The sequence below is a fragment of the Xenia sp. Carnegie-2017 genome, unplaced genomic scaffold, assembly GCF_021976095.1.
Source record: "Xenia sp. Carnegie-2017 unplaced genomic scaffold, XeniaSp_v1 HiC_scaffold_6, whole genome shotgun sequence".
Lineage (NCBI taxonomy): Eukaryota > Metazoa > Cnidaria > Anthozoa > Malacalcyonacea > Xeniidae > Xenia > Xenia sp. Carnegie-2017.
In genome coordinates this window covers 21,486,724-21,630,902 of record NW_025813526.1, presented here as the reverse complement: position 1 = coordinate 21,630,902, position 144,179 = coordinate 21,486,724, and the positions used below count along the sequence as shown (strand labels likewise).

At 32.9% G+C, this 144,179-nt stretch overlaps 4 protein-coding genes and 5 long non-coding RNA genes across 9 annotated transcripts; 3 read left to right on the top strand and 6 right to left on the bottom strand.

Annotated features, from left to right (window-relative positions):
* Positions 1–6,910: 6,910 nt before the first annotated feature.
* Positions 6,911–7,218, top strand: LOC124458509. Its single transcript, XR_006953237.1, has 2 exons — positions 6,911–6,996; positions 7,167–7,218. It is a non-coding gene; the product is annotated as an uncharacterized LOC124458509 (long non-coding RNA).
* A 41,577-nt stretch (positions 7,219–48,795) lies between these two features.
* On the top strand, positions 48,796–51,404 carry LOC124458507. Its single transcript, XR_006953235.1, has 3 exons — positions 48,796–49,025; positions 50,877–51,014; positions 51,107–51,404. It is a non-coding gene; the product is annotated as an uncharacterized LOC124458507 (long non-coding RNA).
* A 6,860-nt stretch (positions 51,405–58,264) lies between these two features.
* On the bottom strand, positions 58,265–58,903 carry LOC124457798. The gene is made up of 3 exons (XR_006952801.1): positions 58,841–58,903; positions 58,684–58,711; positions 58,265–58,605 (listed from the first exon to the last, which is right to left on the bottom strand). It is a non-coding gene; the product is annotated as an uncharacterized LOC124457798 (long non-coding RNA).
* A 12,075-nt stretch (positions 58,904–70,978) lies between these two features.
* LOC124457333 (deleted in malignant brain tumors 1 protein-like) lies at positions 70,979–79,138 on the bottom strand. Its single transcript, XM_047007603.1, has 5 exons — positions 79,095–79,138; positions 78,484–78,767; positions 77,143–77,460; positions 74,467–74,784; positions 70,979–71,315 (listed from the first exon to the last, which is right to left on the bottom strand). The coding sequence occupies exons 1-5, from the start codon at positions 79,136–79,138 to the stop codon at positions 71,296–71,298; spliced, it is 984 nt and encodes a 327-aa protein (XP_046863559.1). The 3' UTR covers positions 70,979–71,295.
* An 841-nt stretch (positions 79,139–79,979) lies between these two features.
* LOC124457332 (lysyl oxidase homolog 3A-like) lies at positions 79,980–85,871 on the bottom strand. Its single transcript, XM_047007602.1, has 4 exons — positions 85,565–85,871; positions 84,352–84,468; positions 80,295–80,597; positions 79,980–80,056 (listed from the first exon to the last, which is right to left on the bottom strand). Exons 1-4 carry the CDS (start codon positions 85,833–85,835, stop codon positions 79,980–79,982), a joined length of 768 nt encoding a protein of 255 aa, XP_046863558.1. The 5' UTR covers positions 85,836–85,871.
* Positions 85,872–90,039: 4,168 nt separating this feature from the next.
* LOC124457843 lies at positions 90,040–104,926 on the top strand. The gene is made up of 3 exons (XR_006952831.1): positions 90,040–90,050; positions 102,478–102,485; positions 104,818–104,926. It is a non-coding gene; the product is annotated as an uncharacterized LOC124457843 (long non-coding RNA).
* Positions 104,927–108,897: 3,971 nt separating this feature from the next.
* Positions 108,898–111,570, bottom strand: LOC124457331 (disheveled-associated activator of morphogenesis 1-like). Its single transcript, XM_047007601.1, has 14 exons — positions 111,546–111,570; positions 111,218–111,345; positions 111,070–111,114; positions 110,926–110,997; positions 110,770–110,847; positions 110,581–110,688; positions 110,397–110,503; positions 110,238–110,326; positions 109,724–109,938; positions 109,575–109,636; positions 109,432–109,492; positions 109,230–109,364; positions 109,065–109,160; positions 108,898–108,972 (listed from the first exon to the last, which is right to left on the bottom strand). The coding sequence occupies exons 1-14, from the start codon at positions 111,568–111,570 to the stop codon at positions 108,898–108,900; spliced, it is 1,296 nt and encodes a 431-aa protein (XP_046863557.1).
* A 72-nt stretch (positions 111,571–111,642) lies between these two features.
* LOC124457380 lies at positions 111,643–113,255 on the bottom strand. Its single transcript, XR_006952553.1, has 3 exons — positions 113,225–113,255; positions 112,501–112,549; positions 111,643–111,660 (listed from the first exon to the last, which is right to left on the bottom strand). It is a non-coding gene; the product is annotated as an uncharacterized LOC124457380 (long non-coding RNA).
* Positions 113,256–133,274: 20,019 nt separating this feature from the next.
* LOC124457329 lies at positions 133,275–137,701 on the bottom strand. Its single transcript, XM_047007600.1, has 4 exons — positions 137,587–137,701; positions 137,328–137,515; positions 134,752–134,965; positions 133,275–133,336 (listed from the first exon to the last, which is right to left on the bottom strand). Exons 1-4 carry the CDS (start codon positions 137,600–137,602, stop codon positions 133,275–133,277), a joined length of 480 nt encoding a protein of 159 aa, XP_046863556.1. The 5' UTR covers positions 137,603–137,701.
* Positions 137,702–144,179: the final 6,478 nt, after the last annotated feature.

Genomic DNA, 144,179 nt, shown 5'->3' with positions numbered 1-144,179 from the left:
ATACCGAATTTGACAAAATGCTTTGTGATATTGAAAAGTCATTTAAAGATCTAGCATTTTCATTCATTGAAGTTAATGAAATTAAATGTCAACGAAATAGATTTAATTCTTTTCAAAAACTTCCTTGCAAATCAAATCACGATGTGGTTAAGCGTACAGAGTTACTTAATCAAATTACAGCAGATCTCGATATCTTGCGCAGTACTAACAATAATGAACTAACATATTACTATATTTCTGGTAATCCTGGCTGTGGTAAATCTCAATTAGCTAGACAAGTTTGTGAAGAAATGTATAACTCGTTTGACTGGGAAAAGAATACGACATTTGTGATGACACTCGAAGGAAAAGATATCGACTCTCTTTTGAACACTTATGCTGAACTTTATCAACGATTAAACAATGATAAAACTGTCATTGATAATATTCAGAAAGAAGCAAAAAGCACCGAAGATAAAATCAAAGATTTTCAATTATTGCTGACACAACAACTAAAATCTTGGCAAACATGGTGGATTGTTGTAGATAACGTGGTTGAACTTCATAAAATTTATCCATTATTACCTCAAGTTGGTGATCATAGTTGGAAAAATGGTCAAATTATAGTAACTGTCCAAAATACAGATGCTATACCACCAGATGGAAATCTAAATAAACACATTTCAGTTAGTCATGGTATGAACAATGAAGAATGTCGACAACTTCTATCTGTCTTTTATGATATTCATGATGAAGATGAAAAATTTTTAAAGTATGTATCAGACAAATTAGATCGTCAGCCGTTGTTCCTGGCAAATTCTGCTTCCTACGTAGGTAGTGTAAAAAGTGTAAATCCGACATTCACGTGGGAGCAATATTTTAATAAGTTGAACGAAGGAGAGCGACACAACATGGATGGCAAGTTTCAAAAAATAAACCCAGCTTACTTAGGAATGAAAACTGTTACGTTAGCAGTACAAAAAAATGCCGAAGAATCCATCTTGTTGGAACATGTTTTTAAACTTTTCTCAATAATATCTTTCGATCCCTTACCACAAAATGTTATAATACAATTTATTAAAAGCATTGATCCACAAAAATCAGCAGAAGATGTCTGCCTTCAATTAAAGCATTGTTCTTTATTCCTTCAAACGGAAAACAACGACATCCGCCTACACAGCGTTGTACACGAAGCCATCGTAAATTATTCATCGCAGACCTTTGGCTGTAAACAAAACGAAAATAATTCCTCTGCAGCTGATCTTGCCTGTCAAGTTGCTTGGGCACTAAATCATTTTAAAGACAGAGAAGATGAAATCAAAATAATTCCACATCTAATTCAATTCATAACCAATTCATCATTTCAACATTTCCTAAATAAGTTGATCGATGTAAAATCATCAAAACAAAAACTTAATGAAAGAAATTGGAAGCTTGCCAAATATTTTGTAGATGTTTTGAAAAGATTTTACAACTATAAACTTGCAACTAAAGTACTTTATGAAATAACAGAAATTCAAACTAAAGTGTTAGGTGTTGATCATATTGATGTTTCATATTCGTACAACGAGCTGGGTTGGTTGCTTTGGAAGAATGGAGAATATGAAAATGCAAAAGATTTTTATGAACGAGCAATGGAAATTCAAACAAAAACATTTGGATCTGACCATGTTAATATTGCGACAACGTACAACAATCTGGGTTCGGTTTACGATAATATGGGAGAGTACGAAAAAGCAAAAGATTTTTATGAACGAGCGATTGAAATTCAAACAAAAGCATTTGGACCTGACCATGTTAATATTGCGACAACGTACAACAATCTGGGTTTGGTTTACGATAATATGGGAGAGTACGAAAAAGCAAAAGATTTTTATGAACGAGCGATGAAAATTGAAACGAAAACATTTGGACCTGACCATGTTAATATTGCGACAACGTACAACAATCTGGGTTTGGTTTACAACATATGGGAGAGTACGAAAAGCAAAAGATTTTATGAACGAGCGATAGAAATTGAAACGAAAACATTTGGACCTGACCATGTTAATATTGCGACAACGTACAACAATCTGGGTTTGGTTTACAAAGATATGGGAGAGTACGAAAAAGCAAAAGATTTTTATGAACGAGCGATAGAAATTCAAACGAAAACATTTGGACCTGACCATGTTAATATTGCGACAACGTACAACAATCTGGGTTTGGTTTACGATAATATGGGAGAGTACGAAAAAGCAAAAGATTTTTATGAACGAGCGATGAAAATTGAAACAAAATCATTTGGACCTGACCATGTTAATATTGCGACAACGTACAACAATCTGGGTTCAGTTTACAATAATATGGGAGAGTACGAAAAAGCAAAAGATTTTTATGAACGAGCGATAGAAATTCAAACAAAAACATTTGGACCTGACCATGTTAATATTGCGACAACGTACAACAATCTGGGTTCAGTTTACGATGATATGGGAGAGTACGAAAAAGCAAAAGATTTTTATGAACGAGCGATAGAAATTGAAACAAAAACATTTGGACCTGACCATGTTAATATTGCGACAACGTACAACAATCTGGGTTTGGTTTACAATAATATGGGAGAGTACGAAAAAGCAAAAGATTTTTATGAACGAGCGATAGAAATTGAAACTAAAACATTTGGACCTGACCATGTTAATATTGCGACAACGTACAACAATCTGGGTTTGGTTTACAAAGATATGGGAGAGTACGAAAAAGCAAAAGATTTTTATGAACGAGCGATAGAAATTCAAACGAAAACATTTGGACCTGACCATGTTAATATTGCGAGAACGTACAACAATCTGGGTTCGGTTTACGATGATATGGGAGAGTACGAAAAAGCAAAAGATTTTTATGAACGAGCGATAGAAATTCAAACGAAAGCATTTGGACCTGACCATGTTAATATTGCGACAACGTACAACAGTCTGGGTTCGGTTTACGATGATATGGGAGAGTACGAAAAGCAAAAGATTTTTATGAACGAGCGATAGAAATTGAAACGAAAACATTTGGACCTGACCATGTTAATATTGCGACAACGTACAACAAGCTGGGTTTGGTTTACGCTAATATGGGAGAGTACGAAAAGCAAAAGATTTTTATGAACGAGCGATAGAAATTGAAACAAAAGCATTTGGACCTGACCATGTTAATATTGCGACAACGTACAACAATCTGGGTTTGGTTTACAAAGATATGGGAGAGTACGAAAAAGCAAAAGATTTTTATGAACGAGCGATAGAAATTCAAACGAAAACATTTGGACCTGACCATGTTAATATTGCGACAACGTACAACAATCTGGGTTCGGTTTACGATGATATGGGAGAGTACAAAAAAGCAAAAGATTTTTATGAACGAGCGATAGAAATTGAAACGAAAGCATTTGGACCTGACCATGTTAATATTGCGACAACGTACAACAATCTGGGTTCAGTTTACGATGATATGGGAGAGTACGAAAAGCAAAAGATTTTTATGAACGAGCGATAGAAATTGAAACGAAAACATTTGGACCTGACCATGTTAATATTGCGACAACGTACAACAATCTGGGTTGGGTTTACGCTAATATGGGAGAGTACGAAAAAGCAAAAGATTTTATGAACGAGCGATAGAAATTGAAACAAAACATTTGGACCTGACCATGTTAATATTGCGACAACGTACAACAATCTGGGTTTGGTTTACAAAGATATGGGAGAGTACGAAAAAGCAAAAGATTTTTATGAACGAGCGATAGAAATTGAAACGAAAGCATTTGGACCTGACCATGTTAATATTGCAACAACGTACAACAATCTGGGTTCAATTTACGATGATATGGGAGAGTACAAAAAAGCAAAAGATTTTTATGAACGAGCGATAGAAATTAAAACGAAAGCATATGGACCTGACCATGTTAATATTGCGACAACGTACAACAATCTGGGTTCAGTTTACGATGATATGGGAGAGTACGAAAAAGCAAAAGATTTTTATGAACGAGCGATAGAAATTGAAACGAAAACATTTGGACCTGACCATGTTTATATTGCGTCAACGTACAACAAGCTGGGTTTGGTTTACGCTAATATGGGAGAGTACGAAAAGCAAAAGATTTTATGAACGAGCGATAGAAATTGAAACAAAACATTTGGACCTGACCATGTTAATATTGCAACAACGTACAACAATCTGGGTTTGGTTTACAAAGATATGGGAGAGTACGAAAAAGCAAAAGATTTTTATGAACGAGCGATAGAAATTCAAACGAAAACATTTGGACCTGACCATGTTAATATTGCAACAACGTACAACAATCTGGGTTCAATTTACGATGATATGGGAGAGTACAAAAAAGCAAAAGATTTTTATGAACGAGCGATAGAAATTGAAACGAAAGCATTTGGACCTGACCATGTTAATATTGCGACAACGTACAACAATCTGGGTTCAGTTTACGATGATATGGGAGAGTACGAAAAAGCAAAAGATTTTTATGAACGAGCGATAGAAATTGAAACGAAAACATTTGGACCTGACCATGTTTATATTGCGTCAACGTACAACAAGCTGGGTTTGGTTTACGCTAATATGGGAGAGTACGAAAAAGCAAAAGATTTTCATGAACGAGCGATAGAAATTGAAACAAAATTATTTGGACGTGACCATGTTAATATTGCAACAACGTACAACAATCTGGGTTTGGTTTACAAAGATATGGGAGAGTACGAAAAAGCAAAAGATTTTTATGAACGAGCGATAGAAATTGAAACGAAAGCATTTGGACCTGACCATGTTAATATTGCAACAACGTACAACAATCTGGGTTCAATTTACGATGATATGGGAGAGTACAAAAAAGCAAAAGATTTTTATGAACGAGCGATAGAAATTGAAACGAAAGCATATGGACCTGACCATGTTAATATTGCGACAACGTACAACAATCTGGGTTTGGTTTACGATGATATGGGAGAGTACAAAAAAGCAAAAGATTTTTATGAACGAGTGATGAAAATTGAAACAAAATCATTTGGACCTGACCATGTCAATAATGCGACAACGTACAACAATCTGGGTTCAGTTTACAATAATATGGGAGAGAACGAAAAAGCAAAAGATTTTTATGAACGAGCGATACAAATTCAAACAAAAACATATGGACCTGACCATGTTAATATTGTGACAACGTACAACAATCTGGGTTCAGTTTACAAAGATATGGGAGAGTACGAAAAAGCGAAAGATTTTATTGAACGAGCGATAGAAATTCAAACGAAAACATTTGGATCTGACCATGTTAATATTGCGTCAATGTACAACAATCTGGGTTCGGTTTACAGTAAAATGGGAGAGTACGAAAAAGCAAAAGTTTTTTATGAAAGAGCGCAAGAAATTGAAACGAAAGCATTTGGACCTGAACATGTACTGTAATAATGTACAACATTTTTCATTTGGTAATGAAGAAACTATAGATATTGAAACTGAAGCATTTTGACTTCTATTTATCTTTTATTTGCTAGAAGCTAAAATACTCCTGTATGTGAGAAAACGTACAAGGAGATAGAAGAAGAGTAAATGAATTTATAGCTCATTTTCAATGAAGAAGAAAACAATTTCTCTTTTCATTTTAGGTTTGTCTTCTTTATATTAAAACTGATTAGAAATATTTGTATTGTAGATTTCTTTTAAAAAAGGTTCAAATAACAACAGTTGTATATTTATAAAAGGTATAAATATATTACCATAATTTCTAATTAGCAGCAATTTTAAAAAACACTTGAGAAAAACGACGATTTTTTTGAGAGCAAACATGTTTCGACATTATCAGAATGCCATCTTCAGTGCAGAATGTTTAGTTTTAAGTAATATGATACGTAATATGATATGAATATGAATAAATTAATTACAATGAATAGAATTAAGTTTAGTGTTAAGTAATATGATACGTAATATGATATGATATGAATAAATTAATTACAATGAATAGGATTATGATTTAGTGACAAAATTATAAAATATTTACAAAAAGGAAAAGAAAAATAAGCATTAAGAACTTATAACAAAAAATATTATTATAAAGTAAATATAGTGTTGTAGTGGTGAACTTGGTATATTTAAATCGGGATTAAAATATCTATCAGGGGGGGGGAACAAATTCATATATGAATGTCTTAATCTGTTGAAAACAATGGATTATTTGAGAACTTGTGTACAAACTATAAAAAGTTTATATTATAATGTCTTTACAACTGATAAGAACAGTAAACAAGTCATTTCTACTGGTGTCTTTACTACTGATATGGACAGTAATGAGTCATTTTCATTGCTATGACATTCATGTCTTGCTTTTGCAATAGTTTATACTTTACATTGCTTTGAAACTGATTCTCCCAGCTACATAAATGATTTTACCACAAAATCACAATACAAAATGTTGTGGTTACCTCTGATCCCAAGAAAGTCAAATATAAATTAAAAATGAGATTTACTACATTTAAATGTAAGCAAAAGAAGAACATTGTCACAACAATTAAGGTGTAAATCCCCAACCGTAAATAGAAATGTTGAATCAAGTAGCCAAACTATTGACCTTCTCTCTACACACAATTCTTTTAAATACAAATTATATTTTACCATTTATCACAGTGAAGAGAAATTTGTATATTTACACAGCAAAGCCAGTGTTTGGGCATTTTAGAAAACTTACTAAGCATTATAAATTTTACATGTAAATAATGTGCATGTTAAGATTTTTCTTATTAAACAACAAAAAGAACCAAACAAACACTCCATTTAAAACTTTGCCTACAAAAATTGAAAATACAACTATTGCTGGTCAGCTAAAGGAGAAAGAAAACATACCCAAAAGCCAGGGCTAACAAAGCATCTTGCTCCTTGAAATGGAGCCACAAATCCATTCCTTTCTGTAAAGACTAAACAATAAAAATCCTTTGCTGACAAGCGTTTTGATAAATCTGGCATTGGTGACCACCTGACAATGTAATTTATCTTTATGTATGTATTAGATAGTGATGTAGCCAAGAAAAATGGGGCTTTTACTCTAATTATGTGTGTCTGGCCCATATTTACTGTTGTCATCTAATATGTAGTGTAGTGAGTAACAAAAAAGTAATTGAACAACAAAATACTTGTTTTCATAGCACTGGTAGACTTGCTATACGCTACGAGTTGTCATGGTGTTATTAAAGGGCTGAATTCTGATATCTTCCTTTGATTCTTATTTTTTTCCGGTAAATTATACACGGATTTAATAAAATATACATTTAAGTTGATTTATCCAAAGGGGAACCCCCACGGTCTGCGGATCTAAGTTCTTCATACGGGGTGTTTCAAAAAAAGTTTATTTTTTGATTTGCTGATGTGTGTAAATTACTTAATCAATAATTGTAGTTTTAAATATTTATAAAAAGAGTTCTACGTTCTAGCTATGGAATGCTATGTTGTTTGTTGCGATTTGGAAGGAAAATGAAAGAATTGCAAGCGCGTTGAAAAATTTTGGTCAAAGTCACATTCTTTCACGTTTGAGCATTTTCCCATCAACATGAAAGGTGCTTCACTTTGATTTTGCTGGTTTGTTGACTGACTATCACATATTTCATGGTGATGTCTCATTTTTCAGCCTTGACAATATTTGAAATTATCTGACATTTACAATTCAGCAAAAATTGATCCTCAAGGATTCATTTTTATCATTTTCGCTCACTATTTTGAACATAAACGACGCAGCATTTAATAAAAGGGATTCAGATTAAGACTGTCTATTTCTGTGCCAAGGTATTTATAAACTTCCTTTATATTGTAATTTCTCATCACCTAACTAAAGGATGGTATCACATTAGCCAAGTCGTTTTAATATATTAGGAATAACAAAAGGCCCAGAATAGAAACCTTTGTGTTTCCTGTGAGACTTTCTTCTTCCTGTGATATTACTCTTTATATTATAAAGCGAATATATAGCATAAGAGAGACGCAAAGGTATAGAAACTGAGGTAGACGCAAAGGTATAGAAACTGAGGTAGACCCAAAGGTGGAGAAAAACATAGACAAAAAGGAAACACAAGTAAAGGTAAAAAGATATACAAAAAGATAAACGAAAGATTGACAAAAAGACGAAGACTAATGGAAACAAAAAGGTAGACACAAAAGTAGACGTAAAGACTAAAGTAAGACAAAAACATTACAATGTGCAAGGATTACCGTTTCACAAAAAGGTACATTACTATTTTTTTCATTTGATTTTAGACATTTGGACCAACAAACTGAAAACAGTTAAACTTGTTTCGGAAGAAAAAGAATGGACGATATTAACCATCGTATCTGGCTAATTTTCAGGCTATCTGACAAACACCCTCAGTTTCATGTCGACGACGGCAAGCACAGAAGCAAGATTGGCCATTTCTTACAACTGTGCATGTCCCACACGGCATGAAATTGAAAATATTGAATGCAGTAAGAAAATTAGAATTTTTATAATTTGTTTTTTTGATAAAGAGAAATTCCATGTTTTTATCCCACAAGATTTTCACATTAAAAAATGTCGAAATTTGGGCGTTTGACAATGGCGTAATTTTATTCATTTGTAAAGAAAATGAAATTGTGTAAAGTTACAATAGCTAATTTAAACACCTGAGATAAACATAACTTTCTCATGAGTTTATTTTGTTGCTGTAAAAATCTTACCATCATAAATAGTTGGTTAAAAGTGACTTGTTTTACGATTAATTGTCGAGACAAGAATCGTGATCTAAGAAAGAAAAATACCCAGGAAAACGTTTTAAAACAGCCAAAGATCAATAAACTGCATTTGACTTGGAGACACTAGAGATTGAAACGTTGCTAAAGAACAAAATCTTTTGATTTCCCATTCATAGCTTGCCATGTAAACGGTCTGGTGGACTCACAATATATATAAGTCTTGTAAAATTACTGTCAAAAACGATGAAAGAAGAAAAGGTACTTACCATCTTAATTATTCTTCAGTTAGAAAGCAGTTCAGACGAAGTAGAATATCAATTCGTAAATAGCTCAGCCTCAAGGGAATGGTGAACAAAAGCCAAATACGTTTTCATCGTGGTCAATAATTAATTTATTTATTTATATAAGTCCCCCATCACGGTGAATTAAAACCACCAACATTTGTTCTATGTTACTCGATCGCATTAACAGAAAAATGTTGACGTCTAAAATAAAGCAAAGAATCAACATGAAGTACGGACTTTGGATAAAAACTATTACACTTTACCTTATCATCAACAATTGGCGCGCTGTTTAAAAGAAACTTAGATTTTAGAGCATCCATATTGACAGTGCTCTCGATTGACTTTTAATCTTTAGATTTATCATTATTATTTCTCTCTTCATCAGAAGAATCACTTTGATAAGACATCAACGATTTGGAAAGAACGTCCATGTTTTTGATAATAGAGTACTACCACAAACAGCCCCATATATTCCCATACATCCAATATCCACACATATCACCGGCATGTGGTGTTGTCTCTCCCCTCCCTAGAGGATATTTTTTCATTTTATCCTTTACGCACCTTTTTATCCGTCCTGCCCGCTGCTCCTGCCTCTGAATATGGTGAATCAAAATAGAATAGAAGTATAGAAGACAGCTGTCCAATTTATCACCTACTTAATTAAGCATTTCCAAATCACGTACAAAAAAAACAGACTAAATGCTAAACTAAAGCAGGTATTTAAACTTTCTACATAATACAATTAATGAATTAATCAGCTGGTGAAATAATTGTTTCAACTTTATATTATGGATTTCACCACAAACAACAAATACAATATTGCAATGTCATATAATATTTAGATGCAAAGATATGACATTAACGTCCCCACTTGACAATATCTAACGTCGAGTAGAAAAACAGTATTGGCTCCAAGTATAAAAGAAATTTTCTATCTGCGAATGTGATCTTCAACTTCATTCCTGGTAAAACCTTTTTGTCTCCAAAATTGAACTGAAGAAATGCACTAATGTTACTCAGGAGAAATTTAATAAATTTGGTCAAGTGGTTCTCACGTCACGTGCTCGTTGTCATTTTGTGGAGATACATCAAGCATTTTAATGACTTTCTTCGGTGTGGGCTTTCTTTCATCATAAGACAAGAAAATGTATGCGATATTCTGGAATTCTGCACTTTCAAACTTCGAAGATCACAGGATCCGATTGCATCCGTTGCAATCACAGGTTAAAATATTGGTTCCAGGGTTAGAAAATTACTTGATCATATAACTAAATGGCATTTTCATATCTTGAAAAGTTTGACGTAAAATATTATTAAATATCATTCTATTTTGACAATGTTTATTAAATCTACTTCATTCAGTAGCTAAATAATTGCAGGCTACCAACATGTATGAATTGCGTGCCAATTTTTTGAAATATATGCCATTGTATTTAATAAACGCAGTGTTTTGGGAGATGTACCCTAAAGCCAAGAAATGGAAAAAAACGTGAATATTCATGATAACTACGATAAATAATGTTATGAAAAATGGCTTCACTTGGCCACAAATGTGGACACTGTTTTTTTTCCAAACCAAAACGAAATGGGAGGGAAAACCAACGGATCGGTAAAAAACCCTCCAATAAAAGAAAAAATAAAAAATTTAGAAGAATTATCTCCAATTTTTGTAGTGTTTTATGATGTTTTATATTTTTGTTGTTTTCAATGATCCCGATGATCTACTTTAACATGCAGCGTAGTCAGATTGTGCGTCTTATACAGTCGTATAAAAAATTTAAATTTACGGAGCAATAAAAATGTGGGCTGACTACCCTATTGACACAGCAAATATTTTTTGTTCGTACAAATATTTCTTGTTCGTACAAAAGAAACGCAAACTTTTTAGAGCACAAAAAATGAAATAGTGCAGAGTGTTAACAAAAATTGTAATCAATAGACGAAAAACGAAAACTAATAGCAGCCATACATAAATCATGTATAAAAATTATTCAGTACGTAGGGACCTGACCATTCACCTGCGAAAACATTTAAAAATGAAAAGACTAAGAGACGTTATGACTTGCATAAAAATAATTTTGGATGTCTGCTTGACTTTGTTCCATTGAAATTTTCTATGTTGCCTCATTAATTAATAGCTGGCTTTCACTCGTGTGTTTTGTTTGAAAATTTAACAATTGTGAACATTTAGTTGTACGGAAATATTTAACGGTCGAATTTGAAAATGCGTTATACTGATAGACATTATGGATAAATAAATTAGCAAGTGTGAATCTTATAATAAAGACGCTTGTTTCTTGGTGTTTCTGCCCGACTTCATCGTTCATTCATTGTCCAGTTAGAAGGCCTACAGACATAGCTACCCTATAAAAACACGTTATAAATGTCAGCATAATGAATGATCAAAAACAGAAGTTTCAAAAACAGTGAAAACAACAAAACTTTCATACCTGATTTCCATGGGTTGTCCTGGTCAGTCTGATCCAGGCGACTTGGTCGGTCTCTTCTTTTTTTTCACCGCGTAGTTTTTACGTTTTATCGTTGAAATTAATTGTAAAATTTTTATCTTAGTAATTCAATGAAACCTACTTGCATCATTGCAATTTTCTCAATAAACGTTAAATAAAATTACTAAAAAGTAGCGAGTGAAAGCCAGCTATTTTCTCACAGCAAGTGACATCTTTTATTGACACTTTTTTAAGTTGGATGTTTTCAATGATTAAGTTAAATTATGTAGATAGACCATCATGATCCTTTTTAACTATCTCATGCAGTTACTCATACAAGTTAATTTTAACACTTATATCTACTCAACTTACAAACCACAAGATATAGATCGTGTTTTTCCACTCACTTCTCTCCATCTTCGTAAAATGTAGTCCAATTTTATAGTGCAATCACTTCAATGTAAATGTTCATACGTACATATGCCGTTATGCGATGTCCATTCAACATGTCCATACCAATCCATACACAAAGTAAGGAGCATCATCAACCACTAAGGAAGCTACTGATATGATGGATCGCCATTTCGATAGACAACAATTCACAATGCACTGTTATGGTAACTTCAAGCTAAGGAAAAGGGACCGCCCTTCAATACCCTAGTTTTATCATTACTCAAAGAATGCTCAGTGCAGAGTTGATCTTCTGTGAATATCAGTTGACTGCCTTTAGGTGGGTTCATATAACAATGGGGCCCATCATCATTATATGAACAAACAACTGACATCAACAAAGAATCCAAACTACAAATGAACATTCTTGGCCATGAATCACCATGACACATGAGTAATGACAAACTAGTAAGAGTAATTGAAGTGAATGACACAGGTGGTAAAGGCACTTTCACAACTCCATTCTTGTGGGATATACAATATAAAAAAATATGAAACACATGTATAAGATTTCATGATGAATAACTCTGCATATAACGTTAGTTTACGTTTTAAATTCTTAATCAGATATATTGAGAATGAACAAATTGTTATAGGTTTTCTGTTTGACTATTTAAATGGTAGAACATTTACCTTCATTGCACGAATAGCTTTAGTGAGTTGAGTTTGAACGATGTAACAAGTTTCACACGATCAAAGGCTTATAATCGTGATGAAAGCATTTTACAGTGAAAGCTTTCAGATTACGAGGCCTACACTAAGACCAGTTCATTATTCCATGTAACTCATACTTCAATATTCGTCAGTAAAAAGACAGAATTTACCTTTCTTCCTACAACGTTAAGTTGAGTAATTTTCTGTTGAAGTAAAACACACAAATTTAAACATGTTGACGTTTCTTTAATTGACGTCATAACTAAAATTATTATTGTAATTGGCTCCTTAGGAGCATGTCACCTTTCACAAAGACAAAAAATCCTTCAATGCGTTTTTAAGGCCTGTTCCAAACATCGCATTTTACATGTGCCGAATGTATTTAAGATCATAAGGAATTTTATCTTATTATCTTTTGTTTTAAATGCATTGGGCGCATGTAGAATGCAATGTTTGAAACAGGCCTTAAAAACGCATTGAAGGATTATTTGTTGGCCTTGTGAAAGGTGACACGCTCCTAAGGAGCCAATCACAATAATAATTTTAGTTATGACGTCAATTAAAGAAACGTTAACATGTTTAAATTCGTGTGTTTGACTTCAACAGTAAACTCAGAGTCAAATGATTACCGCTAAGGTTGTCGAAAAGTCAGTCAACAACAACAAAAACAGTCCTTCTCAGGACTATACCAACCTGGACGATCTACATTTACAAACATGCAACAATACTCCCGGGTTCAATCCATCTACTTTAAAATAATAGTATTGTTTACATGAAACTATTTGGTATGAAAAGCCAATCACTATCATCGCATTTGCTGCTTTATTTCATCTGCTGGTGATGGTGACAGATGGTGTCAGAATTTTTTGTTTTTTAAGAAAAAACGATGATAATGAAGAGATGAATGATGGATATTCTTCACCATATTGGAATAATCATGGATCAACAAACTTATCCAATATGCCTGATGTGTTTGAGAATCCATTATATACATCGCAAGATGAGTATAATTTTAATCAATTTTCAACGCGACATTCTCCAGCACAAACTGTCATCTTACCTGATGAGAATAATCACGGAGCACAAAATGGATTTCAATCATTTTATACTACACCCTTGCATGAGTCAAAAGCTCAAGTTTAAATTTGTATTTTCATGAATATTTAAGTGGAGACAATGATCTTATAAAGTAATACACCACAATAAAATGATTCTGATATAATTTTTTAGTAAAAATATTGCATGAACTAGATTAAACAAATCTGACATTGACCGAATCATAGAATACACTGCTACAAAGATTGGCAACAACAATCAGGCCAGGTTATAATTAAGAAAAAGATTAGGGTCAGATTAGTACGTGGAAAAGTATTCTATAAGACTTTGTAGTAATGCTAGAATAGCCAGATTATGTATTGCAAAAAAAACGTTTTAGTGAACAATCAATCTACTAGAATCAACGTATGTTTATACAATCCTTGTCTTTCCTTCTCAAACTTTTAATTTGTTTAATTTTAATGGAGAAAATCTTCTGAATCTACTATACTTTGTTTGTTCTACTTCAACACAACTTTCACCTTGTTGGTAACTTTCTTCATTTTCTTTTCTCATTTCATTCACGATTTCGCCATTTTTCTACAGCCTTCACATCGAAACTTCTTTCTACCGAATTCTCACCACAGCATATAATGAACGCAGATATTCGAAGAACTAAATAGCCAAAAACACTTGCACTAATAACACCAAATGTAAACTTCTTTCTACAGAATTCTCACCACAGCATATAATGAACGCAGATATTCGAAGAACTAAATAGCCAAAAACACTTGCACTAATAACACCAAATGTAAACTTCTTTCTACAGAATTCTCACCACAGCATATAATGAACGCAGATATTCGAAGAACTAAATAACCAAAAACACTTGCACTAATAACACCAAATGTAAACTTCTTTCTACAGAATTCTCACCACAGCATATAATGAACGCAGATATTCCAAGAACTAAATAACCAAAAACACTTGCACTAATAACACCAAATGTAAACTTCTTTCTACAGAATTCTCACCACAGCATAAAATGAACGCAGATATTCGAAGAACTAAATAGCCAAAAACACTTGCACTAATAACACCAAATGTAAACTTCTTTCTACAGAATTCTCACCACAGCATATAATGAACGCAGATATTCGAAGAACTAAATAACCAAAAACACTTGCACTAATAACACCAAATGTAAACTTCTTTCTACAGAATTCTCACCACAGCATATAATGAACGCAGATATTCGAAGAACTAAATAACCAAAACACTTGCACTAATAACACCAAATGTAAACTTCTTTCTACAGAATTCTCACCACAGCATATAATGAACGCAGATATTCGAAAACTAAATAACCAAAACACTTGCACTAATAACACCAAATGTAAACTTCTCTCAGAATTCTCACCACAGCATATAATGAACGCAGATATTCGAAGAACTAAATAGCAAAAACACTTGCACTAATAACACCAAATGTAAACTTCTTTCTACAGAATTCTCACCACAGCATATAATGAACGCAGATATTCGAAGAACTAAATAACCAAAACACTTGCACTAATAACACCAAATGTAAACTTCTTTCTACAGAATTCTCACCACAGCATATAATGAACGCAGATATTCGAAGAACTAAATAGCCAAAACACTTGCACTAATAACACCAAATGTAAACTTCTTTCTACAGAATTCTCACCACAGCATATAATGAACGCAGATATTAGAAGAACTAAATAACCAAAAACACTTGCACTAATAACACCAAATGTAAACTTCTTTCTACAGAATTCTCACCACAGCATATAATGAACGCAGATATTCGAAGAACTAAATAGCCAAAAACACTTGCACTAATAACACCAAATGTAAACTTCTTTCTACAGAATTCTCACCACAGCATATAATGAACGCAGATATTCGATAAACTAAATAACCAAAAACACTTGCACTAATAACACCAAATGTAAACTTCTCTCTACAGAATTCTCACCACAGCATATAATGAACGCAGATATTCGAAGAACTAAATAGCAAAAAACACTTGCACTAATAACACCAAATGTAAACTTCTTTCTACAGAATTCTCACCACAGCATATAATGAACGCAGATATTCGAAGAACTAAATAACCAAAAACACTTGCACTAATAACACCAAATGTAAACTTCTTTCTACAGAATTCTCACCACAGCATATAATGAACGCAGATATTCGAAGAACTAAATAGCCAAAACACTTGCACTAATAACACCAAATGTAAACTTCTTTCTACAGAATTCTCACCACAGCATATAATGAACGCAGATATTCGAAGAACTAAATAACCAAAAACTTGCACTAATAACACCAAATGTAAACTTCTTTCTACAGAATTCTCACCACAGCATATAATGAACGCAGATATTCGAAGAACTAAATAGCCAAAAACACTTGCACTAATAACACCAAATGTAAACTTCTTTCTACAGAATTCTCACCACAGCATATAATGAACGCAGATATTCCAAGAACTAAATAACCAAAACACTTGCACTAATAACACCAAATGTAAACTTCTTTCTACAGAATTCTCACCACAGCATATAATGAACGCAGATATTCGAAGAACTAAATAACCAAAAACACTTGCACTAATAACACCAAATGTAAACTTCTTTCTACAGAATTCTCACCACAGCATATAATGAACGCAGATATTCGAAGAACTAAATAACCAAAACACTTGCACTAATAACACCAAATGTAAACTTCTCTCTACAGAATTCTCACCACAGCATATAATGAACGCAGATATTCGAAGAACTAAATAGCCAAAACACTTGCACTAATAACACCAAATGTAAACTTCTTTCTACAGAATTCTCACCACAGCATATAATGAACGCAGATATTCGAAGAACTAAATAACCAAAACACTTGCACTAATAACACCAAATGTAAACTTCTTTCTACAGAATTCTCACCACAGCATATAATGAACGCAGATATTCGAAGAACTAAATAGCCAAAAACACTTGCACTAATAACACCAAATGTAAACTTCTTTCTACAGAATTCTCACCACAGCATATAATGAACGCAGATATTCGAAGAACTAAATAACCAAAACACTTGCACTAATAACACCAAATGTAAACTTCTTTCTAGAATTCTCACCACAGCATATAATGAACGCAGATATTCGAAGAACTAAATAGCCAAAAACACTTGCACTAATAACACCAAATGTAAACTTCTTTCTACAGAATTCTCACCACAGCATATAATGAACGCAGATATTCGAAGAACTAAATAACCAAAAACACTTGCACTAATAACACCAAATGTAAACTTCTTTCTACAGAATTCTCACCACAGCATATAATGAACGCAGATATTCGAAGAACTAAATAGCCAAAAACACTTGCACTAATAACACCAAATGTAAACTTCTTTCTACAGAATTCTCACCACAGCATATAATGAACGCAGATATTCCAAGAACTAAATAACCAAAACACTTGCACTAATAACACCAAATGTAAACTTCTTTCTACAGAATTCTCACCACAGCATATAATGAACGCAGATATTCGAAGAACTAAATAGCCAAAAACACTTGCACTAATAACACCAAATGTAAACTTCTTTCTACCGAATTCTCACCACAGCATATAATGAACGCAGATATTCCAAGAACTAAATAACCAAAAACACTTGCACTAATAACACCAAATGTAAACTTCTTTCTACAGAATTCTCACCACAGCATATAATGAACGCAGATATTCGAAGAACTAAATAGCCAAAACACTTGCACTAATAACACCAAATGTAAACTTCTTTCTACAGAATTCTCACCACAGCATATAATGAACGCAGATATTCGAAGAACTAAATAACCAAAACACTTGCACTAATAACACCAAATGTAAACTTCTTTCTACAGAATTCTCACCACAGCATATAATGAACGCAGATATTCGAAGAACTAAATAGCCAAAACACTTGCACTAATAACACCAAATGTAAACTTCTTTCTACAGAATTCTCACCACAGCATATAATGAACGCAGATATTCGAAGAACTAAATAACCAAAACACTTGCACTAATAACACCAAATCTAAACTTCTTTCTACAGAATTCTCACCACAGCATATAATGAACGCAGATATTCGAAGAACTAAATAGCCAAAACACTTGCACTAATAACACCAAATGTAAACTTCTTTCTACAGAATTCTCACCACAGCATATAATGAACGCAGATATTCGAAGAACTAAATAACCAAAACACTTGCACTAATAACACCAAATGTAAACTTCTTTCTACAGAATTCTCACCACAGCATATAATGAACGCAGATATTCGAAGAACTAAATAGCCAAAACACTTGCACTAATAACACCAAATGTAAACTTCTTTCTACAGAATTCTCACCACAGCATATAATGAACGCAGATATTCGAAGAACTAAATAGCCAAAAACACTTGCACTAATAACACCAAATGTAAACTTCTTTCTACAGAATTCTCACCACAGCATATAATGAACGCAGATATTCGAAGAACTAAATAACCAACAACACTTGCACTAATAACACCAAATGTAAACTTCTTTCTACAGAATTCTCACCACAGCATATAATGAACGCAGATATTCCAAGAACTAAATAGCCAAAAACACTTGCACTAATAACACCAAATGTAAACTTCTTTCTACAGAATTCTCACCACAGCATATAATGAACGCAGATATTCGAAGAACTAAATAGCCAAAAACACTTACACTAATAACACCAAATGTAAACTTCTTTCTACAGAATTCTCACCACAGCATACAATGAACGCAGATATTCAAAGAACTAAATAGCCAAAACACTTGCACTAATAACACCAAATGTAAACTTCTTTCTACAGAATTCTCACCACAGCATATAATGAACGCAGATATTCGAAGAACTAAATAACCAAAACACTTGCACTAATAACACCAAATGTAAACTTCTTTCTACAGAATTCTCACCACAGCATATAATGAACGCAGATATTCGAAGAACTAAATAGCCAAAAACACTTGCACTAATAACACCAAATGTAAACTTCTTTCTACAGAATTCTCACCACAGCATACAATGAACGCAGATATTCAAAGAACTAAATAGCCAAAAACACTTGCACTAATAACACCAAATGTAAACTTCTTTCTACAGAATTCTCACCACAGCATATAATGAACGCAGATATTCGAAGAACTAAATAACCAAAAACACTTGCACTAATAACACCAAATGTAAACTTCTTTCTACAGAATTCTCACCACAGCATATAATGAACGCAGATATTCGAAGAACTAAATAGCCAAAACACTTGCACTAATAACACCAAATGTAAACTTCTTTCTACAGAATTCTCACCACAGCATACAATGAACGCAGATATTCAAAGAACTAAATAGCCAAAACACTTGCACTAATAACACCAAATGTAAACTTCTTTCTACAGAATTCTCACCACAGCATATAATGAACGCAGATATTCGAAGAACTAAATAGCCAAAAACACTTGCACTAATAACACCAAATGTAAATTTCTTTCTACAGAATTCTCACCACAGCATATAATGAACGCAGATTTTTAAAGAACTAAATAGCCAAAAACACTTGCACTAATAACACCAAATGTAAACTTCTTTCTACCAAATTCTCACCACAGCATATAATGAACGCAGATATTCGATGAACTAAATAACCAAAAACACTTGCACTAATAACACCAAATGTAAACTTCTTTCTACAGAATTCTCACCACAGCATATAATGAACGCAGATATTCAAAGAACTAAATAGCCAAAACACTTGCACTAATAACACCAAATGTAAACTTCTTTCTACCAAATTCTCACCACAGCATATAATGAACGCAGATATTCGATGAACTAAATAACCAAAAACACTTGCACTAATAACACCAAATGTAATCTTCTTTCTACAGAATTCTCACCACAGCATACAATGAACGCAGATATTCCAAGAACTAAATAACCAAAACACTTGCACTAATAACACCAAATGTAAACTTCTTTCTACAGAATTCTCACTACAGCATATAATGAACGCAGATATTCAAAGAACTAAATAGCCAAAACACTTGCACTAATAACACCAAATGTAATCTTCTTTCTACAGAATTCTCACCACAGCATATAATGAACGCAGATATTCGAAGAACTAAATAACCAAAACACTTGCACTAATAACACCAAATGTAAACTTCTTTCTACAAATTCTCACCACAGCATATAATGAACGCAGATATTCGATGAACTAAATAACGAAAAACACACTAATAACACCAAATGTAATCTTCTTTCTACAGAATTCTCACCACAGCATACAATGAACGCAGATATTCCAAGAACTAAATAACCAAAAACACTTGCACTAATAACACCAAATGTAAACTTCTTTCTACAGAATTCTCACCACAGCATATAATGAACGCAGATATTCCAAGAACTAAACAGCCAAAACACTTGCACTAATAACACCAAATGTAATCTTCTTTCTACAGAATTCTCACCACAGCATATAATGAACGCAGATATTCGAAGAACTAAATAACCAAAAACACTTGCACTAATAACACCAAATGTAAACTTCTTTCTACAGAATTCTCACCACAGCATATAATGAACGCAGATATTCGAAGAACTAAATAGCCAAAACACTTGCACTAATAACACCAAATGTAAACTTCTTTCTACAGAATTCTCACCACAGCATACAATGAACGCAGATATTCAAAGAACTAAATAGCCAAAAACACTTGCACTAATAACACCAAATGTAAACTTCTTTCTACAGAATTCTCACCACAGCATATAATGAACGCAGATATTCGAAGAACTAAATAACCAAAACACTTGCACTAATAACACCAAATGTAAACTTCTTTCTACAGAATTCTCACCACAGCATATAATGAACGCAGATATTCGAAGAACTAAATAGCCAAAACACTTGCACTAATAACACCAAATGTAAACTTCTTTCTACAGAATTCTCACCACAGCATATAATGAACGCAGATTTTAAAGAACTAAATAGCCAAAACACTTGCACTAATAACACCAAATGTAAACTTCTTTCTACCAAATTCTCACCACAGCATATAATGAACGCAGATATTCGATGAACTAAATAACCAAAAACACTTGCACTAATAACACCAAATGTAAACTTCTTTCTACAGAATTCTCACCACAGCATATAATGAACGCAGATATTCAAAGAACTAAATAGCCAAAAACACTTGCACTAATAACACCAAATGTAAACTTCTTTCTACCAAATTCTCACCACAGCATATAATGAACGCAGATATTCGATGAACTAAATAACCAAAAACACTTGCACTAATAACACCAAATGTAATCTTCTTTCTACAGAATTCTCACCACAGCATACAATGAACGCAGATATTCGAAGAACTAAATAACCAAAAACACTTGCACTAATAACACCAAATGTAAACTTCTTTCTACAGAATTCTCACCACAGCATATAATGAACGCAGATATTCCAAGAACTAAACAGCCAAAAACACTTGCACTAATAACACCAAATGTAAACTTCTTTCTACCCAATTCTCACCACAGCATACAATGAACGCAGATATTCGAAGAACTAAATAACCAAAAGCACTTGCATTAACACCAAATGTAAACTTCTTTCTACAGAATTCTCACCACAGCATACAATGAACGCAGATATTCGAAGAACTAAATAGCCAAAAACACTTGCACTAATAACACCAAATGTAAACTTCTTTCTACAGAATTCTCACCACAGCATATAATGAACGCAGATATTCGAAGAACTAAATAGCCAAAAACACTTGCACTAATAACACCAAATGTAATCTTCTTTCTACAGAATTCTCACCACAGCATATAATGAACGCAGATATTCGAAGAACTAAATAACCAAAACACTTGCACTAATAACACCAAATGTAATCTTCTTTCTACAGAATTCTCACCACAGCATATAATGAACGCAGATATTCGAAGAACTAAATAGCCAAAAACACTTGCACTAATAACACCAAATGTAAACTTCTTTCTACAGAATTCTCATCACAGCATACAATGAACGCAGATATTCAAAGAACTAAATAGCCAAAACACTTGCACTAATAACACCAAATGTAAACTTCTTTCTACAGAATTCTCACCACAGCATATAATGAACGCAGATATTCGAAGAACTAAATAGCCAAAAACACTTGCACTAATAACACCAAATGTAAACTTCTTTCTACAGAATTCTCACCACAGCATATAATGAACGCAGATTTTTAAAGAACTAAATAGCCAAAAACACTTGCACTAATAACACCAAATGTAAACTTCTTTCTACAAATTCTCACCACAGCATATAATGAACGCAGATATTCGATGAACTAAATAACCAAAAACACTTGCACTAATAACACCAAATGTAAACTTCTCAGAATTCTCACCACAGCATATAATGAACGCAGATATTCAAAGAACTAAATAGCCAAAAACACTTGCACTAATAACACCAAATGTAAACTTCTTTCTACCAAATTCTCACCACAGCATATAATGAACGCAGATATTCGATGAACTAAATAACCAAAAGCACTTGCACTAATAACACCAAATGTAATCTTCTTTCTACAGAATTCTCACCACAGCATACAATGAACGCAGATATTCGAAGAACTAAATAACCAAAAACACTTGCACTAATAACACCAAATGTAAACTTCTTTCTACAGAATTCTCACCACAGCATATAATGAACGCAGATATTCCAAGAACTAAACAGCCAAAAACACTTGCACTAATAACACCAAATGTAAACTTCTTTCTACCGAATTCTCACCACAGCATACAATGAACGCAGATATTCGAAGAACTAAATAACCAAAAGCACTTGCATTAATAACACCAAATGTAAACTTCTTTCTACAGAATTCTCACCACAGCATACAATGAACGCAGATATTCGAAGAACTAAATAGCCAAAAACACTTGCACTAATAACACCAAATGTAAACTTCTTTCTACAGAATTCTCACCACAGCATATAATGAACGCAGATATTCGAAGAACTAAATAGCCAAAACACTTGCACTAATAACATCAAATGTAATGTTCTTTCTACAGAATTCTCACCACAGCATATAATGAACGCAGATATTCGAAGAACTAAATAACCAAAAACACTTGCACTAATAACACCAAATGTAAACTTCTTTCTACAGAATTCTCACCACAGCATATAATGAACGCAGATATTCGAAGAACTAAATAACCAAAAACACTTGCACTAATAACACCAAATGTAAACTTCTTTCTACAGAATTCTCACCACAGCATATAATGAACGCAGATATTCAAAGAACTAAATAACCAAAACACTTGCACTAATAACACCAAATGTAATCTTCTTTCTACAGAATTCTCACCACAGCATATAATGAACGCAGATATTCAAAGAACTAAATAACCAAAACACTTGCACTAATAACACCAAATGTAAACTTCTTTATACAGAATTCTCACCACAGCATATAATGAACGCAGATATTCGAAGAACTAAATAGCCAAAACACTTGCACTAATAACACCAAATGTAAACTTCTTTCTACAGAATTCTCACCACAGCATACAATGAACGCAGATATTCAAAGAACTAAATAGCCAAAACACTTGCACTAATAACACCAAATGTAAACTTCTTTCTACAGAATTCTCACCACAGCATATAATGAACGCAGATATTCGAAGAACTAAATAGCCAAAACACTTGCACTAATAACACCAAATGTAAACTTCTTTCTACAGAATTCTCACCACAGCATATAATGAACGCAGATTTTAAAGAACTAAATAGCCAAAAACACTTGCACTAATAACACCAAATGTAAACTTCTTTCTACAAATTCTCACCACAGCATATAATGAACGCAGATATTCGAAGAACTAAATAACCAAAACACTTGCACTAATAACACCAAATGTAAACTTCTTTCTACAGAATTCTCACCACAGCATATAATGAACGCAGATATTCAAAGAACTAAATAGCCAAAACACTTGCACTAATAACACCAAATGTAAACTTCTTTCTACAAATTCTCACCACAGCATATAATGAACGCAGATATTCGAAGAACTAAATAACCAAAAACACTTGCACTAATAACACCAAATGTAATCTTCTTTCTACAGAATTCTCACCACAGCATATAATGAACGCAGATATTCGAAGAACTAAATAACCAAAAACACTTGCACTAATAACACCAAATGTAAACTTCTTTCTACAGAATTCTCACCACAGCATATAATGAACGCAGATATTCCAAGAACAAAACAGCCAAAAACACTTGCACTAATAACACCAAATGTAAACTTCTTTCTACCGAATTCTCACCACAGCATACAATGAACGCAGATATTCGAAGAACTAAATAACCAAAAGCACTTGCATTAATAACACCAAATGTAAACTTCTTTCTACAGAATTCTCACCACAGCATACAATGAACGCAGATATTCGAAGAACTAAATAGCCAAAACACTTGCACTAATAACACCAAATGTAAACTTCTTTCTACAGAATTCTCACCACAGCATATAATGAACGCAGATATTCGAAGAACTAAATAGCCAAAACACTTGCACTAATAACACCAAATGTAAACTTCTTTCTACAGAATTCTCACCACAGCATATAATGAACGCAGATATTCGAAGAACTAAATAACCAAAAACACTTGCACTAATAACACCAAATGTAATCTTCTTTCTACAGAATTCTCACCACAGCATATAATGAACGCAGATATTCGAAGAACTAAATAGCCAAAACACTTGCACTAATAACACCAAATGTAAACTTCTTTCTACAGAATTCTCACCACAGCATACAATGAACGCAGATATTCAAAGAACTAAATAGCCAAAAACACTTGCACTAATAACACCAAATGTAAACTTCTTTCTACAGAATTCTCACCACAGCATATAATGAACGCAGATATTCGAAGAACTAAATAGCCAAAACACTTGCACTAATAACACCAAATGTAAACTTCTTTCTACAATTCTCACCACAGCATATAATGAACGCAGATATTCAAAGAACTAAATAGCCAAAACACTTGCACTAATAACACCAAATGTAAACTTCTTTCTACCAAATTCTCACCACAGCATATAATGAACGCAGATATTCGAAGAACTAAATAACCAAAAACACTTGCACTAATAACACCAAATGTAATCTTCTTTCTACAGAATTCTCACCACAGCATATAATGAACGCAGGTATTCGAAGAACTAAATAACCAAAACACTTGCACTAATAACACCAAATGTAAACTTCTTTCTACAGAATTCTCACCACAGCATATAATGAACGCAGATATTCCAAGAACTAAATAGCCAAAAACACTTGCACTAATAACACCAAATGTAAACTTCTTTCTACCGAATTCTCACCACAGCATATAATGAACGCAGATATTCGAAGAACTAAATAACCAAAAGCACTTGCACTAATAACACCAAATGTAAACTTCTTTCTACAGAATTCTCACCACAGCATACAATGAACGCAGATATTCGAAGAACTAAATAGCCAAAACACTTGCACTAATAACACCAAATGTAAACTTCTTTCTACAGAATTCTCACCACAGCATATAATGAACGCAGATATTCGAAGAACTAAATAGCCAAAAACACTTGCACTAATAACACCAAATGTAATCTTCTTTCTACAGAATTCTCACCACAGCATATAATGAACGCAGATATTCGAAGAACTAAATAACCAAAACACTTGCACTAATAACACCAAATGTAATCTTCTTTCTACAGAATTCTCACCACAGCATATAATGAACGCAGATATTCGAAGAACTAAATAACCAAAAACACTTGCACTAATAACACCAAATGTAAACTTCTTTCTACAGAATTCTCACCACAGCATATAATGAACGCAGATATTCGAAGAACTAAATAACCAAAAACACTTGCACTAATAACACCAAATGTAATCTTCTTTCTACAGAATTCTCACCACAGCATATAATGAACGCAGATATTCGAAGAACTAAATAACCAAAACACTTGCACTAATAACACCAAATGTAAACTTCTTTCTACAGAATTCTCACCACAGCATATAATGAACGCAGATATTCGAAGAACTAAATAGCCAAAACACTTGCACTAATAACACCAAATGTAAACTTCTTTCTACAGAATTCTCACCACAGCATATAATGAACGCAGATATTCGAAGAACTAAATAACCAAAACACTTGCACTAATAACACCAAATGTAAACTTCTTTCTACAGAATTCTCACCACAGCATATAATGAACGCAGATATTCGAAGAACTAAATAACCAAAAACACTTGCACTAATAACACCAAATGTAAACTTCTTTCTACAGAATTCTCACCACAGCATATAATGAACGCAGATATTCAAAGAACTAAATAACCAAAACACTTGCACTAATAACACCAAATGTAAACTTCTTTCTACAGAATTCTCACCACAGCATATAATGAACGCAGATATTCAAAGAACTAAATAACCAAAAACACTTGCACTAATAACACCAAATGTAAACTTCTTTCTACAGAATTCTCACCACAGCATATAATGAACGCAGATATTCGAAGAACTAAATAACCAAAACACTTGCACTAATAACACCAAATGTAAACTTCTTTCTACAGAATTCTCACCACAGCATATAATGAACGCAGATATTCGAAGAACTAAATAACCAAAAACACTTGCACTAATAACACCAAATGTAAACTTCTTTCTACAGAATTCTCACCACAGCATATAATGAACGCAGATATTCAAAGAACTAAATAACCAAAACACTTGCACTAATAACACCAAATGTAAACTTCTTTCTACAGAATTCTCACCACAGCATATAATGAACGCAGATATTCAAAGAACTAAATAACCAAAAACACTTGCACTAATAACACCAAATGTAAACTTCTTTCTACAGAATTCTCACCACAGCATATAATGAACGCAGATATTCGAAGAACTAAATAACCAAAAACACTTGCACTAATAACACCAAATGTAAACTTCTTTCTACAGAATTCTCACCACAGCATATAATGAACGCAGATATTCGAAGAACTAAATAACCAAAACACTTGCACTAATAACACCAAATGTAAACTTCTTTCTACAGAATTCTCACCACAGCATATAATGAACGCAGATATTCAAAGAACTAAATAACCAAAACACTTGCACTAATAACACCAAATGTAAACTTCTTTCTACAGAATTCTCACCACAGCATATAATGAACGCAGATATTCGAAGAACTAAATAACCAAAACACTTGCACTAATAACACCAAATGTAAACTTCTTTCTACAGAATTCTCACCACAGCATATAATGAACGCAGATATTCGAAGAACTAAATAGCCAAAACACTTGCACTAATAACACCAAATGTAAACTTCTTTCTACAGAATTCTCACCACAGCATATAATGAACGCAGATATTCGAAGAACTAAATAACCAAAACACTTGCACTAATAACACCAAATGTAAACTTCTTTCTACAGAATTCTCACCACAGCATATAATGAACGCAGATATTCGAAGAACTAAATAACCAAAACACTTGCACTAATAACACCAAATGTAAACTTCTTTCTACAGAATTCTCACCACAGCATATAATGAACGCAGATATTCGAAGAACTAAATAACCAAAAACACTTGCACTAATAACACCAAATGTAAACTTCTTTCTACAGAATTCTCACCACAGCATATAATGAACGCAGATATTCGAAGAACTAAATAGCCAAAACACTTGCACTAATAACACCAAATGTAAACTTCTTTCTACAGAATTCTCACCACAGCATATAATGAACGCAGATATTCAAAGAACTAAATAACCAAAACACTTGCACTAATAACACCAAATGTAAACTTCTTTCTACAGAATTCTCACCACAGCATATAATGAACGCAGATATTCGAAGAACTAAATAACCAAAAACACTTGCACTAATAACACCAAATGTAAACTTCTTTCTACAGAATTCTCACCACAGCATATAATGAACGCAGATATTCGAAGAACTAAATAACCAAAACACTTGCACTAATAACACCAAATGTAAACTTCTTTCTACAGAATTCTCACCACAGCATATAATGAACGCAGATATTCAAAGAACTAAATAGCCAAAACACTTGCACTAATAACACCAAATGTAAACTTCTTTCTACAGAATTCTCACCACAGCATATAATGAACGCAGATATTCGAAGAACTAAATAACCAAAACACTTGCACTAATAACACCAAATGTAAACTTCTTTCTACAGAATTCTCACCACAGCATATAATGAACGCAGATATTCGAAGAACTAAATAGCCAAAACACTTGCACTAATAACACCAAATGTAAACTTCTTTCTACAGAATTCTCACCACAGCATATAATGAACGCAGATATTCAAAGAACTAAATAACCAAAACACTTGCACTAATAACACCAAATGTAAACTTCTTTCTACAGAATTCTCACCACAGCATATAATGAACGCAGATATTCGAAGAACTAAATAACCAAAAACACTTGCACTAATAACACCAAATGTAAACTTCTTTCTACAGAATTCTCACCACAGCATATAATGAACGCAGATATTCGAAGAACTAAATAACCAAAAACACTTGCACTAATAACACCAAATGTAAACTTCTTTCTACAGAATTCTCACCACAGCATATAATGAACGCAGATATTCGAAGAACTAAATAACCAAAAACACTTGCACTAATAACACCAAATGTAAACTTCTTTCTACAGAATTCTCACCACAGCATATAATGAACGCAGATATTCGAAGAACTAAATAACCAAAACACTTGCACTAATAACACCAAATGTAAACTTCTTTCTACAGAATTCTCACCACAGCATATAATGAACGCAGATATTCGAAGAACTAAATAACCAAAACACTTGCACTAATAACACCAAATGTAAACTTCTTTCTACAGAATTCTCACCACAGCATATAATGAACGCAGATATTCAAAGAACTAAATAACCAAAACACTTGCACTAATAACACCAAATGTAAACTTCTTTCTACAGAATTCTCACCACAGCATATAATGAACGCAGATATTCGAAGAACTAAATAACCAAAAACACTTGCACTAATAACACCAAATGTAAACTTCTTTCTACAGAATTCTCACCACAGCATATAATGAACGCAGATATTCGAAGAACTAAATAACCAAAACACTTGCACTAATAACACCAAATGTAAACTTCTTTCTACAGAATTCTCACCACAGCATATAATGAACGCAGATATTCGAAGAACTAAATAACCAAAACACTTGCACTAATAACACCAAATGTAAACTTCTTTCTACAGAATTCTCACCACAGCATATAATGAACGCAGATATTCGAAGAACTAAATAACCAAAACACTTGCACTAATAACACCAAATGTAAACTTCTTTCTACAGAATTCTCACCACAGCATATAATGAACGCAGATATTCGAAGAACTAAATAACCAAAACACTTGCACTAATAACACCAAATGTAAACTTCTTTCTACAGAATTCTCACCACAGCATATAATGAACGCAGATATTCGAAGAACTAAATAACCAAAAACACTTGCACTAATAACACCAAATGTAAACTTCTTTCTACAGAATTCTCACCACAGCATATAATGAACGCAGATATTCGAAGAACTAAATAACCAAAACACTTGCACTAATAACACCAAATGTAAACTTCTTTCTACAGAATTCTCACCACAGCATATAATGAACGCAGATATTCGAAGAACTAAATAACCAAAAACACTTGCACTAATAACACCAAATGTAAACTTCTTTCTACAGAATTCTCACCACAGCATATAATGAACGCAGATATTCGAAGAACTAAATAACCAAAACACTTGCACTAATAACACCAAATGTAAACTTCTTTCTACAGAATTCTCACCACAGCATATAATGAACGCAGATATTCGAAGAACTAAATAACCAAAAACACTTGCACTAATAACACCAAATGTAAACTTCTTTCTACAGAATTCTCACCACAGCATATAATGAACGCAGATATTCGAAGAACTAAATAACCAAAACACTTGCACTAATAACACCAAATGTAAACTTCTTTCTACAGAATTCTCACCACAGCATATAATGAACGCAGATATTCAAAGAACTAAATAACCAAAACACTTGCACTAATAACACCAAATGTAAACTTCTTTCTACAGAATTCTCACCACAGCATATAATGAACGCAGATATTCGAAGAACTAAATAACCAAAACACTTGCACTAATAACACCAAATGTAAACTTCTTTCTACAGAATTCTCACCACAGCATATAATGAACGCAGATATTCAAAGAACTAAATAACCAAAACACTTGCACTAATAACACCAAATGTAAACTTCTTTCTACAGAATTCTCACCACAGCATATAATGAACGCAGATATTCGAAGAACTAAATAACCAAAACACTTGCACTAATAACACCAAATGTAAACTTCTTTCTACAGAATTCTCACCACAGCATATAATGAACGCAGATATTCGAAGAACTAAATAACCAAAAACACTTGCACTAATAACACCAAATGTAAACTTCTTTCTACAGAATTCTCACCACAGCATATAATGAACGCAGATATTCGAAGAACTAAATAACCAAAACACACTAATAACACCAAATGTAAACTTCTTTCTACAGAATTCTCACCACAGCATATAATGAACGCAGATATTCGAAGAACTAAATAACCAAAACACTTGCACTAATAACACCAAATGTAAACTTCTTTCTACAGAATTCTCACCACAGCATATAATGAACGCAGATATTCGAAGAACTAAATAACCAAAACACTTGCACTAATAACACCAAATGTAAACTTCTTTCTACAGAATTCTCACCACAGCATATAATGAACGCAGATATTCGAAGAACTAAATAACCAAAAACACTTGCACTAATAACACCAAATGTAAACTTCTTTCTACAGAATTCTCACCACAGCATATAATGAACGCAGATATTCGAAGAACTAAATAACCAAAAACACTTGCACTAATAACACCAAATGTAAACTTCTTTCTACAGAATTCTCACCACAGCATATAATGAACGCAGATATTCGAAGAACTAAATAACCAAAAACACTTGCACTAATAACACCAAATGTAAACTTCTTTCTACAGAATTCTCACCACAGCATATAATGAACGCAGATATTCAAAGAACTAAATAACCAAAAACACTTGCACTAATAACACCAAATGTAAACTTTCTACAGAATTCTCACCACAGCATATAATGAACGCAGATATTCGAAGAACTAAATAACCAAAACACTTGCACTAATAACACCAAATGTAAACTTCTTTCTACAGAATTCTCACCACAGCATATAATGAACGCAGATATTCGAAGAACTAAATAACCAAAAACACTTGCACTAATAACACCAAATGTAAACTTCTTTCTACAGAATTCTCACCACAGCATATAATGAACGCAGATATTCGAAGAACTAAATAACCAAAAACACTTGCACTAATAACACCAAATGTAAACTTCTTTCTACAGAATTCTCACCACAGCATATAATGAACGCAGATATTCAAAGAACTAAATAACCAAAAACACTTGCACTAATAACACCAAATGTAAACTTCTTTCTACAGAATTCTCACCACAGCATATAATGAACGCAGATATTCAAAGAACTAAATAACCAAAAACTTGCACTAATAACACCAAATGTAAACTTCTTTCTACAGAATTCTCACCACAGCATATAATGAACGCAGATATTCGAAGAACTAAATAACCAAAAACACTTGCACTAATAACACCAAATGTAAACTTCTTTCTACAGAATTCTCACCACAGCATATAATGAACGCAGATATTCGAAGAACTAAATAACCAAAACACTTGCACTAATAACACCAAATGTAAACTTCTTTCTACAGAATTCTCACCACAGCATATAATGAACGCAGATATTCGAAGAACTAAATAACCAAAAACACTTGCACTAATAACACCAAATGTAAACTTCTTTCTACAGAATTCTCACCACAGCATATAATGAACGCAGATATTCGAAGAACTAAATAACCAAAACACTTGCACTAATAACACCAAATGTAAACTTCTTTCTACAGAATTCTCACCACAGCATATAATGAACGCAGATATTCGAAGAACTAAATAACCAAAACACTTGCACTAATAACACCAAATGTAAACTTCTTTCTACAGAATTCTCACCACAGCATATAATGAACGCAGATATTCGAAGAACTAAATAACCAAAACACTTGCACTAATAACACCAAATGTAAACTTCTTTCTACAGAATTCTCACCACAGCATATAATGAACGCAGATATTCGAAGAACTAAATAACCAAAAACACTTGCACTAATAACACCAAATGTAAACTTCTTTCTACAGAATTCTCACCACAGCATATAATGAACGCAGATATTCGAAGAACTAAATAACCAAAAACACTTGCACTAATAACACCAAATGTAAACTTCTTTCTACAGAATTCTCACCACAGCATATAATGAACGCAGATATTCGAAGAACTAAATAACCAAAAACACTTGCACTAATAACACCAAATGTAAACTTCTTTCTACAGAATTCTCACCACAGCATATAATGAACGCAGATATTCAAAGAACTAAATAACCAAAAACACTTGCACTAATAACACCAAATGTAAACTTCTTTCTACAGAATTCTCACCACAGCATATAATGAACGCAGATATTCGAAGAACTAAATAACCAAAACACTTGCACTAATAACACCAAATGTAAACTTCTTTCTACAGAATTCTCACCACAGCATATAATGAACGCAGATATTCGAAGAACTAAATAACCAAAACACTTGCACTAATAACACCAAATGTAAACTTCTTTCTACAGAATTCTCACCACAGCATATAATGAACGCAGATATTCGAAGAACTAAATAACCAAAACACTTGCACTAATAACACCAAATGTAAACTTCTTTCTACAGAATTCTCACCACAGCATATAATGAACGCAGATATTCGAAGAACTAAATAACCAAAACACTTGCACTAATAACACCAAATGTAAACTTCTTTCTACAGAATTCTCACCACAGCATATAATGAACGCAGATATTCAAAGAACTAAATAACCAAAACACTTGCACTAATAACACCAAATGTAAACTTCTTTCTACAGAATTCTCACCACAGCATATAATGAACGCAGATATTCGAAGAACTAAATAACCAAAACACTTGCACTAATAACACCAAATGTAAACTTCTTTCTACAGAATTCTCACCACAGCATATAATGAACGCAGATATTCGAAGAACTAAATAACCAAAACACTTGCACTAATAACACCAAATGTAAACTTCTTTCTACAGAATTCTCACCACAGCATATAATGAACGCAGATATTCGAAGAACTAAATAACCAAAACACTTGCACTAATAACACCAAATGTAAACTTCTTTCTACAGAATTCTCACCACAGCATATAATGAACGCAGATATTCGAAGAACTAAATAACCAAAACACTTGCACTAATAACACCAAATGTAAACTTCTTTCTACAGAATTCTCACCACAGCATATAATGAACGCAGATATTCAAAGAACTAAATAACCAAAAACACTTGCACTAATAACACCAAATGTAAACTTCTTTCTACAGAATTCTCACCACAGCATATAATGAACGCAGATATTCGAAGAACTAAATAACCAAAACACTTGCACTAATAACACCAAATGTAAACTTCTTTCTACAGAATTCTCACCACAGCATATAATGAACGCAGATATTCGAAGAACTAAATAAAAAACACTTGCACTAATAACACCAAATGTAAACTTCTTTCTACAGAATTCTCACCACAGCATATAATGAACGCAGATATTCGAAGAACTAAATAACCAAAACACTTGCACTAATAACACCAAATGTAAACTTCTTTCTACAGAATTCTCACCACAGCATATAATGAACGCAGATATTCGAAGAACTAAATAACCAAAACACTTGCACTAATAACACCAAATGTAAACTTCTTTCTACAGAATTCTCACCACAGCATATAATGAACGCAGATATTCAAAGAACTAAATAACCAAAACACTTGCACTAATAACACCAAATGTAAACTTCTTTCTACAGAATTCTCACCACAGCATATAATGAACGCAGATATTCAAAGAACTAAATAACCAAAACACTTGCACTAATAACACCAAATGTAAACTTCTTTCTACAGAATTCTCACCACAGCATATAATGAACGCAGATATTCAAAGAACTAAATAACCAAAAACACTTGCACTAATAACACCAAATGTAAACTTCTTTCTACAGAATTCTCACCACAGCATATAATGAACGCAGATATTCGAAGAACTAAATAACCAAAACACTTGCACTAATAACACCAAATGTAAACTTCTTTCTACAGAATTCTCACCACAGCATATAATGAACGCAGATATTCAAAGAACTAAATAACCAAAACACTTGCACTAATAACACCAAATGTAAACTTCTTTCTACAGAATTCTCACCACAGCATATAATGAACGCAGATATTCGAAGAACTAAATAACCAAAAACACTTGCACTAATAACACCAAATGTAAACTTCTTTCTACAGAATTCTCACCACAGCATATAATGAACGCAGATATTCAAGAACTAAATAACCAAAACACTTGCACTAATAACACCAAATGTAAACTTCTTTCTACAGAATTCTCACCACAGCATATAATGAACGCAGATATTCAAAGAACTAAATAACCAAAACACTTGCACTAATAACACCAAATGTAAACTTCTTTCTACAGAATTCTCACCACAGCATATAATGAACGCAGATATTCGAAGAACTAAATAACCAAAACACTTGCACTAATAACACCAAATGTAAACTTCTTTCTACAGAATTCTCACCACAGCATATAATGAACGCAGATATTCAAAGAACTAAATAACCAAAACACTTGCACTAATAACACCAAATGTAAACTTCTTTCTACAGAATTCTCACCACAGCATATAATGAACGCAGATATTCAAAGAACTAAATAACCAAAACACTTGCACTAATAACACCAAATGTAAACTTCTTTCTACAGAATTCTCACCACAGCATATAATGAACGCAGATATTCAAAGAACTAAATAACCAAAAACTTGCACTAATAACACCAAATGTAAACTTCTTTCTACAGAATTCTCACCACAGCATATAATGAACGCAGATATTCAAAGAACTAAATAACCAAAACACTTGCACTAATAACACCAAATGTAAACTTCTTTCTACAGAATTCTCACCACAGCATATAATGAACGCAGATATTCGAAGAACTAAATAACCAAAACACTTGCACTAATAACACCAAATGTAAACTTCTTTCTACAGAATTCTCACCACAGCATATAATGAACGCAGATATTCGAAGAACTAAATAACCAAAACACTTGCACTAATAACACCAAATGTAAACTTCTTTCTACAGAATTCTCACCACAGCATATAATGAACGCAGATATTCGAAGAACTAAATAACCAAAACACTTGCACTAATAACACCAAATGTAAACTTCTTTCTACAGAATTCTCACCACAGCATATAATGAACGCAGATATTCAAAGAACTAAATAACCAAAACACTTGCACTAATAACACCAAATGTAAACTTCTTTCTACAGAATTCTCACCACAGCATATAATGAACGCAGATATTCGAAGAACTAAATAACCAAAACACTTGCACTAATAACACCAAATGTAAACTTCTTTCTACAGAATTCTCACCACAGCATATAATGAACGCAGATATTCAAAGAACTAAATAACCAAAACACTTGCACTAATAACACCAAATGTAAACTTCTTTCTACAGAATTCTCACCACAGCATATAATGAACGCAGATATTCGAAGAACTAAATAACCAAAACACTTGCACTAATAACACCAAATGTAAACTTCTTTCTACAGAATTCTCACCACAGCATATAATGAACGCAGATATTCGAACTAAATAACCAAAAACACTTGCACTAATAACACCAAATGTAAACTTCTTTCTACAGAATTCTCACCACAGCATATAATGAACGCAGATATTCAAAGAACTAAATAACCAAAACACTTGCACTAATAACACCAAATGTAAACTTCTTTCTACAGAATTCTCACCACAGCATATAATGAACGCAGATATTCGAAGAACTAAATAACCAAAAACACTTGCACTAATAACACCAAATGTAAACTTCTTTCTACAGAATTCTCACCACAGCATATAATGAACGCAGATATTCGAAGAACTAAATAACCAAAACACTTGCACTAATAACACCAAATGTAAACTTCTTTCTACAGAATTCTCACCACAGCATATAATGAACGCAGATATTCAAAGAACTAAATAACCAAAACACTTGCACTAATAACACCAAATGTAAACTTCTTTCTACAGAATTCTCACCACAGCATATAATGAACGCAGATATTCGAAGAACTAAATAACCAAAACACTTGCACTAATAACACCAAATGTAAACTTCTTTCTACAGAATTCTCACCACAGCATATAATGAACGCAGATATTCAAAGAACTAAATAACCAAAACACTTGCACTAATAACACCAAATGTAAACTTCTTTCTACAGAATTCTCACCACAGCATATAATGAACGCAGATATTCGAAGAACTAAATAACCAAAACACTTGCACTAATAACACCAAATGTAAACTTCTTTCTACAGAATTCTCACCACAGCATATAATGAACGCAGATATTCAAAGAACTAAATAACCAAAACACTTGCACTAATAACACCAAATGTAAACTTCTTTCTACAGAATTCTCACCACAGCATATAATGAACGCAGATATTCGAAGAACTAAATAACCAAAACACTTGCACTAATAACACCAAATGTAAACTTCTTTCTACAGAATTCTCACCACAGCATATAATGAACGCAGATATTCGAAGAACTAAATAACCAAAAACACTTGCACTAATAACACCAAATGTAAACTTCTTTCTACAGAATTCTCACCACAGCATATAATGAACGCAGATATTCAAAGAACTAAATAACCAAAAACACTTGCACTAATAACACCAAATGTAAACTTCTTTCTACAGAATTCTCACCACAGCATATAATGAACGCAGATATTCGAAGAACTAAATAACCAAAACACTTGCACTAATAACACCAAATGTAAACTTCTTTCTACAGAATTCTCACCACAGCATATAATGAACGCAGATATTCGAAGAACTAAATAGCCAAAACACTTGCACTAATAACACCAAATGTAAACTTCTTTCTACAGAATTCTCACCACAGCATATAATGAACGCAGATATTCGAAGAACTAAATAACCAAAACACTTGCACTAATAACACCAAATGTAAACTTCTTTCTACAGAATTCTCACCACAGCATATAATGAACGCAGATATTCGAAGAACTAAATAACCAAAACACTTGCACTAATAACACCAAATGTAAACTTCTTTCTACAGAATTCTCACCACAGCATATAATGAACGCAGATATTCGAAGAACTAAATAACCAAAACACTTGCACTAATAACACCAAATGTAAACTTCTTTCTACAGAATTCTCACCACAGCATATAATGAACGCAGATATTCGAAGAACTAAATAACCAAAACACTTGCACTAATAACACCAAATGTAAACTTCTTTCTACAGAATTCTCACCACAGCATATAATGAACGCAGATATTCGAAGAACTAAATAACCAAAAACACTTGCACTAATAACACCAAATGTAAACTTCTTTCTACAGAATTCTCACCACAGCATATAATGAACGCAGATATTCGAAGAACTAAATAACCAAAACACTTGCACTAATAACACCAAATGTAAACTTCTTTCTACAGAATTCTCACCACAGCATATAATGAACGCAGATATTCGAAGAACTAAATAACCAAAAACACTTGCACTAATAACACCAAATGTAAACTTCTTTCTACAGAATTCTCACCACAGCATATAATGAACGCAGATATTCGAAGAACTAAATAACCAAAACACTTGCACTAATAACACCAAATGTAAACTTCTTTCTACAGAATTCTCACCACAGCATATAATGAACGCAGATATTCAAAGAACTAAATAACCAAAACACTTGCACTAATAACACCAAATGTAAACTTCTTTCTACAGAATTCTCACCACAGCATATAATGAACGCAGATATTCAAAGAACTAAATAACCAAAAACACTTGCACTAATAACACCAAATGTAAACTTCTTTCTACAGAATTCTCACCACAGCATATAATGAACGCAGATATTCGAAGAACTAAATAACCAAAACACTTGCACTAATAACACCAAATGTAAACTTCTTTCTACAGAATTCTCACCACAGCATATAATGAACGCAGATATTCGAAGAACTAAATAACCAAAACACTTGCACTAATAACACCAAATGTAAACTTCTTTCTACAGAATTCTCACCACAGCATATAATGAACGCAGATATTCAAAGAACTAAATAACCAAAAACACTTGCACTAATAACACCAAATGTAAACTTCTTTCTACAGAATTCTCACCACAGCATATAATGAACGCAGATATTCAAAGAACTAAATAACCAAAACACTTGCACTAATAACACCAAATGTAAACTTCTTTCTACAGAATTCTCACCACAGCATATAATGAACGCAGATATTCGAAGAACTAAATAACCAAAACACTTGCACTAATAACACCAAATGTAAACTTCTTTCTACAGAATTCTCACCACAGCATATAATGAACGCAGATATTCGAAGAACTAAATAGCCAAAACACTTGCACTAATAACACCAAATGTAAACTTCTTTCTACAGAATTCTCACCACAGCATATAATGAACGCAGATATTCAAAGAACTAAATAGCCAAAACACTTGCACTAATAACACCAAATGTAAACTTCTTTCTACAGAATTCTCACCACAGCATATAATGAACGCAGATATTCGAAGAACTAAATAAAAAACACTTGCACTAATAACACCAAATGTAAACTTCTTTCTACAGAATTCTCACCACAGCATATAATGAACGCAGATATTCGAAGAACTAAATAACCAAAAACACTTGCACTAATAACACCAAATGTAAACTTCTTTCTACAGAATTCTCACCACAGCATATAATGAACGCAGATATTCGAAGAACTAAATAGCCAAAAACACTTGCACTAATAACACCAAATGTAAACTTCTTTTACAATTCTCACCACAGCATATAATGAACGCAGATATTCGAAGAACTAAATAGCCAAAACACTTGCACTAATAACACCAAATGTAAACTTCTTTCTACAGAATTCTCACCACAGCATATAATGAACGCAGATATTCAAAGAACTAAATAACAAAAACACTTGCACTAATAACACCAAATGTAAACTTCTTTCTACCGAATTCTCACCACAGCATATAATGAACGCAGATATTCAAAGAACTAAATAACCAAAAACACTTGCACTAATAACACCAAATGTAAACTTCTTTCTACCGAATTCTCACCACAGCATATAATGAACGCAGATATTCAAAGAACTAAATAACCAAAACACTTGCACTAATAACACCAAATGTAAACTTCTTTCTACCGAATTCTCACCACAGCATATAATGAACGCAGATATTCAAAGAACTAAATAACCAAAAACACTTGCACTAATAACACCAAATGTAAACTTCTTTCTACAGAATTCTCACCACAGCATATAATGAACGCAGATATTCAAAGAACTAAATAACCAAAACACTTGCACTAATAACACCAAATGTAAACTTCTTTCTACCGAATTCTCACCACAGCATATAATGAACGCAGATATTCAAAGAACTAAATAACCAAAAACACTTGCACTAATAACACCAAATGTAAACTTCTTTCTACCGAATTCTCACCACAGCATATAATGAACGCAGATATTCAAAGAACTAAATAACCAAAACACTTGCACTAATAACACCAAATGTAAACTTTTTCTACCGAATTCTCACCACAGCATATAATGAACGCAGATATTCAAAGAACTAAATAACCAAAACACTTGCACTAATAACACCAAATGTAAACTTCTTTCTACAGAATTCTCACCACAGCATATAATGAACGCAGATATTCAAAGAACTAAATAACCAAAACACTTGCACTAATAACACCAAATGTAAACTTCTTTCTACAGAATTCTCACCACAGCATATAATGAACGCAGATATTCAAAGAACTAAATAACCAAAAACACTTGCACTAATAACACCAAATGTAAACTTCTTTCTACAGAATTCTCACCACAGCATATAATGAACGCAGATATTCAAAGAACTAAATAACCAAAAACACTTGCACTAATAACACCAAATGTAAACTTCTTTCTACATTCTCACCACAGCATATAATGAACGCAGATATTCAAAGAACTAAATAACCAAAAACACTTGCACTAATAACACCAAATGTAAACTTCTTTCTACAGAATTCTCACCACAGCATATAATGAACGCAGATATTCAAAGAACTAAATAACCAAAAACACTTGCACTAATAACACCAAATGTAATCTTCTTTCTACAGAATTCTCACCACAGCATATAATGAACGCAGATATTCGAAGAACTAAATAACCAAAAACACTTGCACTAATAACACCAAATGTAAACTTCTTTCTACAGAATTCTCACCACAGCATATAATGAACGCAGATATTCAAAGAACTAAATAGCCAAAAACACTTGCACTAATAACACCAAATGTAATCTTCTTTCTACAGAATTCTCACCACAGCATATAATGAACGCAGATATTCGAAGAACTAAATAGCCAAAAACACTTGCACTAATAACACCAAATGTAAACTTCTTTCTACAGAATTCTCACCACAGCATATAATGAACGCAGATATTCGAAGAACTAAATAACCAAAACACTTGCACTAATAACACCAAATGTAAACTTCTTTCTACCGAATTCTCACCACAGCATATAACGAACGCAGATATTCGAAGAACTAAATAGCCAAAACACTTGCACTAATAACACCAAATGTAAACTTCTTTACCGAATTCTCACCACAGCATATAATGAACGCAGATATTCGAAGAACTAAATAGCCAAAAACACTTGCACTAATAACACCAAATGTAAACTTCTTTCTACAGAATTCTCACCACAGCATATAATGAACGCAGATATTCAAAGAACTAAATAACCAAAACACTTGCACTAATAACACCAAATGTAAACTTCTTTCTACCGAATTCTCACCACAGCATATAATGAACGCAGATATTCAAAGAACTAAATAACCAAAACACTTGCACTAATAACACCAAATGTAAACTTCTTTCCAGAATTCTCACCACAGCATATAATGAACGCAGATATTCAAAGAACTAAATAACCAAAACACTTGCACTAATAACACCAAATGTAAACTTCTTTCTACCGAATTCTCACCACAGCATATAATGAACGCAGATATTCAAAGAACTAAATAACCAAAACACTTGCACTAATAACACCAAATGTAAACTTCTTTCTACAATTCTCACCACAGCATATAATGAACGCAGATATTCAAAGAACTAAATAACCAAAACACTTGCACTAATAACACCAAATGTAAACTTCTTTCTACAGAATTCTCACCACAGCATATAATGAACGCAGATATTCAAAGAACTAAATAACCAAAACACTTGCACTAATAACACCAAATGTAAACTTCTTTCTACAGAATTCTCACCACAGCATATAATGAACGCAGATATTCAAAGAACTAAATAACCAAAACACTTGCACTAATAACACCAAATGTAAACTTCTTTCTACCTAATTCTCACCACAGCATATAATGAACGCAGATATTCAAAGAACTAAATAACCAAAAACACTTGCACTAATAACACCAAATGTAAACTTTTTTCTACCGAATTCTCACCACAGCATATAATGAACGCAGATATTCAAAGAACTAAATAACCAAAAACACTTGCACTAATAACACCAAATGTAAACTTCTTTCTACCGAATTCTCACCACAGCATATAATGAACGCAGATATTCAAAGAACTAAATAACCAAAAACACTTGCACTAATAACACCAAATGTAAACTTCTTTCTACAATTCTCACCACAGCATATAATGAACGCAGATATTCGAAGAACTAATAACCAAAACACTTGCACTAATAACACCAAATGTAAACTTCTTTCTACCGAATTCTCACCACAGCATATAATGAACGCAGATATTCAAAGAACTAAATAACCAAAAACTTGCACTAATAACACCAAATGTAAATTTCTTTCTACAATTCTCACCACAGCATATAATGAACGCAGATATTCAAAGAACTAAATAACCAAAACACTTGCACTAATAACACCAAATGTAAACTTCTTTCTACAGAATTCTCACCACAGCATATAATGAACGCAGATATTCAAAGAACTAAATAACCAAAAACACTTGCACTAATAACACCAAATGTAAACTTCTTTCTACCGAATTCTCACCACAGCATATAATGAACGCAGATATTCAAAGAACTAAATAACCAAAACACTTGCACTAATAACACCAAATGTAAACTTCTTTCTACCGAATTCTCACCACAGCATATAATGAACGCAGATATTCAAAGAACTAAATAACCAAAACACTTGCACTAATAACACCAAATGTAAACTTCTTTCTACAGAATTCTCACCACAGCATATAATGAACGCAGATATTCAAAGAACTAAATAACCAAAACACTTGCACTAATAACACCAAATGTAAACTTCTTTCTACAGAATTCTCACCACAGCATATAATGAACGCAGATATTCAAAGAACTAAATAACCAAAACACTTGCACTAATAACACCAAATGTAAACTTCTTTCTACCGAATTCTCACCACAGCATATAATGAACGCAGATATTCAAAGAACTAAATAACCAAAACACTTGCACTAATAACACCAAATGTAAACTTCTTTCTACAGAATTCTCACCACAGCATATAATGAACGCAGATATTCAAAGAACTAAATAACCAAAAACACTTGCACTAATTACACCAAATGTAAACTTCTTTCTACCGAATTCTCACCACAGCATATAATGAACGCAGATATTCAAAGAACTAAATAACCAAAACACTTGCACTAATAACACCAAATGTAAACTTCTTTCTACCGAATTCTCACCACAGCATATAATGAACGCAGATATTCAAAGAACTAAATAACCAAAACACTTGCACTAATAACACCAAATGTAAACTTCTTTCTACCGAATTCTCACCACAGCATATAATGAACGCAGATATTCAAAGAACTAAATAACCAAAAACACTTGCACTAATAACACCAAATGTAAACTTCTTTCTACCGAATTCTCACCACAGCATATAATGAACGCAGATATTCAAAGAACTAAATAACCAAAAACACTTGCACTAATAACACCAAATGTAAACTTCTTTCTACCGAATTCTCACCACAGCATATAATGAACGCAGATATTCAAAGAACTAAATAACCAAAAACACTTGCCCTAATAACACCAAATGTAAACTTCTTTCTACAGAATTCTCACCACAGCATATAATGAACGCTGATATTCGAAGAACTAAATAGCCAAAAACACTTGCACTAGTAACACCAAATGTAAACTTCTTTCTACCGAATTCTCACCACAGCATATAATGAACGCAGATATTCAAAGAACTAAATAACCAAAACACTTGCACTAATAACACCAAATGTAAACTTCTTTCTACAGAATTCTCACCACAGCATATAATGAACGCAGATATTCAAAGAACTAAATAGCCAAAAACACTTGCACTAATAACACCAAATGTAAACTTCTTTCTACAGAATTCTCACCACAGCATATAATGAACGCAGATATTCAAAGAACTAAATAACCAAAAACACTTGCACTAATAACACCAAATGTAAACTTCTTTCTACAGAATTCTCACCACAGCATATAATGAACGCAGATATTCGAAGAACTAAATAACCAAAAACACTTGCACTAATAACACCAAATGTAATCCTTAAACGCTATTTATAAGATCTTTTAAAGATCTTGACAAGATTTTACTTCTGCAAGATCCTGCAAGATTTTAAGCAAGTTCTTGTCAAGATCTTACAACATTATTTTAAGCATTTGCCATGATTTTACTATTGGATGATCTTGCAAGATTTTTGAAATTCAGCGAATATAAATGACGCACTTTTGACCCTCTTATAAGAGTAAGTGTTAAGCACGTGCTCACAAAGTTTACGTCATTGTTTCGTTATCATTACATGTTTTGATTGTTTTCATCTCACAATGAAACATTTTTTTAAGATAATTATAAATTTCAGCTTCAACAATTTGTTAAAAAGTTTTGTGAAGAATATGAAACTTATCGACAGACCTATACTGTCATGGATGTTAACTTCCACATGAACAAAACTAAACTATAAAATTGTGTTGGCAATACAATTCATCGCTAGCAATACATTCCAATATTTCATTTCAAATATCATTCTAAAAAATAAACAAAATGAGTCAAAATAAGGACACATCACAGAATTTCAGTTATGCATATCATTATACGGAATGATTTTAATTTTTCTGACATGACTATCTTCAAGAAGACCAACATTATTTTATTTCTTATTGGATTCTCTTACTGAAAATCTTATGCATGATCAACTGAAAACAATTATCTTTGATGCATTTTAATTGATGTCAACATAAAATTCATTAATATTGACACAAAATTAGGAAATTGAACGAGACTTACCTGAAGTTGAAGTTCGGTTGGGATTCTATTAGCATCTACAGAGCAGAGATTACACGAGATACTACGCAAGTGCAAATTGGTCATATTTCAAAGATAGTGGCCACATGAACCGCCTAAATGTGCATATGCAGGGAGGCAGTAACATCTGGTAATCTCACGTTCAATTTCTTAATTCTATTATTATCTACCGCAGAGATCTAACGAGATTTGAAAGTCATGTGGACACAATTCATACCTACACGTAAATACGACTTTAAGTTATAAATATATTTCAATTGGAGATGTATGAAACATACCCAGAAATAGTAACAAATATGAATTCAAATATTTCCTTCTCTTGCACTATACATAAAGTATATGTGGTCTGAACTCTCTGCCAAGTTCTCATCCAATATCTCTCTTATTAAGACGCTGAAAGAATGGCATTCTCAAACTCCGCATCGCCACGTGGAGACAAAACGTTCTTATTGTAAAACCGATGAAAAACGCAATCAGTCTTCCAACTTACAGCTTTCAGTATAGAGTTTATCGAAACATCACATTGCTTCGCTTTACTGGTGGCTTCGGCTCGTGTACTATGTGGTTTGAACGTTTCTATATCAATTCCTGCAGCTTACATAGCAACCTTTATCCAACGAGATATAGATGACTTTGATACTTTAAGAAAGGATCGAATTGTGCTAAGAAATAATTGATTTTCCTGACACTGAATGGAAGCAGTGCGATAATATATTCTTTCATGACTGCGGCAACACATAGTCGGTGAATGTAAAGTAGGTTGAATGCATGTTGGTACAGACTGTTTGACAAGTTGGTCGATATAGATGGTGTATGATTCCTCTTCCTTCTTTGCAGTTAAGAGGTTCATGAGGTGAAGTGATTGAGCACGCTGCCCTGTGACTAATGCACAGAGCATTACCAACTCATGTGTTAGCTGTTGCAGGGTTATGTCTCCTACTGCGGGATATGTCTTTAAATACTCTAAAACAATAGAGGTGTCCCAGTTCACTTGATATCTTGGTAGTGCTGGTCTAGATTGGAACACTCCCTTCATAAATCTCTGAACCATATAATGTGTACCAATCCTAGAATTCCCTTTGTTAATATCGAATGAAGATAACATACTTCGAACAGTGTTTATGCAACTGTAACTCATCCCTTGATCAAATAGGTGCTATAGAAAGTCTAGAACTAGCTGTAAAGTTGGATGAAGGGAGTCTGCATTCCGTTTATTAACATAGAGTTGCCATTTGTTAAGGTACACCTGATATTGTTTTTGTGTTCTTGGCCGAAATGAATTAAGTATTGATGCTTGAGCTTGTGGTGAAATACCCTTACTTGAGAGTGATCTCCGGATAAGAATCAAGCTATCAGTCTCAGACTCCCTTTGAGTGGATGTTCGTTTGTTTGATTGGATGGTAAGCTCATGTTGCTTTTGTTTTTGGGTAGGTGAATAGGTCGGTGAATCATTAACCTTGCCAGCATCGGATACCAGGATTAAGTTGGCCAATTCAGCACGATGAGAATTGTCTGCGCCTAGGAAATTTCTACTTTTTGTAAAACTTGTGATATAACACTAAAAGGTGGAAAAGCATAAAGAAACAATTTACTCCAATCAATGCAAAAAGCGTCAATACCACGAGACATAGGGTTTAAGTATATAGTTTAGTCTAAAAGCAAACATGTCAACTTCTGCGATGTTTGCATCTTACCGTGATTCAGATGTTTTTTGGACTCATCTGCATTATTTATCCACCAAGATACGTCCTCCAGTGCCGAAGAGGAGAGTTTCAATGTCGCATCAAAGTTACCCCTGACGATCGACATTTTGGACTTCCGAAGGAGACATTTTTATGGAGTGGGGTTGCTTCAGCTGGACTGGGTCTATATGAAAATCAATCTTGTATCCGCTTACAGCTGATAAAATCGAAGGATCGTGACTTAGCTCCATCCACTTCCCGATAAATTGTTGTATCCGGCCTGCAACTATGCTACAATCATTGTCTCTCCCAGATATGACAGAAGTACTACACTCGCGTTTGCTAAAACTTACACGGTCAAGAGTAGGAATCACTGCTTTCTTAGTGTTTTTCCCCGTCTCGACTTCCTCTTGGATTGGTTTTGATAATAGTAGCGTCGTTGGGGTCGGCTTTGCAAATGACCGCCCCGACGTTGAAATAAAAAAGGCACATTGGAATTATATGAGCTGGTCAACCGTTGATCGTTGCGTTTCTCTTTTTGGCTTGTCAGTTGCTGTGCTGCCTTTTTGCTTTCTTTTACTGTTTCAGGCGTTCCTTTAAATCCTCACCAAACAGTTTTGCAGCAACAGGTTCTTTTTTACTACAGATTGCCTTGTAATTTTCATCAAGGTCAACTTTGAACAAGTCCCTGCGGCAAATGTTCAGATCATGATTAGCTGAAGCAAGAAGCACAATAGATGTGGACAGCCCATCCCAAAGAACCTCTGGTGTCCTGATGTCGGTGCAGTTGTTGTAGGGTTTGTTCCAAGAGAGGTACTAATAGTTTTTCGCAATTCGGGAAATTGGAATGAGGCCCTTTATTAAGGCTTCTTGCATGTAATTTTTGTAGACGTGCATCCTTGCTACGTGTGGATTTCCTAGCAATATCCCTAATTTCTGGGTTCACCTTTGTAACTCTTAAAAGATCACAGTTTTTGGGTCATTTTACCCCTTCCTTCAGTTTTCATAATGTCCAATGGACAAAATGCTGGTCAGGACTTTAGAAATTTTAGTTGACAATGGTTGGTCTGTCGGCTCATTCTCAGTCACTTCGTGAATCAGCTCATCTAATAAAAGCATCGCTTTGGTTTTCTAGAGCTGGAGCTGTATCTGCAACTACAACAGCAGACCCATTGGTTGAGTGTTCGTCAACAGTTTCACCTTCAGACATATCAACATTATCGTTCATTTGTCGTGCAGCATCATAAGCCTGCTTGAACTCTTTTACGACAGGACCAAAATTTTCATCAAGACAGTAAGTTGATCGACTTTCCTGTTAAGGTCATCCAAAGTAGTTGTCCCGTCATTTCCTTCTTTTAGCAGATTGTTGTTGTTGGCTTTAGCAGGGTGTTTATACCCGGCCCCGCCAGATTTTCTCATTTTCCCTTGTAAACGAGACCGTTTCTGTTCAGGTTCATCGGCTACATTCACGTCTCCTAATAAGCCCGACAGCGTCAAATTAGGATGGTTATGCAAGAGCGTCAAGTCGTCTGCTTGCTCAATTGCTTCGCTGACTTGTGCCATTTGTTGTTGAATAGATTATCTAACCACAGAAAAAGAGTTTTCCGCGCAAACTCAGTGGTTATGTAGGAGTTTTGTCCTGTATTGTTTTTACACCTATTTTGTCGTTCTACACAGCCAGATGGCAAATTATTTTATGGATTATTCGTATATGACCAAACACGCCATCTGTAATGGCGGTGAGCAAGGTAGAGAATGACCAAGGTAGGCATGCGTAGTATCTCGTGGGATCTCTGCGGTAGATGCTAATGGATCGATTATTCTTAAGGCAAATTGGCCGTTATCATTTCCAGTTGCATGTGTTTCTTGTTCTGTTTAGCTGGTGTGGGCCATTCACACTCACGCACCATGGAAAGTTAGAAAAAATGTGAACTTTGGGAAAAATTCTGCTAGGCTGTCATTTAACACTACGTCACCAATGATAAACAAAATATCTTTGTCCACCAAAGTAAGCCTTTGTTTTGATTTCCCAACAACTATTTCTAAAGCAACAAAATAAGTGTTCACTCGATGATAAGCAATGGCTGACATACTATGATAATTATATTGGCCATTTTATGACCCACCAACTACAGCTTAGAGGCGTCTTGTAAAATGGTAAATTCTTGGTGCAGTTGCTTATTTGAATGAAAATTTCGGGTCTCTTGATAACACACTTTATTTGGTTGCCAGTGTTTTCCGCCATTTGTCAGACACCATCAAAGTTTTTGTCGTTATGATAACATTGAAGAGAAATATCTGTTCTGTGTGCTGTTTTACGAGCACTGATAACATCCATAGTGCTACTTTGTAAATATATGTTTAAGACACTAACATTTTCACAATTATATTTTTAGAAGAACAAAACAGAAGACGAATACGAAACCTCAAACAGTATCAAATTATAAATTCGCGGGCGGTGATGTTTATGGATCCTTATGCTTTATTAATTAAACCAATGCTTTGGTAATACTCTTGACTTGTCGAATAACTGCATTGACGGATTTGTAACAACACAAACACCTGGTTTCATATTGGGATTTGAGTGTGAGCTTTGGATTGCTGTTATACAATGTGCATCACCAAAAAGTGTATGTGACTGGTTGCTTTCTTTTAAAATGCAATGGTTCAACATATGAGAGTGCTTTCTGGATTACTAAGTTTAATCTGTGTGCATGGTAGTGTATGTAGATGGCAGGTGAGCTAACTCCCTTTACTTAAATCTTTTCCTTCATGCTCCTTTTCTTCCTTATAATTAAATACATTGACGTCTTTTTGGCTTTTTTTTTTATTGTTTATGCAAACGACATATGGAGTTAAGCTCAAATGCCTGACGATTACTCAAACCTCTGGGGTCCTGTGCCCCCTCTCAAAATGCAACAACAAATTTTTATTGTAAGAAACAGACACGTGGTATTCTTTTGTTGGTGTAGATGTAAAACAATTTTTTTGGTTTTTTTAGTCATTTTCTATATTTTCCAAAACATTTTAAATGTTAGACATGTTTTAAGAAACTTGAAATGCATGCAAGGAAACACAATAAGTAAATTGTACATTTTATGGCATTGACATGAAACTCGGATGTCGATTACATGCAGAATACTATAAATCGGCAATGCCAGAATACACCACAATATTTCACAGTGTGTAATTGATTAATTTTTTAAATGTACGCCTGGGCACAGTCTCAATCTGCATTCTACACACCAAGAACGAATTTTTTGTTTTTTAAATCAAACGTGACATGTCTTATGTTTTACATGTTTTTTTATTGGAAGGAAGATTTATTTCTCATGGTTGTCTTTACGATTATTTCTAGAAGGTAATCAGATCTTTTATAAGAAATAAGAATTTTTTTAAATACAAAGGCTAAATTACAGAACACTCTGCTTCATATATATTTCTTTTGTACAGCTGACTAAGTAGTCATTGTATTGAAGCAGACTGCCTGCACAAACTTTCTGTGTCAGTTAGACAAATTGTTAAACACCTACCTAAGTGATAAGAAAACTCAGTACCTCCATTTTCATTCCAACATGCAGTGGCGTCGCTAAATTGGTGCCTGAGAAGGGGTCACGTGCCCCCTTAAAATTGGATGTGCCTCCAAAGCACCCCCCATTTGAATTTTAGATAAGAGTCTTCATATGAATCATTCGAAATTGAAAAAGAAGCACATGACATTAATGTAGCTCTTACGGAATTTGCACAACTTTACTGTAAAAGGAAGCATTCTATTCGCTGTGTAGACTAGTTTGCGTTGCGTTTACCTTTTATGGGTTGCTGGCCGAATTGTGAAGATTTCAATTCCTTAAAAATGAAAATAATGAAACAATAATTCTAGAATAATTCAAGTGCCTAGTGTGCAAAGAAGAGCAAGTACTATTGTGATGCTTGTCAAGAACCACATTACACCATATCTTAGAACTTGTATGAGATCGTGGACAAGTATACTCGTAGACTCAAACTTGTAGACACAAAAATACAAATATAGCAATGACTAAGAGAAAGGCTCGTGAAAATACTGCAATTCTGGGAGTATTATAATATGAAAACATTTCATTAAAATCAATAATCAATCTACGTAGCGTTATAACACGAAGAATGTACAAATCCGCCAAGGTTTAACTGAGAAGTTAAAAAATTGAAACTATTCATGTTGTGATAAATATTTCAAAAATTTCCAGTGCAGAAGCAATTTTTACGGCCATTTCGCTAGCAACGGACGTTTTACAAGTTTTGTCCCCACTTGCAAATGCCTAAATGCACGAAAACTAAAATGTCCAATTGCGTTGTTTTCAGCTGCCATCCTCGATATTCATTTACACGTACAAGTAAAACTGTAACATTACGTAGCTATGTTTGATCTTCAACAATTTTAGTTGTGTATAAACTCTAATTAAAGAACCAATTTGTCTTGATATTAGTAAATTTATGACCCTTAGATGCAGTCAAGAGAAGAAATTAATAATTTCTACCTGCAGAAAGTACTTACAGATGTTGAAAAGAAACTTGTTGATCTTTTTATCCAAGAATGGAACACGCATTACAAAGAATCCCTCGGAGATTGGGAAAATACAAACGTTAGTGGTCAGAAGTTGTTCAACATGGAAATTTCAAAAAGGAGACCTCCTGAAAAACATATTCTGTCAAATTTTCAAATTGGTGACACTAGTAAGTGGGATTGTACGACGTTATTTGCAGCAATATTGCATTCCAAATCAATTGGAACAAAAATTGATCCAAAAGTTAGAGATGCTTTGAATGAACTTCGTGAAGTAAGAAACACATTCATCCATAAATATAAAGGAAAAGTTTCTGATGACAAATTTCAAAAAAGGCTTTGTAATATTGAAAAGTCATTTCAAGATCTAGGATTTTCATTTAACGAAATTAATGAAATAAAAAGTGAACGAAACAAATTTAGTTCTTTTCAAGTACTTCCTTGCAAACCAAATCACGATGTGGTTAAACGTACAGAATTACTTAATCAAATTACAGCAGATCTCAATAACTTGCGCAGTACTAACAATAATGAACTAACATATTAATATATATTTGGTAATCCCGGTAGTGGCAAATCTGAATTAGCCAGACAAGTTTGTGAAGAAATGTTTAAGTCGGTTGACTGGGAAAATAAAAAAAACATTTGTGATGACTCTCGAAGGAAATGATTCAGAATCCCTTTTAAAAACTTATGCTGAACATTGTAAACGCTTTAACAATGATAAAACAGTCATTGAAAATATTCTGAAAGAAACAAAAAGCAGCAAAGACAAAATTAAAGATTTTCAATTATTGCTGACACAACAACTGAAATCATGGCAAACATGGTGGATTGTTGTAGATAACGTGGTTGAACTTCATAAAATTTATCCATTATTACCTCAAGTTGGTGATCATAGCTGGAAAAATGGTCAAATTATAGTAACTGTCCAAAATACAGATGCTATACCACCAGATGGAAATCTAAATAAGCACATTTCAATTAAAGATGGTTTGAACAACGAAGAATGTCGAGAACTTCTATCTTTCTTTTCTGATATTCATAATAAAGATGAAAAATTGTTAAAGGATTTATCAGACAAATTAGATCGTCAACCGTTGTTCTTGGCAAATGCTTCTTTCTACGTAGGTAGTGTAAAAATTGTAATTCCGACATTCACGTGGGAGCAATATTTTGATAAGTTGAATGAAGGAGAGCGACAGAACATGGATGCCAATTTTCATTAAATAAACACATCTTACTTAGGAATGAAAACTGTTATGATAGCAGTTCAAAAAAATGCTGAAGAATCCATCTTGTTGGAACATGTTTTTAAACTTTTCTCAATAATATCTTTCGATCCCTTACCACAAGATGTTTTAATAACATTTATTAAAATCATTGATCCAGAAAAATCTGCAGAAGATGTCTGTCTTCAATTAAAGCATTGTTCTTTATTCCTTCAAGCGGAAAACAACGACATCCACCTGCACAGCGTTGTACACGAAGCCATCATAAATTATTCATCGCAGACCTTTGGCTGTAAACAGAACGAAAATAATTCTAAAGAGTCTGCAGCGGATCTTTTATGTCTAGTTGCTTGGGCACTAAATCATTTTAAAGACAGAGAAGATGAAATCAAAATAATTCCACATCTAATTAAATTCATAACAAATTCATCATTTCAACATTTCCTAAATAAGTTGATCAATGTAAAATCATCAAAACCAAAACTTAATGAAAGAAATTGGAAATTTGCCAAATATTTTGTAGATGTTTTAAAAAGATTTTGCAACTATAAACTTGCAACTAAAGTACTTTATGAAATATCAGAAATTCAAACTAAAGTGTTAGGTGTTGATCATATTGATGTTTCATATTCGTACAACGAGCTGGGTGTATTGCTTAGGAAGAATGGAGAGTACGAAAAAGCAAAAGATTTTTTTGAACGAGCGATAGAAATTAAAACGAAAACATTTGGACCTGACAATGTTAATATTGCAAAAACGTACAGCAATCTGGGTTTGGTTTACAAAGAAATGGGAGAGTACGAAAAAGCAAAAGACTTTCATGAACGAGCGATAGAAATTCAAACAAAAACATTTGGACCTGACCATGTTAATATTGCGACAACGTACAACAGTCTGGGTTCGGTTTACAATAAAATGGGAGAGTACGAAAAAGCAAAAGATTTTTATGAACGAGCGATAGAAATTCAAACAAAAACATTTGGAGCAGACCATTTTAATATTGCGACAACGTACCACAATCTGGGTTCGGTTTACAGTAAAATGGGAGAGTACGAAAAAGCAAAAGATTTTTTTGAAGGAGCTATAGAAATTAAAACAAAGGCATTTGGACCTGACCATGTTAATATTGCGAAAACGTACAGAAATCTCGGTTCGGCTTACAAAGATATGGGAGAGTACGAAAAAGCAAAAGGTTTTCATGAACGAGCGATAGAAATTGAAACAAAAACATTTGGACCTGACCATGTTAATATTGCGACAACGTACAACAGTCTGGGTTCGGTTTACAGTGAAATGGGAGAGTACGAAAAAGCAAAAGTTTTTTATGATCCAGCGATGAAACTTATCACGAAAACATTTCGACCTGACCATGTTAATATTGCGACAACGTACAGCAGTCTGGGTTTGGTTTACAATAAAATGGGAGAGTACGAAAAAGCAAAAGACTTTTATCAACGAGCGATAGAAATTCAAACAAAAACATTTGGAGCTGACCATGTTAATATTGCGGCAACGTACCACAATCTGGGTTCGTTTTACAGTATGATGAGAGAGTACGAAAAAGCAAAAGATTTTTTTGAACGAGCTATAGAAATTAAAACAAAGGCATTTGGACCTGACCATGTTAATATTGCGAAAACGTACAGCAGTGTAAGTTCGGTTTACAATAATATGGGAGAGTACGAAAAAGCAAAATGTTTTTGTGAACGAGCTATAGAAATTAAAACAAAGGCATTTGGACCTGACCATGTTAATATTGCGACAACGTACAACAATCTGGGTTCGGTTTACAGTAAAATTGGAGAGTACGAAAAAGCAAAAGATTTTTATGAAAGAGCGATAGAAATTGAAACGAAAACATTTGGACATGACCATGTTAATATTGCGGCAGCGTACAACAATCTGGTTTCTGTTTACGATAATATGGGAGAGTACGAAAAAGCAAAAGATTTTTATGAACGAGCTATTAAAATTGAAACGAAGTCATTTGGACCTGACCATGTTAATATTGCGAGAAAGCAATCATGCTGTAATTTACTGTGATAGCAAAAACATAAAAAACCAATACAATAAAGTTTATAACGAGTAACAGAACTTAAAAGTGAAGCATTTGATCTCTATATTTATATTTTATTTGCCAACAGCTACAAGTCTTACGTATTTGAGAAACGTTTCACGAGATAAAGGAAGAAAAAAAGGACAAAAGACAGTTGTATTTTCAGTTTAGAACGATAGAAATTAAAACGAAAGCATTTGGACCTGAACATGTACTGCAATAATATACAACAATCTTCATTTGGTTATAAACAAACTATAGATATTGAAACTGAAACATTTGGACTTCTATTTACTTTTTATTTGCTAGAAGCTAAATTAATCCTGTCTTTGAGAAAACGTACAAGGAGATAGAAGAAGAGGAAATGAATTTCTAGCTCATATTTAATGTTGAAGAAATTCAATTTCTCTTTTTATTTTAGTTATGTCTTCTTTATATTAAAGCTGATTAGAAACAGTTGTATTGTTGATTTCTTTTACAAAGGTTCAAATAACAACAGTTGTATATTTATAAAAGGTATAAACATATTATTGACAATATTCAAACATTTGTATTTTCAAGTTTTCAATTGCCATTTATTTACTGAAACAGTTTTTTTTAAGAAATTTGTATGGAACTATCAAAGTATATTTATGAGTTTAGTTTGCAATATAGTAAATACTGATCTTACATCAACCATGATCATGTATTATCTCTTTTTGAAAGGCGAAAAAGCTAACAAGATTTGCTTTGCTTTATAAGTATGAATACAGTCTTTTCTATATTTGTTTCTATTCATTCATACAATTTACAAAATATACTCTCTAGTTATGAGAATTGTATTTGTTTGAAATGGACATGCAGTTATTGTTATTTGATTCAGTCATACCTGATTTGGGGACTAACACCTTAATTGTCATGACAATGTCTTTTTTTTTACTTTGGAGGATATATTTATTTAATGATTGATTCAATAATACTTTATTATAGTTCAAACTATCAAGGCAGTGTAAAGTAAAAGTTATAAATAACCTGAAGAAGAAAAAGTAGGATATCATTGCCATAGCATTAACAGAAGTGAAAATGACACATTTAACTGTTCGACTACCAGATTTTAGACTACCAGATTTACTAATATATAAAAAATCCCAGCAGTGGGGCGGACAGTTGTTCTGGGGGCACCAATTCATATATGCATGTCTCAGTTTGTTGAAAACAATGGATTTCAAAGGAACTTAATGTGGCAGAACATGAATATATGAATATGTGCCTCCTACCTAAAATAAGGAGTCTGCTATGTCATTTATTCCCTGGGCATCTGAAGAGCTCTGGCATTGTGTGTAACAGTTAGTATTTCATTTTGCAAGGAACTTCTTATTTTTTTTTTCCTAAACATTATTTGAACATTAGAGAAATTGTGTACAAACTATAAAAAGTTTATATTAGGAATATATTTCTGGGGCAACACCCTCCTTTAAGGTATGTATCCATGTTCAGGAGTGAAAGACATGACTAGACATTTTTGGCTAATGGCTTTACAACTGATAAGAACAGTAAATGAGTCATTTCTTCAGGTGTCTTTACTACTGATATGGACAGTAATGAGTTATTTTCATTGCTATGACATTCATGTCTTGCTTTTGCTTTAGTTTATACTTTACATTGCTTTGAAAATGATTCTCCCAGCTACATAAATAATTTTACCACAAAATCACATTACAAAATATTGTGGTTATCTCTGATCCCAAGAAAATCAAACATAAATTAAAAATGAGATTTACTACATTTGAATGTAAGCAAAAAAAGAAAATATTCACAACAATTAAGGTGTATATCCTTAACCGTAAATAGAAAGAAATGTTGAATCAAGTAACCAAACTATTGACGTTCTCTGCACACACAATTCTTTTAAATACAAATTATATTGTATATTTACAGAAAATTATATATTTACACAGCAAAGGCATTGTTTGTGCTTTTTAAAACTTACTAAGCATGATAAATTTTTCATGTAGATAATGTACATGTTACGATTTTTCTTATTAAACAACAAAAAGAGCCAAACAAACACTTCATTTAAACCTTTGCCTACAGAAACTGAAAATACAACTGTTGCTGGTCAGCTAAAGGAGAAAGAAAACACACCCAAAAGCCAGGGCTAACAAAGCATCTTTCTCCTTGAAATGGAGCCACAAATCAATTCCTTTCTGTAAAAACTAAACACAATAAAAATCCTTTGCTGACAAGCGTTTTGATAGATCTGGCATTGGTGACCACCTGACAATGTAATTTATTTTTATGTATGTTTTAGATAGTAATGTAGCCAAGAAAAATGGAGCTTTTACTCTAATTATGTGTGTCTGGCCCATATTTACTGTTGTCATCTCATATGTAGTGTAGTGAGTAACGAAAAAGTAATTGAACAAAAAAAATATTTATTTTCATAGCATTGGTAGACTTGCTATACGCTACGAGTTGTCATGGTGTTATTAAAGGGCTGGATTATGATATCTTCCTTTGATTCTTATTTTTTTATTTTCCGTAAATTATACACGTATTTAATAAAATATACATTTAAGTTTATTTATCCAAAGGGGAGCTTCCACGGTCTGGGAATCTAAGTTCTTCATACAGGGTGTTTCAAAAAAAGGTAATTCACCTTTTATATGCTGATGTTTGTAAATTACTGAATAAATAACTGTAGTTTTAAATATTAAAAAAAAGAAGTGCAGGTTCTAGCTATGGAATGCTATGTTGTTTGTTGCGATTTGGAAGGTAAATAAGTGAAATGCAAGCGCGTTAAAAAAATTTTGGTCAAAGTCGCATTCTTTAACCTTTGAACATTTTTCCATCAACATGAAAGGTGCTTCACTTTGATTTTGCTGGTTTGTTGACTGACTATCACATATTTCATGGTGATGTCTCATTTTTCAACCTTGACAATATTTGAAATTATCAGACATTTACAATTTCCATGATTCAGCAAAAATTGATCCTCAAGGAGCCTTAATTAAAAGCAGTTAAATACATAATAAATTAATAACTACATACGTATAATATAGTAGCTACAGTGCATTAAAATTCCCAGTCAAGAAACTTATTTTAATTACATTTATACCTCCTATCGGGGAGATCAATCATTGCCGCTGAATCATGCAAATTTCAAACTAACGGTTGATTTCAAAGATGACCAGTTCTTTTGAGCCATAACGTAAGATATTTTGATTACAAAAAGTTTGCAAAGATCATCAAGTGTACGCTCACTACGCTGAAATCGATCGAGGTGTTTATCAACACTGTGACAAATTTGTAAGAGATAAAATTATAGAGCACTGTTTTACCCGCTGTTAATCAAGTTGTACTAGATTTTGAAACCCTTAATTAACATTAAATTTGTTTCTATATCTCAAATATAATACGCTTTAATAAATATTTTAAACATTGATTTGTTTTATCTTTCGTCATTGACTTCAGTTTTCGTCGATCAAAACAATAGTTGACTTGAAGTGTGATTTTATTGGGGTTTTTTTTGTGTCATCTCTATCCTAATGATATAATATTTCTGAACTACTGTAAAGATAACAACAATACCTGTAGTAATAATGTAGTAAACCTTGGTACATCATTAAGATTATTTGTTTCTATTCTCTTTCCAGTGCAGGTATTTCATAGAGCAACTGCACAAAAAAAAGCAGAAATTTTAATAAAATCAGTAAATAACGATGAAAAAAGTTTCAGATTCAAACTACAAACTTGTCCAGTCGCCAGCAGTGCGAATATGAACGCTAAACGTCTCTTTCTCTGGGCTGTAAATAAAGTTTATAGTTGTACATATACGTCGATGGAACAAATATTTTATGTCAGCGATAAATGTAAGCACGTACGGAGGTTAAAGTAAATGGATGACACTCCAAATGAGAAATTTTTGGACATTGAGGAAACACATACTGTAAAATAACGTTTATAATAACATATGAATGAATGACTGTCCACAAGATAACGGTTACAGGGAAGGCCTTGGGAAGGGGGTTAGGAACCCTCCGTTAACCTGAGAAATCAACAACTCGCTGACCATAGCATGTCAAAATGTCATAATTTGTACATTACAACAATGAATAATTTATAATAAATGTAGAACGTCAGATCAGAGAACACCGCGAAAAAAGTTATTTTTCAATAAATAAGAAAGCCCCAGTCCCTCAATAACCAAACCATTGACAGTCAACATAGTATTTTGCACAAAAAAGTCTTTATTGGTGCACACTGAAACAGTGAAAAATCTATAAGAAATGACGGTTATGAAGAAATATGTGAATATTTTATGACCTAACCTGACAAGGTAAATATGAAAACCCAGATTTCTTCATTTGAATTTCAATAACATTTGATGGATGTTTCACAATCTTTAAATAACAACAACAATAAAGAAATGGATTGTCGTATTGGCGGAATGGTTTAATGACGACAGCAAAAACAGTCACCTTGGTTACAGTGACAGTTTGTAAAGATCTAGAAAACGAATAAATCATTCAATGAAATATAATGACAACGGAGCTACTACCCATTTCAACAACTGAAATAAGAAAATATCTCTATTTGATACGTTTCTATGTTTATTTAAACAACAGATTTGCTGACCTGTGGTCCTGCGGACTCAAAATGAGAATCAATTTGACATTTTGGTGATAATTGACAAAATTCAGGATCTTGATCCCTAACATTTGTATTTCAACGTATTAAACCTCTATAAAAAGATTAATGTGTACGGCTATTGCAAGAGAAGAGCCTGGGTACTACAGCAAAAAGAAGACGTTGCACAGAGTAACAAGTCAATGTTATTTTTCCAACTTACTGCATGCCATGAACAATCAAACTAACAAAGAAAATAATAAATAAATGATGGGTGAACAAAAACACTTCAAAATACGAAAGTCTGCAAGAAATTCACGTTTGTGAGCAGATGATTGATGGATGAAAAAACCAATCATTTCACACCTTAGAAGTCCTGTTGATGACGTAACCTAGAAAAAAGGAATTAAAACAGGAATCAAACAAGAATGCACAAGATGAAATTTTGAAAAAGGCCGTTAATTATGTAATATGTAAAGGAATAATTTAAAGTTCTAAGTTGATTGTTTTGCACTAGTATTCATGAAAAGAATTTGTTTCCATTATGGCAAAATATATTTGCAATAAAGATGTATGACATAAGATGAAACTAAAGCTGTTGTACGTAGTAAGTCAGAGAAAGAAATTGAGTTGAATGAGCAGAAAATGTTGATTATTTAGTAGCTATAACAAACAGAAGTTGACAAATATAAAAATCAAATCATGAAACAAAGATATTTTTACGACGTAAAAGCAAATGTTTTACGTATCTAAAATGTTCAATAAATAAATTTTTTACCATGAGTACCAGTACTAATGTCGTTATAAAGCCTGAAACACCTGCAACTAATGAAAAAAGGAAAAGTGAATAGTAGTTTTAAAGAAGCAACGACAATTCAATGTCAATTATGTCTTTCACAATTTATAGAAAGCTTTAGATGATACAATAAGCACAAATAACGAGTATTGAACCCTGAAAATTTACAAACAAGTTTCTATCTTGTCTTTGGTTAAATTTCAACGTCGCATTTAAACTAAGTGCAAAGGAAAGCGAATTCTTCCCACAAATCACGATTAAAAGTTTTAAATTACACAGCGCAAACCTTGTCCATTGCAAAATATAAGTGCTATTACAACATACATTTCAAAAAAAATAAATACTTATATCTGTAGAACCAACGGTATTGATGCATCTGCCTCCTCTGCTTCAAGTATAAAACAGATATTTGTTGTCTTCTGTTACAATAAAAAACCTTCAAAAATCAGTTAAGAATTTGGATATAACATCAAGAACAACGTTTGTATAAAAGCTTATTCCCAATCACAATTACTAAGCATGGCTACAAAGTCATCTTGTAACTTTTCAAGGCTTGTGTTGCACTCAATGAATGTGAGTGTTAGTGAGCTTTTATAATAAGGACAAAATTCACACAAACATAACATGCATATCATACATAAAACATACAAACTTTTATGAATTAGCAATATCAAGCATATTTTCGCATACACCTTCTTTTAAGTTTATTTAACATCTTTTTGAAATTTTTGACTGCAAATGTGAACTTAACTGACAAGGGCCACTTTTTAAATAATCCTAATATTGCTAAGAACAATTATATTGCTCCCGTCATATTTATTTAAAATTGTTTGATCACTTGATAGTGAATGATCACTTGATATGATTATTTTTTAACAAAATAAATTCTAATATAACACTACTCTTTACACTACTCGTTCAGTGACGTACGTCAACTATTTTAATTTCCTGTAACTGACTTTCATTGGCTCTATTTCTGAATCGCAATAAAAGTGCTTTTGGGTGGTCTACAGAAAATGAAAACATGGCAACCTACGGAGATGAAATATGGGATAGAGCAAATGGGAACGTTTAGAGCATTTTTGGCATTATTTCTTTGTACGAAGAACAAACTGATGCTTTGAAAAAATTTTTTCTGCTTAAGCTGTCATTGAAAATCTTCATACTTTGTTTTGCAAATCTTTTATCTTTTAGTCCTTTCTATTAATAACTGATGTTTTATTCTGGAGCATAAGAGTGACCAGTAGTGTTGTGGTGTTAAAGGGCAATTTTGCTGCCACACATTGCACATTAATTTTGGCCTTTTCTTCCACAAGCGTTTGTTTGCTTCTGCACTGATTACAACAGAATATGCAGATTAAGTTTTAGTCCACCATAATTTCAATAAGTGTTACTCGATTACGCGTACTTTAAATAATTTTAGAAAATAATCCGTCCTATCTATGTATAAATATTCACAGACTTATATTACCTGGTTAATGCGTCGTTGTGCAGGCTTGGAGTTTTAAGCTATGCTAACATGGCATCTTTGTCAAATGCCAAAAGGTTTGGCACAATCAGAAAGATTGTTTCCTGTACGGCAGTAAGATAGTTAACAAGATAACTATTAAATGAGATATGATCTTCGCACTTAGCTGGACAATTTAAGCAATCGTCTCAGGACCTGAAAAAATCAGGTGACTCAACGGGATTCGAACCCAACAATAGCCCAACAATATTGACCTGCTCACCACTGTGTGACTTCATAGCTCAGTGGTCAGAGCACTGCAACGGCACCGCAGAGGTCATGGGTTCGAATCCCGTTGAGTCAACTGATTTTTTCAGGTCCTGAGACGATTGCTTAAATTGTCCAGCTAAGTGCGAAGATCATATCTCATTTAATTTCAAACACCGCACTGCATAAAAACATTCATAAGATAACTATTAGCCTGTAACAGCAAGTTTTTCCTTTCGTCTTTCGCATTGAAGTAATATGCAAATATTCATACGTTTGGATAACTATATGTTAGCACATATAAGTTCGACATTGCTGCGACACGAGGATTTGAGGTGTGGCTGAAGGAAAGTCGAACAGAGCATATCTTGTGAAAATTATAGCATAAAGTTTAGTTGAGGTTAAACTAAGTTGCTTTACTGAAGAAAAGAGTGCACAGATGTACGTAAGTTTCTCTTGATACTCTGCATTATAAAGTTAAAATTAATAGGGTTACAATGTCAGTTTAAATGTGTATAAATTTTTAGTTTTTGTTAGCTATCCCAAATGAGAAAGACGACGGAGGCCTAAATGGCTGAAATTGCTGTCGGAGGATCGAGTAAACATCGTCTTCGTAAATAGAATAAAATAAAGATCAACTTTCTGTGAGCCATAAAATAAGTTTATAACGTAAACTGACATTGTAACAAAAATGATGTGGCGTCTATCAATAACAACGTTTTACAACAACAAAATGTTTATTTGTTCATCAAAGAAAGTCGTAATTCAAAACATTTATATTAACACCAAACATACCGATGCTTTCCTGTTTTGTTTATGAAACGCAACATACTTTTCTATGTAATTTTCAATTTATGAAATTATTTACCAAAGTTTACCAATATTTTTAAAAATAATTTCCTGACGCTAAAAAGACCTTATCCACCGTGGATAGAGAGTATAAAGGAAACGTCAGGGGTCGGTCACACCAATCACAACCCATGAAATGGAGCAAAGTTTGTTTTGATTCATTTTATTAGCAATATAAAGAAAAGACCTGGTAGCAAAGTTTTTCTGGAATGTAGTGCAGTACTAATATTATCACTATTTCATAGAGGACTATGAAGACAACTGGTAGATGTTATTGTCTTAATGACCATAATGACATTATGAAGTTGTATATTCTAGATGATTTCTATGTAGCCGGGTAAGCTTGCAACATATGTTATAAGATCTAGAAAGACCAACTTACAGAAACTTTTCTTTTTAGATTTGAAAAAATGTATCCATTCGAGCATAGGCTTTCGTATGATCCTGGGATATTTACGCACGAGTGTTCTTTGCCACACAAAGAAGAGTGACATTCGTCAGTATTTAATGTTTTACGACAAATTGTTTTAAAATTTGTACATTAAATAAACAACTTTATGTCTGATATAAAAATGTTTTTAAGGTGAACATGAAATTTTTCATTTCACTTGTTGTTTTTGAATATTTCTTAATTGATTTTGTGATAAATTAAAGAACATACATGATTGTCTTAAATTACATAATTCTCTATTATTTATATACCTAAAGAAATTATACATGATTGTCTTAAATTTTCATATTTGATTTGAACAAATCAACTTTTAAAACTTCAATTAAACTCTGTATCAAATGGAATTTTTGTATAAAAACCCTTTCCTGAATCATACAGACTACGCTTGTTTTTGAAGTGTGAGCAATTGGCGACAAAAAGTAGCCAAAATTGAAGTTTTTTACATGATACGTGAGTGAGTGGGAAAATCACGACTTCTATAAGTGGAGACAAATCTACGCTGACCACTGAAACTAGTTGCTGGTTACCATATCGAGCTAGTTATTTGTTAAATTAAGAATGTAACATGTTGAGTGGAATGTAAATGAGACATTTAATGATAATTCCAATATTTCACATGTTACATACAAACACAAATAATAGTTTCAAAGTCAGTGGAAATTTCTGGTCAACGTTCACAGAATCAATTAATTAACGATCATTTATGGTACATGAAGGATAAGTGCTTCACAAGCAGTACTAGTACTAGTGCAAATAAAATTAGTTAAATATGGCAATAGGATTGTTAAGGTAGCAGCTAAGGTATAAATCATAACTAGTACCTACATAGCTAATAGGACTAAGACGTGTCACGTGTACGAGCGATGATTGCTATTTTGATTTACTCTCGTCAATAAAAGACATATAAAAAACAACTTAGCCGTTAAAAACAGTAAGATTGTCTGGGAAAAACTCTTATATCAGATGCATATTAATTTTTATATTCTTTCTTTACATGGAATCAATAATTTTTGAGTCTGTTAATTCAAGATGCTGACTTAACTTTGCAAAAAATATGCATAGACTAAAATAATTATCTTAAATCATCATCATCATCATATCTTGTCGCGCCAGGGGCGATCCAAACTCGGGCTGGAAGTTTGGAAATGTTGCGCGTGTTGTAGCAATCAGTCGAAATCAGGGACGGCACGTGAAGCCTTGCTACTTGTCTCCATTATCTTGAATTATAGCGTATCATCCAGACTAAATACTCTCGAAAATTTATTAATAAACAATCCTTCGAGAAAAATTTTTTACAAGAAGCTGCATGAACCATATTTGATCCAGAAAAAACTGCTGGAAAAGAAACTAGCTTCGCTAGACATGAACGTTTGCAAAAACTACGATGCCTAAATGGACTGAATTCAAATTTCGAGGAAAGTAAGGCCTCAATCATTACAAGAGTGCCACAACAAACAACTGATGCTATTTCATGGCTATTGCCAAAAAATTGAAAAGGTGATTCAAAGTCAAATAAAAGTAACTTTTGCAAATGTTGCATCTTACCGTGGATGATGACAAATATGTTCAATCAAGCCATATTATTTTTCATTATCAAATTTATTATTTTCTAAGTAAGTCAACAAAGACAAACCAATAAACAGGACTATAAACAAGCAGTTTGGCTACGCACAGGAATCTAGAACGTTGACTGTATAGGAGGAGGGGGGGATATTTATCTGTTTATTTCTGACAGACTGATTTTTTGTTTGTTAGTGATTTTAATTTTAAAAGAAATAACTCGGAAAGAGCTAAATAGATGAATATTCACAAGAGTTCTTGTTTCGATCCTGTCTATACCGGTGAATTTCCAGTCTCTTTTTAACTGCATGTTTTTTTTTGGCAATGGTAACGCTGTTTTTTTAAGATTTTTCTCTCTATAACATTTTTCTAAAAATTCTGATTAATAAAATCGCCCTCTTTGTCTTTAAACGATTTTTGATAGTCTCGGCTGTTATGTTATAATTAAGGTTTTTGAGATCTCCAATCCTGAACAATTGGCACTGACGTCGGCTGCAACTTTGAAACTTATATTTCTGTAAATGTTATTCCCGATTTGACAATTTTTTCAAAAATGCGTTTGAACTTTGTTTTAATTTTCAAAGTTCATGAGTAGTGAAACGTACTTGTCGTTATGTTTAGAATCTTTATTCTTACCATACAATTCTGCTTATTTGGTTAGTCAAATACTGAGTTGAGTTACCTATTAATAAGTGAAATAATAATTATATATCATCACTATGGTAATTATTCAATCGTATTTTGAATTCATGTACATAACTTGAATCTAAGAATCCGGGTGTGTTTTACCTAATGTGCTATGCATTAGTACGTGACCATCTAAGATTTCTTCTAATTCGGAATGGACAAAAAAATTTGGAATTTTATTATTGCGTCCGAGCAGGCTCATTAAAAATTTATATAAGTTTAAATGAGCTTCCTTTATAACGTTACGTACAACTATACTAACTATTCTAAACGTATAACTATAGTAAATATATAACTCTCAATTATTTTTGGTCTTAAAGAGAACCCCACTTGTCACATTTCACGTCATTATTGAATAAACGAATCTAAGTACAAGCTAAGAAACACTTTTGGCTGTTATTTCTTATTTTGGTTGAATATTAGGTTTGCATTTTTTCAGATTGGCCAAATTCTTGGTACAACATTAATATTGATTCAGGTGATAATACGTAATGATACGTCCTTGGGTAAAACTAATCTTAACGTCATCATTAATGAATCTACACTCATGTCGAGATCGGGGAAAGACAGTGTGTTGCTTCTAGGCGTGCAAAACCCACCCGTATTTCGTAAAGAAGGCGATAATTCCAAGCCTGTCAGTTTTTTAATCAGGGTAAAAAGTGCAGAAAATACCGAAGAACTTCTCACGAAAATGAAGCCGTTGTAAATTTGTGCTGATTACATAAATATGTGGTTGATCATGTCATCAAGTTCAGTAGAGAAGTACTTGACAGAGTAGTGGTGATGATTTTGTCGATTCTTAATGGAGGGATGATTAGAAAAGAAAGATTTGTAGCTACCTGGTAGCTACTTGGTGAAGTTTTGTAGAATACTAAGGGTTTTTAAAAGAGTGATAATATTTTACTGTAAGACTAAATGGCAACATCTCAAAAATGGAACCCTGAGTTGAACAAACAGAGCTTACAAAGTCTGGACGATCACGAATATGGAACTTTTGCTCATTTATATACTTCATATATATATATATATATTGCTGAACTCTTGAAAAGCTTTTGTAGCTCTGTTTTACATACCTTTATTAAAACCTATGGTAAATATCCATTCTTTCACACTGTGCTAGTGAATTTATTTTGTGACAGTGATTGTGACTCGCGTTGCTGCTGACAAAATTATTTATAACATTCAATGAAAACTTCTACATTGCAAGAATCTACAAAAATTACAAATAAGCACATGCTGATACACGTAATTTACATATAAAGGACGCTACATGGTTGGTTGATAATAATCTATCATGAGATTAAGTTCACAATGATAGGGTGACATTATTACACAAATTACTACACTTTCCTTATTTCATTATAAAGACGTGGCTTGGCAAACACTTACATTACACTTATACATACGGCAGTGTCATTTTGGCTACATAGAAAATGTTGAAAATGATCTATTTTAACTTTACTTTTTGTTATTGTAAATGTATTTACTAAGTTATCTTCGTTGGCAATTAATTAAGTTCATTGTTCCGCGCTACCTGCACTTTGCTTCTAATAAAATGATTTTTAATTTCTATGTGTTTAAACGTTGTTTTTTTGAAAAGCTTGGTTCTTCCTGATATTAATGCTCCTGGTTGTGTGCTTTGATTTTCGCGCCACTGTTCTTTTCCACTATGCTTAAATCACTGCACCCAAGCTAAAGTTGTACACTCTGTTTTACATGCAGAAAGTAAAACCATTTGCTTTTTCCTATTCTTTGAGGATATCAGAGATCCTTCTTTTGATATTTGAAAACCATTTCTAACACTACCCAATGTAAATGTTTACTCGTTATCTTCTTGTGAAATATTTGGTAAGTTGCCTTTGCTTGCAGAGTAACTTAAGCTCATTAAGCCGCGTTGTATTTTGCTTCTATTAAAATGATATTTGATTTCCATGTGTGTTTAGACCTTTTTGTGAAAAGTTGCGTCCTTTAAATTGCTAATTTTATCGGTCCCTTGTTATTTGCATTGATTTTTGAGCTTGTGTTTCCTTCCACTATGCCTAAATTGCAACATAATTGTTATAAAAATTTGCACTCTGCTTCACAAATAGAAAGTAAAACCATTTAAATATTTCAACAAGGCTCCATCTACAAACATAAAGTATACGTAAGGGTCTGGGAGTGATTGCCTAAACCTTTCCACGGTCAAGTAATTATTTAATGTTTCATTCCAGTTTCAGCCGCTTTGTTTGAGACCACACAGGGGCTTACAAGGTATTTAATTTGTGAACAAACTTTTCTCCGTTCTTAATCCTATAATTTAAATAACCCTTAACTTGCTCAAAATAAACATCCCTGTCAAACCCTGTCAACTAATATATGCCGATAGATAGTATAGATATCTTGACAGAAGATCCACTCGTGTCGGAACCTTTAATGTTCGTGTCCCTCACTTTTCTGAAGCAATTTCTAAGAAGACACGCCTTCCAGAAAGATACTTCCGCTAGATCGCAATAGAAAATATAGATGTTTTACAAATATATTGATTTGCACTACAAAAGCTTGGACCTTATCTTATTCGAAAGATGATAACTCTTTGTAAATATTGATAACTTATGGTAATCACCAAGACTAACTCTGTTGATCCGCCTCTAAATGAGAATTTGCTAAGTTATTTAATCTATAACGTTAATCAACTGCACGCTTACTGGTAATAGCAGTTATGCTATGATGGCTGGCTTATTTTCGACTTTAGATGGGTACCTTCCTGTGTTCACAACTTGATCGTAAATTTTTCCCTCCAATTTTTTAGTTTCTTGCTCTGAATTGCAACAGGTTTATAGTACAAAATGATGGACATAACTCATTATCCGTTTTAATTTTGTCAATGACAAATTTATCGACTCCATCAAAAATTTTACCTTACTCGCTCTATTTTCGTGGTTTCATAGTGATATACTAGGTAAGCTGGACTCCTCTTATCACATTCCGCAAAAATGCCTCTTTTACCTCTTGGCTCGAGCTTTCTGGGATTCTGTATGTGTTAGCAAAAACACATTGAAACGAACCATGCATTTTAGTAAGAATAGACTTAAATCTCGTTAGAGCCTCACTTGCAATTATTTCAATTCTATTATTGCTACACCTGTTTGCAATATATGCAGATGCCATTACTGCACAAGTTGACAACAACTTTGGTAATTTTAATTCTACTGGTAACCATCTGGCCATATTGAATAAATTTGACCAGTCTCTCTTTCCCATTTTGGTAAGGCGAATAACTCTCAATAAACAATGTCTCTTGCATGATTAGACTATTACTTAAAAGAAATTTGAACTCATATCCTGCAAATTCTCCTAAATTATCACTTTTGATAAATTTTAGTTTTCCTTTGGTTGCAATTTCAGCAAGAAATTCAATAAGCATTTCTTGACATCATATATTCGAACAAAAGAATATTTAGCTACATAAACCACGGTTGTTAATTGTCCCATTTCACAACTAAATCTGGGCTAGAACTCAAAAGGCCAAAACAAACTGCTATGAAATGAAAACATTGACACAATACAAAATTACGAAATAATCCGATAAGACCTTCACAAATCAGCTCAAAAATTAGACGAATCTGATTTTAATACATTACATTCACTTGATTATTTTCCTGTTCTTTTCCAAGTTAATCTTGATGATAAGTATTCAATAGAGGTTGAGAAGGCATTAACTTGAAGAAATCTTTTCTTAATGTTAAGACATATCAAAATGTAGATCCAGGTGGTAATGATGCTTCAATGTTTTCAAATAATACATGTCTCGGTACTTGTTGCAAAAAGATCAAAATGATTTGATTTCATAAGACATAAAACAAAAACAAAAAATTTTCTGTGATGTATTTCAGAGTAAATTACACACAATAAAAATTCTCTTCTTTGCATATCCTACGTGTCACGTTGAAATATTTGACATTTTAATGCTTTTATCTCAGGTAACTTAAATATTAGGGTATGGTATTTTGAAAAATGAGGTAGAGAATATTTGATTACAAAACATTTATTTATTGTTTTTGAAAATTTCTAAGATCCCATTTTAAACTTGTACGAAATTTTTATCATCAACAAAACCTCACAAAAAGCAAACATACTTGTAAGTGCTCTTCCTCAATGTAAGAGAGAAAAAAAAGATAGAAAAAGAGTTATTACAAATCGACGCAACTTATCATGTAAATTAATGTAGTTTTAGTACGTTCATCAAAATATTACGGCGAAACAAATTTTGCACTTTGTTTTATTTGACTGATTTTTAGCCTGTGCTCAGGCATATACCATCTAACTCAATATAGGCAAGATACCACTTCCAGGAAGTTAGGTAGCTATGTGTTTAACACACCGTCGTTGACGCTAGGTTGTTACTACTCAGCGACATGTTTGCCAGGTTACCAATGGTAGTCGTTATAACACATAGAACTAAAATACATGGTGCGCTATCTAAAGCTAATAATTAAAGCGAAAAGCCCAAATCTTACACCTGATAGGCGAGATTTTACCCCAGACACGCGTGCTTGTTGTTTTAAGACTCTCGCAAGGAGTAATAATTGACTTCACAAGCGTGTCTGGTGTAAAATCTCGCGTTTCTGGGGTAAAATTACGGCTTCAAAAAATTATTAAGGTTTTGTATTACAAGTAGCACTCCATGTATTTTAGTTAAATGTTATAACACCATCTGCAATCATGTCGCTATGTCGTTATGTTGTCGAGGTGTAAGGACCTAACGACGAAGATTACAAAGGTTTGATTAAATTATAAGTGTTCTTTCTTAAAAATGGGTAAAAAGTCGTTAAACTCTTTACTTAGGCATAATGAAATGAAAATGTCTCATGTTTTGATCTAGGATAGTAAATGTAGTCTATTGTAAACAGATTCTGTGAAAATCATTGACGTTTTAGCATTTCGTAAATATTTACTCTAATAAAGCAAGGATGTTATTTACAAATGAAGTAATTCATACACAAATTAATAAATAAAAGATGTTTACTGCATGTGTTTGCACAGGCTTATGCAGTCCGAGGAGACCTTTGGGAGAACTCAAGAGCAGATCAATGTAAGCCCGAGACCGAATGTCGAGGATTGCACATGCTCAAGAGTTTTTACCCCAGACACACTTGCAAAAGCCAGTGCAAACACGAAAAACATGTTATTTTTTTTAAAAAATAACAATAATGCGAAACAAAAAACCATTATAATATTCTTTTAACGTGTAGTCATGATTAATTTGCAAATTCTGTTTGATTGATTGATTGATTTGATTGGTTAAGCTTAGATCGTTTTCGCAAACTCATGCAAACACAGGTCTAAACCCATCAGCGCACGTGCTTCGTTGTGTTTATTTTATAATATGAAATGATGTCAAGTTAACGATACTTTAACATTACATAACAGAATATTTTCTGAATTACCAAAACTTTCTGAGAGATACCGTACTCATCTGGTTATGATTCTTCACTGATATATGTCATGAGAAAGATAAACACTTTGTTTTAGCTGTAGTCTGTACTAAGAAAAAGTTCAAAAAAAATGAAATGTTTTTACTAATAATTTATAATTTGCATTCATTGTACAATCATAAACATTGCAATTGAAGAAATGGTACTCTATGTTGTGCTTGATGTTTGATAAATCATAAATGATTGGAAACATAATAATTCATGAATGCAATATCTGACGTCATTTTCTAAAATCGTCATCCATTTTGAGTGAGACAAAATGATTCTTAATTTTTATTTCGATATCATATTCCAAACATTTCTGATTCCTACAATGCATCAATTTATTGGTAAATCAATCTACAGGATTAGCAAGTCCCAACGGAAAAACTAAATGTGAAGATTTACAATAGATTGATTTTAAGATTTCTTTTAATTACAAAGCTAGTCGAGGTTTGCCTCTCCTTTGGAAACACATCATAAACTGATTTTATTAATTTTATTTTCATGCAATCGCGGTCATCTCTGGTTGGTGGGCAGTACAAGTGGCATGGTAGGTAGCAATTGCCAGCATTGTCTTGCGGAATCCACGCAATAACTTTATGTAACTTCAAAAGAAAATCTTACGGCTTGATTTGTCAATTGTCAAAGATAATGTAATTCAGTAAATCATTTGATTTGTCAATAATATTTTATTCTTAGCAGAAATTAAACTTCATCATTTTACTTTTTTTTATAGATTATGATAATATGTACATTTACTTTATATGATAATATGGTTGATTACAATTTGTTTACACGTAGTTTTGTGTACAGATACATTTCAACAATGGATAAAATGTCAAACACACAGCATTTTCTACATAAGCTTTCAAATTTTCCACGACACTTTTTACGATCTTCGATTAGAATTAAGTTTTTAGTGTATTTCTTTGACATGATTCCCCATCACTAGGATCTTTCCTTAGAGCCTATAAAATTTCATGAAATTTAACTCTTAGAAAAGCGCTTTCCTGCATTCAATCTATACCAAGGAATATAGGAAAACCCTATTCATGATCTGAACGGAAAAAAATTTTGCAAATTTTGGCCGGTTTTAATTACCACTTGTGTTTGCCAAGTCTTACCATGATTAAATCAAAAGGTTTCCTCCATTGGCATAATCATAGTATTTTTCCTTGGTAGCAATAGAAAGATGAAGCACGTCATTTTTTGCAATGAAAAGTAAAAAGAACAAAATATAATCTTTCTTCCTGAAGTGTTTATGAAGGAAAACTTCATAAACACTTCAGTAGCAAGTCCCAACAAACTACTCTGGCTGATTTTGCTCGTTTCTCAATAACAACTGGTTATATTGATGTAATGATGAATGCGAAAATGAAGGAAATATTGATGCAAGAGAAAGCAGATGAAGAAAAGAACAAAGAAATTATGTTGATTCTTCTTGATGTGGCTCGCACTCAGGCAAGCAGTCGTTGGCATCCGGAGGAGGCGGCAATGACAAGGACGGAAAATTCATTCAGATTGTAAATCTTTTTCCAATACATTCTCCTGTTCTCAAGCTGTGGCTGGACGATCAGCGCCTAAGGCCATATAGTACAACATATACAAGGTCAGAGGCACAAAATGAGATGCATCATTTGCTGGCTCAATCTGTGAGGGATGAAGTTTGTGCTGAATTAAGTCAGCCGGTGTATTTTCTGTGTCTGCAGACACTACACCTAATACTTTGAATCAAGACATGCTTATCGTCGCTGTAAAATATGTCAACCATATGAGCATCCCATGCGAGAGACGGCTTGAAATGAAAGACCCCTTGATAAAGCCGATGCTGGAGCGGCTAAAGGTGTCATTAAATCTTTAATAGAAAATTAAATCGATGTAGATATGCTTGCATTTCAAACATACGATTTCGCAACATCAATGTCTGGATAACTAAATGGTGCTCAAAAAGTGTTGCAAGAAATTTTAAAACGACAAGTGCCTTACATCCCTTGCCAGAGACATCGGTCTAATACATTAAACGAGCATTGTTGCAATTATAGCTCAATAAGTACATCAACGTACGGCGCTCTAGATTACGTATATGTGCTCTTTAGCAAAAGCACAAAAAGAAATAAAATTGTAGAAGAAAGTTGCAAAGATGTTGAAAACAATTTAAAGCTTTGAAACTTGTCAAAGACAAGATGGGTTTACAATTCTGAGTCCATTGATGCTGTCTGGAGAAGTTATGAGGTCATACCAAATGCTATTGTGAAAGTTATTAATGCTCGAGAAGTAAAATCAAAAGTAAAATCTAAAGGTGATGGAATAGAAAAGAAATTTCTTAGTTTTGACTTTCTTTTTGCTCTTATTTTCATGCAAATCATAATGACAAAACCAATCCCTAATCAAACAACAGCAGGAGGAGGAGCTAAATCTAATATATGCACTTAACCTGATTGATGCTACAGTAAAAAACCTTAGGCAAATTCGAAGTGACTATAACGGATTAGACTCAGAGATAGAGGCAATGGTTGCATTCGTTACCAAAGTAGGAATAGACGTAATGGCAGAATACACACGTCATCATTGATCAAGAAAGTCACCCAAACGAATTGCTGAGCATTCCGAAATAACAACAGAAAAACCTTTAAACATTTGTACCAAAAGAAATGTACTTGGTTCTAGACTCACTTATTACCGAGTATACCAATATCATTAAAGTTTGCATCGACCAGATAAAACCTTTTGGAGAGCTTACAGCTGCCACTAGAAAGGCCGATGGCTGAATCAGTTCATAAAAGTGTAGTCTTTTACACCGGCGGTATAAGATGTTGATGCAGAAATACTGCTGTCTGAGTTGGAAGTTTTCAATAATATTGTGTCGTCACAACTTAAATCAGAACCCAAATCCCTTCAAGACGTTGCGTTATTTGCTTTCAATCACAAAAACGTCTTTCCAATGGTGTGCAAGGCGTATCAACTATTGCTGACCGCTCCAGTGTCCGTTGCAAAAGATGAAAGGTGTTTCAGGAAGTATATGATTGTCAAAACTGCTTGAGATGCACAAAGATAGATACGCGATTAAATGACTTAATCGTTCTTGCATGTGAAAAGATCCTACGGACAATGTTGACTTAAATGTTATTTTAAAAATTGGGCAACTGCAAGGATGCAAAAAATGACATCAAAGATTTAATAATACGCTAAAGTGCGTTCTGTCACAAGAATACAATATGTATTACAAAAATATATAGCGAAAATGTGTTCAATCATCACAATATTTTATTGTTGAATAAGTACTAATCTATATGATCTGCAAGGCATCTTGTGTCCTTGCAGGGCAATTTTATTCCCCCCCACCCACATTAAAAAGGTGCTAGTTTAACCCCTGTGCATAAGTTCTTAACCGGTTAACTTGCGAACTTTCCTCATTGGTTTCCCATTCAATCATTTCATTTTATTGCAATATGACAAAACTACCCCAAAACCTGTTGATACAAGCAAAAAATAAAGAGTAAATAGTTCACTCATACTCTTCGTTGAAAACGCGGGCATCTTTATCGCATTTTAAAATAACTGTCTTTTTAATTATTGAGAAATATGTTTCTGGTGCTCTCTAGGTATGGCTTTAGCCAAACCTTAACGGTCAGTTAAAACGAATTTAAAATGAATTCTTAAGATAGACAGCACGCCATTACAAGACAAAATTACACTGCAGTATAAATTTGGAGATGCTCCTTATTAATGTGCAAAAAAATTTTAATGGAGCATCATAAGCTACAGCATACAGCTTTAAATAGCTATAATGAATGTAAACAATCGTAACAAAACTGATAATTTAAGGATTATCATATTCCTCCAAGGAAAAGTTGGCCAATGGACTGCCCAATTTCTCTGGTATTGTCGAATCTTTCTCTGGGCAATCATAAAATTGGTTATGTTTAATTATGTACTCGTGGAACGAGTTGTGTTTATTTGGTTAATTTACGTCCGAAGCTGTGTTTATACTTAAGGCATTTGTCAATATCTATTTCAGTATTATAAAATCATATTAAATGTTTCAATTAATCATTGAAGATCCCTCAAATAATTCAGTTTATCATCTTTGTATAAAATTTAAATAATGTACATACAAACCTGAACATTGTACACCAGCATCTTGATAATGTCTACAATTATGCAATCCCCATTCTCTATGTGAACAACTCGAAATATTACTTTCATTTCCTACACATTGAACGTCGTCTAACCATATTCTTCCACTGCCACGTGGAACATTACCTCCTAGTAAAGCCCTGAAATAATAGTCATAACCAAGTTGTCGACACACAACTTTAGCATCGTTTATATCCCAGCCATCATCACAAATTGTTCCCCATTCTCCATTGTAAAATACCTCTACACGACCTTTGCCAATAGAACTTTCTGGTCCCCGAAGTCTAACAGAGTTGATAACTGATAAAAAAAAAATCAAGAGATAATGCAAAACATAGAATTCTCAACTCCGAAATATTCTAAGTTACATGTATACATATAAAGTATCCTAATATGTTAGATGCCATTGTAAAATCTTCTTAGGCGAAATTAATGAATTAGATTAGTAACAAAAAATTGATAAAAAAACTTACATAAGTACAATATCAAAACGTTTTGAGCGAACAGACACACTATTTCACTTTCATGAGTCGAAAAAAATTTTTATTTAGACCAATCCTCATTTCTTTATGTAATATAAATAAGTTCTTAACCCGTTAACTTGCAAACTTTTCCCATTGGTTTCACATTCAATCATTTCATTTCATTGCAATATGGCAAAACTACCCCATAACTTGTTGATACAGGCAAAAAATAAAGAGTAAATAGTTCACTCAAACTGTTTGTTTAAAACTTTGGAATCTTTATCGCATTTTTAAAATAACTGTCTTTTTAATTATTGAGAAATATGTTTCTGGTGCTTTCTAGGTATGGCTTTAGCTAAATCTTAACGGTCAGTTAAAAACGAATTTAAAAATGAATTCTTAAGATAGACAGCACGCCATTACAAGACATAAAATTACAGTGCAGTGTTAATTTCGAGATGCTTCTGTTAAATATGCAAAAAAAATTTTAATGGGCCTTTATAAACCACAGCATACAGCTTTAAATAGGTATAATGAATGTAAACAATCGTAACAAAACTGTTAATTTAAGGATTATCATATTCCTCCAAGGAAACTTTGGTCAATGGACTGCCCTTTTTCTCGATTATTATCGAATCTTTCTATGGGCAATCTTAAAATAGGTTATGTTTAATTATGTCCTCGTGGAACGAGTTGTGTTTATATGGTTACTTTACGTCCGAAGACGTGTTTATACTTAAGGAATTTGTCAATATTGTTTCAGTATTTGAAAATCATATTAAATGTTTCGATTAATCATTGAGGATCCTTCAAATAATTCAGTTTATTATCTTTGTAAATAAATGTAAATAATGTAGAAACAAACCTGAACATTGTATACCAGCATCTTCATCATGTGTACAATTATGTGATCCCCATCCACTATGTGAACAACTCGAAATATTATTTTCATTTCCTACACAACGAACTTCGTCTAACCATATTCTTCCACTGCCATGTGGAACATTACCTCCTAGTAAAGCCCTGCCAGCATAGTCATAACCAAGTTGTCGACAAACAACTTTAGCATCGTTTAAATCCCAGCCATCATCACAAATTGTTCCCCATTCTCCATTGTAAAATACATCCACACGACCTCTGCCAATAGAACTTTCTGGTCCCCGAAGTCTAACAGAGTTGATAACTGATAAAAAAAGAAAATAAAGAGATATTGCAAAACATAGAAGTCTTCACTCCAAAATATTCTAAGTTACATGTTTATATATAAAGTATCCTGTTATGTTGGGTGCCATTGTAAAATATTCTTGTGCGAAATTAATCATTTAAATTAGTAACAAAAATTTGATAAAAACTTACATAAGTACAATATCAAAACGTTTTGGACAATAGACACTATTTGACTTTCATGAGTCGAAAAATTTTTATTTAGACCAGTCCTCATTTCTTTATGTAATATAAATAAGTTCTTAACCCGTTAACTTGCGAACTTTCCCATTGGTTTCCATTCAATCATTTCATTTTATTGCAATATGGCAAAACTACCCATAACTTGTTGATACAGGCAAAAATAAAGAGTAAATAGTTCACTCATACTCTTCGTTTAAAACGTGGAATCTTTATCGCATTTTTAAAATAACTGTCTTTTAATTATTGAAATATGTTTCTGGTGCTCTCTAGGTATGGCTTTAGCTAAATCTTAACGGTCAGTTAAAACGAATTTAAAATGAATTCTTAAGATAGACAGCACGCCATTACAAGACATAAAATTACACTGCAGTGTAAATTTGGAGATGCTCCTTATTAATGTGCAAAAATTTTAATGGAGCATCATAAGCTACAGCATACAGCTTTAAATAGCTATAATGAATGTAAACAATCGTAACAAAACTGATAATTTAAGGATTATCATATTCCTCCAAGGAAAAGTTGGCCAATGGACTGCCCATTTTCTCTGGTATTGTCGAATCTTTCTCTGGGCAATCATAAAATTGTTTATGTTTAATTATGTACTCGTGGAACGAGTTGTGTTTATTTGGTTAATTTACGTCCGAAGCTTTGTTTATACTTAAGGCATTTGTCAATATCTATTTCAGTATTATAAAATCATATTAAATGTTTCAATTAATCATTGAAGATCCCCAAATAATTCAGTTTATCATCTTTGTATGAAAATATAAATAATGTAGAAACAAACCTGAACATTGTACACCAGCATCTTCATAATGCGTACAATAATGCAATCCCCATTCTCTATGTGAACAACTCGTAATATTACTTTCATTTCCTACACAACGAACGCCGTCTAACCATATCCTTCCACTGCCATAAGGAACATTACCTCCTAGTAAAGCCCTGAAATAATAGTCATAACCAAGTTGTCGACACACAACTTTAGCATCGTTTATATTCCAGCCACGATCACAAATTGTTCCCCATTCTCCATTGTAAAATACTTCTACACGACCTTTGCCAATAGAACTTTCTGGTCCCCGAAGTCTAACAGAGTTGATAACTGATAAAAAAAGAAAATCAAGAGATAATGCAAAACATAGAAGTCTCAACTCCGAAATATTCTAAGTTACATGTATACATATAAAGTATCCTAATATGTTAGATGCCATTGTAAAATCTTCTTAGGCGAAATTAATGAATTAAATTAGTAACAAAAATTGATAAAAACTTACATGAGTACAATATCAAAACGTTATAGACAAGTACACACTATTTGACTTTCATCAGTCTAAATTATTTTTTATTTAGATCAGTCCTCATTTCTTTCTGTAATATAAATAACTTATTAACACTTTAACTTGCAAATGTTCCCATTAGTTTTCCATTCAATCATTTGATTTTATTGCCATATGGCAACACTGCCCCATAACTTGTTGAAACAAGCAAAAAAATAAAAAGTAAATTGTTCACATAGACTCTTCGCTTATAACGTGGAAAACTATATCGTATTTTTAAAATAACTGTCTTTTTAGTTGTTCAGAAATACGTTTCTGGTGCTCTCTAGGCAGGGCTTTAGCTGAACCTTAACGGTCAGTTAAAAACAAATCAAAAATAAATTCTTAAGATAGACAGCACGACATTAAAAGACATAAAATTACACTCAGTGTTAATTTGGAGATGCTTCTGTTAAATATGCAAAAAAAATTTTAATGGACCTTTATAAGCTACAGCCTACAGCTTTAAAAAGCTATAATGAATGTAAACAATCGTAAAAAAACTGATAATTTAAGGATTATTGCATTCCTCCACGGAAAATTGGTCAATGTTCTGCCCTTTTTCTCGAGTATTATCGAATCTTTCTATGGGCAATCATAAAATAGGTTATGTTTAATTATGTCCTCGTGGAACGAGTTGTGTTTATATGGTTAATTTACGTCCGAAGCTGTGTTTATACTTAAGCAATTTGTCAATCTTGTTTCAGTATTTGAAAATCATATTAAATGTTTCGATTAATCATTGAGGATCCTTCAAATAATTCAGTTTATTATCATTGTAAATAAATGTAAATAATGTAGGAACAAACCTGAACATTGTATACCAGCATCTTCATCATGTGTACAATTATGTGATCCCCATCCACTATGTGAACAACTCGAAATATTATTTTCATTTCCTACACAACGAACTTCGTCTAACCATATTCTTCCACTGCCATGTAGAACATTATCTCCTAGTAAAGCCCTGACAGCATAGTCATAACCAAGTTGTCGACAAACAACTTTAGCATCGTTTAAATCCCAGCCATCATCACAAATTGTTCCCCATTCTCCATTGTAAAATACATCCACACGACCTCTGCCAATAGAACTTTCTGGTCCCCGAAGTCTAATAGAGTTGATAACTGATAAAAAAAGAAAATAAAGAGATATTGCAAAACATAGAAGTCTTCACTCCAAAATATTCTAAGTTACATGTTTATATATAAAGTATCCTGTTATGTTGGGTGCCATTGTAAAATATTCCTGTGCGAAATTAATCATTTAAATTAGTAACAAAAATTTGATAAAAAAACTTACATTAGTACAATATCAAAACGTTTTAGACAAGTAGACACTATTTGACTTTCATGAGTCGAAAAAAGTTTTTATTTAGACCAGTCCTCATTTCTTTATGTAATATAAATAAGTTCTTAACCCGTTAACTTGTGAACTTTCCCCATTGTTATTCCATTCAATCATTTCATTTTATTGCAATATGGCAAAGCTACCCCATAACTTGGTGATACAGGCAAAAAATGAAGAGTAAATAGTTCACTCATACTCTTCGTTTAAAACGTGGGAATCTTTATCACATTTTTAAAATAACTGTCTTTTTTAATTATTGAGAAATATGATTCTGGTGCTCTCTAGGTATGGCTTTAGCTAAATCTTAACGGTCAGTTAAAAACGAATTTAAAAATGAATTCTTAAGGTAAACAGCATGACATTATATGACATAAAATTACACTGCAGTGTAAATTTGGAGATGCTCCTATCAATGTGTAAAAAAAATTTTAATGGAGCATCAAAAGCTACAGCATACAGCTTTAAATAGCTATAATGAATGTAGACAATCAACGGTTATACGACCAGTGCTTCTGTATAGGAATGAAACTTGGCCTGTTACAGACTACCTAGCAGAGAAGATCAGTGTATGCTAGATGAGAATGATACGCTATTGTCTTGGAGTCAGCCTGGAGGAGCACAGAACAAATGAAAGCATAAGAGAAGAAGCGAATGTCATGAGTATACTGAAATTGATGAGAAGAAAAAGACTGCAGTGGTTCGGACATGTGTGCCGGCGAAGAAGATGTAGACATTTGGAGTTTATGAGATGCAAGTGGAAAAGGACGCCCAAAGCAATGATGGAAGGACACCATCAGGAGAGACATGCAGCTATGTGGTGTCAAGAAGAGGATACCCAAGACAGAGCAGCCTGGAAAAGTCTCTTAGAACTGGGTCTCCAAAGACCTAGCAGGACAAAGCGGAGAAATGACCAAAGTGACCAATGAATTTAAACAATCGTAACAAAACTGATAATTTAAGGAGTTTCATATTCCTCCAAGGAAAAGTTGGCCAATGGACTGCCCATTTTCTCTGGTAATGTCGAATCTTTCTCTGGGCAATCATAAAATTGGTTATGTTTAATTATGTACTCGTGGAACGAGTTGTGTTTATTTGGTTAATTTACGTCCGAAGCTGTGTTTATACTTAAGGCATTTGTCAATATCTATTTCAGTATTATAAAATCATATTAAATGTTTAAATTCATCATTGAGGATCCCCCAAATAATTCAGTTTATTATCTTTCTAAAAAAAGGTAAAAAATGTACATACAAACCTGAACATTGTACACCAGCATCTTCAGATTTATCACAATAATGGGTTCCCCATCCTCTATGTGAACAACTCGTAATATTACTTTCATTTCCTACACAAGAAACATCATCCAACCATATTCTTCTACCGCCATAAGGAATATTACCTCCTAGTAAAGCCCTGAAATAATAGTCATAACCAAGTTGTCGACACACAACTTTAGCATCGTTTATATCCCAGCCATCATCACAAATTGTTCCCCATTCTCCATTGTAAAATACTTCTACACGACCTTTGCCAATAGAACTTTCTGGTCCCCGAAGTCTAACAGAGTTGCTAACTGATAAAAAAAGAAAATCAAGAGATAAAGCAAAATATAGAAGTCTCAACTCCGAAATATTCTAAGTTACATGTATACATATAAAGTATCCTAATATGTTAGATGCCATTGTAAAATCTTCTTAGGCGAGATTAATGAATTAAATTAATAACACAAAATTGATAAAAAAACTTACATGAGTACAATATCAGAACGTTTTGGACAAGTAGACACTATTTGACTTTCATGAGTCTAAATATTTTTTTATTTAGATCAGTCCTCATTTCTTTTTGTAATATAAATATCTTATTAACACTTTAACTTGCGAATGTTCCCATTAGTTTTCCATTCAATCATTTGATTTTATTGCCATATGCAACACTGCCCCATTACTTGTTGAAACAAGCAAAAAACTAAAAAGTAAATTGTTCACATAGACTCTTCGCTTACAACGTGGAAAACTATATCGTATTTTAAAAATAACTGTCTTTTTAATTATTCAGAAATACGTTTCTGGTGCTCTCTAGGCATGGCTTTAGCTGAACATTAACGGTCAGTTAAAAAAAATAAAAATGAATTAATAAGATAGACAGCACGACATTAAAAGACATAAAATTACACTCAATGCTAATTTGGAGATGCTTCTGTTAAATATGCAAAAAAAATTTTTATGGAGCTTTATAAGCTACAGCCTACAGCTTTAAAAAGCTATAATGAATGTAAACAATCGTAAAAAAACTGATAATTTAAGGATTATTGCATTCCTCCACGGAACATTTGGTCAATGTGCTGCCCTTTTTCTCGAGTATTATCGAATGTTTCTATGGGCAATCATAAAATAGGTTATGTTTAATTATGTCCTCGTGGAACGAGTTGTGTTTATATGGTTAATTTACGTCCGAAGCTGTGTTTATACTTAAGCAATTTGTCAATCTTGTTTCAGTATTTGAAAATCATATTAAATGTTTCGATTAATCATTGAGGATCCTTCAAATAATTCAGTTTATTATCATTGTAAATAAATGTAAATAATGTAGGAACAAACCTGAACATTGTATACCAGCATCTTCATCATGTGTACAATTATGTGATCCCCATCCTCTATGTGAACAACTCGAAATATTATTTTCATTTCCTACACATTGAACGTCGTCTAACCATATTCTTCCACTGCCATGTGGAACATTACCTCCTAGTAAAGCCCTGACAGCATAGTCATAACCAAGTTGTCGACAAACAACTTTGGCATCGTTTAAATCCCAGCCATCATCACAAATTGTTCCCCATTCTCCATTGTAAAATACATCCACACGACCTCTGCCAATAGAACTTTCTGGTCCCCGAAGTCTAACAGGGTTAATGACTGATAAAAAAAGAAAATAAGGAGATATTGCAAAACATGGAAGCCTTCACTCTAAAATATTCTAAGTTACATGTTTATATATAAAGTATCCTGTTATGTTGGGTGCCATTGTAATATATTTTTGTGCGAAATTAATCATTTAAATTAGTAACAAAAATTTGATAAAAGAGTTTACATAACTACAATATCAAAACGTTTTGGACCATCAGACACAATATTTGACTTTCATGAGTCGAAAAAATTTTTTATTTAGACCAGTCCTTATATCATTATGTAATATAAATAAGTTCTTAACCCGTTAACTTGCGAACTTTCCCCATTGTTTCCCATACAATCATTTCATTTTATTGCAATATGGCAAAAGTACCCCATAACTTGTTGATACATGCAAAAAATGAAGAGTAAATAGTTCACTCATACTCTTCGTTTAAAACGTGGGAATCTTTATCACATTTTTAAAATAACTGTCTTTTTTAATTATTGAGAAATATGATTCTGGTGCTCTCTAGGTATGGCTTTAGCTAAATCTTAACGGTCAGTTAAAAACGAATTTAAAAATGAATTCTTAAGGTAAACAGCACGCCATTACATGACAAAAAATTACACTGCAGTGTAAATTTGGAGATGCTCCTTATCAATGTGTAAAAAAATTTTAATGGAGCATCATAAGCTACAGCATACAGCTTTAAATAGCTATAATGAATGTAGACAATCAACGGTGATACGCCCAGTGCTTCTGTATAGGAATGAAACTTGGCCTGTTACAGACTACCTAGCAGAGAAGATCAGTGTATGCTAGATGAGAATGATACGCTATTGTCTTGGAGTCAGCCTGGAGGAGCACAGAACAAATGAAAGCATAAGAGAAGAAGCGAATGTCATGAGTATACTGAAATTGATGAGAAGAAAAAGACGGCAGTGTTTCGGACATGTGTGCCGGCGTGAAGAAGATGTAGACATTTGGAGAGTTTATGAGATGCAAGTGGAGGGGAGACGGAAACGAGGACGCCCAAAGCAATGATGGAAGGACACCATCAGGAGAGACATGCAGCTATGTGGTGTCAAAGAAGAGGATACCCAAGACAGAGCAGCCTGGAAAAGTCTCTTAGAACTGGGTCTCCGGCAAAGACCCGCTCCCCGAGCAGGACAAAGCGGAGAAATGACCAAAGGTGACCAATGAATTTAAACAATCGTAACAAAACTGATAATTTAAGGAGTTTCATATTCCTCCAAGGAAAAGTTGGCCAATGGACTGCCCATTTTCTCTGGTAATGTCGAATCTTTCTCTGGGCAATCATAAAATAGGTTAAGTTTAATAATGTACTCGTGGAACGAGTTGTGTTTATTTGGTTAATTTACGTCCGAAGCTGTGTTTATACTTAAGGCATTTGTCAATATCTATTTCAGTATTATAAAATCATATTAAATGTTTAAATTCATCATTGAGGATCCCCCAAATAATTTAGTTTATTATCTTTCTAAAAAAAGGTAAATAATGTACATACAAACCTGAACATTGTACACCAGCATCTTCAGATTTATCACAATCATGGTTTCCCCATCCTCTATGTGAACAACTCGAAATAATATTTTCATTTCCTACACAAGAAACATCATCCAACCATATTCTTCCACTGCCATAAGGAATATTACCTCCTAGTAAAGCCCTGACAGCATTGTCATAACCAAGTTGTCGACACACAACTTTAGCATCGTTTATATCCCAGCCATCATCACAAATTGTTCCCCATTCTCCATTGTAAAATACTTCTACACGACCTTTGCCAATAGAACTTTCTGGTCCCCGAAGTCTTACAGGGTTAATAACTGATAAAAAGAGAAAATAAGGAGATATTGCAAAATATAGAATATCAACTTTGAAATATTTTAAGTTACATGTATACTTATAAAGTATCCTAATATGTTAGATGCCATTGTAAAATCTTCTAAGGCGAAATTAATGAATTAAATTAGTAACAAAAAATTGATAAAAAATTTTACATGAATACAATATCAAAACGATTTAGACATGTAGACACTATTTGACTTTCATGAGTCTAAATAATTTTTTATTTAGATCAGTCCTCATTACTTTTTGTAATATACATAAAATTAAAATACATAAAATTACACTGCAGTGTTAATTTGGAGATGCTCCTTTTTAATATGCAAAAAAATTCTAATGGAGCTACATAAGCTAAAGCCTTCAGCTTTAAAAAGCCATAATTAATGTAAAAATCGTAACAAAACAAATAATATAAGGATTATCACATTCCTCCACGGAAAATTTGGTCAATAGGCGGTCCTTTTTCTCTGGCATTACTTAATCTTTTTATTGGCATAGATATAATAGGTTATGTTTAATTATGTCCTTGTGGAACAAGTTGTGTTTGTTTAGTTATAAATCCATACCCTGGCACGAGTTACATTCTCCTGAGTATCCTTTCATACACGTGCAGTATAATGATCCATTAATTTTACGATAGTAAGTGTTGGGTCCACATAAAGGAAGTCGAAAAGTGTTTGTCGCTATATAGAATAATAAAATTAAAAATAAAATCAACAATGGATTTCAAAAGAAAGCATGTTCTTTCTTAAAGAACACAATATTTGTCATTCAGTATCCACTATGACGTACCCAGCTAGGGATTTGTGATGTATCTTTGGTGTTCACGAATATCGTAAAAACAAAACAATTAAATAAATGTTGAAAATTTACAGAGTATGAACAGATTTGCTGGCTGTTCGGGATACTATAAAGGATGTATCTAAAGAAGTTAGATAATTAAAAATTGTTCAGGAAATTGTCAATTCATCAATATTTCTAACAAAATGTGCCAAAGCTCATGTATTTTGGCATTGCCTTGTCTTGATTATTTAAAAGTAAAATGAATTAAGATTTAATCTCGAAAACCATGAGAGTACTTCGTAATTGCCTCACTTTGAACTGCATGCAGAAAGAAAATGAAAATTTTCAAATCTAGTTTAATGCAAAGATTTATAAGTTTGAACTCTGTTTTGCAATGTACTAAATATTTAGAAGATTTGATAAATATTAAGCTCACTGCACAACATGCTCAAATTAAATGAGATATGATCTTCGCACTTTGCTGGACAATTTAAGCAATCGTCTCAGGACCTGAAAAAATCAGGTGACTCAACGGGATTGGTGACTCAATCGTCTCTCCTGAGACGATTGCTTAAATTGTCCAGCAAAGTGCGAAGATCATATCTCATTTAATTTCAAACACCGCACTGCACAAAACATTCATATGCTCAAATTAGACGTTTTTGTCTTTCATTCTATTTTCATGAATTTTTTTCTTATTTAAAATTGATTACAAGCCAGAGTGATTGTTGAAATGATGTAAGAAACAATAAAGATATAAATTTAACACCCAACAAATTTGGCAAGAATAGACAAACGGCAAAAACATCCAGAATAGACACTTTTCACTTTGAACTTAATGTTTATCAAATTTTCTATAATTTTGGAACGAAGAACAACCGTTTAATAAGGCATTGTAACTTTAAACTTTTTAATGTCTTTCAATTTTAAGTACATTAGCGTGAGAGTTTTTGCAAGTCTTAGCTTGTTATGTCAAATAAGTAAATATTTAACTACCGTTTGAGTCAGGAGTGATACTGTGTATAGCTACAGCCAAATCAAGATAACCGTTGTTTACAGGAAGAAAATATTTACGCCTCGTACGTTGATCTGTTGTGTTATGGACACTAACGACACTTCGTCCGACACTAGTTATGATATAAATAAAATCCCCAAATACTGCCATGGGACCTCCTGAAGTTCCAAAATCAATTACATCATGGGAGTAGTAATCACAAGAAAAAACATTTCCGTTTGAAACTCGCCAATAAATCTTCTCTTTAGCCATGTCAAGCGTTAGATCATGTGCTATTGATTGAAGTGAAACTGAAAGAATATGATGTTTATTTTCAGTCTTGTTCCATAACCATAAGAAACGTTCTGTACTTTCTGCCAAGAATAGATACCTTAATAAAAATATTTGTTTTGTACATTAGTTTTTTCTATACGTACTGAAATACATAAACAATATACAGGCTAATATATACATAAAAGGAAAGATAGATTTTTTTAATTTAGACAAAGATTTTGTCAAAGTATTCAGAGCTACTTTCATATATAGACGGTTTAATGGAACATATTTATGAAATTTGATAATACAGCAACATAAAGCTATTGTAGCTAACAGGAAAAGATCATCTTTAATATTTGAAATCCCTCGTTTGAAAACCGAACTAAAATATATGAAGTAATTAAACATTGCATGTGATTCAGAGCATAATAAATGTAATATGTTATTTTTATTCACATAACTTCTATAATGATTGGTATTGTTTGAGATTATTGTCGGAATGAGTAATGCTGTAGTTTGGATTGGCTGCTGAATGAATTGTGTTGGTAATTGATAATGCTAAAAATTACCTGATGCGTGGAAATTTTGTTGCAATTGAAAATTTGGTGTTGGTGAATGATATGCACCATTTAATGTAGATATAAATTTAAGAAAGCTTTGTCATTTCAGGCTTAAGCTTTCTTAATTTTTTAGTTTCATCTTGCATGAAAAGTAGCAGCTCCTTGGATGGATCATCGTCTACAAATGTCTTTAAAAGAGCTATAGCTTCACAAACATTGTCTTTTGTTGATACTTTTTTTCAGTTTGTTTGGACAAGCGATTTTTTACAACTATCTTAACCTTCTCTCTTCAATTGTCAAATTTCTTCATTGTTTTTCTGAAAAATTAGAAAAAACTGACGCTGGAGCTAGCGCTATTGGTATCATTTGAAAATGATGATTCTATCGCCATGTCACGTTCATGTTTTTAAGAATCTCTGGATTAGACAAACTGCAAAAACTGCTTGAACACTATGGCCCTTACTTTATCGAAAATGTTTGATGCATCTGGCAGTTTTAATTATCATCGCAGCATATTTGCATTCTTTATACATTTATTAAATATATTACTCATTTGAGTAACAGTAAAGTCCATGTCTTCTTGTCGTTCACAAGACTTGCCCCGAACTCTTTAAAAAATTTCTCGTATTAACTAACGTTCTTTTGGGTTTTGTGTTCGTGGAAATTAATTTTTTCTTGTAATATGATAAAAATTAATGCCCAACATAAAGTTTTAATTAGAGCCATAGAATTAGACCAAAAGTTTTAAAATGGAATTTATACCGACGTTTCGTCCTTAGTCAAGACATATTCAGTCAAATTATAATTTATAATGAGATGTTAAGACAAGATATTGTATTTACAAAAGGTGTTAAATTACGACTTAAGAGGCGGTGTCAAATGGAATATTTGATAAAGAAGTTGGGAAGTAAAATATACTTAAGCTAAGAGAGGTTAAGTGCAATGGAACTTTCTTGAACGATGAGTGAAGACTTGTATTTATTGATTACAAGGCCCTTATGAATGGAGAGTTCATAGGAATCGTTAGAAAAGGAAATTTTTTTAAATTCGTAAGTTACTTATAACATATTCAGAAAGTTCTCACTTCACAGGCTTTTCAGCCAATTTCTTTTTAATCTCTAACATGATTATTATCCACAGATTCATCATCAGTTGAGCAACTACAGATCTAACGTTTGCTTAAATTACACTAAGAAACACTGCATGAACTAAAGGTAGTGGAACGATTTTCCATTCCGGTGATTTGATCGGATGTGTGATTGGATTTATTGAAGAGTAGTGTGCATACAATTAATTTGCAGCTGTTGACTTTTCAATATACTCCGCCATTCAATGCAAGTTAAAAGAAGGCTTGAAAAACTATAAACTTGATATAAGGATTTTTTTTTAAATTGCCACATTTTTTGAAAACTAACATCCTTTTTTGTATTTTTGATGGGACTACGTGGAAATGTGAAAAACGAAAAGGTGAAGTTTTTTACGCCCACCACCTTCGTCAATTTTTTAAAACTTTATTGCCATTTCGTATTGAGATTGTTGCACATGTCTTACACTGCCTCAAAAAGGGTTAAAGTAAATGAAAGGGAACAGCCTAAAAACAAAGAATGCTCCCAATCTGTTGAAATCTTTTGTGTAGGGCATATCTTATTAAGCATATGATTACCACGTAGGCGTCAAACAAATTGCATTTTTTGACAAAGAAAAGCGCTCTTAGGTTGCTTTGATCGGATGTGTGACTGAATTTATTGAAGAGTAGTGTGCATACAGTTAATTTGCAGCTCTTGACTTTTCAGTATACTCCGCCATTCAATGCAAGTTAAAAGAAGGCTTGAAAAACTATAAACTTGATATACTGATTTTTTTCTAAATTGCCACATTTTTTAAAAACTAAAATTCTTTTTTATATTTTTGATGTATTTACGTGGGAATGTGCGCAGTTTTTTTATCTTCAATAAAAAACGAAAGGTTGAAGTTTCTTACGTTCACCACCTTCGTGAATTTTTTAAAACTTTATTGCTATTTCGTATTGAGATTGTTGCACAGTTTATGAAAGGGCACAGCAAAGCAAAAATTAATGCTCCCAATCTGTTGAAATCTTTTGTGTAGGGCATATCTTATTAAGCATATGATTACCATGGAGGTGTCAAGCAATTTGCATTTTCTGCTAAAGAAAAGCGCTCTTAGGTGGCTAACCGAAGCCAGTAATCTTATTAAATGTACAACACCAAGTTGCACAGTGAAGTTGGACTACTTTTTTGTAGTCAAATCAATATTCTGTGAGTATTTGACTAAAGTTTCATCGGTAAAGTAATTATTTAATATATTATTGCTGTTTCTATCGGTCCGTTTTATTTTATATAACGACTTCATCAATTATAAACATTGATCCCTCCGTTGTTACATATTTCTCAAAGCTTTTTGGTTGTTCAACATAAATATCGCTGTCGATTTTTGCAATTTCAGGATCTGCATGTTATTTTCTACTGCATGTGCGCTGAATAATCACACGAGCTGAGCTCATCCTTTCAGTTGGTTTGAAATGCCTTATAGTCACGCAATAAAATATTGCTGGCCAAATCTCGTTGATTTTATTGAAAAGCCGTCGAAATATATGACGTTTGTTTCTTTATACACAAAAAATACTTAATATTTGCTCCCTTGGGTAAAAGCGAGTTTTGTTTTCCCTCGAAAATCAATATTTTTTTTATTCTTGCACCTCTAAAATAACAGGCCATGATACGGACTTCAAAAATTCAACTTTTCTATTAAATTAAAATGCCGTCTCTAATAATAAAAAATCTTACCTTACTTAAGAAAACCCTCCAATAGATTGACATTGATTACGCTTACAAGTAAATAAAAAAAATTTCAATATCGCCTTACCCATGTTTTGTGTCAAATGCAATGCTGGAAAATTGTAAGCCTGGTTGAAGCCTCATAACACTTGTAATTTTTTTTTTCAAATGAATTTGGTAGATAATGTTTGTGGAGTCAATGTAAAAGATACGGCGACCAATCCAGTCAACTGTAATATCATGAACAGAAACATCTTTCGCAAAAACTTCGTTTCTAGTTAAGTCAAAATTTCCCCGTTTGATGTCTTTGTCATCAATGTAGTAAAGCACATTCTCGACTACGTCAATTTCTATGTCATTATATTTTGATGCATGGTCAAATTTATTCTTACTGGATCCATTAATAGTGCTGACATGAATATCTCCAGTAATAGAATCGACAGAGTATACTTTATCGAAGCTCATAATAATCAAATATGGCTTTGGATAAACATCTAAATAAATAATAAAAAACTTTAAGTAACAACGATGCGAGTGGATTAAAAAAAATGCAAATTTTTATAGACTTTACGATCATAATATTTGGTGAAAGACCAGAATAAGTATTTTCAGAAAGAATTTTTCACTATAGAAATATTACTAATAACTGAAATTAGATTGGCTGCGTAACTTCTACCTATCTTTGTTGAATATTGTTTTTGGTGCTATGAAGAAGAAACTATGAAAATTTGTCAAATTCAATGAATATACCTTTGTAGAAACACATTTCTGTTTGCATTTGCATCATTTCTTTGTTGTATTGTTTTACTTCCTTGCATGCAGTTGTGTTATCGTCATTGCCATTTTTATCAACGCAAGTTTCCATCCATTCTTTCACGTTGTCTTTTAATCTCTCTAAGCTTTTCTTGCAGATTGATATGTCGTCATTACCATTTACTATTTGGCCACTAATAGACAGGATTATGAGAGTCCCAAGAAACACTTTTGTTGAGCTTGATATCATCTTTATTTTCTATTTATTAGAAGGTGGACGATTACTAATTTCTTTAAAGCTTTCGTAGTGAAACATTTACTTTATATATGAAAGGTTTATCATTAATATAATCATGTAATCATTTGTTCTTAAACTTTTTTTGGTTGTATAAATCAAGTATTTATTTCTATAATTATGTAAGATTTTAACTTCCTTTCTAAAAAGTATTTTCACGTTTGCTTTCAGATAATTTTGTTGCAATAGATTAGACAAATTGTTCATTATAAGGACTCAAGTTTACAAGAATTCATGTAAGTAGAGTTTACCCACCTAGAACGTGTTTTGAATAAATAGATGAAAGGTTTCTAGGAAACCAAAGCATAGAAAGAAATAAAATATTTCAATGACCACTATAAGGAAAAACACACAATATATGAAATTCACCAAGAGCGGTTTAGAAAAAATTTAAAATGGGTTGATTTCAAGTTTTCTCATGTTAACTTAGTTTACCAGATGAATGGAAAAGACCTATTGCATAACTAAGCCAGCAAAATTAAATGCAAAATAGTCTGTTGCGCAGTGTTTAACAGACTCGCTGGCCTCTTCGTAACTACATGTCGTCTAGTTACAGAAATGGAGGCCGTTAAACAATACATGATATTCAGCTTTACAACATCTGCCAGTCGTATAGAGAAGTTCGACTCTCATAGTTATATAAATTCTGAATTGAATGAAATTTATGAGTATTTTGACAGAACTGCTAAAGTAAAGAATGTCTAAAAGGCTAAATAGAAGAATGCAACTTTGCAGTATTAAAAAATTCTTATTTCTTCAAATATTTTGTTTCAGACAACTAAAAGCCATTTGCCATTTGTCAAAAATAGTTTTGCAATATTTAATAATCGTAGCAAAAGAAACAAGAGACGAAAAATGTATCATTTGTTCTACATGCATTCCTTGCTTTTTATAATGACTTCTGTATTAATGTTTGATAATGATTTGCCCTATTTCAATTTGTTGAATTATGTACCTCTCTTTCTTTATCATTTCCCTCAATCCTAAATCTTAGTTTTAATGTGCAATGAAATATTTTTTATCACACATGATTTCAAGTTTTAGTTTACTATCATTCTCATCTAAAAACGTCAAACACTTTGCAAATATTTAAATTCTTAAATGTCTATGATAGTTAAAAAACATTTTTTGTTATGTCTATTTAGAAAAAAATACTTAATGATGGTTGATTAAATATTTTTGATGTAGCTACTATATTCTCTGGCGTATCATTGGAAATATGATATAATACATTTCCAGACATTCATAAATATAAATAAGTAGAGCTTTATATTTAGTTGTGATAAATCAATTCATTTTTGTTTTCATCGTATGGATAAATATAAAATGATGAAATGATTTGCGAAACGTTGAAAATTTTTAAAAAATTTTAGACTAGTCAAATTACCAGATGGCAGCTATGTATATATGATGCATGGTTGCGCTACTCTAAACTACAGAAAATGATTAAAAAACATACAAAAATGTTTCATAATGCTTTAGGTATTTTATAAGATAAAGATTTTGTTAGATTATCTGTTGGATTACGTATAAGCATGACTATGATAAATGAAAAATATGCTCTTGATAACGAAGTTTAATCCATAAGAGCTATTCTTTTTGCATTATGTGATAGGCTCTGAATTTTAGGTTTTCTTTATGTTTTCTTTGCTTACCATTGAAGAGGCAATTTGGCTATCAATGAAATTTCTCCTTTGAATTCTACGAGTTTATTTTCAATCCTTCTCAAACAGCAGCTTAGACAAAATATAACTGAAGCAGAAATTGTCTTGTCCTAAAGTGCTAGTAATATTGGCTTTTGAATTTTGATATTAACACAAGACAAGTACTTTTCTGTGGACGGGGACACAAATTTTGATGATTTTTCATTATTTTGGGATAAAGAGCATAATTGCAGAAATTTATTGTCAGAAAAATATGCAACAAAAATATTGTTTCAACAATTCTTAGAAATACCATTTACATTGAAAATAACAGACCAAATTATTTTAATTCCTTATAACAACACCCGGGAAAAATATGTTTATGATGACGTTATTCAAATTGGTCAACTATTTCAAGTGTCTCTATAAACTAAAAGAAAAATGTGCACTGCAGATGTTAGTTTTCGCTCATTGATAAGATACTATAAAGCTAAAAAAGGAGTATTGTCTATAAGCAACTTTTGCTCAATTTTTATTGTTCATTATATCATGGTTTACCCTTTTTTTTCTTAACATAACATGAAACTTTCTAATGTACATCGAACTCAGACAAAGCTAGTTTCTTAGGTAAATATCTTTATACATCCCATTTCACAGGATTTTAATTTCTCATGTTTTTAACAAATTTAGTTCATTTCAATGTTTTCATTCCTTTTCCTCTCTCAAAAATTCAGAAAATAAGGACAGAAAAGACACATTAGTGGTTACAGACCCCCTAAACATTTTCAGAGCAAAATTTTTGACTTATATTTTACATGAAATGCATGATATTCTGTATACAACATCTGTCAGTTGTATAGAGGAAGTTCGACTCTCATAATTATATAAGTTTTGAATTCAATGAAATTTATGAGCATTTTCACATAACTGCTAAAGTAAGGAAAGTCTAAAAAGCTATATAGAGGAATGCTACTTTGCATTATTAAAAAATTCTTGCTTCTTCAAATGTTTTGTTTCAGACAATTAAAAGGCATTTGCCATCTGTCAAAAATATTCTTGCAATATTGAATAATTATAACAGAAGAAACAAGAGCAGAGAAATGTATCATTTGTTCTGCATGTATTTATTGCTTTTTATAATGACTTCTGTATTGATGTTTGATGATGATTTGCCCGATTTCAATTTGTTGCATTATCTACCTCTCTTTCTTGATTATTTCCCTCAATCCTAAATCTTAGTTTTAATGTGCAATGAAATATATTTTATCACACATGCATTCAAGTTTAGTTTACTATCATTCCCATCTAAAAACGTAAAACACTTTGCAAATATTTTATAATTTTTAAATGTCTATGATAGTCGAAGAACATTTTTTTGTTATCTGTATTTAGAATGAAAATACTTAATGATGTTTTCTTCAAATATTTTTGATGTAGCTACTATTTTCTCTGACGTATTAATGGAAATATGATATAATACATTTCCAGACATTCATAAATATCAATTAGTAGAACTTTATCATTGGTTGTGATCAATCATTTCGTTTTTGTTTTCATCATAAGGATAAATATAGATGATAAAATGATTTGCGAAACGGTAAAATTTTTTTAAAGAATTTTAGACTAGTCAAATTACCAAATGGTAGCTATGTATATATGATGCATGGCTGTGCTACTCTAAACTACAGAAAATGTTTAAAAAAACATACAAAAATGCTTCTTAATGCTTTAAGTATTTTATAAGATAAATATTGTGTTAGATTATCTGTTGGATTACGTATAAATATGACTATGATAAATGAAATGTATGGTCTTGATAAGGAAGTTTAATCCATAAGAGCTATTGTTCTTAAATTATGTGATAGGCTCTTAATTTTAGGTTTTCTTTATGTTTTCCTTGCTTACCATTGAAAAGGAAATTTGGCTATCAATGAAATTTCTCCTTTGAATTCTTGCGAGTTATTTTCAATCCTTCTCATACAGCAGCTTAGACAAAATATAACTTAAGTAGAAATTGCCTTGTCCTAAAGTGTTAGTAATATTGGCTTTTTGAATTTTGATATCAACACAAGAAAAGTGTTTTTCTGTGGACGGGGACACAAATTTTGAGGACTTTTCGTTATCTTTGGGATGAAGAGCCATAATTTCAGACATTTAGTGTCATAAAAAATATGCAACAAAAATATTGTTTCAACAATTCCAAGAAATACTATTTACATTGAAAAAAAACAGACCAAATTATTTTATTCCTTGTAACAACACCCCGGGAAAAAATATGTTTAAGTTGACGTTATTCAAATCGGTCAACTATTTCAAGTGTCTCTATAAACTAAAAGAAAAATGTGCACTGCAGATGTTAGTTTTCGCTCATAGATAAGATACTATAAAGCCAAAAACGGAGTATTGTCTATAAGCAACTTTTGTTCAATTTTTATTGTTCATTATAACATGGTTTACCCTTTTTTTCTTAACATAACATGAAACTTTCTAATGTACGTCGAACTCAAACAAGGCTAGTTTCTTAGGTAATTATCTTTATTCATCCTATTTCACATGATTTTAATTTCTCATGTTTTTAACAAATTTAGTTCATTTCAATGTTTTCATTCCTTTTCCTCTCTCAAAAATTCAGAAAATAAGGACAAAAAAGACACATTAGTGGTTGCAGACCCCCCCCTGCTTAAACATTTTCAGATCAAAATTTTCGACTTACGTTTTTATAAGTTAAAATACTCATTAAGGAAATGTTTTTTTCGTTTTCGCCGAATGTATAAAAGCACGTACCTGCACACACTTTTTCATTTTCCTGTGATAAATTTTGGCGTACTTTGTATGTTTGTGTTTCATTAATATAATGTCAAGTTTAAGTTTTTTAGGCACACTACTCGTGCAATATGCATAAATGTACATCATTAGAGTATACTTTTGAGCAATTTTTCTAATGATAATAATGATTTTTCAACAATTCGTTTTCAAAAATATTACATTGCCATTGATTGCAAAAACGTTCTCTCAATTTTATTCGAACAGTCTCTAAAAAAAACACGCTTTCTGCAAAAAAGAATCTGCAAAGAAATGTTTCTTTTTTTACATTGCTTTTGACTCAGATTATTGAAAGGACAACAATGAATTGTGTGACAGGGAAAATTTATTACTAATTGCAAAAATTAAACAACTCAAAAATAATTTCCTTTTAATGTTTAAATTATTCAACAGCTTAATTACATTGACGTAATTCTATTAGGTGCGCAGTCTGACTCGCGCTACACTCAGCAAACGCCGATCAAATATTGCATGTTGCGCCCGCAATGAAATAGTAAAATAAGCACGCAGTGCGTACATGTGGGTAGCCTCAAAAGCTTAGCAGCGATAAGCCGAGCAAAATTCATGGTTCACCAAGTAAGCTTAATGCAAAATCGGTAAAAAAATGGCGATAAAAAGAACGGTCGCTATTATTGCATAGTAGAAGTGCTATTTTAACAGATATTTTTAAAAAATGAAAGACTTACATCTGTAGAACCAACGCTATTAATGCAAGGATAAAACCAACATTCGTTGACTTCTGTTTCAATAAAAAACGTTCATAAATCAGTAGAGAATTTAGATGTAACATCAAGAATAACGTTTGTATAATAGGTTACCCCCATTCACAATTACTTAGCATGGCTACAAAGTCATCTAAGATCTTTTCAAGGCCTGTGTTGCACTCAATGAGTGTGAGTGTTAGTGAGCATTTATAATAAGGACAAAATTTGCACAAACATAACATGCATATCATACATAAAACTTACGAACTTGAATGCATCAGCAGTATTTTTGCAACTTCTTTTATGTTCATTTAACAACTGTTTGAAATTTTCGACTGCAGGTGTGAACTCAACTGACAAGGGCCACTTTTTAAATCATCCTAATATTGCTAAGAGCAATTATATTTTTCAGTTATATTTATTCAAAATTGTTTGATCACTTGATGGTAAACGATAAACGAAAAGATTTTTTTAGCTAAACGAAATTCTAATATAAACTTTAGCAGCAGTGGCTAAAGTCTCTATGATGTTGTAGATCTGCTCAGCCCATCTCCGCCAAAATTTTTTCTAGAAATTTTGAATTTTCTTTGGAAATGTGATAACAGTTAAATATTCTAAAATTCTGAGAATATACGCAGAAAAGTAAGCATTTCCAATTCCATTCATACTTATTCCTTCATTATCTCCAATCGGCTTTATTTTTTGTAAAATATTACAGCTTCAAGATTTTAAGAGAATCGATCTTTGAAAACAGGGAAATAATTTTATGTAATTTTTTGAAAATAAAGAAGTTTAAGAGCATGCACACAAATGTAATTACCAGGTAATATACGTCTGTGATGACTTTACGCTACTCGTTCAATGACGTACGTATTGATGAAAAATAAACAACGAACATAAATTGCATTGTATTTAATGCTGTTTAACCACATTTCAAAAATGTGTCGTTATTGCGCGCATGTTGCGTGTGGCTTTGAAGAGAGAAATAAATCAAATTTCATTTTCTCGTAACGTCTCAGCACATATCATCGTGTTAATTTAACTCATAATTATCCGCGCCAATTTAACTTGCGTGTTAATGTTGGTAAAAATAAGCAAACAGAAAACACGCTTTCTCGTCTACATTTAACTCATGTAAAATTTTAGTGAATAAATGCTTACGGAAGTTTGTATGTTCGGAGTATCGTCTATTTTAATGATATGAATCGTCAATACCGATTTGTCTTTAATGTAAGATTCTAAGGATCAATAAAACTTTATCAATGTAACTTTTACATGTATTATAATGAACAAGAAACCTATCAGGCGTCCACTCGAGCTACTCGATAGCGCAACGAAATTCACGTCAATGCATGTTGCAGTGTTGCAGTATAAAATATAAGTAAATCGTGTATCATTACACGTGTCATTAGTGACGCTAATGGGGAAAAGAATCCATTAAATATTTTGATTAGTTCAAGGACTTAGTGTCAGGCACGTGCAATTTATGTAATCTCGGTACAGTACAGAAATACCTAAAATTTAAACTCTGTCTTACCCTCGTTAGATTGAGAAAATAGTTAAGCATTGATGACTAAGCTAATGCTAAGTACGTGGGGGTGTTTCACGAAGATTTATCAGACTGAAATGTTTTTGAAAGCGAGGTAAAGAAACATTTATTACATGGCGTTAGATGACCTAAAAACGAAGCTTTGTTTCTTTTCGCTTCGTCGCTTTCTTGCAAGGGTTAACGCCTTCACTCCTTTAGTTTTCCTCAATTAACTCACTTTCCAAATCTTCTTTCTTCGACTTTTATCCGTATATGTTTTTTCTTGTTTTGCTTTAGCTACTTGATTTGCGTTTTCATAACTTTTGTTTTGTTGAACAAAAATAACTATAGGTTTATGTAAATCATGTTACTTGTAATAGACCGTCGTTCCATCACATGAAAAATTGACTGACAAGAACGTCTCTGAGTCATTCAAAGTATGTTTATTAACCGGAGTTGAGCCAACCATATAATAAAGTTTCTTTACGGATAGTTTTATCTAGGAATATTTATAAATCATATATGTTTCATCCTCACCGCAGTTATGGTGTACACCTGTGTCATTTTATTAAATAAAGATCTTTATTTTGTTTCAATAAGCATATTTCTTTGAATTTTTTTCATTCTAACAAGAAAAGTTAACTTCCCATTAACTTTACTCTCCATTTCAAACTTCAACGAAAAATATTGTTGTTGTTTAAGATATTTAGAAAATCTTCTGCCATTAACTTACTAATACAAACGGCCCATGAAAATCCATGCACCACCAAATGGTGACCAATATTGTGACATTGAATTTCTTGGGTGATATTTCAGGAACATTTATGAGTTTGTTACTGTATGTGACTGCTAAAACTGTGTTCAGACCTCCCACTCCGGCACTAAGATCACGTAATAATTTCTGTCCTGCATCAATATGGTCATCTGAAAGCCATACATTTAGATTTAGAAGCACGTCTTCTGAGCATATGAAAACTTTATTCCTTGAATATCTACGTAACACTCCTCAGAATTTTTAATTTTTTCATTGTTGTTCAGTTTCATCTTATTTGCTAGTTGCTCTTTAATTACTTGTAATTTGCGTTTCTCCTGCTTCTCTTCTTTTTCAAGCTTCTCTTCAAATACTTCAATCTTTTCACTTTTTAAATCAGCTGCTCTTCCCACTCGCTTACCTGTACACCTCTTGCATTTTCGTTTTAGCAAAGAAGATTGTGACCTACTCTTTGAAAGTTTCTTTCTCTGAATTGCAGCAGGTTTATAGTACAAAGTGATTGACATATATCATTATCCGTTTTACTTTTGTCAATCACAAATTTATCGACTCCATCAAAAATTCTACCTTACTCGCTCTATTTTCGTGGTTTCTGAGTGATATACTAGGTAAACTGGACTGCTCTTATCACATCCCACATGAATGCCTCTTTTACCTCTTGGCTCGAGCTTTCTGGGATTCTGTACGTATAAGCAAAAACACACTGAACCGAACCATGCATTTTGCTAAGATTAGACTTGAATATCGTTAGATCCTCACCTGCAATTATTTCAAACCTATTATTTCAAACCTATTATTGTTACATCTGTTTGCAATATTTGCAGATGCCATTACTGCATAGGTTTTCATGAACTAAAATTTGGTAATTTTGATTCAACTAGTAACCATCTTGCCATATTGAATCAATTTAACCAGTCTCTTTCTCCCGTCCCATTTTGGTAAGGCGAATAAGTCTTAACGAACAATGTCTCCTGCTTGATTAGACTATTACTTAAAAGAAATTTGAACTCATATCCTACAAAATGTCCCCAATTATCACTTTTAATAAATTTTAGTTTTCCTTTGGTTGCAATTTCAGCAAGAAGTTCAATAAGCATTTCTTAACACCATATAATCGAACAAAAGAATATTTAGCTACATAATCCACAGTTGTTAATTATCTCATTTCACAACTAAATCTGGGCTAGAACTCGAAATGTCAAAACAAAACCGCAATGAAATGAAAACATTGACACAATACAAATGTTACGAAATAATCCGATAGGACCTTCAAAAATCAGCTCAAAATATTAAACGAAACTTATTTTAATACATTACATTCACTTGATTTTTTTCCTATTTAATCTTGATGATCAGTAATCAATAGAGGTTTAGAAAGGCATTAAACTTGAAGAAATCGTTTCTTAATGTTAAGACTTATCAAAATGTACATCCCGGTGCTAAATGATGCTTCAATATTTTCAAATAATACCTGTCTCAGCGACTTCTTGCAAAAATATCAAAGTGATTTGATTACAATGAACATTCCACAAAAACAAAAAAATATTTTCTGTGATGTTTTTCATGGTAAATTACACAAAATAAAAGTTCTATTTATTGCATATCTTTCCCCCTTCGTGTTACGTTAAAACAGAGTTGAAACATTTGACATTTTAGTGCTTTTATCTCAGGTAACTTAAATATTAGGGTATGGTATTTTGAAAAATCAGGTAGAGAATACTTGATTACAAAAACATTTTATTTATTGTTTTTCTTGAAAATTTCTAAGATCCCATTTTAAACTTGTACGAATTTTTTATCATCAACAAAACCTGACATAAAGAAGCAAACTAATTGTAAGTGCTCTTCCTCGATGTAAGAGAGAATGAAAAAAAATGAAGAAAGAGTTATCACAAATCGATGCATTTTATCTTGTAACTTAATCTAGTCTTAGTACGTTCATTAAGAATATTTTGGCGAAACAAACTTTGCACTTTGTTTTATTTGACTATTTTTTTAGCCTGTGTTCAGGCATATACCATCTAACTCAATATAGGAAAGATACCACTTCCAGGAAGTTAGGTAGCTATGTGTGTAACACACCGTCGTTGACGCTAGGTTGTTACTACTCAGCGACATGTTTGCCAGGTTACCAAGTGTAGTCGTTATAACAAATTGTACTAAAATTAATGGAACGCTACCTAAAACTAATAATTGAAGCGAAATGCCCAAATCTTACACCATACACGCAAGATTTTACCTCTAGACACGCGTGATTAAGTGTTTCGAGACTCTCGCTCGGAGTATAAATTGATTGACTTCACAAACGTGTCTGGGGTAAAATTTCGCGTTTCTGGGGTAAAATCACGGCTTAAAAATATTATTAGGGTTTTGAATTACAAGTGGCATTCTATGTATTTTAGTTAAATGTTTTAACACCATCTGCAATCATGTCGCTATGTCGTTATGTTGTTGAGGTGTAAGAACTTAACGACGAAGATTACAAAGGTTTGATCGAATTACAAGTGTTCTTTCTAAAAAAAGGGTAAAAAAAGTCGTTAAAGAAAACGAAAATGTCTCATGTTTTGATCTAGGAGTGTAAATGTACTCTATTGTAAACAAATTCTGTGAAAACCATTGACGTTTTAGCATTTCGTAAATATTTTCTCTAATAAAGCAAGGATGTTATTTACAAATGATGTAATTCATACACAAATTAATAAATAAAAGATGTTTACTGCACGTGTTTGCACAGGCTTATGCAAACCGAGGAGACCTTTGGGAGAATTCGAGAGCAGATCAGTGCAAGCCCAAAACCGAATGTTGAGGATTGCACATGCTCAAGAGTTTTTACCCCAGACACACTTGCATAAGCCAGTGCAAACACGAAAAACATCTTTTATTTTTTTTAAAAAGTAACAATAATGCGAAACAAAAAACCGTTATAATATTCTTTTAACGTGTAGTCATGATTAATTTGCAAATTCTGTTTGATTGATTGATTGATTTGATTGGTTGAGCTCAGATCGTTTTTCGAAAAAATGAAATGTTTTCACTAATAATTTATAATTTGCATTCATTGTACAATCATAAACATTGCAATCGAAGAAATGGTACTCTATGTTGTGCTTGATGTTTTATAAATCATAAATGATTGGAAACATAATAATTCATAAGTGCAATATCTGACGTCATTTTCTAAGATCGTCATCCATTTTGAGTTAGACAAAATAATTCTTAATTTTTATTTCGATATCATATTCCAGACATTTATGATTCCTACAATGCATGAATTTATTGGTAAATCAATCTAAAGGATTAACAAGTCCCAACGGAAAAACTGAATGTCAAGATTTACAATAGATTGATTTTTTCAAGATTTCTTTTAATTACAAAATATGTCGAGGTTTGCCTCTCCTTTGGAAACACATCATAAACAGATTTTTTTAATTTTATTTTAATGCAATCGCGGTCATCTCTGGTTGGTGGGCAGTACAAGCGGCATGGTAGATAGCAATCAACAGCATTGTCTTGCGGAATCCACGCAATAACTTTATGTAACTTCAAAAGAAAATCTTACGGGTTGATTTGTCAATTGTCCAAGATAATGTAATTCAGTAAATCATTTGATTTGTCAATAAGATTTTATTCTTAACAGAAATAAAACTTCATCATTTTACATTTTTTTATAGATTATGATATTATGTACGTTTACTTTATATAATAATATGGTTGATTACAACTTGTTTACACGTAGTTTTGTATTACAGATACATTTCAACAATGGATAAAATGTCAAACATACAGAATTTTCTACATAAACTTTCAAATTTTCCACGACACATTTTACGAAAATCATCTTCGATTAGAATTAGGTTTTCAGTGTATTTTTTTGACATGATTCCACATCACTAGGATCTTTCGTCATAGTCTATAAAATTTTATAAAATTAAACTCTCAGAAAAGCGATTTCCTGTTTTTAGTATATATATGAAGGAAGATAGGAAAACCCTATTCATGATCTGAACGGGAAAAAAATTCGAAAATTTTGGCCAATTTTAAATTTTGTCCGTACATACTACTTGTGTTTGCCAAGTCTCACCAAAATCAAATCAAAACAGTTTCATCCATTGTCATAATCATAGTATTGTTCCTTGGTAGCAATAGAAAGATGAAGCACGTCATTTTTTGCAATGAAAATTAAAAGAACAATACAATACACTACAAAAATTAATGCATCATCTTTCTTCCTGTGTGCAAGAGGTAGTATACATGGAACATGATAATACAAGCAATGTTCAAAGAGAATACCAAGTCTGGTAAAGAATCATTTCCAATTGGGTAGTATGATGTAATCATGCAGGATGTAACACATACCAATGAGAACATACACATCATTGATGAATGCATAAAACTGTATGCATTATTCTTAGCTTTTTCCACAGCTGTTGCAATATGTCTGTGCTATTCACATACTGAAAGGGAAGTATTAGACAAACACAAAGCAAATGCATTTTGAAAACATGTAAATGCCCCATCCTTATGTTCTCTATGAATTAATGGATGGTGAGCATAATATTCTGCATTCTGAAAAAATTCAATGCTGGTAAGGCAACATAGATAGAGTGATAAATTTTCATTCCCTACCATTGAAATGGAGCATGCATAGTACACACAGTTACATTCAGCCAGTGTACTAAACATAAAAAAGTATTTGCAATATTCAAAGAAAGAAATTGATAAATACCAAATTTACATTTACATTCAAGCTACATAAAAATGATGAGAGTACTTGGTGTATGTTATAAACACATGTTTTGATAAATCAGAGAAAATGTCATGAATAAGGTGTTTTCAGTGGAGCTGGTTGGAGATGTTTGTATAAAAATCCAAATAGTTTAAAATAGTAAGTAGATTTCCTGCACAGTCGAGTGTAAAACTATATAGGTAGTATATCATAGCACTTTGATGTCACATGAAAACATATTGAGACCCTATGTATAAAATAACACAAGCACCAATTACTAACATATACTTCATGACATCTATAATCATAAATAATGTTACTTTATTTGTAGACAATTTCCTTTTTAAGGTTAATGGTTAGGTTTCTTAGGTATATTATAGTTTGAAAACACTGTAAAATACACAATTAGTCATTTCACATGCATTATTCAATTTTTTGCCAGACCAAGAAATGCATAATATAGTTACCAAGAATCATAAATATACTATCATCATGTATCTTAGCCTAAAACAATAGAAGACCTATAAATATGTTAACATAAAATAATTAAGAAAAGGAACCTTTTATTTTGATCGTTCTCTCTGACTCTTAGGAAACTGTAGTTTTCAAAATTCGCACAGCTGCACTTTAATCTGTTTCAGGGATGGTATTTATTCTTTAATCATTTTTTTCTTTAATCTTCTTTGATGATTAAAGAAGATTTAAATCAAAACTAAAAATTATCTTTAACGTTCCTTATTTATGCTCTTATGTCTGAAATAGTGTTTATCCGATGTCACATCAAAATATTAAATAAAGCGTATTTTCTCCTTGGTTTACTTGCGCATTCACTATGTAATATAATGATGTCTTGATGTGAATACAGAGCCTGGTGACTAGTTAAAATCTCAAGATGGTGGCGCAAGGTAAAAATTTATACTTCATATTTGCATTTTAGCACTATTGAATATTTAGCTCATGAATAAATAATTCGTTTTTGACTTTTTCTTCTGTCATTTCGTTGTAAATTAGAGCTATTTGAGATCAACTGCTATTTGCTTTTCATTTTTTTATTTTAATCTACTGTTGCAAATAAAATATTATATAGAGTACTAGTGCCAACAGATTGAGTAAGCAATTAAAACAATCTTTTTTGCAACCAATTAAAAATTCGAAGGATACCTACAAAGCCACAAATCTATACAATTGTAAGGAGTAGGATTAGGAAAGGATGCCTTGCCTTACACTCCACCTTTTGGTCTTTTTTAAAGGGGGCTAAAATTTACATAATTAATATATTTATGACTAAAATATATGAGATTTAGCAAACCGGTACACAACATGTTTGTTGATACTTGCAGCCTTGGAGTTACACTCATATATATGCGCTATATATGCGGCTGTAATCAAAATGATACTCACATGTAAACAATCGACGAAGGTTTTTAACAATAATTCTCAATCATCAATCTGCATTTGTTGTCAATATATTGTCAGTGTTAAGGTATTTAAAGCATTTAGAAACTATAAACGTTCCAATCTGTTATATTTCTTGCATTTTGCTCGTATTGATTGTAAGTTATAATATGTTGTGAAAGATTAATTATTCAATTTTATGACTGATGCACTCGCATCAGTTGCACCAGCCTGGATCCGCCCCTGATGGATAGGATGGGTTCTGTTGGGCGCCTTGAGTCAGACTTACATGACGAATTTGCCTTGTTATCTAGGCAACAAAATGAAGATGAAATTTCCCGTTAATTTTCAAAGGACACAAACTTACACGAAAATATGTTTACGCCACGTGAGTTTGTTATGAGAGATGCTAATGGACTTGAGGATACTAAAACAGATTATTCATCTACGGAATCAGCGGAAAGATCTAAACTTTTCATTACTCTTTAGGATAAACTGAAGAACCCCACAAATTGTTGTAGACGAATCCAATGTTTATGCACAACAAAGAAAAATGCGATAGGACTTGTTTTCACATGACATACTTTGTCGTAGTTTGTTGTGTTTCATTGTTCTGCAGTATGAATACATAAATCATGATTATCAATAAATTGGTTTTTATGGATGATACGATTGGCGAATTCTTGTAAAAATCGGATTTGAAACACTTCCAGCCAACTAAAACAGCATTTTACTGACTAACTGCCACAGAGGAACTTACTCAAATCACAACAAATTATGTCATCTGAAAACCAGTGCAGAAATAGCACATTAATGTAAGTTCCAGATCCTTATCATTTTGTCCTTTTCTCAATCTGTTTCATTAGTTTTCATTATTTGTAAGGACTGGAGACTTTGGCTAAGGATGACGCGATTGTTTTTTATGCCTGCCTGTATAATGTGTGAATCGATGATGAACTGTTAAAAAAATCATAAATATTACGAGGGATATAATTCCACGTTGAATAATTTTAGCTGTAAGTCAAATTGTAACAGTTTAATCATAAAATGTTTATATATGAGTGTTAATTTATTAAACTGTCTTTCAATGCAAACAGTCGTCACTATATTTTTCCGACACGCAGTTGCCTTCTTTCATTTAAGCTGCGTTTGCGCTATACCGGATTTGCTCATCACAACATCTTCATTTGCTTTAAAGGGTAACTGTTTGGATTAAATTCTTATTAAGTTGATAGATTCAATTTATTTAATTGTGTCTGGGATATTGGACCGTATCACCGACTTTTAACACATAGAAAATTAAACCTTCCTTGGTAGCAATCCAGTGCAATGTAAACGAGGTCTTAGTTTAAGTAAATTATTGGCTAAATCGGTTGAGAACTTGTAAACCGCTTTAACCAAGGACAATTTTTTAAACCATCTGTGAAAAATTCGACAAGACCACGACAGTGTTATTGGCGCAATCTGCCTATTTAGAATTTGTTTATGAAATATTCCTGGTGCTTATTTTGCGTCAAGACTGCCATGTTTGGATCAATGCAAATGAATATTTTATGCTATTGTTGCCAGCAGCCTAGGTTTGCGAGCCACATTATTTGATAATTCCCTGGAGGTTGGTTGGAATCCAAGAATATGTACTTAAATTTGCATATAGTATGTTGAGTCTTACCACATGATAAAAATTAAACAGAAGGGCCACTCTTTAGAAGTGTACACCGCGTTCTCAGGTCCCCCATCATTCCAGAAAGATAATTAGGGTTTTTCACTTGTTTCCAACCACTGCAATTACACGACGTCATTTCTTCACAATAAAATCAAAAATATTTCAATATATCAAATGACGTCGTGCCATTTCAGTAGTTGGGAACAAGTGAAGAGCCCAAAATATCTTGCTGGAAAGATTGCTGCCGATATGCGCAGCACAACATACGAGAGGAGAAAAAAAAGGCCCCGACACTAGCGACCCTTCTGCGCGTATGCCAAGTCAACTCTACCAACTCTTCATGTTCATGTTCATAGCAACGACTAACTGTATGTACCAGTACCAACTATCGAGGATTAGCTCGCTCAGTCACATATTTTCAGATGAATCATTTGCGCATGCGCACTCAACTTGACCTACTGCCCAAGTTGATGGTCATGGCAACGACCAACTGCATCCACACTCCATCAACTAGCACCGATTTTGACCTAAATAGCATGCTTAGTAACAAATTAATAAAGAAATCATCCGCAGTTCTTTAGCGCATGCGCAGTCCACTCCACTAACTGTTTATAGTCATGGCAACGACTAACCATATGTACTTGCACTAAAGTTGTGGCATTCAGCTCACTTAGTCGCAAATTATTGAAGAAATCGTCTGGGCATGCGCAGTAGTGACTTCAATAATACCACAACTCTCGTAAGGCTTTGAATTTATGTATATAAATATAAAGCTAAATATATGTTTAATATATGTCAACTAGCAGTGGAAGCTGGGTGCGATATGTATGCAGTGGCTTAGGGGTCCAGACGTTTCGGGTCGCGACCGCACTCTCCCTGCGTACCCCGAGCAAAGCCTATCGCAGGTGATCTCGGGGTCTGATGGGCGGAAGCTTGCTATTGACATCCCCAAGTAGGATAGCGTGGAAGGGGCCGAAATCTCCTACCGAAACGTTAACATGCAGCGTTCTAGTGCCTTACGCTTAAGAAGGTATCGGGAAGCATGGACCGAAAACGGGGGTTTTTTGCTTTTGAGTTCTATCTCTTTGTTTACAAAAGTTCTTCTTATTAAATAAATCAAGCAACGTTTCAATTAACTTTTTTTGACACTGTGCCGTTTTTTGGCACTTATAAGTTAAGACGACCTTAAACGTTTTATACTTACTGTTTCTCATGTATCACGAGCAAACCATCCATGGGCTTTATGGACAACAACGATTATCTATTTCCCTTAATTAACGTCTAGTTCTCAATTATCTCGGGGTCTCGCGAGGCATGGACCGAAAACGGGATTTTTTGTTGTCAATGTGTGGCTTTTTCCTTTACAAAAATTCTTTTCATAAAAGACATGAAAACTTAAAAGTACACGCGATATCTTTTTCATAAATTGATGTATTTTTCATTGTTCTTTATCTTGGGATTCTACAGTTTATTTCAAAGTTTTGATTCCGTAAAGTTGGACACATATCCAATTTACTATTTTTTCAACTGAATAAACTGCAGACTGAGTTTTTTAAAATTTGTACTGACAATTGCGAAATATGTTTTCTGTGATAAAAAGCAGCGATGTACGTATAGGTACCTTAGTTCTTGGTGTAGCTAATTTCTCTTTTGCACGTTAGCACAAAGCAGTTATGCGTCCGCCAGTTCTCTATGGGACTGTATACTATCTAAAGCTAGCGCGCAGTCAAAAACAACTCTCAAATGTCATCAATTTAAATTTCTAGTCAAAGTTATACATCAATTCCAATTCATGCTCCTTACTTGTTCACAGGCATCAACAAAAGACAATGCCGTCTTAATTTGACCCTTTTAAAATACTCAATAATCATAAGTTCCTTATTCCGCTTTAACGATAAGTTCCTAGTCTCAAATAACAATCATAATATATTTACATAATTTCCGACAATTAGAGATAAAAAAGATTCTGAACATACTTTTCTTCCTAAGATATTGGAATAACTTTTTTGCCTAAATAAAATGATGAAATGTACAATTAATCTATAGATCAAATAGCGCCTTTATCAAGCTGATTTGAGCTCGATATCTTTTACACACAATGAATTCTTACATTTACTTTGTCTATTTACACAAAGACAGATTTTAAGATGTTTTTTCACATGTTAAAAATCACACAGTGATTTTTCACATTTTCTAGGTCAAATAACTTTCATATGTAACTGGTACCAGTAACTTTTTGTATTTGAATGAAAGCAAACCATACACAGCTTTCCATAAATACGCTAATTTAGGTATCAAAGTCACAATCTGGAGAAAAACAGTATTTTTGCAATTTTTAGAGCAAAAACGAGGTTGTTGTTCGATATTTACTCTCTCAGACCTAAGAACAAAGTTCTGCGTAAACATATCTAAATGAAAATGCTCAATATTTACAAACATATACACTATAAAATGCTTTAAAAAGCAAGTACATTGTGAAAAATACTGTAACTGCCTTTTTTATGTAATTTTAATAACAAGCTTAGACTGCTAAAGTGGCATAAATAGTATTTGTTCCTTAAAAAAGAAGCAACTCACTAATATGATTTTTTCACGTTGGGAATTTTGGGAATGATTTTACGATAAACAAAGCAGAGATTACTCTAAATATTTGAATTTATAAGCATCAGACCTTTATGAATTTCATTTCAGTTTTAACAAAGTTAAGGCAACTTGCTCAAGGTCCTAAATTACAAAAATAGATATTTATTCATGACTCAGTTTGCTGAGCCAACCTGGGTTTCAATTGTACATTCGAGTACGTCGGGGACGATAAGGAACAATATAGAAAACATGAGTGGAACGGAAGTGAGACAAGTGAGACAAGCGAGAGTTAGTGTAGTTAGTGCAGTCTTTCAGAGTCAAAATGACCAGCGATGTTTAACACTAAGACATTGAAACGGAAGTTAATACCAACATTACAAGTCCTTTTTTAGGACTGCGCAAGTCTGCATGTACAATCACAACGTGTACCAACATGTACTGAAAATGCGATGTTTTCAAAGTTGTTCTTTAACATTTCTAATTATTGAATCAAACCAAATCGTCGGTTGTAAGCCACAAAATACAGTATGTCAGACCTATGGCCAGAGACTATAGCTTGAAAACACATGACAAAATCATCCACCCTCATGGGCGTCAATCCTGTCTTAATTGAAGGGTGGACCATATTCATATATTCTGCTATGCTTGTCTAAGTTCTTTTCAAAACAATTTCATTTTCAAAAGAAATCAGCCTGGCACTACAGAATATATGCATATGCCCCCCCCCTATTATTGCAGGAATGACGCCCATGTCTACCCTGAAATCGTTATGATAGCTCCCTCTTCAATGTATAAAAGGACACTTCCACTGTTTCTAACCTAAGCTTCATCTTTCTCTTTTTTTTCCTCCTCTAGTTTCTTTTTCTTTCGTTTTTCATTCTCATTCTTTGCCTCCTGAAAGTAAGATTCAGTTCTGTCAACTTAACGTTATTTTATATCTACTGCGCATGCGTTAAACAGAACTAAAACAACAAAAAGAGACTTACGGCAAAAGATACTAAAAACGTGTAAAAAATGCCAAAGAAATTTTTCGAGGTAATGGTCTTCGGTTGTTCACCAAACGCCGAAACAGATTTCTCGTACTAAAAGTAGAAATATATTTAATGTGTCCTTTTTCATGGCCGAAGGTTAAACTAAATGAAAATTCTCACTCTTGTTTTCATCTCCTTCAAGGAATCATCAAGTTCATTGAACGACGCTCGTGCAGCTGTGAGAAAAGTTCCAGTTTCTTTAACGAAATTATCACCAGATAATTTATCCTTATTTTTACCATGATAATCATACTCCTGTAAGAAAAATTGGAGCAGTTGTAAATTAAAGACATTTACATTTTTTTAAGGACAAATTACAAACCTTTTCAACTGTTTTGAGTTCTGTTTTGAATTTCTTTATGTCATTTTGTAACTCTACAAGACTGGAAAAAAATGTCGTTGGAGCAAGCAATCTTTCCTATCAATGATGGTAATCCATAATTTATGATCCCATTCTATCCTCACCTGACATTAGCAGCTGTCCTAACATCTCCCATTTCTTCCTCAAGCTGCAGTACGGCCGGAAACTGCAAGAACCCAAGACGAGACAATCAAAACTAATTTTTTAATGTGAATCTAAAGTGAATCTAAAGTATAAATTCTTCCACACAAACCTTTTGATCCAAAAGCATGACCAAGTAATCTAAAAGATTAATTTTGCTGTTCGAACTCGATTTTGTGTCCATGATCTTATTGATACTGGCAATTTTAAACCCTGTAGCGTTTCCTCTTTCTCCACGATTCATATAATTCCCAAAGGCCAATACAACTTCCAGTAAATCACGGAATTTTCTGCTGCGGAATACTTGCTTAGATGCTTCTATCACAGCTGTTGAAATAAAGATTTATTGTAGTCACGTACAACAGACATTTACTTCAAACAATAAAATGACATCTTTTAAAGAAATGCACGGCTTGTTATCGTTCGCATAAGATTTCAAAAGGTGCTTTGAGGATGTCACCGTGTCATGTCAGATTTATTTTTTTAAACTATTTTACTCTTACTTCATAATTGGAGATAATTTCTTTGAAAGTTTGCTGTATCTAAAACAAATCCTAATTGCGTTTGCTAATATTTATGTAAGTATGGAGATTGGAATTCCTCCCAGAAAATCTATGATCTTTTACCTTTAACTTTTGTGTTTATATCGCCCATTCGTTCTGGGAAACGTTTCACGTAAAACAAAGTTGCCAATCGTTGTTCGTAACGGTTGATTCTAAAAGCAAAAAAAGATTTGTACGTTTGGTACACGAAATTAAAGCAGTCACTTCACATATACGACATACTTGGACATTTCGTATAAAAATCTGTCTGCTTTGGCAAACTGTTCTTTCTCCTTACTATGATCATCGAGCAGATTTTTTTCTTGGGTAGTGGGTACGAGCTTTAAGAGCTAAACAAAGAGGATGAAGATAGATTCGTTAGTAAAAATGTTTAATTCCTATGTAAGAAGTCGAAGTGAAATTTTACCTGTTCAAGCATTTCTACAGATAATTCGCCATCTTTATCCATGGTGAGAACAGCTCGCGCTAACTGTTCGTTAGAAGTTCTCAGTTTTGATAAAAAAATTTGACAGTTCTAAACAAAAACAAGATCTCGATGCAAATTTGAATGCAAAAACAACTTCTCAACTCAACATATTTGATAGCATCACCGAACCTGGGCTTTCCTACTATCTATGAATGACAATTCTTGCCTTTGTTCAGCAGCCACACAAGCTTCTGCACCACCATCTTTCTGAAATGAACAATCAAAATTGCTCTTAACAAAGGATATAGACCGTTGAAGAAAGTGTAAAACGAACACAAAATGTACCTGGTCATTCTTGGATTTTTGATATGCCGAGAACATGCGATCAAAGTCGTTAAAATCCATGATTTCATGAATCTGATCAAGCAAAAATTAAATAAATTGAATGAAAAACCTTCAAGAAAGTATTGCTTTGAAAAACATCCGTACCTTCGAGTCGTCAATTACCGTCCAAACTGTTCCTTTTATTTTGGTCTAGAAATGAAAATTTGTACATAAAGAGACATACATGGCAATATACATTGTCACTGAATGACATCGCTGACAATGTCAATGCCTAACATAACACTTCACTTACATCAGGCAGTTTTGACCAATTAAATGATTTCAAAGGTTGCGAAGGCTTTGGTACATTTCTCTTTCCTTTTCCCTGTAATGCGCCTGGTAGGCCAGGGAGACCTGGGGGTCCGAGGGGAGGTAGTGGACCTTGAAAAACAAGAGAGAGCAAATGATAGATGTTCAGTTCAGAACATCACAATAATCAAAATTATTTTACGCAAATAAAAATGTCACCTGGTATTGCACCCCCGAAAGGTGGAGGTGATGGTGGCACTCCTGATAAAGGTGGTGGTAGTGATGGTCCGCTAGGAGGTGGTGGTACTCCAGGAGTAAGTAATCCAGCTAACGGAGATGGGGGAGACGGACCAGCATGTGCTTCAAGATTAGGAATTTCCTTTTCTTGTGACGTCGATTGAAGGCTTATTTCAATTTTAACTAACTTGTCTCGCATTTCTTCCAAATCTAAAATACACGTTACATTACAACCGAAGAATAACATGAAAATGATTATTCTTCAGTTATTGAATTACTAATTATTAAAAAACATCCGCATTGAGCACTCATACACAGACAATTTTATGTCTGTGTATGAATATTATTAATATTATTTTAAGCATTGAATATTATTCTAGATCATTACTGCCTCTGAACTTAGCAACCTAGCTGTGAATTGTCATATCTTGGCAACGATGGGTCAAATTCATGTCTTCCTGGACGAGCAATTTTCAAATGAACACGAAGGCCGGTATTTTTCACATATCGGGAATATTTTGATGTCAAATTGATTTACATAACTTGTTTCATCTATGACGTATATTTGACATAAGAACAAGGTCGCGAAATGTCTTGGATATTTTAAAATATTTGTTTGTAAACGTTATCAGCCATATATTTCTATAGTAATTGTATCTCAAGTGGGTAAACAGAAATGAATTCCGCATACATAATTAGTCTTTACTTTTGGTACATATGGAAGTAATATAAAATCTATTATCAGATCAGTGGCTACAACATTAAATGAGTACAAATAACTCGGAGAGGTAGTCATGAGAGTTAACATAAATGTATATTCAAAAAATTACAATTGATAAGAGATTTTAAGACGGAATATATCAATGTATTCGAATTCATTACAACGAGTGATTAACTTATATGGAAAAAAACGGTAAAACTATAGCACATTACTAGAAACGAGCTAATCGTTGAAAACATGACATCACTTTAATGTTAAATATAAATAAAATACTCTACAATACAGCTTGCTTATTACAACTATAAAGTGAACACGTTTGCAATACTTACCGTATTCCCAAAATGTTTCGATCATATCGACCGTTTTATTATTTGTAGCCTGCAGGAAAAATGGAGAAAATGATTAAAATAGATTTTTTACCATCACAATTCGCCATGTCCATGTCCATCACATGGCGCATATTATTTGTGGCCTGTTACGTAAAAAATATAAAAATAATTAATGCATCAATTTCTGCAATAATACTTAAAACTATGCGCGTTTAACTTCAATAATAAGAAAATTAGTAGATACAAAAACGCTGCATTCGGTCTTGCAAGATAAGTTATGAACAAACAAAAAATTAAAACATTATTTATTGCACGAACGATTTTTTGTTGATCATGTAAAGATATAGTAAACTACGCGTACAATAATAATTTCATTACACTTTTTGCAAATATTTTCCACTTATTATTTTATAAACAGATTTGTGTGTAAAAGTTCTACATTTTTTGCTTTTATCATATAGTGGAATGTTTTCTTTTTGCAACAACATACAAAGTTTATGACGATATTATACATGAAACTTTTATATCATTTTTTGGAAGAAAATGACTGATTCGTATACCAACATAGAAAAGACTTGTGATATATATACGTATATAAATTAAATCATAACAATACCTACATTATCGCAAAAGTTAAATTGAGCGATTGAAAAATTTAAATCGTCTTAAATTTCACTACTATAGAAAGCAGGCTGCTTTGATAAATCAGTAATAGAAAAATTACCTCCTCCTCATCTCCTCTCACTTTAATGCTTTCTCCTGAATTATGATTGAAAGTAATAGGTTATACGCATTAAACAAAATAGTCACTGATTATTTTTTAAGATTAGGTAACAAAGAGTAACTTGTTAAATCAGAACATCACACGACATTTTTTATATTACTATACATAACAATGTCTCTATTAATCATACGTTCGTGTGACACATTCCATGGCTTTGCTGCATGAAGTCCTTTTATTTGAAAAGCATTTAAATAGGACATTACACTAATTCTTAGTTAAGTTGTTATTCTTATTGAATGATCTTTGGTAATTTGCCACTTTAATCAAAATTGTTGTGAACTACGTATGATTACCGCAATTTCCCTTATCAAATATTTGTCGCAAAAATTTATATGTTGGTTACATGTAAAAATATCACAAAAACCTGGTAACAACATTAATATATCCCATTGAACTAAAATACAGGGAGCACTACCTGTAATACAAAACCATTATAATTTTTTTAAGCCGTGATTTTACCCCAAACACGCGTGTGTAGTCAATCATTTAATACTCCGCAAGAGAATCTCGAAACACTAAACACGCGTGTCTTGGGTAAAATCTCGCGTTTCTGGCGTAAGTTATGTCTTTAATTATTTGCTTGATGTTGCGTTCCATGTACTTTAGTTCAATGATATATACAAAAAATATATTTTTAGTAACCCATATCCTAGGACTAATGGCAATTCGCACTTAATTAGTTTGCTAATCGAATTAGTTGATGATTCGAATTCGATTCTTTTTAAAATGAAAAAACACAAGTGTTCACAGTTAAAGTTTTATCCGCATTATTTTTCGCTTGATAACATAGTATCATAAGAAACTTAATAGGACAGATATGGATTAGCAGGTATTTTAGTCAACTTATAGGGTATTGTGGGTACATACTTTAGCATCTATATTTTGTGTAAAATTACTATTTGCATTTGCTTCACATGATTGACATTAAATCATGGCGCCTTTCCTAGACCATCTTTGAATCTTTGATAATAACAATATTTAACGAGTACAAATGGCGGAGATTACTGCAATGGGCATACTTTTACGGGAATACCAAAAGAACGTAAAAAATCAGCGAAAAGATCTAGTGTAATACAAAAAAATCCTGCAATACAAAAGAATGCAAAGCGTCGCATCGCGTTACTTTTTGAATTGTAAAATATTGCTGCAAGCAAACGCTTCAGAAGAATCACGTGATATGTGTGATCGCATGAAAAGTTTGGTCACAAAGCTAAAAACACGTAATTGATCAAGATTGATCCGATTCTTTTCGTGTTGCATGTTTACATTATCATGCAGACTAAACTAATCCGATTGGAAACCACCTTCTCAAGTGGCCGAAGTTACTTCGGACCGACTTCGTTTCCGCATCAATTACAAATGTTCACTTTAGCCCTTATACGGACGCGAATTGATTTCGAATCGATTTAAAGTGTTAGTGTGAATGGGCCCTAAATAAAATATTTTAGTCACATAATGCATAAAACAATGAATCCTGCTGGATTAAAAGTCAGCATTAACATAGAATGATTAAATGCTTGTAGAGCACTCTAGTTTTGTATTTTTCACAAAACTTGATTATTTTCGATCTTTTAAGTCGTTAAGCATGAGCAAGAAAAAGCTGTGGCCTGGTCAGTCTGGCAAGTTTTAGTACTGCCGTACTGCTATGTAAGTTTTAGAATATTTTTATTTCTTTGTTTGTTTAGTACATTGTTCCTATTGCAATGATTGAACACAAAACAATTTATATTGCAGGATAAAATTTCTTCGTTAGCCAAAACACTGAAAAAATATACAAATAATTCAGAAATGTTGACTTGAGAATAAAGATAAACGTACATTCAAATTACACTTGATTTGGACAGTTTATGAGGGAATATGTTATCATATTTTAATTTATTACAACAGATGTTCGAATGAAACAGAAAAAAACAGTAAGACTAAGACTAACAGTAACAGTAAGACTTTAATCAATCAATCAATCAATCAATCTCCAACAACATTTCCTTATATAAAACTATAAAGTAAACATATCTGCTATACTTACCGTATTCACAATATGTTTCGCTCATATCGACTTCTTCCATATTTGTTTCCTGTTACGTAAAAATGAAGAAAATTATTAAAATAGAATTTTTACCATACTACCAGTTTGGCGACAAGAATTCCCCGACGGAAGGGATAAGGTCTATGACGGGAAGCAGAATTACATAACTTATGTGACAATGCACTTCATATGCAAATCTTTTTTTCAGAAATGATTTTAAAAATTTATTATCTATCCTCGTAATTATCCTCGTAACCAAACGTAACGAGCTTGTCTCCTCTTGTCGCCATACACACAAGGCACTTTTATCTAATTTGCAATCGTAGACCTAGCTTTTTATGTAATTCTACCTTAATTTTTATCCTAACTTCCTCTTGTATATATAGTTAAGCACGTTCTTTTGTATTTACTTAATATTATCATCTGAAGAGTGAGAAATCACGAAACAGGCTTGAAGGGATGAAATTATAGTTTTTGTGTATTTTCTTCTTCTATCAATATTTATGCTCTGCTCTAAGCATCGAGCACTGTAATTACGGAGATTCAAATAAACAAAACTTCCTATATAAATATATATATAAAAGTTTGAAAATTTGTAATCCAGGCATTGAATACATAAAAGATAAAAGTTTTTCCGGATTTTTAATTGATTTTTATTGAGCTTTCAACTCGTTGCTTCGAGCCTTCATCAGAATGAGGATATTTATTTACACGTGCGTTTTAGCTTGGAGACGTTTAGAGCGTCTAATTGGATAAGTGGGTGGATTAATGTGATTGGATGGGGTGAAATGCGTTGCCATGGGTTTGGTGTATTGTTAATATGATTGGTGTTAATAATATTAGAGTGTAGTGTTATAGTTTTGGTGTTGTTTGTAGTTTTTATGTCCTGTTTCTTTAGTTGTGAGTATATGATGCGTATGTCGATATGTCTGTTTATTGTGTCGTTGTCTTTACTGTACCAAGCTTCTTTAAATTCGCGTGCGTGTTTAGTCTGTGCGCGTCCGAGTACTTTAGTTTCTGTCCAGTCGAATGTGTGGTTGATTCCGTGGGTATGTTCTGCCGGTAATGAGTTCGGATCTCGTCGTTTTATGGCGTTTTTGTGTTCTGTGAGTCTTGTTTCAATTTTCTTAGATGTTTGTCCTATATATATATATATCAGGGGCGGATCTAGGATTTTTCAAACATCAGTCATAAAACGTCGAAGGCGCTCCGCACCTGGGGGTTCTGAAGCATTCTCCCCTGAGAAATTTTGAATTTCAGAGCCTTGAAAATGCCATTTTCAGCGTTTTAGAGCAATACAAAATGTATTTGTGGGCATCGTTTTTGCGTAAAAACAACACATTTTGCTTACGTTTTTTTTCAAAAAAAAAAAATGAAGTGAACAATACTTGAATGTTTTGCCAAATATTTAGGCTCATTATCATGCCAAATATATGGCTCATTAGCATGTCTAGGAACGTAAAATTTATTTTACAATAATGCTATTCAAAAACAGATATAGTCTTTAAAAATTTCTACCAAGTTGTCAGGCATAGACCCCCCTAGAGACCCCCATTCAAACCTCTATGTAATGAGTTTAGTTAAGTTAGAAATTTGGTACTACAAGTGACAGTTCATAGATATAGAAAAGCTCAGACTTCAAACCATGCAAGTTTATTGTAACCCTTTACCCATCTCCACATCAGTGCCAGCAAATTCACCTTTTGAGAAAAAACTCAAAATTTTTTTCTGCCAAAGGTTAAGCAAAAATTATTAGAGTGAAAATTTGCAGTTAAGGACAGCTTAATGCCATAAATGTTTATTAGGCATTTCACTAGACTATTATCTCCTGTAAGTATATGCAAGGTGTGCTATATAGCAATCACTAGTAGCATTGTATTTGCAAATACAAACAGAATGTAACCAACATGTCTTTAATTACATAATTACATGAATGTTAAAATTGGTTCATGTATCATGCTTACTGGTTATGATAAATATCTTTTCATATGATCAAAGCTTGTTTAAATGTAAATCAGAAATAATTTAGTTTAGAAATTATAATGATCATCAGAAAAATTACCTAGTGATCATGAAAAATACTTTGCTGTTTTGTCAAATTTCAAGGTTTATCTGCATACATAGAAAGACATTTTTACTTTATACAAAATGCTTTTCATACATCAATAGCCCTTTGGAATTTATGGCAAACAATCTGGTATGAGCCGTAGATTAACACACCTTTACATCTCTACATGAGGTGTTCAGTTAGAAAAGGGGACAATATGTGACATGGGACAACATTCCATGTATGTGAAATACTCAGGTTTAATACCATTCCAGTCAAATTGTCAAAATAAAAAGCTTCATGGATCAGAAGACTCAAAATCACAGGTTATAGTAAACAGCTTCTCATGTAATCAATGTTAGTTTTCTCAAATCTTAAACAATATGTAGTATAACTGTCCAATGATTGAATGATCAATGATCATAAAATGAAAAACCCCAAACATTTGTTTATGATAAAGTAAATAATAGTATGGCGCCTTATGGCTACAGATTTTTTGTCCATTGAAATATATTTGCAGGAATGTAGGATTTCGCTGCCGTATAACGGCCACGATTCCCCAAGCACTAAAGAAATCATAGCTCAAAGTCCTTCGTCAACAACAATTTTAGAAGCATTGATCTGCTTACCATACGCCATATTGAGATAAATCGCATCACACACTCGCATAATTAACTTTGATATATTACATTCATGCATACACTTCACTTGTCCTTTACTTACGATTTTGGATGTAAATTTCTGCTGATAAAACTCAAAACAATGTTGGCTTTCTTTTGAACATCAATGACCTAAATGTCGCTCGCGAGATCGTCTTTGCCAAGCATTTAAAATTTATCCATAAATTTTCACCCTCTTGAAAAAATTCACATTTTGGACAGCAGCATTCATGACAATATATGAATTTGTAAAAGATTTCCATAAATTCCATCTGATTGTAGTTTATCATGCTTATAAAAGTTACTATGAAACGATCAAACATTCAATTCAGACAGTGAGCTTGACTGTGTTAGTTCAGTTGGCTATCAGTCGAAATCCGTCAAACCAATCACAATAAAGCAAAAATTCAAATGAACCAATTGTAAGATAGCAATTGGACTCCCATATACGTCCGGCCACCCTTATTATCAGTCGAGACCATTCTAGACTGTCCACTGATCTGGCTATTGACCAATAAAATAAGCGTTTTTGACGTTCATAGACTCCTTTATCCGTCGAACCAGTCAAGCCACCCCGCTTATCAGTCGGTTATTCCAGGTCAATTAAAATTCAACTGATCTGGTTACCAAGGAGATAGTCATTGCATTAGTCATTAATTTTCAATAATAAATAATGCGGGATTTTTATCACAAAGTTAATGCGATAAGAAAGTAAGAATAATTAATGATTTTTTAATTAATATGAATAGGTAATTTTTGAATTTCAAACATCAGTCGCGCGACGGATTTGACATACTCTAGATCCGCCCCTGATATATATATATAAGTTTGAAAATTTGTAATCCAGGCATTGAATATATAGAAGATAAACGTTTCTCCGGATTTTTAAATGATTTTTTATTGAGCTTTCGACTCGTTGCTTCGAGCTAAAAGCACGTGTAAATAAATATCCTCATTCTGATGAAGGCTCGAAGCAACGAGTCGAAAGCTCTATGAATGTTTTATGCAGTGCGGTGTTTTGAAATTAAATGAGTTATGATCTTCGCACTTAGCTGGACAATTTAAGCAATCGTCTCAGGACCTGAAAAAAAAAATCAGGTGACTCAACGGGATTCGAACCCATGACCTCTGCGGTGCCGGTGCAGTGCTCTGACCACTGAGCTATGAGGTCACACAGTGGTGAGCAGGTCAATATTGTTGGGCTGATGTTTTCTCGTGAAATGAATGTAATATGAATGTTTTATGCAGTGCGGTGTTTTGAAATTAAATGAGTTATGATCTTCGCACTTAGCTGGACAATTTAAGCAATCGTCTCAGGACCTGAAAAAATCAGGTGACTCAACGGGATTCGAACCCATGACCTCTGCGGTGCCGGTGCAGTGCTCTGACCACTGAGCTATGAAGTCACACAGTGGTGAGCAGGTCAATATTGTTGGGCTCATGTTTTCTCGTGAAATGAATGTAATATGAATGTTTTATGCAGTGCGGTGTTTTGAAATTAAATGAGTTATGATCTTCGCACTTAGCTGGACAATTTAAGCAATCGTCTCAGGACCTGAAAAAATCAGGTGACTCAACGGGATTCGAACCCATGAGTCGCTCAATGGCGATTTATCACTGCCAATAACCACAATACATGTAAAACTGTTAAATTCTCAGTGTCATTGCTAATTTGAAACTCAAGCAGCAGAGCTTTTTATTTATTTTACAAAAATTTTCTGACAAAATGCGAAAGTCAAGTTGCAAAAAGCAACCTACAGAAAACACTAATAATGTGTGCGATGTCGTGGAGATTGCATATACAAATTTATCAAGACGTAAAACATTGCAGAAATTAAACTGGGTAATGTAAAAATTTTTTGGTTTCATCTTCTTATATAAGTCATTTTCAAAATAATTACCTCTTCCTTTCCATCTTCTGTTGTACTGCTTAATGCAGTTGAAACTGAAAGTAATGCAATGTAAGCATTAGATATAATGGTCAGTGATGAAAGTTAATTACGTTTTAAGATTGGGTAATAAAATATGAACCATACTCCGAATAAAAGACTCATGCTTAACTCAATATTTGAAAACGAAATAAGGGAATTTATCTGAAAAGTAATATTTCGATATTGTTACAAATTCATCAACAGACTATATTTACAAGCCAACAGAAGCTCTACTTAGGTGTGGGTTAAATGATTTTATCGGAAGTGCGGGAATGTGTGTTGGATGGGAGGGATTAGTTGATTGAGGCAGTGAAAGCAAATAGCGACAGCTCTTTGCTGGTTTAAGTCCATTATTAAGTTTTGTTTTGTGTGATTTAATAAAGAGTGCTTCCGTTAGTAAGAGTTGGTTTCTGTTTAAGTAAGTAACGAGGAAAATATTTTATAGTTGTTAAGTACGAGTTAGGTAATGTTAGAATTAGGTTTTTCAAAAAGTGCGCAAGAATGCAAAATGCTTGCTTCTTCAGATTGTACGGATGTGCTGTGGTATATAAGCGTTATGTGGATGACACCTTTTCTTTGTTTCATAACGATAAAAATCGTGAACTTTTTCTTAATAAACTTTGCTCTTTTCACCCTGCAATAAATTACACCTCTGAACTAGAGTCAAACAATCAATTAGCTTTTTTAGATGTTCTTGTACACAAACGCAATGGTCAGTTATTAACAAGCATTCATCGCAAAGCAACTTTCACTGGTTTGTACACACGCTTTGACTCTTTCTCTTCGCATAGAGAAAATATTTCTTTAGTGAGGTGTTTGACAAAGCGAACGCATATATTGTCCTCAAGAGAGTTTATTGATAGTGATCTTATCTCACTGAAGAATATTTTTGTGTTGAATGGATATCCGGAAAAGTTGCTAGACAAACTTTTCTTATCCCCTAACAATGAACGGAATAAACATTTCGTACAGGCCAAGTGCCCTTTTTTCCTTAAACTTCCCTGGATGGGTAAGGCGTCTAATCGAGAAGGAAACTAAAAATATAACTGAGAGTTTGTTTTATGCATGCAATGTGGTCTTTATATTCTCAAAAAGAACTATTCTTCCACCCACTCCCAAAGAGTGTCTCCCTGCTCAAATATCAAGGAATGTAGTCTAACAGTTTATATGTGAGTGTGATGCTCGCTACGTAGGTAGGACTTGTAAAAGGTTGAGTGAAAGAATAAAACAGCATGTACCAGCTTCTGTCAGGAATAAAACTGTTCCTTTACGACAACTACCAAAACGTGGGTGTAAAAGTGAAAATCCTATTTCATGTGATTCAGCGATTGGAAAACATCTTTTAAGCAATACTCGCTGTGCCAATGCTTATTCTGATGAAAACTTTAGAATTATTAAAAAATTTCACTCGTTATTCCAGCTACGCGTCATGGAGTCAGTACCAATTAAATTGACTAATCCTGTCCTTTGCCAACAAAAGGATTACGAGTTTAATCTGTCTCTGTTTTAAGTGTCATCTCTAAAAATTGGGATGACATTGACCTTTTGTAACGCTATAAATATAGCATGATTTGGAGGTTCTCCTTTAGCAGACGTTGACACACCTGATGAGTTGTCTGCCGAAATGCATAGTGTCTCTTTCTAGCTGTAAATAACGGTTCCTTTGAATTGTTGGGTTAGTGTTCAGGTTAAAACAGTTCCTTTAAAAACTATTACATTGTTATTATCACCATTCACCATGGTATTTGCTATTTTGAAATCCATCAAAAAGTGTTTTATGATCAAGTGTGCTGTTGTTGTGATATGTAATGTTCTGTGCTTTTTGGCTTTCTAAGAGGTGCTGTACAATAGCGCTTGTTTCATGTTGTGTGGCATGTTCATAAAGTCGGGTTTTATGGCATCCCTCAATTTTACCAATGTAAGATTTGTTACAACCGGGGAAGTAACTTGATATACGACATTGAAACGAGACAGTGGTGACATTTTGTCTTTGTTGGAAGTAAAAAAAGTGACTTTTGTGTCAAAAATAATGGTTTGATGATATATTTACGAAGTTTTTAAGACAGTTATAAATAATTTTTGTGCCTTGTGAGCCTTGATAAGGTATCCAAAATTTGGATACGTTTTGGTCGATGGTTGGAGATTGAGAGAAATCATTCGATGAACTAACGAGATTGTTTTCGTGTTCGAGTTTATTAATAATTGACTTGACCAGTTGTCGTTAATTTGTTGTCGTCATCATAAACAATAGGTACGCAATTAGGCATACGTGAATATTTTAAGCTGTAGTTTCATCCATCGTTTTCAAGCTATTTTCATAGGATATTGTAACAGGACCTGGCTGAAATTTGAGCACGTCAAACAGGACTGAAACTAAGCCCGGGTTGAAATTGCTCCAAGTAATTGTCCTCTTAAAATCATAAAAAAACTTACAAGATGGCTCTTTTCGCATTCCTATTCGCAATTGAGGTGACAGCCTATTTTCTTCCTTCGTGTTTACTGTAATTAAGAAATAGATTAAAAAGCAAGCCTAAATACGTGTTTCTTGATATAAAAATCAAACTTAATCTTTAACAATCCATATGAAACAAATTATTATCTTTTTCACATGTAATTATTACATCTCTTTTGACATTTACTCAACTGAACGCAAACATGTGTTTATTAATTTAGTTACTTACTGAAATGTCCATAATAACGACCTTTCAGGCTTTGCCAAGATCTTCCTTCCACAATCTAGATAAATTGAAATTAGACAAATGATATGAAAGAGCTAATTCCCGTTTAAGAAGCAATCTTTAATGCATTACATTTTCCTTCGCCATATCTTGCCAAAACTTCTGGCTAAATTTTTCCCTTCCACTTTCTTTGATGTAATTTATCATTTTCGCGTCTTCTTCAGGAGTGTAATTCCTTAAGAAAATAAATTAATTTTTGACACTATTTATGATCGTAACAATTTGCTTAAAAATTGAATATTAAAATAATCACTTAACACTAAATAGTCGAGTGAGTAAATTATCATTCAAAATGAGTAAGTAACGAAAACCATAGATGTATTGAAAAATGAGCATTGACTAGGTTGATTTTTTTGTTCCATGAAATCGTAAAAGACTTCCCAAGGAAATAATACAATGTCCGTGGTGAATTTTCATTTCATGTAATCGCTCCCATAGCGCCGCCCCCGTGGTCAATTTCGTGGCGCGTCACTTTGTTAAGAAATTGTCTTTGCCGATTAAATCAACAAGTTTAGGTCAGTGAATTAAAGAAGTAAGAAAATTTTAGCATAGCCATACAGAATTCAACTGCATAAATCACAATTATTTAAGTTTGTGCCTATTAATATAACTTAGACACATCTGGGGCTGGTTGTACGAAAGCCGTTTACAATAAACGACGTTTAGCTATCATCCAACGAGTATATTCTTAATCCGGCAGATAGTAAAACGATGGTTAAAACTGCGATGCACGCTGTTAAGCGTAGCGTTTAACTAACTGGGGTAGGTTGTATGAAAGGCGTTTAACTCGTTAACCAACGTTTAAATCACCCTCCATGAAGAGCAAAAAAAGCAAAGAAACTTTAGCCATTAGTTATGACTTCTTTCTTTGTTGTAAAATCAGTATTAAATCAGCGAAAGATAACAAATAATAATAATGATAAAAATAATAAAAATAATAAAAAAGATTAAAAATAATAACAATAATAATGATAATAATTTATATAATAATAATAGTAACAATCAGAGGGACCATTGATCATAGGTTTTGATACTTTCTCTTAGAATTTAAAACTTGGTGTTTCTAAAATGCGTGTTTTAAAAGAATAAAAATAATAAAAAAAGAATGTTAATAATAATGATAACAACAAAGAAAAATCAAAACAATAAGAACAATAAGAATGTAATAATAAATAAAAGTGTTATTTTCCCCCCAAACCACCTATTATCACCATGTCCAAGAAGCTCGCCTATTTCTCCCTTCCCTATACAGGCATACAGTCTTTCCAAAATACACACCCAGCTTAACCGCCTCTGCAAAGCTGTCTTCCCTCACATAAGGATTATATTTGTTTTCCGTCCTTTTACATAAATTTCCTAATTTTTTCTCTTGAAGGATAATATTCCCAAGTTCCTGAAATCTGGTGTTGCTTATCTCTTTAAGAGTCAAACCACACGCCATCTTTACATTAGAATCTTAGAGCAGCTATGGATTTCGCCCCTGACAGGAAAACAGCTTAATGCTCTGCAACATTCAGCATCTTATCACACATCAACATATCAGGTCACACAGCTGCTTTTGACGACTTTACTATCATCTCATCTTCCCCCTACACTCCTGATTAATGATCCATGAAAGCCTCCTGATCTCAAACATAATACATGGAATGAGGGCCTGTTTATATGGAGCCGAGTTACCCGGCTGAGAGAGTTACTCGCTCAACCGGGTTTGACAAATTGATCTGTTTATATGGGCACCGGGTAACTCGGCTAGTACTTCCGTTCATTTGTCTTAAATGAAGTTTGGTGGAGCTAACTTGGAGTAAAGGCGCGAGATTTTAAAAAGCCTCACAGTTTCGCAGCAAAAATGGAATGGGTGAATATAAAATTGAAAATTATGATATGTTTATCTTTTTGAATAATAATGCTGCAAGTACAAGGCTTAGTACGCATGGGTACCAACAGAGCCAATTTTCTCGCCTCGCCGAGTTACCCGGCAAATGCATTTATATGGAAAAATTCATCCCGCCTAGCCGGGTAACTCGCTTACACAAACCGAGTTACCCGGCAAGGCGAGTTACTCGGATGTGTCATATAAACGATTCACCGGGAAATGCATAAATTTTATATAAGGGCCGATTTACCTGGCTAGGCGAGTAACTCGCTCAGCCGGGTAACTCGGCTCCATATAAACAGGCCCTGAATGTCCAAAGTAGTTCCATTCACTCGAACTTTTGTAAAACGTAGTGGATGTTTTACCAATTTGTCCCAATTTAATATGTTTTTTTAATACAAATTCACAGTTTTCGCGTTTTTATTCAATTAAAAAATTTCTGATTAAGAAAAAATTTTCATGAGATGTAAATGAAAACAGATAGAGTGTTTTAACCATAAAGCTCTGTTTTCTTGGCTTTGCAACTACGTAATTTGAAAATATTATGACGTTTGCGATAACAACCCGAAACAACATGTTGTTAAATATGTAAATTGTAGCAACCTTCCATGAACGTCACTAGAGATAATATTTTGGTGGTACTATTAGGATTCTGTAATACTTCCACAATTTTTAAGACGCACAGAATCATATAATCGCCAGTTTGGTTTAAAACAATGCAGGTCGACCTTGTACCATGTCAATTTTCTGCCATTAAAAAAAAAGGCAAGAAGTCAAAATTTTTAAGATTACAGATTTTTGCCGGTCATTCTGTCTCCTTCATAAAAATTTTGCTGGAATCGAAAGTTTGTAGAACGGTTAAATACACAGAAACTGTGACTTTGTAATAGAAAATTCTAGTAAAGGGGGACCGAAGGTCATAAGCAAATAAGCCAACTTCCGAATTTAATTTTCGTGCTAAATTTATACACGGGATGCCTTATCCAGTGTAATATACATATCAGTGAGTTCACTGAAATATAATGAGCAGGGAGCAGATGCGTAGCAACAGTGTCAGTTCAATGCTTTCGCAACTTATATCGGGCTCTCAATATGTCTACAATACAATACCATACAATATGTTTATGGAAAAAATATTCCTAACTGCTTGGCAAATGACATCGGAGCATGTTCAAAAACGCATATTTGGAGCATTTACTCATATACTCATTTTACAAAATTGGGAAAAAAAGTAGGTATACCATATACGTCATATATTTATAAAGGTTCGCAAACTTTCACACGTATTTTACTTAAAGTTCTGAAGTTGAGGCGAAATTTTTTAGCTATGGCTCCATGAAGGTCCCTTTTTTTCCATTCGACAATATGACGAACAATGCATTATTTTAAGCCGAAACACATTGGTGATTTATAGTACAGGTCTATACTGTCATTTCTTGCGAAAGAAATTTTCATTTGACTCTATTGTACCTTTCAAAGAAGTTATGTTTTACTTGTCGTGTTTGGTGCGACATGTCAACATCCAACAACCGACATTTGTCTTGAAGTTGAAGTCATGTGACATGTAATGTTTATGGTATTTTACCTTGTTTATGCTACATTTCATTACGCAATGTAAATTTGAATGCATCAAAGGAATAACACGACAAATATCTTCTTCAAATTTTTGCCAAGTGGTCATCAAATCGAGCATTAATATGTAAGAAATACCGAGTTTCGTTTAATGTGAACTTCTGTATGGTGATTTATAATGAAGGACAAAACCAAAAGAGCAAATAAGCAATGTTTCATGAATCCAGTGACTTCTTTAAACGGGCCTTACTGTATTACATGGAATGACTGAAGCAAAATTGACAAAAGTTTTATGTTTCACATAAAATATGAGTATTTTACAGTTATGTACCTTACTTTTTCATATCATGGCAACATTAGGGTCTTGTGAGAAAAACTATTACACACCTACAAGGCCACAGTAATGAGTGTGGTTCACAGATCTAATAATACACTAGATAGAGCAACTGACATAAAAGTTGAAGCCGGGCAAATTTACTTCCGGAGCCCCAAAGTAGTGAGAATCAATATGGCGTTGTATTAGAAAATATGTGGTCCAAGTTAATATCTCGCAATTATTAGCAAATCGCGGAGGTTGTATCAACTTTTTTGCACTATTTATGAAATAAATCATTGTGACTATAGTTTGTAAGAAAAAAATTGCAGAATACGCCAATACATCGCCGTAAAACTTATTTCAAGTGTAGCTCGATTTGAAAGCATCAGCAGCGACTAAGGCTTAAGTACTGGAATTTACACATCTAAATATCGTATCACAGGACAATCTGCGATAGTGTGGCTTAGTTCGTGTGGCAAATACAGCGATATCATACTCGATCTATGGATGTATTGTAATAGAACAGGCATATTACAAAAATCAGTCAGAAATTGACACATGTTACAAGCACAAATTACATATTTTGCTCAGAATAAATAATTTAGGTTTGATATTTTCAATAACAAGAATGTGTAGAAAGTTTTATATGCATATACATGCCTGAATGGTAAAAAAGACAATAAAAATGTTGAAAACAGTAGCATAACATCACCATAACAGTACATTAAGCACTGTGGGCAGTGGCCATATAACCCACTGGTTTAGACTATGACAATACATTGTTTATATATATGTTTAAAACACAGTCAATACTACAAGTCTGGTGACTCTTCTTGCTTTAACAAGTAAATATTTTCCCCGTGTTGGACAGAGTGTATTGTATCAACCTGTGGTATCAACAGTTTCACAAGTGACCTGCTATACTTCACAAAAATTTGGTGTAACAGAGGTAGACTGATAATATAAAACAAATTCCGAAGAAGCAAGACAGACTCTATGACATAGACAAGCAAGACAAGCAAGACATAGACAAGACATTGACAAGCAAGACATAGACTCTTCGAGGTAGACTCTTCACATTCTTTCTGTAAATAATTTCTGAACGTATTAATTACTCACATCTTGACATAGCTATATTCGTTTGCCGACCAGAAACACCAGAAAAATGCATTTCTGGTACAATAATCCAGTGCAATATTTAATTATGTACAGTGAACAATATACTTTATATAAATCGTGAAAAATCTTTCAAACTGTTATCTCCAACTCGTTTTACTTAACAATAAATATCGAAAGATAATTCTACGACGTTCGATTGAACATTTTGTGGCAAATTGTGCTGTGATACGATATTTAGATGTGCAAATTCCAGTATCTTAAGCCTTCGTCGCTGCTGATGCTTTCAAATCGAGCTACACTTGAAATCAATTTTACGGCGATGTATTGGCGTATTCTGCTATCTTTTCTTGAAAACTATGGTCACATTGATTTTTCATTAATAGAGTAAACCAGTTTATGTAACCGTCGTGACTTGCAAGTAATTGCAAGATATCAGCTTTGACCAGATATTTTCTAATACAACGCCATATTGATTCTCACTACTTTGGGGCTCCGGAAGTAAATTTGCCCGGCTTCAACCACTACTTATGAAATGTAAGCCGTTGCACTATCTAGTGTATTATTAGATCTGTGGTGTGGTTTGTCATTATGAATAATGAAACAGTATGAAATCCATTTGCCTCAAGTGTTTTGACTATTAAGGTCTTTGGATGTTTCTGCCATTTTTGGTGTATGTTAACAATTAAATCAGAAGTCCAAAAAGCACACATCAATATTTTTGACTTTTAGTTATTTCCTTCTCATAAAAATACTTGGAATAAATCAAGACTTAAGAAAACAGCTATCATTGCACTTAGGTGACAATTCGTTAACAATTTCACGAAGCGATATTTGTCGTGTTATTCCTTTGATGCATCCAAGTTTACATCCCAAAAACTCCGCAATGTCTTCCCATTTCCAAAAAAAGCGGATAGATTTGGGATGCAAAGGGTACAACGACTTAAAATGCGAAAAACCTCATTTTCGTAATAGAAATTATAGTCCTTTTGCCCGCTTGAGCCGCCATCTTGGAATATTTAATTAGCTACGACAGGCAACGTATAAATTGTATACACGTCAGCAATCTCAGTTTGTTTTCTCAATGATTTTATACATGGTGTGTTATCCTGTGTAACATACATATGAGTGGTTTAAGTTTATAATGAAAGGGTATGATATAATGATAAAAATGCTGATTCAATTTACAGTCTGGACAAGAGTTTGCATACAAAGTGCATGATGAGTCTTATGACAGCTTTCATAAAGGCAAGTTTTGTGGATTTCTTGATATTGTGCAAAGTTTCACCTTCTCAAAATGTGGTTGCTTGGTTTATATGATTATTTGAAAATTATGGACAGTTAACTGGAATCTTTCCCAGGTTTCAAAATAAATTAATTGATTGTTTAAACATGATGAAACAAGGAGTTTTTGAATGAGATGGATAATTGTATTTTTTTTTAGTTACTTGGAGTTGACTGAAGCAGCCGCCGAAGAATAATTTGGTTGTATTGTCCTATTTAAAGATGTTGACACTTCATAATGACAATTTTGGTTTGTGTATGTTAGTTTCGACTGAAACAGCTGAGTTGATGTCTTATTGTAAGAACTTGTGATATTGTCTTTATAATGTCTGCTCATTTAAATAGTGGTGTAGCATTGTTGTTAAAAAATAACATTTTCCTTTTTAATTCCTGCTTGGCTCACAGACTGATTCTGTTGAATAAACCTGCATCTTAAGTTCTCCTGTCAAGATTTTTTGTAAGTTATTTGTACTTTTTGTCCTTTTACAAGAAAATCCAAAGGATAACAATTATTACTGTAGTGGACTAAATTCCCACATTTTGATGATGCATGGTTGTGAATATGTAGATCAAGCATGTTATTTTGAAAGGTTTGCAAATGTTTCAAGATTTATAAATGTTTTAATTTTAAATTCCATCAAGGATGGGATGATGAAATATTGCGACTGTTCAAAAATTTAATTCTCTTTTAATCTTTACCTGTACATGCATGTCAGAATATTATCTAAAACTAAGACAGTAATTTTATTTTGACTTCTTAGAAACCTTTATAATTTTTGTTTCTAATTTAAAATTTGTAAATTAAACTTCAATAAAGTACTTATGTCTTACTTTACGTATGATTGAAAATCATGATTTTGTACAGCATGGGGCTTTGTATGCAATACCTGACCAAAAATTTTTGCTAGATATGCCACTGATAGTAGTATCATTAAAAAAATAAAGAAATATCATTAGCCGCACCCTCAGCATTGTCCATTGCTTGGTTAGTTGTTAGTAAGCCATGAAGAATTAACTACCCTTTTCTACATCAAAGCATGTAGCAATGTCAACTTCTTTTTGCTTATAATGTACTTAAACTTCACAATTAGACACAACATTATAATTGCATGCCATATATTGAAAAGTATAATGTATTTTTTACCAGAAACTAGTGATTGAATCCTTAACTACAGTGTCAATTGGATATTTGAGGTTTTATAAAAAGTATGGGCATTGTAGGAAGTACTAAGTTTTTGTGTCAAAAATACTTCTGTAATATATCTGCACCTTTTTATAAATGCTTTATCCATTACAGTAATATGTTTCATGATTCATAAAAGCCAATAAAATCATGAATTTGGGTGGCATACGCACCAAAATTACCAAGTTTCCACTTAACAGAAAGTTTCGCAAATGATATTTTCATCAGAATTATATTAAATGTAGCATTAATATTAATTTAATTACGTTAAGTACTTGTAACGACGATTCGATTACATATGTTGTCGACCTGAAGAGTTATAAGGCAATAAAACGAAGCAAAAGGCGGAAAACTTATTATCTGTATTTCATCACATACAGTAAATTATTAACAATAATTTTGCCAGGTTCCGCAATGACACTTGCTATGCAATATGACGGCTTATCAGCAATCGCGCAGTTAGTCTTTCTATATCTATGGACGTGGTTTCAATAATAACTGAATGCTTACCGTCTTGTACTTGGGACTTTTTCGGCCATTTTACTATAAAAGATTTGAGTTTTATGTCAGATTTCTACATTAATTCGAACAACAAATGTGCTACGCATGTATGCCATTAATCTACAAACTTACTGTCAAAATTGTAGTAGTGAAACTGAACGAAATTATCTCATTCAAAAGGCTATTCCAAATAATGTAGATCAACATGTGCCCATGCTCTATATTCAACTTGCTATTAACTATTAATTATTAATTTTCATCATATTTACATATTACACCCAGGGGTTGTCAATAATTGATTGCAATTAAATTGGTCTGCCCAATCAATTAATTGAAATTGGGAGTTTTGCCCAATCAATTAATTTTAATTTATGCTTGTCCAATCAATTAATTGGTTAGAACTAATTGCAATTAATTGAAACTCGATTAATTTTTGATAACCCTTGTATACTTTGTCTACATATCTTTTTAGTACTAGAACGCACACTAACGCTAATATCGTATAGAAATAGGTAGGTCTATTGTACAGGCAATAGCAATAGGTATAGCAACAGTAAATATATTTAACTTTTTTCTCTATGTCATAGGCCACACATTTAGGTTCCATAAGTTTTCGAATTCCCATTAAGAAAGAAAAAGCGAAGAAGAAAATAAAAAATGTAATGTCAACATGGCATAATTCGACTTTTTCGGCCCACAGTGTAGGCCCACAAAAAAACAAATTTAGAAATCTAACAAGAATACAAATACAATCACATAAATTATGTGATTGTCAAAAAGGCAAAAAGGGTTGCAACCAAGTGTTCATCACATGCTAACAGAATCCTCCGCAACAGACTGTGCATCGGGCCACCAGCTTTTAAGTTTTAGAAAGAGTTGCATCTCTAAATTCATGGGCAGCAGTTTTTGCAGATTGACCTTTGATGGAGCTGCTGTGACAAGAAAAAAGTAGTTTCAATGTAAAAAAAAAAAGAAAAAAGCAGTCAATGCCCAATCAATTACTTGAAATTGGGAGTTTCTCCCAAACAATTAATTTTAATTGATGCTTTGTCCAATCAATTAATTGCAATAATTGCAATTAATTGAAACTCAATTAATTTTTGACAACCCTTGATTACACCAGAGCTATGGGGCTCTGGAGTTTTTCAACAAACTCCCTAAAATCCTATATATACTTTAACACCGACGAACGAAAACATGCTGCAAACGATTTCGATAAGATTATATAAACTGATGAAGAACTCGGTGTTTGGTAAAACAATGGAGAATTTGGGAAAAACGTGTCAACGTGAAGCTCGTGAACGACAAAGCTAAGTTATCTAAATCCTCATCCTTTGACTCATTTTATTTTTATTTGCAATGAAGAGATGAAGACAATAACTGGCTTTTATGCGGTGGAGTTGTGCAAAAGCCCATGAGTTTACATGTGAAGAACACAGGGCATGTTCATGCACGTTCCCATCATGTTCAAAGCTAAGCCGCCAAAATTAACTGTGTTTTCAAAAGTTAACTATGCTCCATATGATAGTTAACTTTACCTACCATTTAAATGCAGTTAACGCTAATTACTTTTTTATACAACCGACTTAACCACGTGGTTAAATTTAACTACTTTTTAACAGCACGATTTCCGATCTGATCTCCAGTTTGCAAATTATTTTCAAACCTTGTTCGCCTGTATTTTACAGTATTTTCTTGCAAGACAGTACAATATTAGTGTGTATATTTATAATGAACATAGTCCACTTGTTCTTATGTAATTAGGAATGAACTAAAAGATTAAATTAAGTAAAGCTTTGTTATATAATTGCGCAAATTTTAGTGCACAAAGAAAATTCGCCTTAAATAAAAGAGGCACTTCTACTGTCACACTGTTGACGTTATGTTGAGACATAAAAATATCACAGCTAATGTGCTTATATTTGACATTAGTTTTACATTTCGTGTAAAATAATATAATTCGATCGCTTGGCCAAAGTGCGTGAAAATGTTCATTGTTTAGGTTATTTTAACGTGAAAATTTTATTTGTAATGTATCTAACAAAAACGAAGCCGAAAATACACAAAACATAACTGTACTTTTTCTTGTCTATTAAGGCGAAAGTAAAATATGTTCCAAATTTAATAAAGTCAGTTTGTTATTTACACATTTGTACACTTTGCTATGCCTTATCTTCGTATCCTTTTTTACTCCCACTGCACATTGTTTGTCTCATATTCAAGAATTATGAGTATCCACACAGTGCTGGCTAGAGGTTAGGCTCTATTAAACTGCTCGACGGCTTTCCAGGGTGCACTTAAAACAAAGTCTTTTTTTTAGTAAGACATTGTCTTGACCATTTTATAAAGATTATTACCGTTCACTCGTTAGCTTTGTGGTGAGTACAATCGCAGTATAAACATTTTTACTAAGAATACAACACATTTGCTGAACTGTCTCTTAGTTTATTCTCTCTTTTAATGAACTGCAAATGGTCGTGTTTGATTCACCGCGTTTCTTATTATGCAAAAGCTCACTGCTTGTTTAAAAATATCCACTGATTCTCCTGCGTAGCCATGGCACTTTCAAAGCCATGTTAAAAATCATGCACTGCGTAAACCCATTTATGCCATCTAAATTGTTCAGACTCTCCAGTGATCGTAGAATGTTAGTAAATAGATCACTAAAATTATTAATCTTACTGGTATAGCTTCGTTTTCCACTTGAAGTTCCAGTAATTTCTCCGTGCGTGTTTTTTCTATAATTAATGCATTTTTTTGGTAATTGTGATAGCGGTTCCTTCCGTCATGATCCTCCTTCGACAATCTAAAAAAAAAAAAAAAGGGAAATAATATCAAAGAGCTAATCCCCGTTAAAGAAATAAGCTCCAATGCATTACATTTTCCTTCTCCAAGTTTTCCCAAAACATGTTTGTGTAGACGTTTCTTTGATGTTCGCTAACTTAATTGAGAAGTCTCTGGTCTACTTGCGCTGTGTAAAACCTTAATAAATTAAATTAATTTTTGACACCATTTATGATCGTAACAATTTCCTTAATAATTCAATGTTTAAATAACTACTTAACACCAAACAGTCAAGTGAACAAATGATCGTACTTAATAAGTAACGAAAACCAAAGATCTAATAAAAAATTATGCAATGATTAGGTCGATTTTTCCTTACATGTAATCGCAAAAGTCTGTTCAGAAAGAAATAATACAACGCTCCCGGCGAATTTTCATCGCTGCAAACCATTAAATGTAGATATGATCTTCGCACTTTGTTGGACAATTTAAGCAATTGTCTCTTCAACAGGATCCCGTTGAGTCATCTGAATTTTTCAGGTTTATGAGACAATTGCTTAAATTGTCCAAAAAAGTGCGAAGATCATATCTACATTTAATTTCAAACATCGCACTGCATAAAACATTCTTTCGTACTGCAAACCATGTTGAATTTCATTATGTGTTGCTGTTTGTTAATGTAATCGCCCCCTTATCCCTCCCACCAGGGTCAATTTCGTGGCGCTGACATTTTGGTAAGAAATTTTCTATGCCAATTTAAGCGACAAATCTTAGGACAATGAATTAAAGAACTAAGACATTTTAGCGTAGCTATAGAGCGAGTCAACTGCATAAATCACGATTATTGAAGTTTGTGCTTATTAATATAACTTGGATACCCTTACGAAAAGTATCAATAGGAATTCCTATTAAAACTTTCTACAGGATCCTATTGGAAATTAGCCCATGAGCCTATAGGAATAATCTATAGGATGCTGTAAGAACCTATAGGAATTCACATAAGAATTACTATAAGAATTTTATAAGAATGCTTACAAAGGAATCCTATTGGAATTCCTACAGGTTTTCCTATAGAAATTATTGCTATAAGAATTCGTACCAGATCTCCAACTTCCTATTAAAACGTCCTATAGGATCCTTTTGGAAATTGGCCGATGAGCCTATAGGAACAACGTATAGCATGCTGTAGGAAGCTATAGGACTTCATATAAGAATTCTTACAAGGATTGGTATATGTCTTGAAACATGCTGCAATTCATCTCAAATTTACTTGTAACTACATCAAATATTCTATTAAATGTTGTAGTTTTCTGGAGGACCTGTATTAATTTCCAATTTGCTAAAGCCATCCCACAAAAAATCCTCAAGGCTGACCGTATTAACAAACTGTATTATACATCTTAAAATGATAGAATAAAGGTTAAAAGCTTTACTTACCACACAGTGCAGCAACTTTTGAAGCATCCAATGAAGGCTTTGGTGTTTTATCTTTGTGAGCATTGGACGTTTTTCCTGTTAGGGAATGTGTTGCTAACACATCTCTGGACCACATCATGTCCATTAACGCAAACGTGTAGTTCTTTGGATTTCCTTGTAAAGTCAAAAGATCCCTCTGCGAATGCAAAATCGTAATACCAGGAGCCAGTGCTACCTAATAAAAAATTTAGAAGGCTTAAATTTCAAATGCATAGTGTTGAAAAAAGTTATATCACCCTTCAATTACGATTGCCATAAAGTGTTTTACTAAAACACGAAACAATTGACACTCCGTATAAAGTATAGAATATTTATTCTAAACGCTTTGACAAGTGTTACATGTTACAAGGTATCATCATCAGTAGAAAATGCGGACATTTCGAAGATTACAAATTTAAAAAAATTAAATAGAAATGAATAATGTTTGGAATAAATATTGTTTATTTTATAAGGAGTGTCATTTCTTTTTCCATTTAAATTTAATGCCTTTACCATTTGCTATAGCTATGATTTTTTCTTCACATGCACGAGTTAGGTTCTAGGTTCCGTTAAAAGAGAAAATTTAGGAAGAACAAGATATTGTCTACAACGTACTACGACTCTATAATTCATCAGTTTTCAACATGATAACATGGTTTCCTGAAACATATCAGGTCGAATTTTAAACTGCAATGCAAAAAGAAATTAAAAGACAGCAACCAAGTTATTCGCCTAGTTGGCTTCTCCACCTGTTGGTCCAAAATAAATTTGTGAGATCCAGTAGAAGTCAAGAAGCATCTTCTGGATTGTTTTTGAATGCCTATCTTAACCTAAAGGCACCTTAATTGTGCTGTTAGTTGGCGTCTCTGACTACGCACAAAAATACCGATATGTTGATTGCTATACGGGTGTAGCTACCAAAAAAACTGAACAGTTAGGAAATTGTCGCTTAAGTAATCATCCGCAAGATCAAAAAAAGCATTGGTACAATAGATATTTGCACTTTAAATGGTTTATCTTATAGTAGAACTCTCACAAATAATAACCATTTTTAGAATAAGAGTTGTGTTCCCTCACTGTCATTTTAAAGGAGTTATTTTGACTCCACAGGGGTGATTAAAATAACTCCTTTTAATGGAGTGAAAAATTTAGAGTTGTTTCAACCCCAAGATTGGAGTTAAATTAACTCCAATATATGATTGGATTCTGATTTTACTCCACTTGGAGTAATATTAACTCGGCCAAAAGTGTTAAAATAACTCGTAAATCAGAGTATAATTAATGGAGTTATTTTAAACCGTAACATTTAATTCCAGGAGTATTTATGACTCTAAATTAATTCTGTCGTTATGGCAACAAGTCCATATAGCGTGGGCCTCGTGGCGCTTCGTTAAAATTTGGATTTCGAGCAACGCTCTAGACGTTTTTTTTGATATTTTTCAAACATTTTAATATATTTGAAAAAATATATGTTTTTTTCTTTTAAGAAAATCGACAATTTTTTGAGCGCAAACATGTTTCGACATTATCAGAATGCAATCTTTAGTGCATAATGGTTAGTGTTAGTTAAGATGATACATTATATGAAGCTAACATATGAATAAATTATTTGCAATGAATAGGATTATGATTTAGTTACAATCATAGGAATTTTAACAACCCTTTATAGAGCTATTTTAACTCCACTTTTGGAGTTATGCTTACTCCAAAAGCGGAGCTTATTTTGGACTAAGATCTAACTCCAAAATAGGAGTCATTCTCTACCTTTTTATTTAACTCTACTTTTGGAGTTAAATCAACTCCTTGAAATTAACAGTGCGAGCAAGACCTTTAAAATGAAACACATTTGCTTAAAATATGGCAGATGTTGTTTTAGCTAACTTCGAATTTAAGTAAAGTTTAGAAAAAATTGGCTAAAGCGTACGCTAACGCTAGGCTTCCAATTTGCTGATTATTTTGTGTTTTTTCCCTTTTAAATGCCATTTTTTAAGACTTAAGTAAATATCCGCGTTTTTTTTTTTTTTTATTTAAGATCGCATTTATTCAAAATTGAAGAATTATAAAAAATGAAATTTAAAAAGGGAAAATTCAAAATAACTTGCAATTTGAATAGGTAAGCTTTCTCGATGCATACCCTAAAATTCCCAAAACTTTGTCAGCTTGTACCAATACTCTCATATTTTAACCCCATGTGTTGCAATTGCTTCTCAGCTTTGTTATATACGTGTACAAGCTACTTCAACAGTGCTTCTAGGTAACATAATTTTTATTCTAAAAAGTCTATTATTCACCAAAACTTTACCTTCAGATATAAAGTCTTATTTACTATTTTAACCAAGTGTTGTTGCAAATTTTGCACACTCACAACTTTAGCAGCGTTTTATAACCGCTCCGCTTTTTTATACACCCTGTAGCTATATTCATATCCTTAAATTTCCAATACTGCATATAATGATATTAGCTTGACATTATAGATATACACCTTTTTTTACTGAACTTTGCTGAGGCATTGCGCATATAGACGACTTTTATTTTAACTAAGAAGGTACTATTCTTACCATCTCTTCCACACCGTCGCCAGTATTATCATTTTCCTCAATCGTAGCTGTATCGCAAGAACTTTTAAGGCATAAAGGGGACAGGTGTTTTGGTAAATCAGTGTTGACAGGTGGCGAGACTGAATGAGTACTGCTTGACTGGAGTTCATTAATTAAAGTTTCCAGGCTTTTGACAATAATAGGTAATTCTGAAAATGAAAGAACTTACATTTCAATTGTTGAAAACATTGCTAGTTCTTGTCACTAATCCAACATTTACCTTTCACAGAATTCATCAACGCAGCTAAATTTGTCGTCTGTATCTTTAAGTTTCTACATTCTTCGGAAAGTTCCTTTAAACGATTTTCGATTTTTTTTAGCTGTAAAAAGGATGTACTGTCCTGTAAACAAAGCATTGTAGAAACAATAATTTAGGGCATTTATAATGACAATACCCTTTCACCAGGCAAATCTCGAATAAGTGAAACAAGAAAGCAAAACTTACTCTATCTGGGCAACGTCAACTGCTATGAACTGAAAAAAGTTTATATACTTACAGAACGATTCTAGTTTAAGTTGTCTTCTTCATTTTGCACTGTTTCAAACTTTTAAAAAATAAGTAAAACATTTATATTAATCATAATGCTTAAGATTCCCAAGAAGATTGCCCTGCGCTGTGAAACGAGTAGCGACAACATATACTTTTGTTTGACTTATTTCATTTCAATGTTTAAATATATATTCTCACTCAGCGTATGAATTTATCCAAAAAAGTGCATTACGAGTACTCATACAATGCTCGCCTAACCAAAATAACATATTTAAACATGAGAAGAACGCACATTAGCTGTGATTAATTGACAAAAGCTTACGAAACACGAAAATATTTCAAAACTCATTACTTCTATCGTTGGCTGTAAATAGACGTAAGAATCACATCCAAAAATGGCCATCCCCCATTATCGAGAAAGTACTTAATGGATAAAAAAAGGAAAAACAACTTTTTTGCCAGCTGCTTTTTCGTCTGTGATTGGTTGATTTGATTGAACACATTGTTAATTGATCTTTTTGGAGTCGTGCACTTTTTAACTCAAGGTTAAATGTCTTAACTCAGAGTTAGTTAGGCCGTTGCTTGAACTCTACTTTAAAAAACAAAATTTTAACACAGGTTTAGCTAACCCTATGTTAACAAATCAAACCTTAAGTTAGTTTTTAACATTAAGCTATGTCCCTTTAAAAAACAACCGGTCAATGATCTTTTACTCCTCGGGACATATTATTACTAATGAAGCATCAAGTAATTAATACAATATGAATACCTCTGTTTGTTTATATTTTTCTTTAACCATGGAATATAAGGACTTTCTCTTTGAACTATCTTTCTGGACTTTTCTTCTCTTTAAAGGGGCCTAAATAAAAACAATCATATAGACAGTAACGCCTTTTTAGTACAATATTTAGCCGTTTCTACAAAAGCTGGAATCCAAAAATGATACCAAAAAGATTGTAATCTCCAATCACGATAAAAAACATACTTTTTTACTTATATGTGAACCAAACTGGACTTCTTAATCCTCTTTATCGGAGTCGGAATGGTATTTATAATTCTTTTGTGAGATTCATTGATCTTTTCCTCTTTTAGGAGTTGAAGTTTGCCCACTTTTCAGATACATCTCTAAGCATGAATCCATGGAGGCAAAGTCATCTAATAATAAAATGTAGAATACTTCGATTTTTATAGTTTTTATAATCCGAAAAACCCTAACCTGTATTCATATTTTTCGATTTGTATTCCTTTTCTTTTTATTTTTAAGTAGTTATATTATATTTAGTTACTTTTAGAGGACCCCTCTGTAAACCACTTTTAGTGATGTTGGCATCCTCAATAAAGATTAGCTATTATTATTAAACTTGTAGAGAAAGTATAGATACTCATTCTCATGACAAAAAAATGGTATATATCGAGCAATGCTTTTTTGAAAAAGTAAGTGTCCGCCATATTGTCACTTACATTTTTTATAAATTTAGTTTATACAGAAACGATTATTCGAAATATTTATACGTTTTAAATTTATATTTTTGCAGTGGCATTTCAAAAATCAAAATCAAATGCCAACCTCCAAATTTTAAAGTTCTTGCTGGATATCTTTCGCTTTCCGTTTTGATTGTATCTACATCAATTTTTTTTCGCATTTTTCGTTTCGCTGCATTGAAGTCTATGGGACACTTGACAATTATTTCGTGGGTAAAGAGCCAGGATTCGTTGTCAAATGTTGTAGAATTTTTATCTTGTATCCATGATGTTTGGCCAATATCAAAAGTATTGTCTCCAAAATCGAAAATCGCAAACTTCATCCTTAACTTTCACAATTGGTCACCTTTTCACAACAGCGAGCTGCAAAACGCTGACAACAACTTGAACTTGATTACTTGAGTGGTAAGGAAATTTGCTTTGTCACCTTGGCGATGTCAGCTCAGCATTGATGTTACTGTGGTAATGGCGGTAAGTATTAATTGTAGTAATTTCTCAGCTGACTTGAACAAACGCTTTCTGCTTTCGTCTTGAGCAGTCTGTCATGAATATTCCTCAAAATTTGTCAAAATTTAGCGTTTTGATAAAACTTGTGTTCGTGGTTTTGTAACTTAGGCTTTTCTTATGGGTTCAAGAGGGCAATACAAACGATATGCAGTTTATTCCACTGTTGATCTTCCAAGAAGAACAAAATATAGACGACGAAAGCAGTTGCGTGCTACGATGGAGATAGATCAAGCAACTTCATCTGATATGGTATGGAAAATTTCATTTAGATATTATTTCTGGTAATATTGTTTTGTTAGTGCTTCAAACTTTTATCCCATACTTTATCCACACTATACAATTAAATGTGTCTCCATTCGCATATGTTCAGACATTTGTGTAACAACCTCTTTTGCCTTTCCTAACATAATTGGCATTAATACATTGTAATTGAAGTATTAATTTTAATTGTATTACATGACACACTTCTATCTGTGCTTGAAAAAATAAAAATGGAACTTTTGTCGGTAATTTTGCAGTAGACATTGTGCTTTGTAATTTTACTTTTGTGTAAACTTGTAGCAAGAAACAAGAGCTCCTTTAATGTCCAGTTATAATTATGTCTATTAATGAATTCATACAATCAAAAATGATGCGGAAGTACTTGTCAAATACAATTTGCATGTTGAAATTGCATTTTTACCCCTTTAGCAATTGAGTGCATTTAAAATGAAGTTTCCCTGCCAATTAACCAAAACCAAATTCAATGAAGCTAAAACTAAACAGAGGGATTTTCCATATGTTGTATCATATGCTTGAGAATGATTGTATTCTATTTAATTCCCAGTGGTGAAAAACTTAATTTCAACATGAAGTTGTTATTTGAGGAGTTCATTAACTGAAAAGGTAAAGGGCTTTGCTAGCTTGCTGTATTCAAATATAACCTTAAAACACAATGTGTCAAATGCATGATTGTATATAAAATTTTGATTTAAATTTTTTGATACTCATTGTACGTAATGGCGAGTCATGCAATTTTGTTTGTAGTACAGATTGTATTATTTCAATTTGGATGCAAATAGATTTAGAATAAATATACATAGATAACGATATTAGATTAGACATTTCTTTGTATTGACACTATTCATTTTGTTGAGTTTTCAACTTGGTGCTTCAAGTCGACTAGTGTGTATGACAGTGTGCTCAATTCATGTAAATAAAAAAAATATTATTATTATTGCTATTGTCCAAGTCAGTCTATCAATAATGTATAAGCCTATAAGTGCATGTGTTCATACACATACATTATATCTTTCATTATATACATTATTTCTGATAAATATGCATTATCTCTTTCAACAATCAATGAGGTCACATAACATTACAGACAATGATCAAAGTGTTTATAAAGCATTGCAAACTGCATTTCTTTGACCACTTAAAATGTCTTAATTTTCATGTTAGCTAGCTTGTGCCAGTGAAAGGTAGATGTTTCTACCTTCCTTTTCTATGCAAATACCTATATTATCTTGTGACATTACATTGCATAGTCATATTTAGACTGCATCAGTTCTCAACACAATTAATAGATTTATTGACTAGTACAAGAAAATAATCAATGCATGGCAGATAGGAGTGTGAAAATTTGATGCACTTCAAAATATTTGCAAATCAAACGTTAGTTATGGAAAGTGAAGTAGTATAGTACATGGGGGTTCTAGCGCACGAAAAGTGCGCTATATCCCCCCATGTACTATACTACATATAACCTTGGGTAAAAACTTTCTTTATAACAGCATAAAATAAGACCATGGTTCAAAAGGCGTCCCTCAGTAAAAGGTCATGTAAGAAAGCTGTGTGAAAAAAGTCATTGTTTCAAAGGGGTAAAAACTATCTTTAGAAATCAAGTGTTAAGAAAGCATCGTTTCGGAGGCGATCCGGCAGCGCAGAGCATGAAATGCTCGAGCAGGGGGATGGGATCGCCGAGAATTCATGCGAGCCTGGTGGGTAAAAAATTCTAGCTTTAGCTAGAATTTTCGGCTCGCCCCGTTTTGTCCGAAGGACGACAGAGGCTTAAAAAATGCTCTTCAAAAAACCGTCTTTAATAATCAAGTGTTAATAATCAAGTGTTATTAAAATATCAGTAGCAGCGCGCGTGTCTTAGTGCATGTTTTCAACAATGGTTGTTTAATGTAATAGCACATTTCATCAGCGCATGTATAATAATCAAGTGTTAATAATCAAGTGTTATTAAAATATCAGTAGCAGCGCGCGTGTCTTAGTGCATGTTTTCAACAATGGTTGTTTAATGTAATAGCACATTTCATCAGCGCATGTATAATAATCAAGTGTTAATAATCAAGTGTTATTAAAATATCAGTAGCAGCGCGTGTCTTAGTGCATGTTTTCAACAATGGTTGTTTAATGTAATAGCACATTTCATCAGCGCATGTATAATAATCAAGTGTTAATAATCAAGTGTTAATAATTTAATTTTTATAAACTACCTCCAGAAACAGTTATTATAAAAGGTATATATGCGGTAGACCGTTTTTATTAATTACTTGTTACAAACAGTTATGTGATATGTAGTCAAACATGAGGAGCAGGTATGTATGATTTTACTCTAACAGAGGCCCACGCTACATGCTTACTACACATTATAACTGTATATTAAAATAAGTTTTAATTATCATTTAAATAATGACCATAAGCTCTAGTAGTTATACCATCATCTAATATATACCGTTTATCATCAAAACAGCTAAGTGATACTTTATTAATTTCATAACTACTAAGTTGATGGTTTACACTTCTAATAGTTTTCATTGTATGATGTATTTGTTTATTTTCAAATAGTGTTTGTTTATAGTCTTCATGTTTTATTTTGTTTTTAATAATATTTTTCTTAATTCCTTTAGCTTTCTTATCTCCTTTATTATTATCTTTAATATAACTATACATTTTACTTCTTAAACCAACAAATTCTTTAACTACTATTCCAGCAGCTTCATCTTTCATTTTACCAATAACTTTTTTATTAGTTTTATCATTATATTTATGGTATTCCGGGTAATCACTAAAATCAAATTTATCTTTATCAACCCAAAAATCTTGATAGACATCTTCAGTTTCGATTTCATATGTTAGACTATCTGTGTCTGTGAAAAGAAGTTTAGTTTTATCACCATACCGCTTCTTGATATAGTTGTAATGAAAATCATACATTAATACTTTAGATAAATCTAAGATACACATACCCACATATGCTGGCCTATTAAGGGTTAGTGTTTCTTTGATCTTATGCACAGCAACAAGGTTCTCATTGAAGATTTTACTACTTACATAAGTAGGTTTTGAAGCTAATTTTAATAATTTATCTTTATTAGTTACTAGTCTAACATCTACTCTTTTTCGTAAGTTTTCCATCGTCTTACCAAAAACACATGAGTTTGAAGAAGTCTTTTCAAAAGAATTTTTTGCATTAGTTCTTTTTTGAGTATTAAAGTCTATGTATTTTTTCAACCATGGAGATTGATTAAATTTAAGTACTCTATGTACTTTAGTTAACTTTAACCCAAGATCTAAGTATAATTGAAGATTTCTATAATGCAGTACATACTTGTATTTATTTTGTAATGTAGGTATTAATTTTGAAACTAAGCCTGTTGATATATTGTAATTAGAAGCAATTGTTTTACAATATTTTGACAACATATCACTAGTTACTTTAACTTTTTCTGGTGCAACAGGATAATCGTTATGTAAATTATGTAGTTCTTTAGGGTATTCTAAATCAACCTCAAGTATTAGACCTTCTTTACTATCTTCTTGATATTTAGCAAGATTTATTTTGTTAATCTGTTTCGCAGTTAACCATTTGAAACCCCCAGTAGGTAGGTATTGTGACATAGCCCATCCATATAAATTATTTGCATCAAGATACATTATATATTTTGAGGGTTTATTCTTATCAAATATTTTCATATACTTGTTATTAGCCTTACCATATCGATTAGAAATATAAGAAACACCTCCTCTCATACCCTTTTCAATAAATTGAAACATGTCAATATCAGTCATTAGTTCTAATTTAATATCTGTCATCTTCAACATAGCATCCCATGAAAGACCAGGACTAGTAAAATAGTGGCATGGGTCTAAATTATAGTATTCAAGACATGTTTTTCGAAAGTTTTCGAATACATCAGCTAATAACAAAACGTCTGATTTTAAATACAAATCGTGGTAATCACCCATGTTTTTGAGATTGAATGTATTCCACACTTTTTGTGCATGGTTATAAGAATCATCTGAGATATTCTCATCAGTAAGAATACTATAAAAATCTTTTT

Bases quoted from the DNA above. Each gene is read 5' to 3' on its own strand.
- LOC124457329 (XM_047007600.1), bottom strand. The intron at 134,966-137,327 runs GTAAGAATAGTA...ATTTTTTATTAG, and splicing joins GCGACGGTGTGGAAGAGATG to GTAGCACTGGCTCCTGGTAT. The intron at 133,337-134,751 runs GTAAGTAAAGCT...TTTTTTTTTTAG, and splicing joins AAAAGTTGCTGCACTGTGTG to ATTGTCGAAGGAGGATCATG.
- LOC124457331 (XM_047007601.1), bottom strand. From the start codon at position 111,570: ATGCTGGTCCGTCTCCCCCATCTCC. The intron at 110,848-110,925 runs GTACATTTTGTG...TGTTCATTTCAG, and splicing joins AAAAATCCAAGAATGACCAG to AAAGATGGTGGTGCAGAAGC. The intron at 109,365-109,431 runs GTTTGTAATTTG...TTTTTCTTACAG, and splicing joins AACTCAAAACAGTTGAAAAG to GAGTATGATTATCATGGTAA.
- LOC124457332 (XM_047007602.1), bottom strand. From the start codon at position 85,835: ATGGCTAAAGAGAAGATTTATTGGCGAGTTTCAAACGGAAATGTTTTT. The intron at 84,469-85,564 runs GTAGTTAAATAT...TATTCTATATAG, and splicing joins TATCACTCCTGACTCAAACG to CGACAAACACTTTTCGACTT. The intron at 80,598-84,351 runs GTATGGATTTAT...TTTTTTTATCAG, and splicing joins AGAATGTAACTCGTGCCAGG to TTAGCAACTCTGTTAGACTT.
- LOC124457333 (XM_047007603.1), bottom strand. From the start codon at position 79,138: ATGATTGAATGGAATAACAATGGGGAAAGTTCACAAGTTAACGG. The intron at 77,461-78,483 runs GTTTGTTCCTAC...TTTTTTTATCAG, and splicing joins TGCTGGTATACAATGTTCAG to TTATCAACTCTGTTAGACTT. The intron at 71,316-74,466 runs GTTTGTATGTAC...GAAATTTTATAG, and splicing joins TGCTGGTGTACAATGTTCAG to GCTCTAAGGAAAGATCCTAG.